Here is a 110,000-nt window from a genome sequence, read left to right as displayed (position 1 = left end):
TCAGAGAAAGATAGAAATGACCTGATCACAGATCAGAGAAAGATAGAAATGACCTGATCACAGATCAGAGGATAGAAATGACCTGATCTCAGATCAGAGGAGGATAGAAATGACCTGATCACAGATCAGAGAAGGATAGAAATGACCTGATCACAGATCAGAGGATAGAAATGACCTGATCCCAGATCAGAGAAGGATAGAAATGACCTGATCCCAGATCAGAGAAGGATAGAAATGACCTGATCTCAGATCAGAGAAGGATAGAAATGACCTGATCCCAGATCAGAGAAGGATAGAAATGACCTGATCCCAGATCAGAGAAGGATAGAAATGACCTGATCCCAGATCAGAGAAGGATAGAAATGACCTGATCACAGATCAGAGAAGGATAGAAATGACCTGATCACAGATCAGAGGATAGAAATGACCTGATCACAGATCAGAGAAGGATAGAAATGACCTGATCACAGATCAGAGAAGGATAGAAATGACCTGATCACAGATCAGAGAAGGATAGAAATGACCTGATCACAGATCAGAGGAGGATAGAAATGACCTGATCACAGATCAGAGAAAGATAGAAATGACCTGATCACAGATCAGAGAAGGATAGAAATGACCTGATCACAGATCAGAGAAAGATAGAAATGACCTGATCACAGATCAGAGAAAGATAGAAATGACCTGATCACAGATCAGAGAAAGATAGAAATGACCTGATCACAGATCAGAGAAGGATAGAAATGACCTGATCACAGATCAGAGAAAGATAGAAATGACCTGATCACAGATCAGAGAAAGATAGAAATGACCTGATCACAGATCAGAGGATAGAAATGACCTGATCTCAGATCAGAGAAGGATAGAAATGACCTGATCACAGATCAGAGAAGGATAGAAATGACCTGATCACAGATCAGAGGATAGAAATGACCTGATCCCAGATCAGAGAAGGATAGAAATGACCTGATCCCAGATCAGAGAAGGATAGAAATGACCTGATCTCAGATCAGAGAAGGATAGAAATGACCTGATCCCAGATCAGAGAAGGATAGAAATGACCTGATCCCAGATCAGAGAAGGATAGAAATGACCTGATCCCAGATCAGAGAAGGATAGAAATGACCTGATCCCAGATCAGAGAAGGATAGAAATGACCTGATCACAGATCAGAGGAGGATAGAAATGACCTGATCACAGATCAGAGGAGGATAGAAATGACCTGATCACAGATCAGAGGATAGAAATGACCTGATCACAGATCAGAGAAGGATAGAAATGACCTGATCACAGATCAGAGGATAGAAATGACCTGATCACAGATCAGAGAAAGATAGAAATGACCTGATCACAGATCAGAGAAAGATAGAAATGACCTGATCACAGATCAGAGAAGGATAGAAATGACCTGATCTCAGATCAGAGGATAGAAATGACCTGATCACAGATCAGAGAAGGATAGAAATGACCTGATCTCAGATCAGAGGATAGAAATGACCTGATCACAGATCAGAGAAGGATAGAAATGACCTGATCTCAGATCAGAGGATAGAAATGACCTGATCACAGATCAGAGGATAGAAATGACCTGATCACAGATCAGAGAAGGACAGAAATGACCTGATCACAGATCAGTGAAGGATAGAAATGACCTGATCACAGATCAGAGAAGGACAGAAATGACCTGATCACAGATCAGAGAAGGATAGAAATGACCTGATCACAGATCAGAGAAGGATAGAAATGACCTGATCACAGATCAGAGAAGGATAGAAATGACCTGATCCCAGATCAGAGAAGGATAGAAATGACCTGATCTCAGATCAGAGAAGGATAGAAATGACCTGATCACAGATCAAAGAAGGATAGAAATGACCTGATCACAGATCAGATTAGGATAGAAATGACCTGATCTCAGATCAGAGGATAGAAATGACCTGATCTCAGATCAGAGGAGGATAGAAATGACCTGATCACAGATACATTTCTTAGCTGGAAGAAACAAGACTGAACAACACTTTGGACTTGTTTCTCAAATGTCAGATGAGTCTGCCAAACCATATTTCACTTACAGTCTTTGGCCACAAGAGCTGGAAGAGTTCATTTTCCAAATAGCTAAATATCAATTTCGGGGGAAAGGGAAAACATATATATAGAAGTTCCACTGTGTAAATCTGTTATCATGTTGTCAACCCAGGACTTAGGTTACCCTGTTATCCTTCATAAACTAATATGTAATAATTTTCTGCTATCAATGAATTCATCAAGAGTGGGTGACACTTTTCATACAGTGGACATTTATTTTGGAATGGAATATTTCTTGTCTCTGCAACACCGACTGAATGGTTGGAGCTGCCGGTGGTGTGATACTCCCATGCCTTCAGGAAGTTATGCAGCAGAGAAGACTGATGACAAAGAGACAAGCTCAAGCGCATCAAGCCTGAATGTGTCCTGGCAATTACCTAACTCACAGAGAGAGGGAGAGGTAGAGAGAGAGAGGGAGAGAGAGACAGACAGAGAGAGTGTGAGAGAGAGAGAGAGAGGGAGAGAGAGACAGAGAGAGAGAGAGAGAGAGAGACAGAGAGAGAGAGAGAGAGAGAGAGAGGGCGGGGAGCAGTGGCGTGCCGTCCATTAGGCGAACTAGGCAAATGCTAAGGGCGCTTGAGCCGTTAGGGGCGCCAGAGAGGGTAAAAAAAAAAAAAAAAAAAAATTACAAATACTTTTTCATGATAATAGGCCTACTATTATTTTACAATAGTAGACAAAAATAAGAAGAACAACGTCTTAAGTCTTTAAATAATAGTGAAATCATTTTTCTAATTCTGGCTTTCTGGCTGCCCGGGCTGCAGCACTTTCACCATGGTCCCTAATCCATACCACCCCACCCCCTGCGCGGCCGCGCCCCCTTCTACCTGCTCAGAGCTTTTTCCCAGAGTGGGGGAAGGGAGCTGGAAGGTGGGTGCTGAGGGTGCTGCAGCACCCCCTGGTGGCAAGAAATGGATTTTCGAAATTGTTGGATTTGGCTGTCTTGTGTTTATACCACCAACAAGATGCATTAAAAAACAGTTTGTGCTTCCCAGCTCTAATCTTATTTCATACCCTCTCTCTTTAAAAGTGTTTGATTTTCATCATAATCTGGTTTTCCATAATAATAATAATTATAATAATAATAAGTTCAGTGTTTATGCCTGTGTTTCTGTCTGTTGTAGTGTAAAACGACTAAAGGGAGAGCAGGTGCTTACATGAAAGTGAGTGAGAAAAGGAGAAGATACTGAATAATGACATCACAACAGTATAATCCTAATGTTAATTTAAAATTAAATATTCTTCTAAATATGGATGAAAGTCCAAAAAACGTAAAATTTTCTTCGGCGCTGCCCTCGTGGGCAGCACCGAGAAACCCTTCCTTACAGCACCCCCTACCTAAAAGTACTTCCAGCGCCACTGGGGAAGGGCGATTCTGAGCCTGCACTGCAGTGCTGGATTAGCTGCGATATAATTTTTATTATATTTTCTTTGGGGGAGGGGGGAGGGGGGGGCACCAGCAAAAATCTTGCCTAGGGCACCAACTTGGTCAGGCACGCCACTGGCGGGGAGAGAGGTGTAGAGAGAGATTGAGAGGGGGACAGAGGTGTAGAGAGAGTGAGGGAGGGAGAGAGGCTGGATAAGACACTGTGCCAAGAGCAAGCTTTTGATACCTCTCACCTTGATCAGAAACTAAAAACAACTGCATCAGTCGCTGTCTGAGAGATCACAGTCGGCAAACACTCACTTGAACTTAAAGGATAAAATGTGTTCAGAGGTGTGGCCTGGATGCCTTCAACATTGCTGGAGTGTAGCAGCTCCAGCACACTGCATTGGGTCATTGCTGGAGTATGGCAGCTCCAACACACTGTGTTGGGTCATTGCTGGAGTATGGCAGCTCCAACACACTGTGTTGGGTCATTGCTGGAGTATGGCAGCTCCAGCACAGTGTTGGGTCATTGCTGGAGTATGGCAGCTCCAACACACTGTGTTGGGTCATTGCTGGAGTATGGCAGCTCCAACACACTGTGTTGGGTCATTGCTGGAGTATGGCAGCTCCAGCACACTGTGTTGGGTCATTGCTGGAGTATGGCAGCTCCAGCACACTGTGTTGGGTCATTGCTGGAGTATGGCAGCTCCAACACACTGTGTTGGGTCATTGCTGGAGTATGGCAGCTCCAACACACTGTGTTGGGTCATTGCTGGAGTATGGCAGCTCCAGCACACTGTGTTGGGTCATTGCTGGAGTATAGCAGCTCCAGCACAGTGTTGGGTCATTGCTGGAGTATAGCAGCTCCAACACACTGTGTTGGGTCATTGCTGGAGTATGGCAGCTCCAGCACACTGTGTTGGGTCATTGCTGGAGTATGGCAGCTCCAACACACTGTGTTGGGTCATTGCTGGAGTATAGCAGCTCCAACACACTGTGTTGGGTCATTGCTGGAGTATGGCAGCTCCAGCACACTGTGTTGGGTCATTGCTGGAGTATAGCAGCTCCAACACACTGTGTTGGGTCATTGCTGGAGTATGGCAGCTCCAACACACTGTGTTGGGTCATTGCTGGAGTATAGCAGCTCCAACACACTGTGTTGGGTCATTGCTGGAGTATAGCAGCTCCAACACACTGTGTTGGGTCATTGCTGGAGTATGGCAGCTCCAACACACTGTGTTGGGTCATTGCTGGAGTATAGCAGCTCCAACACACTGTGTTGGGTCAATGCTGGAGTATAGCAGCTCCAGCACAGTGTTGGGTCATTGCTGGAGTATAGCAGCTCCAACACACTGTGTTGGGTCATTACTGGAGTATAGCAGCTCCAACACACTGTGTTGGGTCATTGCTGGAGTATAGCAGCTCCAACACACTGTGTTGGGTCATTACTGGAGTATGGCAGCTCCAGCACACTGTGTTGGGTCATTACTGGAGTATGGCAGCTCCAGCACACTGTGTTGGGTCATTACTGGAGTATGGCAGCTCCAGCACACTGCGTCGGGTCATTACTGGAGTATGGCAGCTCCAGCACACTGCGTCGGGTCATTACTGGAGTATGGCAGCTCCAGCACACTGCGTCGGGTCATTACTGGAGCATGGCAGCTCCAGCACACTGCGTCGGGTCATTACTGGAGTATGGCAGCTCCAACACACTGCGTTGGGTCATTGCTGGAGTATGGCAGCTCCAGCACACTGTGTTGGGTCATTGCTGGAGTATGGCAGCTCCAGCACACTGCGTTGGGTCATTGCTGGAGTATGGCAGCTCCAGCACACTGTGTTGGGTCATTGCTGGAGTATGGCAGCTCCAGCACACTGCGTTGGGTCATTGCTGGAGTATGGCAGCTCCAACACACTGTGTTGGGTCATTGCTGGAGTATGACAGCTCCAGCACACTGCGTTGGGTCATTGCTGGAGTATGGCAGCTCCAACACACTGCGTTGGGTCATTGCTGGAGTATGGCAGCTCCAACACACTGTGTTGGGTCATTGCTGGAGTATGGCAGCTCCAGCACACTGCGTTGGGTCATTGCTGGAGTATGGCAGCTCCAGCACACTGCGTTGGGTCATTGCTGGAGTATGGCAGCTCCAACACACTGTGTTGGGTCATTGCTGGAGTATGGCAGCTCCAACACACTGTGTTGGGTCATTACTGGAGTATGGCAGCTCCAACACACTGCGTTGGGTCATTGCTGGAGTATGGCAGCTCCAACACACTGTGTTGGGTCATTGCTGGAGTATAGCAGCTCCAACACACTGTGTTGGGTCATTGCTGGAGTATAGCAGCTCCAACACACTGTGTTGGGTCATTGCTGGAGTATGGCAGCTCCAGCACACTGCGTTGGGTCATTGCTGGAGTCTGGGCAGCTCCAACACACTGTGTTGGGTCATTGCTGGAGTATGGCAGCTATGTAACAGGAACAGTGTTTGGCATAACGCTGCTGACAGGAGATGCAGAGCAGGTTGGTCCAGACCTGCACCAGACAGCAGAGCTTATCACATGGACACACAGGCTGCCTCCACACAGGAGAGCCATGCCAGGAGAGGCGAGAGGAGGGGAGTCGTGAAAGTACCACTCAAGTAGAAGTGCTGCTAATTCAGATACATTTACTTCAAGTAAGAATGATCAAAATGGACTCTAGTACAGAGTAAGTAGAGGAGTGGTTGCTGAAACACGTGACACAGCCTGCAGTATGAACGCTTGTGAAAGTTCAGGATGAACAGAATGCTTCACATTTCAAACACTGCTGGAAGTCCTTCAGCAACACTCCCTCCTCGAACAACTCATTTATTCACTGATGAGGCAGTTCAACGTGACGTTTTGGACTAGTTCTGTAGTGGAAACAGTTTTCATTCCTATTGACTCACTACTGATTTAAGTTTGCGCCCCTTTTGCTACCGTTGTACGAACTTGCCCTTTTTCCCTGATTGCTACAATATGTTTTATAAGCACGCGTTATTGCACTCACAGCACTCCCTATGTTAAGAGATTAGTAGCCATTTGGAAATGTGACCAAGTACGTGGTTCAGCATTGTTACCTAATTTGCCGTGACCATATTTAGTTGAACACTGATCTCTCCTTGTCTCTCATTACTTTATCAATACGAGTGCGAGAGTCACTTTATCAGGGCGTCCTATGGTGAAACTGTGAAGAAATACCATCTGAGGAATGCTGTTGCTGTTTGGCCTAGTAGCAACAAACAGGGATGTGTTTCAGCCTTGGGTAGTAATAATAATCTATAATAAATCAAAAGAGATAGGGGAGGGTTGGGTCTGACTGAGAAAAGAAACAAACACACAGCTGAATCACAGTGCAGCCATATGGAAAGGGTTTGTCACAGTACTTTAGTAGTTCAGGTAGCCCAGTGAAGCTGCTCACTAGCCAACAGTGGAAGTCTGGGGTTGAACTTAGCCTCTAGGTGTGAACAGACAGCCCACTCTCTCAAAGGGTTCACTTTTAGCCATGCACCACTACAGCCATTGGGCATCAGCCATTGAAAGATATGAAAGATGTTCCACTGGTTCAATTCTCAATAAAGAGAAGTAATATTATATTGGTTGTTTTCACATTTACAGTATCCATTCACATAAATATATCGATAGATACTAGGGGTGTCACGATACACTAATTTCACGATACGATACACGATATTGGGTTCACGATAACGATACGATACGATATTTTAACAATATTTTTTTTAACAAAAGTAAATAATTTTTATGTATTTATCATTTATTTAACCATGTGAGTCCCGTTGAAATCGAAACCTCTTTTCAAGGGAGCCCTGGGAAAATACTGGAAAAATAGTCTTTCATTTGAAATACATAAAATACAAAACAAATGCTGTTTTTGGAAATTATTATAATAACTAGAAAACAACATGGAAGATAATGCTTCTCTTGCAATAGAATGTGTCACACTGTCACAAACTAAATGTTTGTTGCATGGTGAAAGAAAAATAAAGTATACATTACAATCTACTGTATTTATTAAATAACTCATGCTCAATGGTCCCTAAACTTATGTAATCTTATGTACCCCTTGAGCTGTTTTGCCATGCCAGTAGTAGTCTGCCCCCTCACTCATGCGTGTTGATTCTGCTAAATTTGTTCTATTATTATTCAGGAGCAATTATTATTATTATTATTTTTTTACGATATCATTTTTTTCTGACGATACGCATATCGTGACGTTTCGATATCACGATATATCGTGCGACGAAATATCGTGACACCTACACATCTGTATTCCACACAGTACAGCACCCTGATTGGCTGGGAGTGGATGGATGATAGTAATTGTTTAGTGACGAGACACAATCTGGACCAAGTCCAGTTGTGATGTCTGAGTATAGATCACCACCAGCATCTTGGCCGGCTTTACTACTGTATGAAAATACAGGATCAAAGTTCAAGGATGGTCGTTCACTTCTCTTTGCTTCGTGTCTTTGTTTGCCTCGTATTCGCTGTGAAGGGAAAGCCGAAAGTGTGGAATAACAATGACATTCCCGGGAAAACATTCTTTCCGCAAGTACGGACTGGCACACCGAAAAGCATGAGTCAGATAAGCGGTGTTGGAACAAGTCGATCGTTTTGATGGGATAATGTCCCGGGATTATCAATGTCGGGGGATCTTTAACGAGCCATTGTGTAATTACAAAAAAAGAATCTCCCTTAAAGCACCGTTAATGTAGCAGCTGTAGCCATGCCAGAGAGAGAGAGAGGAACGGGCCCACGGGGGAAATATGGAATAATTACAGTTCAAGGCCTGATTGAGATCGACTTGACTCTTGTCTCTTCTCATCTGTGTCTGCATTTCTCTGCGTCAGTCTGTGGAAGGACTGATGGATGGAGTATTTTGTCTTATTTGTTGTCTTTACTCATTGTCTGTGCGTTTGAGTTTCCTGCAGCGATCCATCAGACGGCCCTGGAGCTCCTCGTGTGCTCAGAGAGGAGGAGTGTGGATTTTGGCACCGACCCGGGGCTGACAGAGCAGGCGTGGCCAGGGGTCGAAGGTCACGAGGTGAGGGCCATGCGGGCGCTGACACCTCCACCTCAGCGTTCTCCAGTGGAACTCGACAGAGTTCTGCTAGGGGGAAAGAAGTGTGGGTGTGTTTCTCACTGCCTTTTTGCCCACTTTCTTCCGTCAAGAGAGTAGTCTACTGAGTAGTACTGTAGGCCCTACTCAGTGCTGTCAGTCAAGAGAGTAGCCTACTGAGTAGTACTGTAGGCCCTACTCAGTGCTGTCAGTGAAGAGAGTAGCCTACTGAGTAGTACTGTAGGCCCTACTCAGTTCTGTCAGTCAAGAGAGTAGCCTACTGAGTAGTACTGTAGACCCTACTCAGTGCTGTCAGTGAAGAGAGTAGCCTACTGAGTAGTACTGTAGACCCTACTCAGTGCTGTCAGTGAAGAGAGTAGCCTACTGAGTAGTACTGTAGGCCCTACTCAGTTCTGTCAGTCAAGAGAGTAGCCTACTGAGTAGTACTGTAGGCCCTACTCAGTGCTGTCAGTGAAGAGAGTAGCCTACTGAGTAGTACTGTAGACCCTACTCAGTGCTGTCAGTGAAGAGAGTAGCCTACTGAGTAGTACTGTAGGCCCTACTCAGTTCTGTCAGTCAAGAGAGTAGCCTACTGAGTAGTACTGTAGACCCTACTCAGTTCTGTCAGTGAAGAGAGTAGCTTACTGAGTAGTACTGTAGGCCCTACTCAGTGCTGTCAGTGAAGAGAGTAGCCTACTGAGTAGTACTGTAGGCCCTACTCAGTTCTGTCAGTCAAGAGAGTAGTCTACTGAGTAGTACTGTAGGCCCTACTCAGTGCTGTCAGTGAAGAGAGTAGCCTACTGAGTAGTACTGTAGGCCCTACTCAGTGCTGTCAGTGAAGAGAGTAGCCTACTGAGTAGTACTGTAGGCCCTACTCAGTTCTGTCAGTCAAGAGAGTAGCCTACTGAGTAGTACTGTAGGCCCTACTCAGTGCTGTCAGTGAAGAGAGTAGCCTACTGAGTAGTACTGTAGGCCCTACTCAGTGCTGTCAGTGAAGAGAGTAGCCTACTGAGTAGTACTGTAGGCCCTACTCAGTGCTGTCAGTGAAGAGAGTAGCCTACTGAGTAGTACTGTAGGCCCTACTCAGTGCTGTCAGTGAAGAGAGTAGCCTATACTGAGTAGTACTGTAGGCCCTACTCAGTGCTGTCAGTGAAGAGAGTAGCCTATACTGAGTAGTACTGTAGGCCCTACTCAGTGCTGTCAGTGAAGAGAGTAGCCTATACTGAGTAGTACTGTAGGCCCTACTCAGTGCTGTCAGTGAAGAGAGTAGCCTACTGAGTAGTACTGTAGGCCCTACTCAGTGCTGTCAGTGAAGAGAGTAGCCTACTGAGTAGTACTGTAGGCCCTACTCAGTGCTGTCAGTGAAGAGAGTAGCCTATACTGAGTAGTACTGTAGGCCCTACTCAGTGCTGTCAGTGCAGTTCAGTACATTTCACTTCACACACCAGCAGCGACACTCAATAAACAGTTCCCTATGAGTATAAACACTGACCTATAGATAGAAATAGTTCCCTAATGGTTCCCGGTGGTTCGCAAAGTGGGGTCCGGGGACCCCCAGGGGCCCTTTAGGGGGGTTCCAGTGGGTCCCAAAGGGGAATCATTTATTTTCCCTGTATAGGTTCCATTCCTAATCCTAAGTAACACAATGACAGAATGTACAAGGTTCAAGTTTATTATTTGTACCAGAGGGGCGATTTGCACTACAGCAAGCATAAAAACCCCATGTACAAAAACATAAAAATAATACAAATATAAGTATAACAGTTTACTATAAGTGACAACTGTAACCCCTTGAGACATCCGCATTTCACCATTGCTACAGTATAGTGCGACTGTATTTCCATATTCATAAATTAGAAAAATGTAAAATGAAAATCAACGCTCGACTGGACACGGGGACGAAGGAGCTTTTCTACCTTTTTTTCGTGGTCAAAGGGACAGAGGAACAAAGGGACATATTCCCTCTTAGCTTGGGGTACTCCTCAAAGCTAAAGCTGCGTTCACACCGACCTATTAAAGTTTGTTGCTGGCGTCGAGTTTACATACAAAGTCAATGCAAATGAGCGATTGAGCGTATATTCGCCTGGGAGAATAATCGCTGGGCGTCCAAGCGGCAGAGACAGAGCGACAGGGAGAAAATACGCTCGTCGCTCAAGATGAAATATCCCAACTCGAGCGAAAATACGCTGGCATCAGTCGCTCGCTGTTCAATGCTGATTGGCTGCCGTGTGAGAGCGAGTCAAGGATCACTCTGGCTTGGAACAAACCGCTGGTTTATTGTGTGGCAACAAACCACATTGACAGGCTGACAGCTGACATGAAGTGAAGTCTGTACTACCGGTATGCAGCTCGCATTAGGAGCACGCTGATAGGCTTAGCTTGTAAACAATGACGGTGGCTCGTAATGGACAAACAGCATGACATTGCGTAACGTTATATCCCCCACATGTCCGTCATTTCGTGTGCCTGTTGATGAGCGATTTAAACAGAGCAACAGAGCGATTCCAAAGGGTTGACTTGAGCGACAGAGCGAAAAATAAATATCTTGGTGTGAACGCCCCTTAAGAGGGGATTTGTTTTAGTCATGGGTTTCAAACACTTTCTGTAATACAACATGTAAAAGCAAATATCAGATGGGGGATATCCTGGGACCTTGACGTTTGAGAATCACTGAGCTATACATACAGTTACTGTGTGTGTGTGTGTGTGTGTGTGTGTGTGTGTGTGTGTGTGTGTGTGTGTGTGTGTGTGTGTGTGTGTGTGTGTGTGTGTGTGTGTGTGTGTGTTAGGAGGTAGGAGAGAGAGAAAGCAGAGAAGGAGAGGGTTACCGTGCCATGATCCTGGACAGGTCTCTAAACATCACAACCTCCCTGCCACTGTACACACACACACACACACACACACACACACACACACACACACACACACACACACACACACACACACACACACACACACACGCATTCTCTCTCTCTCTCTGTTTCTCTGTAACAGACACCCTCACATGCCTCATCAACATCATCCCTCCCACACAGCTGTATCTGGTCCCAGGCCAAGCCTTTTGTGTGTGTGTGTGTGTGTGTGTGTGTGTGTGTGTGTGTGTGTGTGTGTGTGTGTGTGTGTGTGTGTGTGTGTGTGTGTGTGTGATCCTCCACATCCCATCTCCGACTCCCTGCACTCTAAACCAGTGGTTCTCAACATGGGGTAATTGAAAAAGTTAGGGTTATCACTGATCTAACTCTTCTTCACCTTCACCCTCTCCTCCTGTACTGTACCCCTTCACTGATCTAACTCTTCTTCACCTTCATCCTCTCCTCCTGTACTGTACCCCTTCACTGCTCTAACTCATCTTCACCTTCATCCTCTCCTCCTGTACTGTACCCCTTCACTGATCTAACTCATCTTCACCTTCACCTCCTGTACTGTACCCCTTCACTGATCTAACTCATCTTCACCTTCATCCTCTCCTCCTGTACTGTACCCCTTCACTGATCTAACTCATCTTCACCTTCACCCTCTCCTCCTGTACTGTACCCCTTCACTGATCTAACTCATCTTCACCTTCACCCTCTCCTCCTGTACTGTACCCCTTCACTGATCTAACTCTTCTTCACCTTCATCCTCTCCTCCTGTACTGTACCCCTTCACTGATCTAACTCATCTTCACCTTCACCCTCTCCTCCTGTACTGTACCCCTTCACTGATCTAACTCTTCTTCACCTTCATCCTCTCCTCCTGTACTGTACCCCTTCACTGATCTAACTCTTCTTCACCTTCATCCTCTCCTCCTGTACCCCTTCACTGATCTAACTCTTCTTCACCTTCATCCTCTCCTCCTGTACTGTACCCCTTCACTGATGTAACTCATCTTCACCTTCATCCTCTCCTCCTGTACTGTACCCCTTCACTGATCTAACTCATCTTCACCTTCTCCTCCTGTACTGTACCCCTTCACTGATCTAACTCTTCTTCACCTTCATCCTCTCCTCCTGTACTGTACCCCTTCACTGATCTAACTCTTCTTCACCTTCATCCTCTCCTCCTGTACTGTACCCCTTCACTGATCTAACTCTTCACCTTCACCCTCTCCACCTGTACTGTACCCCTTCACTGATCTAACTCTTCTTCACCTTCACCTCCTCCTCCTGTACTGTACCCCTTCACTGATCTAACACCTTCACCCTCTCCTCCTGTACTGTACCCCTTCACTGATCTAACACCTTCACCCTCTCCTCCTGTACTGTACCCCTTCACTGATCTAACACCTTCACCCTCTCCTCCTGTACTGTACCCCTTCACTGATCTAACACCTTCACCCTCTCCTCCTGTACTGTACCCCTTCACTGATCTAACACCTTCACCCTCTCCTCCTGTACTGTACCCCTTCACTGATCTAACACCTTCACCCTCTCCTCCTGTACTGTACCCCTTCACTGATCTAACACCTTCACCCTCTCCTCCTGTACTGTACCCCTTCACTGATCTAACACCTTCACCCTCTCCTCCTGTACTGTACCCCTTCACTGATCTAACTCATCTTCACCTTCACCCTCTCCTCCTGTACTGTACCCCTTCACTGCTCTAACTCTTCTTCACCTTCACCCTCTCCTCCTGTACTGTACCCCTTCACTGATCTAACTCTTCTTCACCTTCACCCTCTCCTCCTGTACTGTACCCCTTCACTGATCTAACTCTTCTTCACCTTCACCCTCTCCTCCTGTACTGTACCCCTTCACTGATCTAACTCTTCTTCACCTTCACCCTCTCCTCCTGTACTGTACCCCTTCACTGCTCTAACTCTTCTTCACCTTCACCCTCTCCTCCTGTACTGTACCCCTTCACTGATCTAACTCTTCTTCACCTTCACCCTCTCCTCCTGTACTGTACCCCTTCACTGATCTAACACCTTCACCCTCTCCTCCTGTACTGTACCCCTTCGTGGAAGTGGATCAAAACCAGGCCCGGAGGGGTAAAAAAAGAAAAAAGGCACGAAGTGAATATAAAAAAGGAACGAGCACTTCATTTTTTATGACCATACAAGGCAGCCTCGCATTCCTGCCGCAGACATTTACAGGCTCTTAAACTCGGGTCCCGGTGCTCGCCAAACTCTGGGGAGGAATTGTTATCTTGCTACAGGACAGGAGCAAGATGGAAGGGAGTTATGGGATGATGATGAGCGGTGGAAGGAGTGAAAAGGTTAATGGGAACAAATAAGGGTGGAGAGAAAATGAGGTCAATGGGATGTATGGGAGTGTGGGTGTGGAATGAGAAGTTTCCTCTGGAAGGCCTACAGTACTGGTGACGGATTCCAGGGATTCCTAGGCTCCATCTATAGTGAATGTGCACTGTATCTAAAACACATAAATATATTGAAACACACATGGGAGTGTGGGTTCCATCTATAGTGAATGTGCACTGTATCTAAAACACATAAATATATTGAAACTCACATGGGAGTGTGGGTTCCATCTATAGTGAATGTGCACTGTATCTAAAACACTTAAATATATTGAAACACACATGGGAGTGTGGGTTCCATCTATAGTGAATGTGCACTGTATCTAAAACACTTAAATATATTGAAACTCACATGGGAGTGTGGGTTCCATCTATAGTGAATGTGCACTGTATCTAAAACACTTAAATATATTGAAACACACATGGGAGTGTGGGTTCCATCTATAGTGAATGTGCACTGTATCTAAAACACATAAATATATTGAAACTCACATGGGAGTGTGGGTTCCATCTATAGTGAATGTGCACTGTATCTAAAACACGTAAATATATTGAAACTCACATGGGAGTGTGGGTTCCATCCATAGTGAATGTGCACTGTATCTAAAACACTTAAATATATTGAAACTCACATGGGAGTGTGGGTTCCATCTACAGTGAATGTGCACTGTATCTAAAACACTTAAATATATTGAAACTCACATGGGAGTGTGGGTTCCATCTATAGTGAATGTGCACTGTATCTAAAACACATAAATATATTGAAACTCACATGGGAGTGTGGGTTCCATCTATAGTGAATGTGCGCTGTATCTAAAACACATAAATATATTGAAACACACATGGGAGTGTGGGTTCCATCCATAGTGAATGTGCACTGTATCTAAAACACATAAATATATTGAAACTCACATGGGAGTGTGGGTTCCATCTATAGTGAATGTGCACTGTATCTAAAACACTTAAATATATTGAAACTCACATGGGAGTGTGGGTTCCATCCATAGTGAATGTGCACTGTATCTAAAACACATAAATATATTGAAACTCACATGGGAGTGTGGGTTCCATCTATAGTGAATGTGCACTGTATCTAGAACACGTAAATATATTGAAACACACATGGGAGTGTGGGTTCCATCTATAGTGAATGTGCACTGTATCTAAAACACATAAATATATTGAAACACACATGGGAGTGTGGGTTCCATCTATAGTGAATGTGCACTGTATCTAGAACACATAAATATATTGAAACTCACATGGGAGTGTGGGTTCCATCTATAGTGAATGTGCACTGTATCTAAAACACATAAATATATTGAAACACACATGGGAGTGTGGGTTCCATCTATAGTGAATATGCACTGTATCTAAAACACATAAATATATTGAAACACACATGGGAGTGTGGGTTCCATCTATAGTGAATGTGCACTGTATCTAAAACACATAAATATATTGAAACTCACATGGGAGTGTGGGTTCCATCTATAGTGAATGTGCACTGTATCTAAAACACATAAATATATTGAAACACACATGGGAGTGTGGGTTCCATCTATAGTGAATGTGCACTGTATCTAGAACACGTAAATATATTGAAACACACATGGGAGTGTGGGTTCCATCTATAGTGAATGTGCACTGTATCTAGAACACGTAAATATATTGAAACACACATGGGAGTGTGGGTTCCATCTATAGTGAATGTGCACTGTATCTAAAACACATAAATATATTGAAACTCACATGGGAGTGTGGGTTCCATCTATAGTGAATGTGCACTTTATCTAAAACACATAAATATATTGAAACACACATGGGAGTGTGGGTTCCATCCATAGTGAATGTGCACTGTATCTAAAACACATAAATATATTGAAACTCACATGGGAGTGTGGGTTCCATCTATAGTGAATGTGCACTGTATCTAAAACACATAAATATATTGAAACTCACATGGGAGTGTGGGTTCCATCTATAGTGAATGTGCACTGTATCTAAAACACGTAAATATATTGAAACTCACATGGGAGTGTGGGTTCCATCTATAGTGAATGTGCACTGTATCTAAAACACTTAAATATATTGAAACACACATGGGAGTGTGGGTTCCATCTATAGTGAATGTGCACTGTATCTAAAACACTTAAATATATTGAAACTCACATGGGAGTGTGGGTTCCATCTATAGTGAATGTGCACTGTATCTAAAACACTTAAATATATTGAAACTCACATGGGAGTGTGGGTTCCATCTATAGTGAATGTGCACTGTATCTAGAACACGTAAATATATTGAAACACACATGGGAGTGTGGGTTCCATCTATAGTGAATGTGCACTGTATCTAAAACACATAAATATATTGAAACTCACATGGGAGTGTGGGTTCCATCTATAGTGAATGTGCACTTTATCTAAAACACATAAATATATTGAAACACACATGGGAGTGTGGGTTCCATCTATAGTGAATGTGCACTGTATCTAAAACACATAAATATATTGAAACTCACATGGGAGTGTGGGTTCCATCTATAGTGAATGTGCACTGTATCTAAAACACGTAAATATATTGAAACTCACATGGGAGTGTGGGTTCCATCTATAGTGAATGTGCACTGTATCTAAAACACTTAAATATATTGAAACTCACATGGGAGTGTGGGTTCCATCTATAGTGAATGTGCACTGTATCTAGAACACTTAAATATATTGAAACACACATGGGAGTGTGGGTTCCATCTATAGTGAATGTGCACTGTATCTAAAACACTTAAATATATTGAAACACACATGGGAGTGTGGGTTCCATCTATAGTGAATGTGCACTGTATCTAAAACACTTAAATATATTGAAACTCACATGGGAGTGTGGGTTCCATCTATAGTGAATGTGCACTGTATCTAAAACACTTAAATATATTGAAACTCACATGGGAGTGTGGGTTCCATCTATAGTGAATGTGCACTGTATCTAAAACACTTAAATATATTGAAACACACATGGGAGTGTGGGTTCCATCCATAGTGAATGTGCACTGTATCTAAAACACATAAATATATTGAAACTTACATGGGAGTGTGGGTTCCATCTATAGTGAATGTGCACTGTATCTAAAACACATAAATATATTGAAACACACATGGGAGTGTGGGTTCCATCTATAGTGAATGTGCACTGTATCTAAAACACATAAATATATTGAAACTTACATGGGAGTGTGGGTTCCATCTATAGTGAATGTGCACTGTATCTAAAACACATAAATATATTGAAACACACATGGGAATGTGGGTTCCATCTATAGTGAATGTGCACTTTATCTAAAACACATAAATATATTGAAACTCACATGGGAGTGTGGGTTCCATCTATAGTGAATGTGCACTGTATCTAAAACACATAAATATATTGAAACACACATGGGAGTGTGGGTTCCATCTATAGTGAATGTGCACTGTATCTAAAACACATAAATATATTGAAACACACATGGGAGTGTGGGTTCCATCTATAGTGAATGTGCACTGTATCTAAAACACATAAATATATTGAAACTCACATGGGAGTGTGGGTTCCATCTATAGTGAATGTGCACTGTATCTAAAACACTTAAATATATTGAAACACACATGGGAGTGTGGGTTCCATCTATAGTGAATGTGCACTGTATCTAAAACACATAAATATATTGAAACTCACATGGGAGTGTGGGTTCCATCTATAGTGAATGTGCACTGTATCTAAAACACATAAATATATTGAAACACACATGGGAGTGTGGGTTCCATCTATAGTGAATGTGCGCTGTATCTAAAACACATAAATATATTGAAACACACATGGGAGTGTGGGTTCCATCCATAGTGAATGTGCGCTGTATCTAAAACACATAAATATATTGAAACACACATGGGAGTGTGGGTTCCATCTATAGTGAATGTGCACTGTATCTAAAACACATAAATATATTGAAACACACATGGGAGTGTGGGTTCCATCTATAGTGAATGTGCACTGTATCTAAAACACATAAATATATTGAAACACACATGGGAGTGTGGGTTCCATCTATAGTGAATGTGCACTGTATCTAAAACACTTAAATATATTGAAACACACATGGGAGTGTGGGTTCCATCTATAGTGAATGTGCACTGTATCTAAAACACATAAATATATTGAAACTCACATGGGAGTGTGGGTTCCATCTATAGTGAATGTGCACTGTATCTAAAACACATAAATATATTGAAACACACATGGGAGTGTGGGTTCCATCTATAGTGAATGTGCGCTGTATCTAAAACACATAAATATATTGAAACACACATGGGAGTGTGGGTTCCATCCATAGTGAATGTGCGCTGTATCTAAAACACATAAATATATTGAAACACACATGGGAGTGTGGGTTCCATCTATAGTGAATGTGCACTGTATCTAAAACACATAAATATATTGAAACACACATGGGAGTGTGGGTTCCATCTATAGTGAATGTGCACTGTATCTAAAACACATAAATATATTGAAACACACATGGGAGTGTGGGTTGGGAGTGAGAAGGCCCACAGTCCGCCCGGGCGAGCGATGTGAGGGATTTTTTTGGGTGCTGTTCAACACAGCAAACACACTAAATGAATGTTGACAATATGTAAACGCATGATATTTAAATTGTTATGCGAGTCTCACTTTGGTATGAGAAGTTTCCTTTGATGCATAAAGAGTGAATGTTGTATCTGCATGCATATTGAAATGAGTGGATTTCTGGATTTTGTAGACAAATGGTGTTGTGTAGTTTGTTATTGCCTAAATAATGACAGACTGTATCTAAACACACATAAGTATTGAAAGTATGGGAGTGTGGGCTCAGAGTGAGAAGCCTCCTCTCAAAGAGTCCGCCAGCATGGGCGACTTATCTGAGGGATTTTTGGGGTGCTGTTCAATGTACAGAGCGAGAGAGCAAACATGAGTATTGACAATATGTAAACGCATAGGCTACAGTAATATATATATATTTATATAGGAGTCTGATTTTGGTGCGACAAGTTTCCATTGATGCATTGAGTGAATGTACAGGTACACTATCTGCATGTGTCAAAGTATTTGGAAGAATTTGGAGAGAAATTGGAATGATTCTTCTGGCGTTGTGTAGGTTGTTATTGCAATAGACTCTATCTAAACACATGGAATTAGTTTGGGAGTGAGACGTGCCTCCTGTCAAAGGCCTACAGTCCACCTGGGCAACTGATCTGAAAGAGTTTTTTGGGTGCTGGTCAATGAACAGAGCGATAAAGCAAACACGCTGTAATGCAATGTAATGAATGTTGACAATATGTAAACGTATAATATTTAAATTTATAAGCCAGTCTGATTTTGGTATGAGAAGTTTCCTTTGATGCATAATGTATCTCTATAGGGGTGGTGTGTGTGTGTGTGTGTGTGTGTGTGTGTGTGTGTGTGTGTGTGTGTGTGTGTGTGTGTGTGTGTGTGTGTGTGGGAGGCGGGGTGGGGGTCGATACGGCATATGGCAATATTTTGTGTGGCAATATTATATTGATACACAAAGCCAAATATTTTACATTGTCAGGTGCATGCAACATTTATCACATTTATCACAGTGAGATGAACAGAAACTTTACTTCATGAGATAAAACATGTTGACAAAGTTTTTGCATTTGGGGACGGCATTTGCAGTTGGAAAAAGGTAATAAATCGCAATATCACAATATGTTTTTAAAGGTCTGTTTATGCTGGTCAGTGGGTTAATCTATATTAGGTGATAGAGACACTTAAGTCTCTCACACTCACATTAGCTCTACTCGCTGGCTCACTGCTACACACACACACACACACACACACACACACACACACACACACACGCCTTCTTGGGTTTGGCCACGCCCATTACCATGCTGCCTTTCGGTCAGTAATTTGGCCTGTCATTTCTGTTCTTCCCGATGTGTAATTATGGTTTTCCACCCATAGCCACAGCAGAGAGGGGGCGCTGTTTCCCCGCTGGGAAGTGGAAGAACAACGGCCATTTTCAATGGAAAAGACAGGTTCTGGCATGACAAAAAGGGCTTGGAATTGGAAACAATATTTAAGAACAGTAAACAACTTTGTGTTTAAGGCAAGTACTGCATTGTGATATTAATTGCTATGTGTAAAAGTATAGGGTCTTTGCGAATGGAGCCCGCAGTGAAAATACAGGGAACTTGTGTGAGACGAGATGATTGAGTGAAAGGAAGGAGTAGTAAAGCCTGACGCATGGTTCACACCAGAAGCATCTCAGAAGCAGTGCGTCGCTGAAGCATCGAGCAGGAGCTTTGCCGTTCACATCGGAAGCGCTCTTTTTTTTTTCTTTGTTTTGCTCCACGCCCGCGCCGCGCCGATCACAACTTGTATTGACTTCATGGCCTGGCTGCACGCAGCCGCTCCGGTCACGTGTCAAAAATAGACCCGACGCCGAAGCTCTCGCTGCACGCGTTGTGAGGCGAGGCAACACGCTGTGGCCGGTGTGATCGCTCTCCCACGTTAACCAGGACGCCGAAATGAAAGTGCCTCCGTGAGGCGTTGCTTCAGCATCAGATAGGCGTCTGCTGTGTTTTGCTGTAATATATGTGGCTCGCTTAGCTTTACTGCATGGCTGTCAGTGAGGGGATAAAGTCATGGCTGTCAGTGAGGGGATAAAGTCATGGCTGTCAGTGAGGGGATAAAGTCATGGCTGTCAGTGAGGGGATAAAGTCATGGCTGTCAGTGAGGGGATAAAGTCATGGCTGTCAGTGAGGGGATAAAGTCATGGCTGTCAGTGAGGGGATAAAGTCATGGCTGCATGCTTTCCTAATCAAAAGCGGAGCATTCTGAGCAAACTGCTGGTTTGAACTCAATGACTTCTAAAAACCTCTGCGTTGTTGTTTGAATGGAGGGAATGAATGAGTCACACACACACACACAGACGGTGCGCACATACACACACACGCACACACACACACACACACACACACACACACACACACACACACAGAGAGACAAGGTGACCGTGCTCTCAGGACACACACACACACACACACACACACACACAGAGAGACAAGGTGACCGTACTCTCAGGACACACACACACACACACACACACACACACACACAGAGACAAGGTGACCGGATGCTGCCTCCTTTGGTCTCATGTGTTGCTGTGTTGTCCAGAAATACAGTAAATGTGTTTGTTTGTTCGTTCCACAATGAGATATCCACCATTTAGACAAAATATGTCTGCCAGCATCAAAGTGAAACCAACCAGGATATAGTGTTGAAGTTATATAGTGTTGAAGTTATATATAGTGTTGAAGTTATATAGTGTTGAAGTTATATAGTGTTGAAGTTATATAGTGTTGAAGTTATATATAGTGTTGAAGTTATATAGTGTTGAAGTTATATAGTGTTGAAGTTATGGGCTTTCTGAAGGCCTTTTTTTATGTTGATGTTATATTTAACTAACTACAGGAGGTAGAGTGGGTCATCCACTAATCAGAAGGTCGGTGGTTCGATACCCGGCTTGTCCAGTCCACATGTCAAAGACGTGTCCTCCAAGATACTCAACCCAAATTGCTCCCGATGGTTGTAGGCTGCCGCCATGGGTGTGAGCGTGAATGAGTGAATGTAGGCATTATTGCAAAGCGATTGAGTGGTCGATTGACTACTGTATAAACCCTAAACTCAGTGCAGCTAACAGCATGTTGGTGTGTGTTTAGTAGGGGTGGGGGAAAAATCGATTCACCTAAGTATCGCGATTTTTAATGTCACGATTTTTTGGATCGATCTTTTATTCCAGAATCGATAATCGCAAAAAAAAAAAAAAAAAAAAAAAAAAAAAATTTGGGTGCTTGCAGTCAGGCCACTCACTGAACAGCAGGCCAGGCGCCGCCTACTGGTTTACTAGTGGTTTTATTACTTTATTAGTTAGTCTGAAGTAATAATTACACTTCAGGGTTAAAGTGGGTGCATCTCATTGTAAAATTGGACTTCAAACGGCCCAAATCTGGCTTCAAACGGCCCAAATTTCACGCGCGTTGGCCCATATCGGCCTGGCCTGCTTGGTATCTAATGCCCGGCCTGAATTATGATCCCAGTCCGCCCCTGTTTTTAACTATATCGCCCAGCCCTACTCATGATATATAATATACAGTCTCTAGTGTATGATTCAACTTTTCCCATGTTCTAATCTAGTGTAAAAAAGCAAACAAACTGAAAAAATAAAAGAAAAAAATAAACAAAAATCGCAATAAATCGTAATATCGAATCGCAATAATCGTAGAATCGCAATACTTAAGAATCGCAATATAAATCGAATCGGCACCCAAGAATCGTGATAGTATCGAATCGGGAGATAAGTGAATCGCCACAGCCCTAGTGTTTAGGTAAACTCAGTGCAGCTAACAGCATGTTGGTGTGTGTTTAGGTAAACTCAGTGCAGCTAACAGCATGTTGGTGTGTGTTTAGGTAAACTCCGTGCAGCTAACAGCATGTTGGTGTGTGTTTAGGTAAACTCCGTGCAGCTAACAGCATGTTGGTGTGTGTTTAGGTAAACTCAGTGCAGCTAACAGCATGTTGGTGTGTGTTTAGGTAAACTCAGTGCAGCTAACAGCATGTTGGTGTGTGTTTAGGTAAACTCAGTGCAGCTAACAGCATGTTGGTGTGTGTTTAGGTAAACTCAGTGCAGCTAACAGCATGTTGGTGTGTGTTTAGGTAAACTCAGTGCAGCTAACAGCATGTTGGTGTGTGTTTAGGTAAACTCAGTGCAGCTAACAGCATGTTGGTGTGTGTTTAGGTAAACTCAGTGCAGCTAACAGCATGTTGGTGTGTGTTTAGGTAAACTCAGTGCAGCTAACAGCATGTTGGTGTGTGTTTACTAAACACACACCAACATGCTGTTAGCTGCACTGAGTTTACCTAAACACTGTTTAGGTAAACTCATTGCAGCTAACAGCATGTTGGTGTGTGTTTAGGTAAACTCAGTGCAGCTAACAGCATGTTGGTGTGTGTTTAGGTAAACTCAGTGCAGCTAACAGCATGTTGGTGTGTGTTTAGGTAAACTCAGTGCAGCTAACAGCATGTTGGTGTGTGTTTAGGTAAACTCAGTGCAGCTAACAGCATGTTGGTGTGTGTTTAGGTAAACTCAGTGCAGCTAACAGCATGTTGGTGTGTGTTTAGGTAAACTCAGTATAGAGACACTGCATGAAATAGGCCACGCCCATCACGGGGGAAAAGCTCCGTTCATTTCCACACACCAGCGTCATTTTCCTTGAATTAAACATAGATAAAAGCTGTTGTGTGGTGGGCTGCGCAGACAACAAATGTAAAAAATCGTCAGTTAAAGTTTTTTTGTACTCCTGAGCAAAACAAGGAAGCCATTGGGAATTGGCGGGAAGAAAAATGTGGATCTAGCTTCCGTATATCTGATCTTTTTGTGCAACACGCAACCATGCACGTGACATAGGAGAACGCCAGGATTGGAGGGGGGGTTTCTGTTTTCCCCCGTCTTGGGCGTGGCTTCTGAATGATGACGCGTTACGCAGTGTCTCTATGCAACAGTGTAAATGTCAAATTATAGCAAGATAGGTTTAGTGAGTAGTTCTAGTGGGTGCATCTGTCTGTATCTGCCCGAGCCTTGGCGTCTACCTGAGTTGTCCTCCATGATGGTGTAGATGAGCTTGCAGACCCTCAGCAGCATGGTGACCTTCTTCTCCGGCGAGTACAGCTTGCACATGGTGTGGAACTTGTGCCGGATCTTCTCTATGGCCACGGGGTCCGGGGGCAGCGCGTCGGCCACGCCCATCTCCTGGGGCAGCCGCCACTTGGCCAGCGACAGGTTCTCCCGCAGCTCCCGCCACTCGCCGCTGCGCACCTGGAACTCCTGCAGGGCGGCGCCGATCACGGCCTTCATGGGCTTCAGGACGCACTTGTGCATGGCTTTCTCCAGGACCTGGTCTGGGGTGGAGGAGGAGGAGAAAGGATGTTCAAATAATGACATTGAGACAGCATTCAAATCCATTCACAAAAGGTCTTAGAAAAGCTAAGTGAAGTCACATTTCACAGCCCTGTTGTGTTTAAATGCATTTCATATGCATATGAAATGATTTGTGTTAGCAGTAATATGCAGTAATATGCAGTATCCACCACAAACTCATCCCCTCTCGAACTCTTCCCCTCTCGAACTCATCCCCTCTCGAACTCATCCCCTCAGTTCAAACTTGTACTTGAACTTTTTTTATAGCACTCCCATTAGCACAGTCAGACCAAAGACCAATCAGTGTGTGTGTGTGTGTGTGTGTGTGTGTGTTTCATTTTTACATCAGACAGACAGATAGCCTCATCCAAAGTCCCCTTCCTTCGATTGAGAGGAGGGGAAAACAATGACAAACAGAGCCATGGATTGAAAATGGTTCAAAAATGACAAAATACATACCGTAAATAATAAGTAAGGAAACTAAGGTCTGTTAAAAACTAAAACAGCCTTGAGGCAGGTTGAGACTATTCAAGGACCCATAATAGAATGTCCATGTAATATGAGGCAGTGACTCTGAATCAATACCAGAAATTATAACTACACTGGTCAAATGGGACACACCTCTTTATATTGGATTTTAGTGCTATTGAAACAACACGTGAATTTTCCATTAAACAAATAAAAATACAAGAAGCACTAAAATCCAATATACATTGTCCCATTTGGCCAGTCTAGTAGCCTAACAACGACACACATAACAAAACACAACACAATTCCAATACTTTTCCAAAACTTTTTACTAGGATTTTACTAATTCCATGACTTTCTCAGGACTGGACAATGAGATTTTGAAACGCCATGACTTTTGCAGGCTTTCCATGACCGTGGGAAGACCTGAATATGGGGAAAACAAATATTGATTCAGTTGACTGGAAACAGCCTGCAGCACTGCCAGCACATCACCATGCCATGTAGCTGGTTAACTTTCATTTGTGGTGTCAAGTCCAAACAGTAAGCAGGTGACTCAGAGTCAACACCAAAGCAGCTTTACGTCAATAAGGGCTGATAAACCCATCGGCAATATGAAGCTCATCTGTGGATCTTTCTAGATGAGCATGGCAAAATCAACCGGAAGCATTCGTCCGGTGTCACCTGAAGCACCCGAAAGCTCACAGAGAATTTGACTGGCATAGTACATATTTCCTTGTGAATTATTATTGATTTCTTTATCTGAAGTTTTATATGATGTCATAAACATCAAGCAACTTTTGACGTTTTCCTCAGGAAGGATATACAGCTACTCAGGATTCAGCAATTCACATGAAAAATCCCTGTCAGAGCTGTAAAGATGGAGGTCTGTCAGCCATTTGCTCTACAGGTGCACTTTTTAAAGCTTCCAAGGCAAACAGGGAAGAGCGCCTCCTACTGGATAAGTCAATTAAGTCAGGGATTCCCTCACTTTCTCATGTGATGGACCCCCAAATAGGTCTGTGTTTGATCAGAGATGATATTTAGTAAGATGTTGTCCTAAGGAGCCACATCCGACAAGATTTTTGTTGTTTCATACAGAATGACAGAATTGTCTTCTGTATGGTAATGGTGAGGTGATTACAGACAGTGAAACTGATACTGTCTCACAGTTATACAGTTCAATAATAGTCCAATTTAACCATTCCTCATTTTGCTGTGACCGGTTATGGACAGTTTGTCGAACTAAGAGATCAATAATGGGACAAACAATAGCTGCTCTCTAATTTTGTTTTCCTCCATACACTGTTAGCAGCTCCTGGATCAAACAAATAGGCGACTGTGGCAATTTGTTATTGTCTGATGAGAGCAGTGTTTCTTACTGCCTCAACTTGACTGAGAAGCCGTTTTCCCACATGCGTACCGGAAAATTACCTGTAAGTCAATATCGGACATTTCCCTTCACACTTCGGCTCGCGCATGTGGGAATCTATCAGCGAATTTGCCTGTATGTTGGGGGGCGGGGGGAGCTTATTTGGGGGGTCGGCAAAACTCGAAATACGTTTGCTTGTCAGTTGTCACACAATAAATCACACTCGTTTGACTTAAGAGCAGCGTCAAGCCGCCAGCGTAATAAACACAGCCGATTTACCCCCTCCCCTCTCTGCTCGAGAGCAGCAGCCACACAGGACAGACACAGCAAGAATGGCAGAGGCTTGCAAGCTGCTCAACGCTTGTATGTATGTAGAGAAAGCAAATGCACGAAGCGAAATGTGGAAGTAGTTTGCTTTGATGTGCGCGAATGATTAGATGATGCACTTTGAAGAAGTTGGGATCCGTGTCTGAGAGAAATAGTTGCTGGTTCGATGTTTATCCGTTCACCTGCGTCGCGTTGAAGCACTTTTTACAGACTGGCTTCGTTTGATGTGTCCGGGGTTGCCTTCGGAAATCAGCAAGCTGACATACTGCTCTTATTAGGCTATCACAAGATCATTTCGCCAGTTTGCTTTAATGTGCGCGAATGATTAGATTATGCCCGCTGGAACATTAAGCAACGTGTGTAGGCTACACCTCGCCCATGATTGAAGGACCGCTGTCGCGGAAAATGACTGGACCCGTTTCCACTTGGTCTCCCTTAAGAGCATACCGCTCTTCTGACTGGCTCGAAACTGGTGAAATGTCGGCGATGACGGGGTCGCGCTTATACCGGCAAGGCGACTTTCCCACATGCAGGCATTAGACCACGTTCCGGTCATTTAGCGGTACAAAGCGCATGTGGGAAAACGGCTAGAGAGACAGAGAGGTTGATGCCCTATAGAGAGAGAGAGAGAGAGAGAGAGAGAGAGAGAGAGAGAGAGAGAGAGAGAGAGAGAGAGAGAGAGAGAGAGGCAGGTTGATGCTCTAATAGAGAGAGAAAGAAGGTTCTCAAAGATTCCCTGATAGGGCTTTCACACCGGCAGGGCTCCGTGCCGGTTCCGGTTCCAGAACCCTAATCTGAACTGGCCGGCGCGTTCAGACCGAAAAAATAATTGGTTCGGAACCTGAAAAGTTGGTTCTCAGCGGAACCAAAAAATAGTTGGTTTTCCTTGGGAACCGTGACATCATCAGTGGGCGTGTCTCATTCTAGGCTGTGAAAACGAGCAGGAAGGAGAAGAAGGCAGTGACAACACAGAGAAAAATAATTTGCAGTGGTCTCCTGAGGAAACCAAATGTTTAGTGGCGATTTGGGCATCTACCGAATCTCAAGAAAAGCTAGAAAGCAGTACAAGAAAGAGCAAGTCATATGCCGAACTTGCAGAAGAGAGGGCCAAGGCTGGGTTCACTCGAACGCCAGACCAAATAATTAATCAACTTAAAAAAATAAAAAATAAACTGAAGAAGGACTACCGAATAATGTCCTCCCACTTTGGTTCCGCTTAAACTGGTGTGAACACGGGCTGGTTCGCCAGAAAGCACCAAGGTTCTGAGACTCCAGAACGGAGCCGGAGCCAGAACCAGAACCGTGTCTGTCTGAAAGCGCTAGAGAGACAGAGAGGAGTTTTTTTTAAAGATGCCTTATAGCATTTTGTGTTTGTCAGAATTCAGAGCACATTTCTCATAAACCTTCCCATTGCCTCCTGTCACAAAGCTAACTTTGGGCAGGTTGTGATGCGATTGAGTGAAGGTCATTGCAACAGGTAGTTGTAATCATGGATGTATTACTGTAAACGTTGTAAATGCACCGAATTCTCAACATGGAAGCGGTTTCCATGACGATGTGAAGAGGGCCTGTAAACTGGAGTAACAATGGTTCTTGTTAAAGCCGATAAAGCAATTTCCCTTTGTGCCATAAAACAGCAGACAGATTTCCAACCAAATCTGACTTACTGAGACACAATGTTAGACGAATGTCTCTAACATGCTTCACATACAGTAGCAACTTTAATCATCCCATCTACAGTAAACGGTCATCGTTCCTGTTTAATTCACAATGTCTGATTTTGAGCGAGAAAGCAATACAATTGGAGCAATCAGTCCCAAGCAACCACACAGCTAAATATTTTGTATGTGCAAATGTACTTGGCCAAAGAAATGATTGTAATTGTGATAACAGAGGTGACTGTTGGCAGGCAGATAAACAGTCTTCTGTTAAAGAAGAAAGTAGAAATGTGGCTGCCATATGATCGACACAACAACAAAGGTATCTGGCTCCTGCTCCTCCTGGTGTCTCTCTGCCCTGCCTCTGGGCACTGACACACAGAGAGAGAGAGAGAGAGAGAGAGAGAGAGGAGGAAGAGAGAGGGGAGAGAGAGAGAGAGAGAGAGAGAGAGGGGGGGAGAGAGAGAGAGGAGGAAGAGAGAGGGGGAGAGAGAGAGAGAGAGGAGGAAGAGAGAGGGGGGAGAGAGAGAGAGGAGGAAGAGAGAGGGGGAGAGAGAGAGAGAGAGAGAGAGAGAGGAGGAAGAGAGAGGGGGGGAGAGAGAGGGAGAGGGGGAGAGAGAGGGGGGAGAGAGAGAGAGAGGAGGGAGAGAGAGGGAGAGGGGGAGAGAGAGGGAGGGAGAGAGAGGTACACATGCAAGATAGAGAGAGAGAATGATACCAAATGGAGAGAGAGAGAAAATGTGATCCACATCAAAGCTTTTTGCTGAGGCTGAACATCTTATTAAAATCTGTTTGAGAAGGATGATGAGGAGGTGGAGGAACGCTTCATGGAGGAGCATACTTCATATGAAACACAGGCCCATGTAGTCATACTGAGATGGCACTGCCCCACGCAGTCAAATTGAGGTGGCCCCGCCCCATGCAGTCAGACTGAGCCACAGCCAGCATTCCTCCCACTTAACCTGAGCTGACTCCCATGAGAAGCGCTCTCGGGCAGAAGCGAGCGCTGAATCAGCTGTAATGAGCAGGTAGCGGCGGCGCTCAGAACCGGTCCTGGCAGTGGAGACATGCCGTACTTCAAAATAACATCCTGCTTCCAGTCATAACTGATGTAAACACACCGTGCAGAGCACCATGGATACACTCTTGATCTGAGAGACAGGGAGGAAGGTGCCTGTTGAACCGTTTGACTGGCACCACTGGCATCTCTCCCAACCCTCCCGACACCACCAGATACAGCCAGTTGTATATTAAAGGAACAGTTCATCACCCAAAACATCCCCCTCATGTCAGTGTAAACACAGGTGAAACCCACCCATACACACAGGGACGTTGCCAGCACAACTCCATAGCAGCCTTCTCCAAAACAACTCATAGGTCATAGGAGCCTGTTCTTCAGTTACAAAAATACCTATATTTACACCATCATTTAGTGACAATCTGAACTACAGCTGATTGATTTGCAACAAATAATGGCTATACTGTAGATCTTTCTTTCACACTGTGACTGTTTGGCTGTTTTTGTTTTGGAACTCTAAAGAACTGGTTTCCACTTGACAGTTGTTTTGGAGACGGCTGCTATGGAGTCCCTGCTTGTTATGGACTAACACATTTCACCTGTGTTTCATTTGGCATGATTGGGAGTAGATGATGAGAGAATTTTCATTTTTGGGTGAACTATTCCTTTAATCTATCTTTAAAGTGTTAAGTGCAGCAGTAGAAACTGCCAATTAAGTAACGAGGTGGCCACGATGGAAGGCAGGTCTGTGTGGGAATGTAGCCAGTGTACTGGGGTTACACCCCCCAGGGCAGCAGCGTTACACCCCCCAGGGCACCAGGGTTACACCCCCCAGGGCACCAGGGTTACACCCCCCAGGGCACCAGGGTTACACCCCCCAGGCCACCAGGGTTACACCCACCCAGGGCACCAGGGTTACACCCCCCAGGGCACCAGGGTTACACCCCCCAGGGCACCAGGGTTACACCCACCCAGGGCACCAGGGTTACACCCACCCAGGGCACCAGGGTCACACCCCCCAGGGCACCAGGGTCACACCCCCCAGGCCATCAGGGTTACACCCCCCCAGGCCACCAGGGTTACACCCCCCAGTGCACCAGGGTTACACCCCCCAGGCCACCAGGGTTACACCCCCCAGTGCACCAGGGTTACACCCCCCAGGGCACCAGGGTTACACCCACCCAGTGCACCAGGGTTACACCCCCCAGGGCACCAGGGTTACACCCCACAGGGCACCAGGGTTACACCCACCCAGGGCACCAGGGTTACACCCACCCAGGGCACCAGGGTTACACCCCCCAGGGCACCAGGGTTACACCCCCCAGGCCACCAGGGTTACACCCCCCAGTGCACCAGGGTTACACCCCCCAGGCCACCAGGGTTACACCCACCCAGTGCACCAGGGTTACACCCCCCAGGCCACCAGGGTTACACCCCCCAGTGCACCAGGGTTACACCCACCCAGTGCACCAGGGTTACACCCCCCAGTGCACCAGGGTTACACCCCCCAGTGCACCAGGGTTACACCCCCCAGGCCACCAGGGTTACACCCCCCAGGCCACCAGGGTTACACCCACCCAGTGCACCAGGGTTACACCCCCCAGTGCACCAGGGTTACACCCCCCAGGCCACCAGGGTTACTTACACCCAACTCTTGCAAAGAGTGCTGATGGCATCTTTATTGACCACAGAGTCAGGACGTCTCATCCAAAGGGAGAGGGCGGAGCCCCTGTCTCTGCCCTGGGGCATTGTGGATGGGGATATTATTCATAAGACCAGAGGGAAGGGCACCTCCTACTGGTCCCCTAACACCACTTACACCACCAAATGGTCTACCAAGACCTACTGGTCCCCTAACACCACTTACACCACCAAATGGTCTACCAAGGACAGAGTCAGCACTGCTTAGCTTCCCCAGCAAGCCAGAGATGTATTGCAGGAGCCACAGTGCCAGCGAAACAATTTAGAGTTTTCTGCAACATTTTCATATACTTTAATGTGTGTTTTGCTGCCCTCTATCGATCTACCAGCTGATACAACATGACTCAATATTTACCAGCTGATATAACAAGAATCAGTATTTACCAGCTGATATAACACAACTTAATATTTACCAGCTGATATAACAAGAATCAGTATTTACCAGCTGATATAACACAACTCAATATTTACCAGCTGATATAACAAGAATCATTATTTACCAGCTGATATAACACGACTCAATATTTACCAGCTGATACAACAAGACTCAATATTTACCAGCTGATATAACACGACTCAATATTTACCAGCTGATACAACAAGACTCAATATTTACCAGCTGATATAACACGACTCAATATTTACCAGCTGATACAACAAGACTCAATATTTACCAGCTGATACAACAAGACTCAATATTTACCAGCTGATACAACAAGACTCAATATTTACCAGCTGATACAACAAGACTCAATATTTACCAGCTGATATAACACGACTCAATATTTACCCAGGGCCAGGTAATCAAAACAACAGTACGCTGTGAGCTCTGAGGAATGGCGAGTGTGCAGCACTGCACTGGAAAAAGTGAGACTCAACTGAGTAGAGATAAAATGCACCACGGCTTATCTCACTCTACCAATTAAGACAGATGGCTCCTGTTGGCTGCGTCTTAACCTGTAAACTAGGCCTCTTCTATAATGACATTCCATGAAACGGACTTGTTGCTCTCCTCTCAGGAAGGAATGCACATGGTGAGAGTTCTCTGGGCTTCAGCCAGCTGGTAGAGATGCCAGCTGTCTAGAGATAGCTGCTGCTTCTCCTCATCTTCAGTCAGATTCCAGCATTCCTCACCATTTAACCGTTGATGGTGGTTACCTTCTGTCAAGCTGAACTCAACATCCATTTTCAGCTGGAAAATGGATTAGAAACCAAACCCTTATCTTAATGCTATCCTTATTACATGTAGGCCTAAGTAATATTTGTGCTCATATTGAAGACATAGGTTGTGTCTGTAATACAAGGAAGCTTAATATCATCTAGTTACCTAACTAGATTATTGTTTAATTATTTAATTAGGTATCTCATTTTAATATAGGTGATTAAAAAATAACTTGTTTCAGACGTCCTCATTCTTGAAGGTAGCATCGCACACGACAGGTCGTACTGGTGCTGTTTCCAGTGAATAGACAGACCTTTTCTGACCAAGCTTGATGAAGTTGTTTCCCAAAGCATTTGGCAATAAATTAGTATAAAACAGCATGGCTCATGGCTAACCAAATCACCGTGACGTCACCATGTCAACAAATTTACTTCCGGGTACCACTTAGGGAAGGCGGCAGGTTTAAATGTGCGTGTTGTCAAATAAATGCTGTCAAACCCTCTCGTTGTTTTCGGCCGACTACTTTCAATTTGAATGGTTAAACGGTTTGTAAACATGCTTGTCCGACGTATCTAGCCTTTCTTCTGTGTTTGTTTTATGTAGTGTTAGCTAGCTAATAATGTTTGTTTGTCTGTCAAACTCGCTGTTTTTTTGCAGACTCGTAACCTCGCATCACCAGGCTCTTCTCGGCGAGAGCAGACTCGTTAACGTTACAGACAGAGCTACCGACGCCACGTTAATTTAATTTAGCGTCAAGTCTACTCTGGTCTGGTCCAACAGGTAAATAAGCTAGTCTGGTCTCCACTAACGTTAGTGAAAGTGTTGTTATGAATGATATTAAACAACAACACAACACGGACGAACCATTTTTGTCTTCTTTGTCTGTTTTTGTCTTCAACACGTCAGTTTGTGCCGTTCACCGCCATTATAATGTGTGGACCCAGGGGTACCCGGAAGTAAATGTAAACATCCCGCTGATTTGGTCTATTATAATCAAAACAGGTCGAGCTTCACAGGCGAACGTTTCATTGTTTTTACACTTTTAATTTGAAGGCGAAAAAGGGAAATGGTACGTGTGAAATTATAGAATTGACAGACCAGTGTCAATTCAATCTACTCAAACCATTTCCCGTTTCGGCCTTCAAATTAAAAGCGTGTAACCAAGCTAATTTGGAACGTTGCATTTGACAAACAATTGGTAACGTTAGTTAAGCAATGACAGCTTGTCATTTAATAAAGCACAGTTAAAACAAACTCCACTTACCCTTGATGGTCTGCTATCCTCCTGGCTGTACAGTGTAGTCCTGCTTTGCGGCACGCGGAGCGGGTTTTCTATCGTAACGCTAACGTTAGCTAGCAACCTAACTAGCCGGCCTGCTGTCCACAACCCAGCGAGCACAAAACGTTTTTTCAACGTTGATTTTTAGTTTAAATCTGGGTGATATTGGGTTTGAACGTCTAAGACCTAATTTCACCCTCTTTTCAACCGGCTAAAATGCGGTTACAACGTCAACGTGTAAAAAAACACAATTTGGTTCATCATATTGTTAAACATTTGTTGTAGCTTGGAATAGAGGCAATATTGATAGTGTGTGGATTGGCATTTGTCCATTTTATTGTGTAACTGAGAGTTGAAATCTGGTCTATACGAAAACTACATTTCAATGCATTTTATGTCACATGAAATATCATAAATATGGGACTATATAGGCTATGTGGTGCCAGCAAAAAGCTTCCAGGACACAACTATGGTTAATAGTTTAGCGCAATACTATAAAATAATGAATTCAGTTCCTGCCGCAACGTGCATGCGCAAGTACTTACTTGCTAGCTATACTAACCGTGACTGACTAGACTAGACCAAAGCAAGTCTGCACCGGTCTGCACCAAGTGCGGAACGAGGTGCTCTGGGCACTATGTTATTGTAACAGACTGTATACGAGGCTCTGTGTACCTCCTCAGTCTCTGGTGTTAAATGAAGTAACCTCTGAAGCCATAGGCTACAGCCTATAGACAACACACACACACACAACATAATTTTAGTCTGTTACATTAATATAATAGTCTGGTACACATCACATAAAATAACTTAACTCCCGATCGTCGACAATCATGTAGTCTACAAGTTGTGTGCGAGATAGAGTATATATGTGCCCAGCTCTCTATAGAGTATAAGAAAATGTATAGCTCAGCGCGTTAAGCGGACTGGCTTGAATGTGGGAAAGCGGGGTTCGAATCTCTGTGCGCTGCTGAACTTTTACTTTAAGATCCTGGTGAAATATGGTCTAAATCTGAACGTTCAATAAACGTCTGCAAATAGTGGGTGAAAAAACTTTCACTTTCAAACCTTCCTTGCACGTTTTTTCAACGTTGACCCTAAACGTTTTTTAAACGTCTTTTCAACCGAAAAATGCTCGCTGGGAACAGTCAGGTAAGATGCTTCCTACTATTGTTCAAAAGTGACTTTCCTGACACTGTACAAACATCTGACTGCACTGAAATTAAGTAAAGGTTGACGTTATTGACTATTCCAGAATAAAAATGAAAAGAAAGTGACAGATGTTTGTTATTTAGCCAACGTTGTTTCACTTTTTTCTGATGCGGTTGGCTTTGTGGGCGTCGCCATTAGGGGCTCGCTTCATTCTTCTTCGTCGATTGCAAGGGGCGCAAGGTATGCATGTATCATGGGATATCCCATGATACCTTCGCCCCTCCCTCCCTGCGCGGCCCTACAGGTGGCGCTCGAACAAGACTTTTTTCAGTTCTCGCCCCGACATGGTGGAATGAGCTCCCCCCTGCAGCTAGAATGGCCACATCTCTGCCCATATTTAAAAGAAAACTAAAAACTCATCTATTCATCTATGCAGAGCAGTGGAGAGAAGAGCAGTGGAGAGCAGAGCAGTGGAGAGCAGAGCAGTGGAGAGAAGAGCAGTGGAGAGAAGAGCGGTGGAGAGCAGAGCGGTGGAGAGCAGAGCAGTGGAGAGAAGAGCAGTGGAGAGCAGAGCAGTGGAGAGCAGAGCAGTGGAGAGCAGAGCAGTGGAGAGCAGAGCAGAGGAGAGCAGAGCGGTGGAGAGAAGAGCGGTGGAGAGAAGAGCGGTGGAGAGAAGAGCAGTGGAGAGCAGAGCAGTGGAGAGCAGAGGGGGCAGCATGAAAGGAGCAGAGAATAGTATGAGAACATGTATTTGGAAACTGAATAAGCAACGTCAATGTCAATGTGTCATCAAGATTGCCATGAATAAAACCAAGGGGAAATAATCAGTAGATATTGGGAATTTTATTTAAGTAACGTTTGTAGATGTCTATGTACTGTAGCTCTAATGGTAATGAGTAAAAATCAATAAGATAAAAGAGTCAAATATTCAGCTCTTTTTAGGGTTCCCATGGTAAAAGCTGGCCATCTCCTGCATGCTGATCTCAATTACAGCCATCTCCCTTCGTGTGACTGTGTGTCACTGCTTACGCAAGTCAACGTTTGAGACATCCCATAACTGTCACACATTCATGCATTTATGATCAGGATTTATGACAGCTCTCAGCACAGTCCTGGAGTGGTTCACACAGAAAGACTGAAGACTACAATCAGATTTTTTTGCAATAACTTTGAACATAACTAGCAAATATACAACAATGGCAAACTCATCCATTGCATGATCCTTTGACACAGAGGCTGGTTCAAGCGTGTTGGAACAATCTGTCTAGAGACAGCAGCCATGTCTCTAGGGACAGCAGACATGTCTCTAGAGACAGCAGACATGTCTCTAGAGACAGCAGACATCTCTCTAGAGACAGCAGACATGTCTCTAGAGACAGCAGACATCTCTCTAGAGACAGCAGACATCTCTCTAGAGACAGCAGACATCTCTCTAGAGACAGCAGACATGTCTCTAGAGACAGCAGACATCTCTCTAGAGACAGCAGACATGTCTCTAGAGACAGCAGACATCTCTCTAGAGACAGCAGACATGTCTCTAGAGACAGCAGACATGTCTCTAGGGACAGCAGACATCTCTCTAGAGACAGCAGACATGTCTCTAGAGACAGCAGACATGTCTCTAGAGACAGCAGACATATATTCAATAGTAAACGGAATCCAAAAAGGACGGTGGGGTGAATATGTAAGATTATCCAGAAAGAAAAAAGTCCAAGGCACACTCCTTACATACAAAAACAAACAAATAAATAAAATAAACAACAACAACAACATACAACAACAACAACAACAACAACAACAGACAACAATAATAATAATAATAATAATAATAATAATAATAATAATAATAATAATATAATAACTGCTTTTTAATTTTTGTAGCTACTTAAAGGAATAGTTCACCCAGGAAATGAAAATTTTGTAATGATGTACTCCCTGTCTGCCCGGGCGCTGCACTGCGGCTACTGCGGCTGCCCACTGCTCCTAGTTCTAGGAAGGTTCCTGGTAGAGATGGGTCGAATGCAGATGATGAATTTCCCCACAGGGACATAGAATAACTGAAGTGAACCCAACACTAACCAGAACCCTCGTGCCAAATGAAACACAGGTGAACAGCCAAACAATCACTCTGCATGGAAAGACCTACACAGCATTATGGGTTGCAAGTCAAGCAGCTGTAGTTCAGATTTGCACTATGGTGTAAATATAGTGAAGAACTGGTCCCCACTGACTTCAGTTGTTTTGGAGAAGGCTCCTTCACCTGTGTTTCAACTTGCATGAGGGGGAGGAGATGATGTCAGAATGTCTTTCTCATTCAAATTCAGTTGTGTTTACAATTCACTTAACTTCACATTTGTTTTAAACTGCTTGGCATGCCTGTTGGGTGAGGTTTACCACATCAGGGAAGTTCAGATATTACCAGGTACGTTTTTAGTCACAGTAAAAGTACACCCAATGGACCGTCTAAATTCTCTGTCATTCAGTGTATTGTAGCGAATCAGCAGTACACATACAGGGGTGAGCATTGGTAGTGTCTCGACTGCAGATAGGAACTGATGTGTGGGAGTGTTGTATTGGGGAACACTATGCTGTGGGGATACTTCCGGAGCGAACTGAGCATGCGCGTCAGTCTACACACACTACTTGGAGGGAAAGCTGCTAGCTTGGAGCGTGACAACCGCTGAGAGTTGTAATATAACTAACTGTGAATAAAGACCCTTGTACCATCAAGAAGCCTCTGCCTCCTGAGATAACGGATACGTTACACTGGCGTCAGAAGTTTAAACGGTGAATATTGCCTCCAGATTAGCGAAATGGTTAACAAGTTCCTGAAGAAAGAGCGCAAGCGGCTCAATCGAGAGGCGGGAGAGGCGAGAGCCGGGGCAGACTACCAGCCGGCCGAGGAGGATGATGTCTGGGTAGACGCAGCTGCTACCACAGGGGTCCAAGAAAGAAAAACAACAGAAAGCCTGGGGTTGGTGAAAATAAAATCCGAGCCAGACAGAGCTAGCACCGTAGCCACGGAAGCTAGCCCGCAGCCCAAGGGAGCTAGCAGGCAAGCTAGCGAGGCGGGAGAAGGAGGGGAAGAACCGGGACCGGTGAGAGTGAAGATCGAGCGGGTTGACACTGCCGCTGTAGCCATGGAGACTGTGCCACAGACCAGCGGAGCCAGCCTACGGCCCGAGGACAAAGACGGGACACGGGTCGAGGCGGCAAAAGACGGCGAGCGGCGGGGAAGAAAGGAAATCACCCCGCCAAAATTCAACGGTAAAGGCGAGTGGGAGCCATATTGCACAATGTTTAACGTAGCAGCGGACATGAATGGCTGGTCGAGGGAAGAGAGAGCCAGTCACTTGGTGATGTCGCTCGAGGGCGAAGCTATAACATGTGTGGCAGCAATGGCAGACACAAAAGACTTAGACATTGTGATGGCGGCCCTGCAGAGACGTTTCGGCCGATGCGAGGAGCAGGCCATCGTAGCCGCAGAACTGTGTAACAGACGCAGACGACAGGGTGAGTCACTACGTGCACTGGCAACGGACATTGAGACTCTCAGCCGGCGCGCATACAGCCAGCTACCGACGGAGACGCTGGATGGACTAGCCCTAAGCTACTTTGTCCAGGCCATCGAGCCACGGAGCCTAAGCCAGAAGGTAACGCTGGGACACCCGAAAACATTGGGAGCAGCGCTGGGGCTGGCACTGGAGATAGAGACAGTGGAAGGCTGGGACAAGAGCAGCAGCATAATGGAGGCCGCCCCAGTGGTGAGAATGGCAGCGGAGAGCCAGCTACAAGAAGAGCCAGCGTGGAAGACGGCCTTGGCAGAGCAAGGCAACATGGTGAAAGAGCTATCTGAGTCGGTGCGCCAGTTAACAGAACAACTGCTCCAAAGAGCGACCCTGCAGCCCACCCCACGAGACAATACCGGGGCCAGGGGGCCCGGGGCCATGCGCTGCTGGACCTGTGGACGCCCCGGGCATCGGGCCAGAGAGTGCCGCGGAGGAGCGTGGAACCAGGGAAACGGCGCGGGGCCCGTCTAAGAGGGGCGAGACGGGCCCCCTACGTCATATTCCCTATGGCCACGTCACCGTTGGAGGGGGCCCAAAGGTACAGACGGGGAGGTGGGGCGTCGCCTTCCCCCGAAGCAGACGACATCGCCGGCGCTGTCAACATGCAGAACGGGCCGCACACGATGAACGGCTGCCATGTTCAGGTCCGCCTGCAAGGGAAGCCCTGTGTCGCCCTGGTGGACACGGGGTGTACGGCAACGCTGGTGAACTACAACATGATGCCAGAGGGAGCGCTTCTGGAGCAGCCAGCGGACCAGCTGCTGAGGACAGTATCCGGTGAGTTGATGCCGATGAGGGGAAGGGGGTCCGTGATGATAACTGTGGGGGGACAGACAGTGAACTTTCCGGTATGGGTAGTAGAGATGGCGGGGCCCTGTATCTTGGGGGAGGACTACTTGACGCTAAATCAATGCACAGTAGACCTAGGGAAGAGCACACTGACGTTTGCAGGGGGGCCGGTAGTCCAGATGGGTCACCCTCCCACCGCTCCAGGGGAGCAACCAAACGTCAATAACATCACTGTATACCGCGTCACAGTTGAGCACGGGCCCCACGCGGAGCCGCAAAAGAGACTGTGTTGGACATGTGGAGAGCCGGGCCACGTGGCGAGGTGGTGCAGAAGCGGTCCCGGGAGACGGACCGGGTATGCGGGACAACGACATGGACAGCAGGGAGCCTGCTGGGCATGCGGCGAGATTGGACACCTGGCTAGAGAGTGTCAAAAGGCTGTCGGGGACCGGAGGGCAGCGGGAGAAGAGAGACGTGCAGGCGGCGGACAGGTGAGACTCTGCTGGACTTGCCGTTCGCCTGGGCACTTAGCCAGAAACTGCACTGCGCCCCCCACGGTTGCTGTGCGGAAAGCCGAGGTGGAGAGCGAGGCCGGTTGTGTTCCCCCTGTGGTCCTGAACACGCCGCCCCCTGGGGGAGGGGGACGGGAGGACAAGCGAGGGCAAGACGAGGGGGGCTGTGCAGATGTGGACCTGGAGGACGACGACATGACCATCATGGATGTCGACGCGGGGGAGTTTAAACGCAGGCAGGCGGAGGACGCGGAGATCGGTCCGGTGCTTGCGTGGGTGGCGGCCGGACGCCGGCCCCCCGTGGGGGAAACTCACATGTTTTCCGGTGCCAAGAAAGAACTGTGGAGCATGTTTTCCGACCTGCTGCTGGATGAAGATGGGCTGTTGGGGAGAACAGGGCAAGGGTTTGAGGGGAGGCAGACGATTGTGCCCAGATACTTGCAGGGGTTGGTTGTGCGGTGGGCGCACAGGGGCCGTACGGGACATGACGAGCCTGAGAAGATGCTCCGCAATGTTAGTGCACTTTTCTACTGGGCCGGATACGAGGAGGACGTGTGGAGATACCACAGGGAGTGTGAGGACTGTGTTTAATGGGACACTTGGGGGACTTTGAAAAAAAAAAAAAAAAAAAAAAAAAAAAAGAGGAGGAGATGGTGGTTGGAAATGTTGTAACCGAAAGTAAATGATGTGCATGGCATGAGATATTGTGGGGGAGATGATGTGGGGAAGTCTGAGAGTGCAACATGCTGTGATTGAAAAAACAAAGAAGCTGTTAAAGGAAAAAAAAAAGATGTTTTGGTACAAGGGGGTGTGTGATGTGTTATCAACGTGGGCGTTGACCTTATTGTTGGGCGGGGAGTATGTAGCGAATCAGCAGTACACATACAGGGGTGAGCATTGGTAGTGTCTCGACTGCAGATAGGAACTGATGTGTGGGAGTGTTGTATTGGGGAACACTATGCTGTGGGGATACTTCCGGAGTGAACTGAGCATGCGCGTCAGTCTACACACACTACTTGGAGGGAAAGCTGCTAGCTTGGAGCGTGACAACCGCTGAGAGTTGTAATATAACTAACTGTGAATAAAGACCCTTGTACCATCAAGAAGCCTCTGCCTCCTGAGATAACGGATACGTTACAGTATTGTTCTACTGTGCACCCTCAAAGCAGCAGCTGTAATGTAATGTAATGTAATGTAATGTAATGACTGCCCTGGCACTCACTCTTCTGTCAGCACCCTGATTCATATCAGGATCATCCCTCTTCCCCAGGAGAACATATACACATGACTCACTCTCTGGGTGGGGAGGCAAACCACACGCAAATCAAGACTGCAGCATCGGAACTCTGCAGCAACTGACCTGTGCAAAGCATGGAGCTGGTGAGCAAAACAAGTTCCACCATGGGAGGGGCAAGGCTGCAGCGGGGCCTGAGGAAACGTCCAGCATAATGCAAATTCCAATGTCAAACTACAACACAATGCAAATACAAGTATGAAACAAATCACAATGCAAATTCAATTATGAAACAAATTTCAACAGGTGCATGACATTGCAGGAAGGAATAGGATCACATGCCAACCTCCCCGTCTTGTCTCTCTCCACTGCTTTCAGTGTTTTGACCTCCAGAGTTGAGCGAAAGCAGTGAGGGGGTAACATTTACATAATGTTACATGCATGCTCCTCTGCAGGGCGACAGGCAGTCACCATTACAACTGACGAGTGAAGACTGCACAGGTCAAAGCCCTGAGAGAGGAGTGCAGGAAGAATACATAAGAGCAGAGAGCAGAGGGAGGCATTTTTGGCAGGAGAAAATTAGATCAAGAAGGAAGATGTGGGCGATGCTGGGCTAAAGTCGTCAGATCAGGCCTGGTCAAGGTGAAGATGTGGGTGATGCTGGCCTTAAGTCATCAGATCAGGCCTGGTCAAGGTGAAGATGTGGGAGATGCTGGACTTGAGATCTTAGATCAGGCCTGGTCAAGGTGAAGATGTGGGAGATGCTGGACTTGAGATGTTAGATCAGGCCTGGTCGAGGTGAAGCTGAAGGAGGGGAAATAGCAGCACTGCTTTGGGCTGACTGCCATTCAGGACAATGGGGCTCCACGGAGATGGAGCTTCCTTGAATTGTGCGGTGCTTCCACAGGCTGAGTGAAAACACCAGCCCTTTTTCCATCACGGCTAGAGTTCCCATCAGGAGAGAACAGCTGCTACGTCAGTCCAGCTAGTAGCATGGTGGGAGTGAGGGTAAACGAAAGATGAAGTGAATTAAGATGAGCAAGTGCTCCCCCCGCAGGATGGAGATGCAAGGAGCTGCCTGCTTGATACTCAGCAGAGGTGGTAGTAGTACAGTCAATGACTAAAGTCGTCTAGTTAGTAAAACCATTTCAAATAAAATTATGAAAGTATGTGGTCTTAAACTTAGCCTACTTAAAGTCTAAAAGTAAAAGTGGTCCTCCAAAAGTCATTTCTAATGTACTAAACTGGTTTTCTGTTGAACATTCCTCTGAATCCCAGGTGAGAAAGAGTCTGCAGCTGAATTCACTGACAATTTGAGCAGCCAATCACATTTGCCTCTTGATCTTCAAATCACCTGATCATAGTAAGGAGTGTTTTGAAAATATAGCGAGTAGAAACTAGCATACTGGTATATTTTCCTTTTAAAATGTAGTGAGTAAAAGTAAAGTCTTAAGTGAAAAACGAGAGTTAAGTACGGATACTAGAAAATCGTATTTATGCAAAGTAAAAATATTTTTGTTGTTTGGGACAAATAGGGACTAAGGAGTCATGCAAAAAGGTTTCGCTTTAAGCTTAGGGGTGGTGAGTAGCTTTAAGCTTAGAGGTGGTGTACAATAGCTTTAAGCTTAGGGGTGTGGTGTACAGTAGCTTTAAGCTTAGGGGTGTGGTGTACAGTAGCTTTAAGCTTAGGGGTGGTGTACAGTAGCTTTAAGCTTAGGGGTGTGGTGTAGCCTAATTGTTGGAGAATGAGTTAGAATCCTCTGACTGGCTGGGAATATCTCACCTCGAAAAGTGAAGTACCATTACCCCCTCAGCAACTACTGTCAAGACATCAAACCTGATCAGTGACCAACCAAACACTATTGTGGTGATGTAGAACTTTGGTAGTACTTTTGGTTGTGTAGCATCCTGGTAATTTATGTGCTAGAGAAGTGTGATCTCCTGACTGTTCCTCCATACAATGGCAGTGAATGGAGAGAGACAAAAAACACAATTCTTCTACTGGAGCAACAGCACTGATTTGAGAGTTATATCATGTCAGGAAGCTACAAACCCTACTAAAGGCCAGGCCAACATTGCTTTAAGCTAACAACACGTGCATTTTAGCCACTTAGCTCATGCTCTTACCCAGAGTGATGTACACTGAGTGAGGGCTTCAGAGTCTTGCTCAAGGACACCTCACTAGGCTGCTGCTGGAATTATCCCCTCAACCTCTGACTAACGGTTTCTCCAATCACTAGGCCACTCTGCCTACATTTCATAGGTATGAAACAAGGGATGCCAAGTAACTGCAAATACATTTATTGGATGAGAAGCATGTTTGGGAAAAAGTTATAAAGTGCAGACACAAACATTGGAGATAGAGGGGTAAATACCAGTGGAGAAATGACAATACAGCAGATAAAACCTGGTTCTGTGTATGGTATTCTACAGTATAGTTCAAACGTTTCCATAATTCATGTGGAACAACTTAACAGTGTTTATTCTGGTCCAGTGGGTGATGAAATTAGGCTTAGGTGAAAATACTTAACATCTGACATATTTGAATTTTCTGCCGTTTCTTCTCAAGTACCTTTCTTTTTTCAGCATCTGGATGCACTGTTTAAACACTAGGTGGCTCTATTTAGCCAAACACATGTACTGCTATTTGGATGGGGTCAATTTACTAATTCTAATTCTCAATTGAATTCTTAGTTTCCATTCAAGTCCGCAAGCTGAATTTCTTCAATCAAAGATATTTATTGATGCAGAAATATTTGAGTGAGAATGATGGCTCCGTCATTACTATGTGATACTGTACAGTATGTCGTTTTGATTTACACATATAATAAGAGAGTATTGAAAGAAAAGCAACCACAACCCTGACTAATATTGCTGACATACCGCTGCATAGATTACAGTAGGAGAGTGAATATCAGTAGTGGCACATAAATGAACACTGAGTTCTGTAAGAAATACAAAAGTAATCTCATTGGTAATAAAAAACAAACAAACCCAGTGCAAGTAAAGGAAGAAAAGGGATCTACCACCTGTTAATATAAGAAGACACTGGCTGGTTGATTTATGGCAGTTTTGAGAAGACAGAACTGGACAGTAACTGGTTTGGAATTCATCCCAGTTTGAAGGGAAACCCAACTGTTTTTGAATTGAACATTTGAGATACACCAACGACCGCTTCCATCAGTGGTGCAGAAACAATGAATACCCTTGTGGGAAAGACAAATCCCACGTGGATTAATTGACACATTATTGGTTGTTTTTGGACTAAAATTATATTTAAACTGGGGGGGGGGGGGGTCCATTTGGTCCTCTAAGCGGTGATCTTCTTCTTGCAGTCCACGGAGCAGAAGAGGAGGCCCTGGTGGGCCATGAAGCGCTGGCCCACCAGGGCCTTGGAGCAGCCGGAGCACTGGAAGCACTGTGGCTCAGCGTGCCAGTGGTGCTCCCCGTACGAAACCCTCTGCGCCTCCGGCTCCACCGGCTTCTGACAGGTGGCACATTTCTGTGGGAGGGCGAGGACATACAGTACGCTGTGACATCACATTCTGTTCATAGATTTCTTTGCATACATATAGATTTTGATGGTGTTTTGGGTAACAAGTAGGCCAGGTTGTTTTTACAGATTATGAAAGTGCAGATTGTAAGATTTCAAATGATGTGTCAAACATTGAAATCCGAAAATAGTTGAAGACGATGTGCTTGTTTGAATGTTTGTACTCCTTAAAGCAACGTTCAGAGAAAATCGCCCTGAAAGTTGGTGAACAAGCTTGGTTTGCTCTGAACAAGTTTAGTTTGCTAACAAATTATACGCATTTAGTAGTCTGGAGCCGTTTATACTGCTTCTGGACCTGGGGACATAACCAATGCGCAACGCCAGAAAAATCTTCCATGTAGCTAACGTTAGCTAGAGCCTGATAACACGTGGTGACTAACGTTAAAAAGTTACATAGTACATAAAACAAAACGTTGATAAAATATGGCATATTTGTTCCTGTGCCTGTTCCTGGCGTATAGCTATGCTACATAACTTGAATCGGCGTTTCAACGGGGGAACTATAAAAATGTGGCACGTATCCGGTTTACATGTTCCGGTTCCGGTGTCTAGGGCGGAAAGAGGAAAGAGGTGTAATTCACAAGAAATGGCTGCCAGGCATATCAAAATAGGAGAGGTGTGAAATATCAGCATAGAGGTGTGAAATATCAAGAGAGAGGTGTGAAATATCAGCATAGAGGTGTGAAATATCTGCATAGGAGAGGTGTGAAATATCAGCATAGAGGTGTGAAATATCAACATAGAGGTGTGAAATATCAGCATAGAGGTGTGAAATATCAACATATAGGTGTGAAATATCAGCATAGACGTGTGAAATATCAGCATAGAGGTGTGAAATATCAGCATAGAGGTGTGAAATATCAACATAGAGGTGTGAAATATCAGCATAGAGGTGTGAAATATCAACATAGAGGTGTGAAATATCAGCATAGAGGTGTGAAATATCAACATAGAGGTGTGAAATATCAGCATAGAGGTGTGAAATATCAACATAGAGGTGTGAAATATCAGCATAGAGGTGTGAAATATCAGCATAGAGGTGTGAAATATCAGCATAGAGGTGTGAAATATCAACATAGGAGAGCTGTGAAATATCAACATAGAGGTGTGAAATATCAACATAGAGGTGTGAAATATCAGCATAGAGGTGTGAAATATCAGCATAGAGGTGTGAAATATCAACATAGAGGTGTGAAATATCAACATAGAGGTGTGAAATATCAGCATAGAGGTGTGAAATATCAGCATAGAGGTGTGAAATATCAGCATAGGTGTGAAATATCAGCATAGGTGTGAAATATCAACATAGAGGTGTGAAATATCAACATAGAGGTGTGAAATATCAGCATAGAGGTGTGAAATATCAGCATAGAGGTGTGAAATATCAACATAGGAGAGGTGTGAAATATCAACATAGGAGAGCTGTGAAATATCAACATAGGAGATGTGTGAAATATCAACATAGGAGAGGTGTGAAATATCAGCATAGAGGTGTGAAATATCAACATAGAGAGATGATAGAGATAGAGAGGTGTGCCAATAAAGGCGTGAATAGGACAAAGACACCACCAAACAACAAAAAGGGCCTAGCCCCAGAAATGCAAAGCACATCAGCAATAGCTGCCAGTGTCAAGTCAACAGTGTTCAAAGTGTTTAGCACAGATTTCCACCAACTTGCATATTTGATGATTTATTTTGTGAAGAATTGAAAGCCTTCAAATACTTCCTGGATGCAGACAGCTCTAAATGTGTAGATTACACATTATATGTGTAGAAATGTGTATATTCACAGCTGTGTGAGAAGTGACTGCGAGTGTAAAGCTCCATAAGGACAGTGGGTTTGCGGGGGGATTATGTTGGATAAACGGTGTAAACACATTCTGAGTTTTTCACATTCTTAGCTATGTGTGCTTAGTGTGTCAGCCAGCACTCATTTACTATCTCTCTCTCAGTCCTACTGTATACTGCACGCACGCACGCACGCACGCACGCACGCACGCACGCACGCACGCACGCACGCACGCACACCTTGTAGACCAGCATGGAATGAGCACCTCCAGGGTTACAGGTTCAATTCTCACAGACATTAAACATGTATGCACGCTAGGGGTGTCACGATACACTCAGTTCACGATACGATACGTATCACGATACTGGGTTCACGATAACGATACGATACGATACGATTTTAACAATATTTTTTTAAACTTGAATAATGACAATATATGACTGGAAAAGTAGTATTTTATTTGAAATGCACAAATACAAAACATGCTGTTGTGGGAAATTGTTATTACAATAACAACTAGAAAATATAGCCGCAAGCGGCGATGACGGGGTCCAAGCAAGGTCAGTAAGGATGTAGTGGTCAGTAAAGGGTGATGGGGTCAGTCAGGGTGTTGTGGTCACATAAGTACTTGTGACTTGAAGTAGTACTTGGATAGAAAGCAGTTTTTGTGTACAATTTCCCTTTAAGTATCTGGACAGAAAGTGGTATTTGGGTAGAACATACTGTAAATACGACAAGTACTTCTCTGGCTCTGCAGATACATATAAGATGGTCTACAAAGTTAAACACAACAGTCTGGATAGCTCACTTGGTAAAACTCATGACTTATGCTAACTAAAGACCATTGCGGCTCAAAGTTCAAACCCCACGTGGGATGAACAACTTTCAACTTCAGACAGGTAAGTCAGTAACAGTAATTAAAATCCCACATGTTGCCTCCTTATTTTGCGGTGTTTCATGAACTTTTTCAATATCTTGGAAATGTTAGCTCGAGATGGCTGCGTTCAAGAACGTGTTTTGCAACAGGAGAGGTTAGTTCTTGTCTCATGATGGAGCTTTTGTGTTCTGAAATCAGAATTTTCAGTTGTCATTGTGTCTTTCCCACACACACATCAAACCATAGGGCGTAGTGGCGTCCACTAGAGAAGGTTGATGGGTTTTATCCCTGAAATTGCTTTTGGTGACTATAGCATGGCAGCTTGTTATGCAGTCCATTTACCATTAAGGACATTTTTGTATTACACACATAATGCACCACTTTCCATTAAAAGTCTGCCCTGAATGGAGGTGTTTGAACTAATTGGTGTGGGTTGTGCTGTTACAATGAGCACATGAGTGACAAGGATAATTCAGATTGAATTCTCTTTTTGGACCTTTCCCATCTGAAGACACAGTAATGTATTGGAATGTTTTTCCTCTCATATATCTGAAAGAAGGCTCCCAGCAAACACAATTACATCATGATGATGTTCTGATATCATCTTTCAGTGATAGGTCAAATCACAGCCGATTTGGGGATCATTTAGACATCTACACAGGAATGTCAAGATGACGTCAAAATATGACGTTACCATGAATAGGCATATTCAGTTATTCTGCTATGTACACAGTGTGTATTCAGCAGCTTTATACATAATTATATCCAGATTAACCTTTATTCTACATTTTCAAAAAATAAAAAAGTTACCTGGCTGTGGTTTGAACCCAGGACCTCCAGCTTTGGTGTCTGCTACTTTACCCCTAGACCATCCTTCCACAGCAATGACAAGGCACGGATGTAACCTTATTATGGCATAAACTTGTTTTTATTAAAACGTGGGTGTCAAGTCTTTGTGGATCGGGCATTACTGTGTGACATCTAAACCAACTATGTATTATGCTACAGCAGATGCAGAACTCCAAAACACATTAACCCCACCCAAAATGCTACATTCCAACTTCCAGTAGTAGTAGTAGTAGTAGTAGTAGTAGTAGTAGTAGTAGTAGTAGTAGTAATAATAGTAGCAGAAGTAGTAATAGTAGTAGTAGTAGTGTTGGTAGTAGTGGGAGTGGTAGCAGTAGTAGCAGCAGTAGTTGTAATTGACCGGTTAATGAGTTGTGGGCAATTTAGTGTTGGCGTGTGTTTCATTAACACATTGAATGCCAGCCATGTTTTCATTCCTGTAGGTAAGTTGTGCCAGGGGTGTTTTTGACGATTCTGGCTCATTTTAGAGACAGCCGAGGATTCTTTTCTGTTAAGAATTCATGAACACCAATCATCTAAAAATAACTAATAGAATGTGTGCTTTCTCTGTCTAAAAGAGTTAGTTTGCAGAGTTAGTAGTTATGTAGATATTAGCCGTTGAGTACAGCATGGTTTCAGCGTCTGGAAATTTATTCAGAGATAAATGGCTTTTTGTGAAACAGTCACTTTAACCATTCATTTTTGGCATCAGTAAGACCGTCAGACATTCTAAACAATAGTTTTGAACAGTAATTTCCTCCATAACAACAGGAAACACCCCTCTCATTCAAACTCCTCCCTCCGTGTGTCTTCTCCTCCTTCCTCCTGGCTGTACAGCGGGCGTGTCAGAAGCGCTTTTGCTGCTGCCTGCCTGTGTGCCTGCCTGCCTGCTTGCCTGCGTGCAGACGCTCCTTGTGCGAGTCAAGATGGGCCGGGGAATGCGTGGGCGATGGGCAGATGTTGATTCTGGCCTTTCTGAGGTGTTTCAAAGTGTGTTTCACCTATGATCTATTTTGCAAATCGCTCTCCGCTCTCTGTGTGCTGCTGCCGGTGCGCGGCCGCTCTCAGGCAAGACAAGTCTGTTACTGTAAAATCGCCACGGCATTTCCTTGAACGGCTTGGTCCCGCGGCAGTTTTTTCTTTGATTTCGGTCGTCTGGGGGAGCACTGTCAACACTTAGTGGGTCGGTAAAATAGATTATACACATTATCTTGCTCCAATAGTGATCTCGAAGATGTAAAAGTTGTTGATTGATGTTCCACCGTCAAAAAAAAAAAAATGTTTATGTAAGACGAGTAAACTCGGCTCTGGCACTTAAGCGTTGGATTATGTAAGACGAATTATTTCGGCTATGGCACTTAAGGTGTTAAAAGTTTCGAGATTTATCATTTCAAAACGGTTTCACGTATCCAAAATCGTTTAATAACTTTAGGTCGGGGTAGTCTATAGATGACCCAGAAAAAGTTTCGTGTGATTTGGCCAAACGGTCTAAGAGGAGCTCGCAAAAGTAGGTTTTTGATCAAATTCAAAATGGCGGAAAATCTAACAGACAGAAATGGGCGTGGCCTAGTAGGTTAGATGCATGATGCTCCAGGGAAACCGGTAGATGTGGAATTTTGATTCTACGGCTCGTGGTTCAGAAGTTATTGACCGACAAACGTGAAATTGGCTGTTATAGCGCCACCGTCTGGTGGATTGGTGTAATTTTTTTACTCTGAGTAGTGGGTGATGTCGTGAACCTGTGTGGAAAGTTTGGGTGATGGGGGTGTATGGTTTCTGACATCCACACACTTTTAGGGCAGGAAAAGAACAAAAGCAAATACACAAAAGTTTAGACATTTATAATTTCAAAACGGTTTCACGTATCCAAAATCCTTTAATAACTTTGGGTCGGGGTAGTCCATAGATGACCCAGAATAATTCCTATGTGATTTGGCCAAACGGTCTAGGAGGAGTTCGCAAAAGTAGGTTTTTGATAAAATTCAAAATGGCGGAAAATCTAGGCACACGCAAATGGGCGGGGCCTAGATGGATAGATGCGTATTGATCCAAGGAATCCCTGAGAAGTGAAATTTTTAGTATAGGACACACGGTTCAGAAGATATGGACCATAACGCGAAATGGTCTGTTATAGCGCCACCATCTGGCCGATATGGGTCATTTTTTGTTTCTGAGTAGTGAGGCACATTTACAATCTATGTGCCCAGTCTGGCTACGCTGAGCATTACAGTTTCTGCTGTACATACAGTTTTACCGGAGAAGAAGAAAAAAAAAAAAAATCGGAACAGATACAATAGGGATCCACGCACTTCGTGCTTGGACCCCTAAAAACATGAGATTGGAGATAAGGCTTATCTTGAAATAGAATGAGTTACACCGTCACTTAGATTTACTTTGAACTAAAAGGTTTCTCAGCAGTATAAATTCTCATTATGCATCTTCAGTTTTTCTTCAAACTCAAACAACAAGACTTTTCTTAATCTATTTTTTATGCATCTTCAGTTTTTCCTGTCAAGTAAACAGTTTTGCCAGAAACTCAATTGAATGGTTTCTCTCCTGTATAACTTCTCATGTGTCTCTTCAGAGACTTGTTCAACTGAACTACTTTCCACACATTGAACTTCAACAAACAAAGACGTTTCTTAGTCTATTTTTTGAAAAAGAAAAAAAAAAAAAAAAAAAAAAAAAATTGCGATATGAGATTTCATCTCAACGATACATATCGTGACGTTTTACTATCGCGAAATTTCGTGGGACGATATATTGTGACACCCCTAATGCACGCTGATTTGGATAAATGTGTCCACCGAATAAGAACAAAGGAATTCCACCTATTTGAACACAGATACACAGAGAAAGACAGTGTCTCTCTCCCTCTCACCACAGATACACAGAGAAAGACAGTGTCTCTCTCCCTCTCACCACAGATACACAGAGAAAGACAGTGTCTCTCTCCCTCTCACCACAGATACACAGAGAAAGACAGTGTCTCTCTCCCTCTCACCACAGATACACAGAGAAAGACAGTGTCTCTCTCCCTCTCACCACAGAGAAAGACAGTGTCTCTCTCCCTCTCACCACAGATACACAGAGAAAGACAGTGTCTCTCTCCCTCTCACCACAGATACACAGAGAAAGACAGTGTCTCTCTCCCTCTCACCACAGATACACAGATAAAGACAGTGTCTCTCTCCCTCTCACCACAGATAAAGACAGTGTCTCTCTCCCTCTCACCACAGATACACAGAGAAAGACAGTGTCTCTCTCCCTCTCACCACAGAGAAAGACAGTGTCTCTCTCCCTCTCACCACAGATACACAGAGAAAGACAGTGTCTCTCTCCCTCTCACCACAGATACACAGAGAAAGACAGTGTCTCTCTCCCTCTCACCACAGATACACAGAGAAAGACAGTGTCTCTCTCCCTCTCACCACAGATACACAGAGAAAGACAGTGTCTCTCTCCCTCTCACCACAGATACACAGAGAAAGACAGTGTCTCTCTCCCTCTCACCACAGATACACAGAGAAAGACAGTGTCTCTCTCCCTCTCACCACAGCGTAGTTGGCCATGTAGCAGGGCGTGCAGACAGGCTTGTCCTTCTCCATGACGTAGGTCTCCCCGGCCAGGACGCAGTCGCACTCAAAACAGCAGAAGTGCTTCAGATGCCAGTTCTGGCCCTCCGCCTGGGTGTACTCGTTACTGAAGATCAGCTGAGGACACACACGCGCACACACACACGCGCACACACACACACACACACACACACACACACGCACAAACACACACACACACGCACACACACACACACGTTGCAAGGAATTTGTCTCAGGACAGATGTGACAGGTACACATACATATCCCACATACAACACCCATCACCCATGACGCAGTAGATGCAGAGGACGTGAGGATGAATCACTCCAGCCCCCCTCCTCACCTCGTCACAGCCTCCACAGCGCGGCTTCTCGCTGTCTCCGTAGTGGCGTCCGCAGTACAGCTTGCCTTTCTTCCAGAAGTAGATGAGGTCCACCAGCAGCTGGGAGCAGCCGCAGCAGACGAAGCAGGCCGGGTGCCACAGCTTGTCCAGGCCGGCGCGCTCCGCGTACACCGCCGGCTCCCCCGCACGCATCGGCTCATGGCAGTGATGGCACGACTGGGGGAGGAGACCAGGGAGAGAGAGGAGGTTGGTTGGTATGGTGCTGCTGGATTTGGAGTTTTAAAATGTAGAAGTCAAGTCAAGTCAAATTTATTTATACAGCACCTTTCATACACAAAGGCAATTCAAGGTGCTTTACAAAAAAAGAATTGAAAAAACAAGCAGCAAAGCAATGCACATATAAAAAACACAGCCGACAGTTTTAGTTAGAATATATACTCAAATCAACAAACATGAAACATTATTTCTGTTTTAAATAAGTTACAAGGCATGAGATGGAGATGGAGATGTTGAAGAACACTTCAACATCTCCATCATGAGATGAGATGAGATGAGACGAGATCAATTCCAAGACTTTCCATTGGAAGTTCAATCAGTTTGATAATCTAAACATTTGTGTTCCTTCCTGGTTTGTTAATGTTGTTTGAGAAATATTCTAAAGGGTGTTCAGTACAAATACTCTAAAACCACCAATGACTGTGTCAAACAAGTTATACATACAGTTACAGTATAACCATTTATACATTTGTAAAATTAAATAATATTCCAGAAATGCCAGTGGCAAACCTGCTTTAATGATCCTGGCTCATTGCAGAGTAGGAAAGCAGAGGATATGTTACAGATCAGATCAAACAGAAAATACAAATAGAACATGTAGAAGAGAAGAATACAGATGATTAAACGCAGTGCAAGTAGAAGCGTATTATTACCCCATGTATTAATTTAATCTAATCTATAGTATTGTATTAGATGCACACAATCAAACTGTTAGCGCAGTCAGTTGCATCCTGTCCCTATTTGTTTTGCACAGATTTATCACACATCCCATTTAACACAGAATTATTGTTCTGTTGAACATGACTTCCAATACTTTTCAATAGGTTATCTATCACACAGGGTAATATCCTGTTATTCAAGTCTATTGTGAAGTGAAATATGACCCTCCTGTGTTCTGACAAGGAGACAACCTTAGTTTTTCTCTTTATCAGGAGGTCAGTTATATTTAACAGCACTTCAGTAACTGACATATTATATCCGGTGCAAGACAGGCAGGAGGCAAGGCATGTAACACAATAACCAATATTACAATACCGTCATATAGCCAAGCCAACCACAGTGGATGGCAGGTAACCGCCACAACTGCTGCGTTATTGTGTTTAAGTCAGAGGTTTGGCTTCGTGAGACGGCCTGTAGTTTTACAGCTGGGCGGTGTTTGAACCTTCAGGCCAATCACGGAGACTGTAGTTATTGATATGCAAATTGGCATGTGTCAGTGCCACCCAGCTACTACTTTCACCCAGCTGGACATTGTATGCACTGTCTACATAAGTGTCTACATAAACCCATTGTTACATAAACCCATATTGGTTCTTATTTCAATATCAAAAATCCTCTCCATGATGCATTAGTCACAGTGGAGTTGGGTTTAAATCAAAACAGGCTTTCCATGCAGTCATACTTGGTCTTCTGGTGCCATCTAGTGTCCAGTCTGGGAATCACTAGTTTCTCCCCTCCCCCAACCCCTCCCCTACCCACTTTATTGCCAACTAACTGAGTGATGCAAGGTGCACCCTAACCCAATGTACAGACGTCAAGAGCATGTGACATGTGACATGTGACATGTGACATGTGACATGTGACATTGTGACATGTGACAGACTATGTTTGACTATCAGGAGGAGATCTGTGATCTGTAAAGTAGATCATTTAGCACAGAGCCTAAGCTGGATGGTAGCTTAGGCTCCGACTGATTTTATCAGTGTAGTGGAGTTAATCACACGGTCACACCTATGACTAACAGTTACAATGGCCTTCTTCTGTTCTATTATGGAATAGCATTGAGCATACTATGCAATGATACTGTGCTAGCACTTGCTCCTCAAAGGAAAATAACTAAATCAACTATCTACACCACCCTGTTACCCAATCACACTTCAAATAGTAGTGGCAGAATTGTACAGGTAGGTACAACGTATTATTGCATTCTTACAATTGTCCTTAGGTTAATAGACACTTTATGATACTGGAATAAGACAGTTGTAAAGTGGACCTTTGCTCTTGCTCTCTTTGGTCTCTAAACTACAGTTTCCAAAAATTTGTTCAAATACAAAGGTTCTTGCTATCTTGCTTAGGCTAAGAGGCTTCGATGCTAAGAGTAGTGATAATTTACATGGCATTTGGTGAATAAGAAAGACACACACACAGACAGACAGACAGACAGACAGACAGACAGAGAAATTCAATTAATATATCAATTAGAGACTGCTTACAAAGGCTTGTAGTGTGAGTCCAGCTTGCACAGCTCCAGGGGTTCCCATGGCTCCAGCAGTGGCTGCAGTGCCTAGATCTCCCTGTCCGGCCCCTGGCACCAAGCCCACAGAGGCCCCGGTCCCAGGCCTCCAACCTGGTCCAGCACCACCGGCTCCTGCTCCACAACCTCCAACGCCTGCACCATACCCCGACCCGACATCCGCCACAGGTCCCCCAACTTCAGCTCCATAGCCACCAACACCCACTCCAGACCCGACACTGGGCCCAACGCCAGGGCCAGCAGCTCCGGGGCCAAACCCAGAACCAGCTCCAACACCCCCAACACCAGGCCTATGCCCAGCCCCAACCCCTCCAGCTCCAGCTCCAGCTCCAACACCCGGCCCAGCCCCACCACCAACACCAGGTCTATACCCACCCCCAGCCCCGATCTCTCCAGGTCCACCAGCCCCCACCCCTCCCCGGCCTCCTGCCTGGGCCAGGAGCATGTCCTCTGGCAGCCTGACGTCTCCCACGCCCAGGGCCTCCTCCTTGTACTTGCGGACAAACTGCTGCATCTTCTTGACCTCGGCGGGGCTCAGCTCGTGGCACATGGACGGGTCCTGGTCGTGCTCGGGCAGCTGGCGGTCCATCTGCTGCCGGCGGTAGGCGGCTCCCTCTGTACCCGCCACCGGACGCTTCTCGGGGGGGAGCAGCTCGATGTAGCGCACCGCCTGGGAGTCGGTTTGTTTGGAGGGGATAAAGAAAGATTGAAGCGTGTGGGAGAGAGGGATGAGAAGAGCACACAAAGGAGGAGTTAAGGTCCAATCAGAGCACACACAAGAGGAGTTAAGGTCCAATCAGAAAGAGATTAAGGGGAGACCATCCCGGAAAAGGCTCTTGAGATACAGGCTTGTGGAGAGAAAGTCGTGCAAACAAGTGGTCTACAGATACAGTTGTAGACTAAACAGACGCGAATGCACGCACGCATGCGCACGCATGAACACACACACACACACACACACACACACACACACACACACACACACACACACACACACACACACGTTCTGCTTCTTCAACATGTGACTGGTATTAAGTCCAAGCAGGGAAGAAATGGAGAGAGGCAGTTGCCATCAAACATCACATTCTCTCTGTAATTTAATTTATTATCCATAGATTAGATGCACTGAACGTCATGCTATTCGTAATGTCCTGTGCCATTGTTCTCAACCTGGGACCAGGAATAGTTTAGCTTTTTTCTTAATGCTGAATAATTTTAAGCCTCTAGACCCGATATTTAATCAAATTAACGCAATCATTTTCAGAAACACGATTTTCAGAAAACGCTTCAAAAGTCATAAAAGTGGTCCTCATTTGTAAAGATGATCTTGCTGAAAACAAACGTCGCCGTTTCAAAAACTTTTGTTAAACACAGACCTTATTTCATGCATTTAACCTAAATTCCCATATGAAGAATCCCATTGCCTGTTAACATGTAAGAACCAGGAAGTGCAGTGACTTCTGGTTAAGCCTACAAAAATGTCATCCCTGCGGTACTCAATACCTCCTAGTGAGACAGATGAGGGGCAGCACATGAGACAGATGAGGGGCAGCACATGAGACAGATGAGGGGCAGCACATGAGACAGATGAGGGGCAGCACATGAATCATTACCTCCTAGTGAGACAGATGAGGGGCAGCACATGAATCAGTCAACAGTTGTGTTCTTTCTTGCTACCAAAGCCATTTGCACACTGACTGATGTTAGAATACCACTGAATTCAAATGCAATCCATCCTAAGCCTCCTCGTGCTTCAACTCTTACCAGATACTGATTGGCCACCGGGGGCGCCCACTCATAGGTGACAGACTTCATCGGCACATCCTTCTTGACCAGATTGGCCGACACTGCGCTGACAGCGACCGGCACCGCATTGGCCCTGACCGGGGTGACACTGGGCCACTTGGCCTGGGCCTGGACACCGGCGGGCACCTTACCACCGGTGGAACCGAGTGGTGCAGAACCTGCGGTGGCACCGGGTGGTATTGAACCTGGAGCGGTAGCACCGGGCGGTACGGAACCTGGAGCGGTACCGGGTTGTACAGAACCAGCGGGCGGTACAACAGTGGAGGAGGAGGCACTGGGCGGTACTACGTAGGCAGTGGCTGGGCTGGCCAGGGAGATGGTCACCATGTTGCCCTTGTAGGTGGGCACGCCGTCCGTCTTGAGCTTGGCGATGAGGCCCGTGTACTTGGTGTCCTCAAACAGCTTGCCCACCTTCTTGTTCTCCTCAGAGTTCATCTGCACGTCGTGGTCCGTCAGCCCACATTTGCAGTTTCGGCAGATTTTTCTGCAGAAGGGAGGGGAGGCGTCAAAGGTGGAGAAACAGTTTAACGCTTAGACATTTTCCTGTGTCCAAATATAAAAACAATCCATAATATATAGAGAGAGAGAGAAGAGATGAGGGGGGGGGCATTTTTTGCTCTGATGATTTTTTATTTTGCAAATTTTCTGCATAATCTTATATCCAATAATTCCAAATATGCTTATTCCTGTCTCCATCTCTACATTGTAGTGTTTGTTTTATGAGGGAGAGAGAGGGAGAGAGAGGGAGGGAGAGAGAGAGAGGGAGAGAGAGGGAGAGAGAGAGAGAGAGAGAGAGAGAGAGAGGGAGAGAGAGAGAGGGAGGGAGAGAGAGGGAGAGAGAGGGAGGGAGAGAGAGAGGGAGAGAGAGGGAGAGAGAGGGAGAGAGAGAGAGAGAGAGAGAGAGAGAGGGAGAGAGAGAGAGGGAGGGAGAGAGAGGGAGAGAGAGAGAGAGAGAGAGAGAGAGAGAGAGAGGGAGAGAGAGAGAGGGAGGGAGAGAGAGGGAGAGAGAGGGAGGGAGAGAGAGAGGGAGAGAGAGGGAGGGAGAGAGAGGGAGAGAGAGAGAGAGAGAGAGAGAGGGAGGGAGAGAGAGGGAGAGAGAGGGAGGGAGAGAGAGGGAGGGAGAGGGAGGGAGAGAGAGAGAGGGAGAGAGAGGGAGAGAGAGAGAGGGAGAGAGGGAGAGAGAGGGAGAGAGAGCGAGCGAGCACAGGAGGGAGTGTGAGGGAGAGAGAGCGAGAGAGAGCGAGCACAGGCGTAGTAGGAAAGATTATGTAATTCTGTTGCAATAATATACCAAAAGACGACAAGCTCAGCAAGCGTTAAATTCAAATATCTGCACTTTTTCCACGTCTTGACACAGCTTGCCTCATATTTTCAGAGAAAGCCATGTCATAAATTAGGACTGTTAGACATGCTCTAGCATGACCGGCCACAATGTGCAGCAGCACAGGAAACACACTCTTCCCCTTCCCTAAACAATGTCAAGTCATTTATACCCAGTTTAATTTGTATAGGCTAAAACTAAAACTAACAAGTCATTTATACCCAGTTTAATTTGTATAGGCTAAAACTAAAACTAACAAGTCATTTATACCCAGTTTAATTTGTATTGGCTAAAACTAAGCTGTTTATACCGAGTTTAATTTGTATAGGCTAAAAGTCATTTATACCCATTTTAATTTGTATAGGCTAAAACTAAAACTAACAAGCTGTTTATGCCCAGTTTAATTTGTACAGTATAGGCAAAAAATAAAACTAACAAGCTGTTTATGCCCAGTTTAATTTGTATAGGCTAAAACTAAGCTGTTTATACCGAGTTTAATTTGTATAGGCTAAAACTAAGCTGTTTATACCCAGTTTAATTTGTATAGGCTAAAACTAAAACTAACACGCTGTTTATACCCAGTTTAATTTGTCTAGGCTAAAACTAAAACTAACACGCTGTTTATACCCAGTTTAATTTGTATAGGCTAAAACTAAAACCAACAAGCTGTTTATACCCAGTTTAATTTGTATAGGCTAAAACTAAAACTAACAAGCTGTTTATACCCAGTTTAATTTGTATAGGCTAAATCTAAAACTAACACGCTGTTTATACCCAGTTTAATGTATAGGCGTAAAATTAAAACTAAGATAAGGACTTGCTTTCAGATTTTCAAATGGTGCATGAACTATTTTTTAAAGCATCTTCTTCAGAAAGGCAAGAGAAAACACACTTGAATTACTGAGGTGACAGGAACTATAGGTGAACAGGAAAGAGTATTATTCTGTACGATGGATGTTTCTACACTAAAGACTTAATTTTGTGATTGATGCATTGCAGAATAATCCTTACTTTTCATTTTGGCATATTTCAGTTATGAGTGTGCTTGTATAACATCCAGAGGTGGGGGGGAGAAGCTTAAAGATAAGGGTTAGATTGACTAGTCTTGTTGGGTGGTCTTAGTAGCTTAAAGATAAGGGTTAGATTGACTAGTCTTGTTGGGTGGTCTTAGTAGCTTAAAGATAAGGGTTAGATTGACTAGTCTTGTTGGGTGGTCTTAGTAGCTGGAAAAAGCCATGGGGTATATGCATTAATAGTGAACTGGCTAAAGCAAGATTCCCACAGTTCAGTTCCAGCATGGCGTGGTGACGAGTCTTTTTCTAACAATATTACATTCGTGACACATTGAAAAGTCTGGCCAACACCAAAGACCCGTGCTGTGCCATTACTTAGCAGCATGGACCGGCATGGAGGCACCTGGTGCGCTGTCTTCAGGAAAACTAGCCGAATGCAGATAATTATAGACCAGGCAGAACTGCCTTTTCATGAGTCACTGGTCCAAATAAAGCATGGATTGTTTGTGACAGACTCTGGGAAAAGTAGAGAGGAAATCCCAGGATGTCAGACTGCTCAGATTATGTCCGTTTTGTTTTGAACCAACACACAGTGTGACGCATGTAAACTATCCCTTGTGTTAGGTGAGCAACTAGGCTTAGGATTAGGGATGTCAATTTTCGGTTAATTTCACTTTCGATTAACCGACGCTAATAATCGATTAACCTATCGGTTAATTCATAATTTTTTAATATAATTTTTTTTTTTTTTTTTTTTTTTTTTTTTTTGTGTCTATTTACTCAATGAGCTCATGCCCAAACAAGGCGTGTCTATTTAGATGCTGAAATGTTAATGCTTTTTGTGTTAGAATTATGCCTTTATTTTTTGTTGGCTTTGCTGAAATTTATAAGTTTATTGCCACATTTTGATCAGGTAATCATTCCAAAATCATTCTGGCTCTTATATGGATGACAAGGAAATATATTTTTGAGAGCTTTATTTCCTGTTTATGTAAACATTACAACAACAACAATCTGTTATTTCTTTTGATTTTTTCACATTAGGCCTACTGTCTTTTGCAGCATAAAAACTTAATCAAAATATAGCCTATTTCTATTTGCTGCCAACAATTGGAACAAAATTTGAACAAAATAGTTGCATGATGCAAAACACTGTGCAAAATCTGCAAGGAAACTCAAAAAACGTGTCCAAAAAAAAAAAAAAAAAAAAATTTTTTTTTTTTTTTTATATTAACTGATAGACCGACAGCAATAACCGAACAACGACGTTAGCGACGGTTAATCGATTAACGGTTAACCGTTGACATCCCTACTTAGGATGTTAGATAGAACCTATATCTACACCCTCACTATCAAACTCGGCGGACCCGGAGTTAGAAGAGTGGACAAAGCAGACATAACCAGCAAATGTATTCAGGAAAAGCAATGCTGCTATTAGGCCAATAACTCCTGCTGTGATGAGTATGAATGAAGCCAAGAGAAAAGTGGTGTTATGTATTTATTTTTACCACTTTTATTAACAGGAGGGTCTGCGGAGCATGAATGCCCTGCTTCATACCCACACCTGGCAGCTGCCCAGTACAGCCACAGCTTTCTACTGGTGACCACTAAGCTCCCCTGGTTCTGTTCAGTGCTTTACAGGAGGAACATGAGGAACATGAGGCAGTACAGTAGTTGTTGATAGAGGGAGAAGCATTACGCATTCCCTTTCACCATCCCGATTTCCCCATCTAGGCACCGAGCGCCTAGGGATTCAAACTGGTGACTTTCCGCTCAGAAGCTTGGTTCTGTAACCACGGTAACCATGCTAGGCTATCCACCTTATTTTTGAACGCCCCACTGTAAAAAAGAATCGTGGGTACAAGGTCCGGTTTTAACGTGACTTATTGTTGCAGCTTGCCATTTCCTTTGTTATACTCGGCCGCAGACCCGAATTATAAACCGGAAACTGGAGTACGTTATAAAAGTTATAAATATAGTCACGTTATAAACAACTAACCAACGCTGGGGGTCCGTATGGAAACAGTGTCACTCGAAATGGTTAAAAGTTAAATCAATTTGGTCATTCAGTGGCATTTTACTGCCATGTAAAGTAACTATTACGCTAGCCGCTAGCATTAGCCACAGTAGCCGACTACCCACAATGCATTACGTTATCCCAGCACCTGAACGACACGGCTGTAGTAGAGCAGAATGGCTCTGCTGTAAAATCCTCATAGACGTTTTTTTTCTCAAGTTAAAACAGTGTAAAAATGACACCGGACGCAGAAGAAGCACCCATCAGGCATCATGGCAGCTAGAAACAAGGTGGATAAAACAAGAGTTGTACAAACCTCCAGAAATGCAGCTCGAAGCCTTCGCATTTGTCCTTGCATTTTAGACAGGCCGCTCCAGCACCAAAATCATGCCCTAGGGTCATCTGTAGACAGAGCATATGAAAGAGATTACAAACAATTACACTTGCTGTGACAACAGTATGTCACAGCTTTGTTTTGACTGCTTAATAGCTTGGGGGCTATGCTAGCGCTTTTGGGTAGAGTGTATAATTACAGGAAAAAGCCCCCCCAAAAATCACAATATTGACTATGGCAGATTTGAATGCTGCAAGAGGCTGTGATTTCTGCTCAGAGGGAAAGGTGTTTCAAAACAAGATATTCTGGTTCAGAATCCCTAGAAAAGAAATTGCATCTTGGAGAATATGCTTTATTTCTAAGCATTAACATGTCATTTTCTTCCCATAGCAGTTTTAAGATAAATAAATCGATATTTTTAAGAGCTGATAAACAAATTATTTAGAAATAGCCGTGTCCTCCTCGTGCATCGCAATTCAAATTAAATCACACACTATGCCTTCACTTTGAATTCACACCAAGGCGGAAAAAAAGCTTCGCTCATGCGAATTATTGGCCAAAGTTGAAAAATGTAAACTCTAGCTAACGATGAAGCAAAAATCGCATCATTCGCGCCACGAAAATTAGCACCGCTTGCCTCATTCGCACCGCCCGGCGCCAAAATCATATCTACTCGTGTGTTCACATTGACTATGTAATGTATGTAAACTCGTGGTGCGAATTTATTGACAATAGCATGCAGACCTAATTTGGAGGAACAAGAAAATACTACAAATGTTTTGTCCCCCACCAGTGATGTAGTTCCCCCCTTGGGTCAGTCCCATTCATTGTCAATGCCGCCCCCTGGTGGCACAAAGTCAACATTACAGTGTGACTAACGGATCGGAGACCGATCCATAGTGCTCGCTTTGGTGGGGGACAATTATCAGCAATAGCTGTGTAGTCATTTTGTTGGGAGGAGGAGAGTCACTTGAAGACTTCTTCTACAAGTTCAGATGGCAAAATAGACAAACTTCTTACTCCACTCTGCCTTCCACAGGAACATTGTTCTGCCTGGTGAGCTTAGTGCTTTTGTCTCCTTCACATCTGCATCCTTTAGCCGAGCTTCTCTGTCAAACATCGCCGCTGTCCATCTTGAGCCGTCTGTGACCATATAAGGTCAAGTATTCCATGATGTGGAGAGAGGCTGCACGGCACGCAGGGATCCATGATGTGGAGAGGGGCTGCACGCAGGGATCCATGATGTGTAGAGAGAGGCTGCACACAGAGATCCATGATGTGGAGAGAGGCTGCACACAGAGATCCATGATGTGGAGAGAGAGGCTGCATGCAGAGATCCATGATGTGGAAAGAGAGGCTGCATGCAGAGATCCATGATGTGGAGAGAGAGGCTGCATGCAGGGATCCATGATGTGGAGAGAGAGGCTGCACACAGAGATCCATGATGTGGAGAGAGAGGCTGCACACAGAGATCCATGATGTGGAGAGAGAGGCTGCACACAGAGATCCATGATGTGGAGAGAGAGGCTGCACACAGAGATCCATGATGTGGAGAGAGAGGCTGCATGCAGAGATTCATGATGTGGAAAGAGAGGCTGCATGCAGAGATCCATGATGTGGAGAGAGAGGCTGCATGCAGGGATCCATGATGTGGAGAGAGAGGCTGCACACAGAGATCCATGATGTGGAGAGAGAGGCTGCACACAGGGATCCATGATGTGGAGAGAGGCTGCATGCAGAGATCCATGATGTGGAGAGAGAGGCTGCACACAGAGATCCATGATGTGGAGAGAGAGGCTGCACGCAGAGATCCATGATGTGGAGAGAGGCTGCATGCAGAGATCCATGATGTGGAGAGAGAGGCTGCACACAGAGATCCATGATGTGGAGAGAGAGGCTGCACACAGAGATCCATGATGTGGAGAGAGAGGCTGCACACAGAGATCCATGATGTGGAGAGAGAGGCTGCATGCAGAGATCCATGATGTGGAGAGAGAGGCTGCACACAGAGATCCATGATGTGGAGAGAGAGGCTGCACGCAGAGATCCATGATGTGGAGAGAGGCTGCATGCAGAGATCCATGATGTGGAGAGAGAGGCTGCACACAGAGATCCATGATGTGGAGAGAGAGGCTGCACACAGAGATCCATGATGTGGAGAGAGAGGCTGCACACAGAGATCCATGATGTGGAGAGAGAGGCTGCATGCAGAGATCCATGATGTGGAGAGAGAGGCTGCACACAGAGATCCATGATGTGGAGAGAGAGGCTGCACGCAGAGATCCATGATGTGGAGAGAGGCTGCATGCAGAGATCCATGATGTGGAGAGAGAGGCTGCACACAGAGATCCATGATGTGGAGAGAGAGGCTGCACACAGAGATCCATGATGTGGAGAGAGAGGCTGCACACAGAGATCCATGATGTGGAGAGAGAGGCTGCACACAGAGATCCATGATGTGTAGAGAGGCTGCACACAGAGATCCATGATGTGGAGAGAGGCTGCACACAGAGATCCATGATGTGGAGAGAGAGGCTGCACACAGAGATCCATGATGTGGAGAGAGAGGCTGCACACAGAGATCCATGATGTGTAGAGAGAGGCTGCACACAGAGATCCATGATGTGTAGAGAGGCTGCACACAGAGATCCATGATGTGGAGAGAGAGGCTGCATGCAGGGATCCATGATGTGGAGAGAGAGGCTGCATGCGGGGATCCCGGCACGCTTTCATAGATGCTTTTTGACCCAAAAGGCACTCACTACTGAGGAATGCAGACTTGAGACTTTAAGACTGTGACCCTGATGCTAACATGTCAGCCTCCATTACAACTTCCACAGTTCCTTGGTGACTTTCTCCCCCCTTGGGAGAGCTTTAGGAGCACAAGAGCGAACTTCAACACAATGATTTGTGAAAATAGCTCAAATGCCTGTTGAGTCAGTGAATCTCAAGTTGCACGTGTGCTCTTTTGCTCTCAGTTTGATAGGTACAGTAGTATCAATTGATTTTTAGGGGTTCAGTTTATTCTATTTATTTATATACAGTGATACAATGTAAAACTCAAGTGAAAAACAAAACGTTGAATTGTTGTACTTAAAGCATACATTCAAAATCTCATTTGAAAAGTATGCTAGTGAAAATGGGAGCCGTGTGGAAGCCGTTCAACGACAACATACCTTCTTTAATGGAATCTGTCTGTGTTTATATAAGAAATGTAGCAGCTGAGCTAAAAGGCACCGTGAAGTCCACTCCACGTCTACGCCATCTTTCTCCATTTCCTTTCCTTCTCATGCTGCGATAACTTGGAAGCTTGCACTCCTTCCATTCTTGGGTGTGTGCGGTGTTGATGATACAGCAATTTAAGCTTATTCCATTGTTACACTCACTTTCAAATGCTGGGATTCAAGGCCAGCCAGGCTAAGTGTTCCTCACTTGTGGAAGTCTAAATATTTGTCTTGGTACACCGAGGACCACGGGCTGAGGTCAGTTAGAGCCAAACTGACTCCATTAGGAGCTGAAGTTGGATCAGTGGCTGTGTATTACAGCAGGGGTCGCGGGCCAGTGGGATCCAGTAGGGATGGGTACCTGTATTTAATTGTTACCGGTTCCCGTTTGGTCGGTACCAGGAGTATCGATACGGTCCTGGACGTTCGGTGCTGCTTTCTGTATTTGATTTATTATTATTATTATTTTATCTTTCCCTAACGATGAGGAAGTGGCACATGAGTCTCCTGCTGGCTGCCATGCATATGGCTTTGTGTTCTTCAAGCTGACTTCAACAGGACTATTCCCCTTATTTCAGCATGACCTCACGACAACAACAAAACCCACCCGAAAATGCGGAACCGCAGCAGTTAACTAGTATGAGTTGTGCCAAACAAATGTTAATATCTCAAAAACTAGACATCACATTGCTTATAATTTTGACATTCTGAGTGAGAGCAGAAGTAGCTCAAGAGCCTGATGTATATGTATGTAGTAGTACTGTTGAAGTTGTGTGAACTGTCGCAGTGTATAAAATGAAGTGAATTTAGTCAAAAGCACAGCCTGCTAGTACAGTGAGACAGTAAAGCAGTTTACCAACACTGATCCTTCATATAGTCGTGCATGCATATCTAGACTCTGCAAGCAACAAGATTAGGCTGTATGTTATGTGAGATATACTGCAGATGTACTAACTTTTAGTGCACATATTGCCAGTATAGAGTAGATCTTAACGTTGAGTAACATACAGTACATATAATAATTTATATGTTTACAGACAACCAAAACCAGAATGATGAATTCCTTATCGGCAGAGATATACACCTGAATATGACCTTTTTAGAATCAGCCATTCTTTAATTCGGCTTATCTATATTATTCAGGAAGCAAGCAGCACTTTACACTACAGTGTAATTGTAACTTTTACAACAGATCCTAACTCTTGCATTGTTATACCAAAATACACCGCAGTGGGCGGTAGAGAGCAGTGCCAACAAAATAAATGTTAAAAAATAAAGTGTTGTTTGGTGGATCATATTCACGCTGAATTGACCAGTGGCGTGTATTCTTCCATAAATAACTTGAGTCATCAGGGAGATGCATTTGCCAAAAAGAGTGTGGTGGCGCAACGTTCTCTCCACACAACACAAGCAGCCAGGTCAGGTCAGAACAGTAGTATTGTGATGATAGCTGAAAGGCAACTAACGGAAAACATGTTTAAGTTTACTTAGCTAACCTAACTAACGTTACTCATCACAAGCATCCATCAAAAGGGAATGTCTGTGTGTTTGATAAAGTGTCGCTGTTCTCCACCTGCCCCATGCTAGAGCAGGGGGCACACCTTCTCCAGGGCGTTCCCCCCCTGACAGCCAGTGTTTATCTGCAGGAAGCTTACCTTCTTCACTTCTCTCTCTATCTCCATGTTTCAGCAGGACTTTACTGACGAGAAGAGCAGCAGAGATGATCCTAAAGCTGCCAAAAACAACAAGAAGAAGACGGTCCGTCCCGCTCTCACTCCGCTTTCACAGGTCCTGCACCGCACGAATGTCAAGCTAAACACAATTGAATGCAAGACTTCCGGTCGGTACTTTCAAAATAAACCCGTATAGCAAAAAGTAAACATTTGCTTAATAATCATCATCATCATCAAAATGGAGCATGTGGGCAATGTTTCTCTGTTCTGTTTCCATTTTTGTCCCACTGATTATCAGTGATGTCACATGAGCAATTGAGGCAACATCATCAACGATGTCATCAATAATGTCATACCATCACTGATGATGTCATCAGCGATGTCATACATAGGCAATGTGGCATCATTGTGACATCACTGATGATGTCGTCAGTGACACACACACACACACACACACACACACACACACACACACACACACACACACACACACACACACACACACACACACACATGAGAGAGACTGAGGGAGAGCAGACTCAATCGAATATCATGATTTTATTTTGAAGGTACAATGCTGACGATATCTACGGGCTTATCCTGGCTATTTCAATCAAACTTCACGCGAGTTTCACTCCTGTGGCGATCAGTTCTTATGAATGTAGGGGCTTCCGCTATTGAGAGAGCTCCAGCTCGACCAATAAGAATAGAGTATTCGAGCAATAGAACGAACGAGAACCAATCAGCGTGCAGGAGGGGGCGTGTGCAGCTCAACAAAGAAAAGTATTATAGCTTGAACCTGCTCCATTTCAGAAATAATGGAAGAACACAAACACCCCATCAGGCAATGGATATTGATTGAAATGTAACTTTATTCAAACTCTTCTGAATCAAATTATATTGCCCATGTTTGTTTATTTCCAGAATAACATATAGTAGGCTACATGAACAGTGTCGCCTGTCCAGCCTAATTTAAGATTTGTGTTGATTGACACATTGGCTGTTGCAGGGATCAAACCTATGACTTTTTATATACTGGACAGGCCTGCACCACAATTATTCTGCTTCTCAGGCCTAATCATAGTGTTTTGACATTGTTTAAAAAATATATAAAGTCACACTTGCAAGACTATCTTCACACTTCGTTTCAGGAGAGAAGTGCTCTGAGAACTTATTATTTGGCCTCCGTACCGTTTATGCTTGGATGCGAGCCACGAACATTTTGGAGATTTTCAAGTGGGCCTTGAGTTGGAAAAGGTTGGGAACTGCTGTACACATGTATTGATGCCTTGGACAAACACATGACACAGCTGTTTAGTCCTCAGATGTGGAACATATTTTGTGGCATGGTCCCAACCATAAACAGCTGCAGTATCACACAGGAAGTTTCTATGGTGAGGCAGGAAGTGGGTATGGTGTGGTTAGTGACTCACTGCCTGTGTACAGCATGTGAACCACTGACCCCTTCAGAGGAAACGGAGCTGTCACACCCAGACAGCTCAGATGCTGGAGGCTTGGCCGATGCTTGCTCTCTCTCTCAGCTCCACGTTCAGTGACTTGCTTCAACAGGACACGTGGCTGTTGATGGACACATTTGTGGCAGTCGAACCTGTGACCTTTCAGTTACAGGACAGTCTCCATACATGAACACCAGACTGCTCTGCACATATGAAGCCATTGAGAGTTTTTTGTGTGTTTAGCCATTTTGTGATTGTCCTGACCTTCACTCTGATTGAGACACTCTGAGTCTCTGTGAATGTGAAAGCCTCCAGCAGGTGGAGACACTGAGTCTCTGTGAATGTGAAAGTGTCCAGCAGGTGTGGAAACACCAGCCTCTCTTTGCTTTTCCTCTGCTGCCTTATCAGCTGCATTGCACAAGACAGACTCACGTCTTGTGGAACATGTACAGTGGAGAGAGACCATGTTAACTTTGCTATCATACCAACCTCTATAAATGATTACATGATGCTCAGACCTTACACATTTTTTGATACGTATATCTTGTGATAAGAATTGTTTGAGGAAAGAAGGAAATTAATGATTTCACTCCAAAACACTGTGTAGCTATCTTCCTTTTTTAATAATCTGATGTTGTTCATTGCTCAATATTTGAAAAATGATGATACAATCTAACTATTTTGTCAATAGAAGGCGATCGCAATAATATTCAATATTAGCTTTACTTTCATACCAGCGCTGTATTTGTGGCCTATGTGTATTTGTCACAGCACTCGTCAGATATTTCAAACATTGGCGTGAAACTGTTCAAATGTACGCAATGTGATATTAAAGTCTGTCAGCTCATGTCCTCTCCCCTCTCAGAAGTTCTCCTATAGATAACATGCAGAGTGTACAGACATGAAGTCCTCTCCTCTCTCTCTGTTAGAAGTTCTCCTATGCTAACATGCAGAGTGTACAGACATGAAGTCCTCAGAGTGCAAAGTACTGTACAGGCATGTGTCCTTGGCATCTGGTTTAAATTGAGCTCTGTGTTGCGCTGATTACAATGTTGCACCAACAGCAACAAAGAGGAAACTGAAACATACTCTCTCAACAGCTATCATTTCCTGTTGAGCAGTGAGATTCAAACTGGAGCTGTAAACAGAATTGATAGCAGACCTGTTGAGCAGTGAGATTCAAACTGGAGCTGTAAACAGAATAGAGAGCAGACCTGTTGAGCAGTGAGATTCAAACTCGAGCTGTAAACAGAATAGAGAGCAGACCTGTTGAGCAGTGAGATTCAAACTGGAGCTGTAAACAGAATTGAGAGCAGACCTGTTGAGCAGTGAGATTCAAACTGGAGCTGTAAACAGAATTGAGAGCAGACCTTCAGGCCAAGTTGATGTTGATGTTGATTTTATTTTCAGAAGGGATAATGCACATGAATTACCATGAGGACTTGACTTGAGTCCAGATTTAGCCATACAGGCTCATCTTTATCTGCAGTCCCTGGCAGGTTGATGCTGGCATAAAAAAACATCAAAAGAAAACATACATAGTGAATTTAGACTCACTGTTTAATTTTCCTCATAAAATATCATTCCAAGTTATAAAACTGGAACAATGATGTGCAGGTGAAATAAAAACAGCTCACGCCATCGCATAATATGGTGAAATGAAGTTAAAAGGCTCTCATGTAAAAGTCATACATATTCATGATGGCTTCATATACAAAACATGAATAACAAACTCGACAAACTCAAAAATAGTTCTCAAATAGTTCTTGATAGGCAGCTTGTGCCATTGCGGATTCACAAAGTGGGGTCCGGGGACGCCCAGGGGTCCTTGAGGGGCTTCCAGGGGGTCCCCAGCAAAAAGGGGAATAATTTCTTTCCTATAATTCCATGATCCATAAGTAACACAGCTTTGTCAGAGAATGGCAGTGAAGGAGCCTGTGGTCTGGTATCTGCAGGCCTGTGTGGGAACAGGACCAGCCGCTGCACACCTTACCACACATCACCTTAAGCAAGGCCGTGGTGTGGAACACGTGACACGGGTCAGACATATAAACCTCAGCTGGTCCTCGGTGCCTCAGTCTGTCAAGATGAAGGGGCTGCTCGTGCTCACCGCGCTGGTCCTGGCCGTTTGTGGCAAGGAGACTTTCGAGGGGTAAGTGGTCCTGCTCCCACTGCTGGATTTGTTGGGCATTGCTGAATGTACAGGTGACCGTGTGTGTGCATAAAGGTAGACCCAATATCATTGAATTCATAGTGCCAATATTAATCCTTCCCTGTTTATTGCCTTTTTATGTCAAAATCTCGCAATTTCATGGAACTACGGAACATTTATCAAAATGAGTGACCTTTTTAATAAACCTCTATAGACATATTAGAAACAACTTTTGATTCTAAATACTTCTTTTGCTAGTAGGCTATAATGCATTTTTGCATTATAGCCTACAATAGTTGCACAATAGTTTGCGCTATAGTTCTACAAAGACCTGTAGAACTCCTCATAACACTGAGGGATGACTTCAGCTACCAGTAGTTTTGCTTGACCAGTTCAGTTCTAACATTATAAACATTTTAAATCTATAGGGTGAAGTATTTCATGGGAATATTAATATAATACATTAATCTAATATTGAGCTAGAATATAGGACATGACTAGGATACTAAATATGATGTGATCAGGCTAGCATGACCTATGTCGGCATGCTGTTCAGGTTTTGCTTGGTGTCAAAATGGACATAAGTGCAGTTACTACTGAAAGCCCAGGGCTGAAACGCACCTGTTTGCTGTGCTGCTGCTGTGCATCATTAAAAAGGTGTTGGAGTGATTTGTGAGTGCTGAGCATTTCATTAGTTGTTTTTGTGTTTTGGCTCACAGGCATCAGGTGCTTCGTATCACCGCCAAGGATGAAGTCCAGCTGTCTCTGATCAGGGAGCTGGAGGGGCTGGAGCACCTCCAGGTAAGCCATAAAATAATTAAATAAATATGAACAATTAACAACATGCGCGCGCGCGCACATGCCCGCGCACACACACACACACACACACACACACACACACACACACACACACACACACACACACACACACACACACACACACACACACACTTAGTGATGTGCATAATTAGCTTTAATATTTTAATTTCCAGCACTTAAATAAACCTGACTTCCTTTGACTGACTTTTTTTTTGCCTGGTCCCTGTGCTCTCTCAGCTGGATTTCTGGAGGGAGGCCACTGATGTTGCCACCCCAGTGGATGTCAGGGTGCCTTTTGACAGCCTGCAGGCCGTCAAGGTCCACCTGCTGAGCCAGGGGCTCCACTACTCCATCATGATTGAGGACGTACAGGTAAGAGACCAGAACCAGAAGAGTCATGGAGCAAGTGAAAAGGCTTGGATTCTCAGGTCAAGTTACAGAGGTTTAGGAATACTGATGACAATACTGTATTTACAACACCTGGTTTTCATTGTTTTTTTGTTTTTTTTAGAATATTGAACTGATTTTTGAACTTTATGACTTGGTGCCTACAATGGCTAGAAGGTTTGTTCTGACTGCCTAATGGAGGTTTGGATAGTTTCCTTGAATGATGTGTTTGGTGATTTCCCCTCAGGCGGTGCTGGATGAGGAGCAGCAGAGGATGCAGTACGCTGCTCGTGGCGCTCAGCCCAGAGACACAGACAGCTTCGACTACTCCAACTACCACAGCATTAGCGAGGTCAGTCACACCACCTGACAACTACCACACCATCAGAGAGGGCTTTCAATACAGAACATTTTAGAAAACAGATTTTGGCATCAAAATACATTTTATATGAATCAATGTTTTGATCGGAAACACATTTGTGTGGAACCACTTTTGATAAACAACACTTGACATTGAGTGACAGTATCTGTTACTCATATTGCTTCAGACTTTACTTCATTAGCAAGGTTACATTTAAGTTGTAAAGTCAAGCGTGTCAATCCCTGCAGCTATTAGTTGCTACCAAATCTTCAAAACCCACTTTGCCTTTCCACAAAAAGTGGAGAAATGATTGATGGTAGAAAATATTATTTGATCAGAGTTATTATTATTATTAGACACAGCTTATAGGGGCCTTTTTTAAATATTATTTTAGATGTGTCCTTGAAATTGAGATTTACTTTAACTTTTGCTTGATGAGAAGTTGAACTACAACATCGAATGTGGTTTCACTTAGGCTAAAGAGCGGTGAGTGTTGTACCCCATGTGTAAAGTCAAGGATCTTGCCTTTCTTTTAGATCTACAGGTTCCAGGACATGCTGGTGGCTGAGAACCCCAACCTGGTCAGCAAGATGGTGATTGGTCAGAGCTACGAGGGCCGTCCCATCAACGTTCTCAAGGTGAAAACAGACAACAATGCAAAACGCATGCATTTAATGGCTTGTGTTCCAAAATGAGATACACACCATTTGAAACTTTTGTGACTTCTTCAGTACTCTTCTTCAGTACTCTTCAGTACTCTTCTTCAGTACTCTTACAAAATGAGTGACAGCACACAACTAAAATAAATGATGACACTTTTTAAAAATGCTAGTGACTTAAGTACAAAATAATGACACTTGTACAAACTGGATGATGTTTCAGGGCATACTTTTTTGTGTGCAGTTGGATCAGTCGAGCGGTGCCACTATAGTAGTAATTTCCTAGACCTGAAACCCAGTTTAAAGTGTCTTTACTCATTCTTCACTTTGGCCAGCTGTTCACCTGCACCTCTCCCTTTCCTTTTGCCTTTGTTAGTTCAGCACCGGTGGAACCAAACGGCCCGCCATCTGGCTCGATACTGGGATCCACTCCAGAGAATGGGTCACTCAGGCCAGCGGCACCTGGTTTGCCAAGAAGGTGCGCAGATAGCTTTCACATTGCCCTTCACCATCTGTCTGGCTGCTGACTACTGATCTGCTCCACTGAATATCTTCTCTTTTCGACTGTGATCATCAGATCGTGACTGATTACGGCCGTGACACCGTCCTCACCGCCATCCTCAACAAGATGGACATCTTCCTGGAGATTGTGACCAACCCTGATGGTTTCTACTACACCCACAGCACTGTGAGTCTCTCAGAGAGGAGTACAAGCCGACAGGAGGACAAGATGCAGAGAAAATGCACCTAGAAAATCATGAATCAATTTATAGATTATTTATTATTTATAGAATTGTTTCATACCAAAATAAGATATTACTCTCGCAAAACAATTAATGCATAAAATGAAGGACAGCAGGTAACTTATAGCTGCACGGGGCAACTTTGCATGCTGGCGGTTCTAAACAGCAACAAAAGGAAATTGTTTGAAAAATTTGAACTTCAATACCCAGAAATCATGTGACGATCTGTTTCTGCAGAACCGTATGTGGCGTAAGACCAGGAAGCCCAACTCCGGCTCTTCCTGTGTTGGAGTGGATCCCAACAGGAACTGGGATGCTGGTTTTGGAGGTACGTCTCTCTCCCATCCCTGGAATCCACCAATGTGCAAAGCATTTTCTTCTTGACAGTGGCATCAAAGCCCCTCCTAACTTTTAGGCCTCCATCTCCTTGCAGTTTCTCTATCTCATTCTATTGTCTTTGCATTCAGGACCTGGTGCCAGTCGCAACCCCTGCTCAGAGACCTACCATGGACCCAGGGCTCACTCCGAGTCCGAGGTCAAGTCCATCGTGGACTTTGTCACGTCCCACGGCAACATGAAGGCCTTTGTCTCCATCCACGCCTACTCTCAGATGCTCCTGTACCCCTACGGCTACACCAGAACTCCTGCCAAGGACCAGAGCGAGCTGGTGCGTTGTACATACAGACAGAGTCCAGGACTCATTTTCAGGACTCGCAACTCGACTTGCAGTTGAGTACCGATGACTTGGACTCGAGCATTTATGCATTTTGGACTCAGAAGTTGGAGATGAGGACTCGGACTTGTTAATTGATAAAGATATTTTATTTATTTTTTTGTAATAGGCCCTAATAATTTGGCATAAGATATTAATAGCTATGTTAATACCATGACATTATTCAATTTTGTGCAAGGGCAGGCACGCTCATGTTCAGTAACTCTGGACTCGGACTCATCTTTGGTGAATTGGACTTGAACACCGGGGACTCGAGACTCGACATAATAGTGACTTGACTACCGCACATGCTATGGGCTATGCGGAGCGATGAAGTCATAGAGAGCTTCAGTATCAGGAGGGATTTTCATTTCAGATTACTCTGTATGCAGTTTATGAATAAGTAGCCTATGGAAACTGGTGCAGAATTTGACAAATGAAGTCTGGTGCCAACTACTTTATAGCTTTTCTCGCATTTCCTTACCAATCTAGAATGTAGGATTTGTTACATCTCTTGTTTGGGACATTGTAAATTAGCACTTTCTACCACGTCATGTTGGAAAGCTAAGAATTTAAGCTTATTTTATTGTTGTATACATTCGAAGGTAGTCTTGAATAATCCCATATCAAGAAAGGTTCATGACCATGCAAGTTTCTTCCTACAGCATAGCCTGGCCCAGAAGGCCATCACTGACCTCGCCTCTCTGTACGGCACTCGCTACAGATACGGCAGCATCATCAACACCATCTGTAAGTTTCTGCAGCACTGCTTACAATCTTGCCTGTTTAAGCCCTCTGTTTATGTCAAGTCTAAACATTTTTTTTTAATTGTAGACCAAGCCAGTGGCGGCACCATCGACTGGACCTACAACCAGGGCATCAAGTACTCCTACACCTTTGAGCTCAGGGACACCGGTCGCTATGGTTTCATCCTGCCAGCCAATCAGATCATCCCCACCGCCTCTGAGACCTGGCTGGCTCTGATGGCAATCATGGATCACACCAGCAAGAACATGTAGTGTGGAGATCCCTGTGGAGATCACTTTTGGCAAACGCCCTTTTTAACCAATAGTTATCACCACCATCACCATCATCCTCCTCCTCCAGAGACACCATTAACACCACCAACAGACAAATAAATGATCCTTCTGAAAACCAGCTGTTTCCCTGTATTCTATGATTTTAAACACCTTCAATTGTAGGCTATATTATGAGACTACACCGTTTCAGAGCATTAGAGACAGCCTCAGATATTTGTGTATTTCAAGGCTTCAATTAGTCTTTTGAACATCCTGCATTTCACACTATCCCTGTCATTGCATACATCATTATTTCCATATCTTTAAATGTTCCAGTGAAAAGATTTGTGTCCAGTCAGGGTGCAAAATGTCAGTAGATATATTTTCTTGTGAAGTTAGGGGATCTCATTGATTTATTGTCCTGATTTGGCCTGATTAAAATGTATCTGGTTTTCCTGCTGTGGATTTTTTTTTTTTTTTACTTCAGCAGGTGTTTTTACGTTAGATAAAATCTGACCAGGAACGAGTAAGAAATGGCTCTTTGTGCAGAAAATTGCTCAACTTGAAGAGTTGTTGCTCTATAAAAGTAGGCTATTCAACTAGAACCACTTTGCTATAACAAAAAGTAGGCTACGGAACTAGAATGGTAACTTCAAGTAAATGAATGTTCTGGCTTTCATTGCTTTTGCTATTTCTTCTAACCACCTTTACTTACCACGTCATGGCACCCATATGAACAATCAAACAATTCCAAATACAGCATACAATTATACACTTTATTATTTGACATTCATGTACAAAAAACAAAGCCAACTGTGATTGGTTAATGTGGATTAAGACTGATAGTGAACAACACCAAAGGCATCCAAGAGGACTAGAGGTGGCTGTGAAAAAGCTCCACACACACACATTCATGAGAAAAAGGCCCTGGAGAGAGAAACCCATACACTGTACCATATAATACACTGATACACTCTACTCACACTAAGCACCCTGCTCTTCTTCAGCAACAAGGAGCTTCACACATTTCCACCTGGGAACTGCCCCAATACAAGTCTTCTACTTCTAGACCGAGGGCTCAGTGCCTTGCTCAAGGGCACTTTGACAGTGGCTGCTGAAGAGGCACTTTTCCTGCCAGTCTGGGATTTGAGCTGGCGACCATCCTGCTTTTACCCCCTGCTCTACCAACACCACTTCAATTCAAACTGGTTGTAAAATATCGATCTCTGCTTCTCCAACAGGGTCCAAAAAACAAGCAGCCAACACAACAAAACACACCGCAGAAGGCCACACGTTAGCAGTGAGCAAAGCAATACTGTTATTCACATTTTTTGAACGGGTCAGTGGGAACAGAAGTGCTTGTAATTCTTAGTATCAATACAGTCAAGTCATAATGCCCATTTCCTTCCCTTAGTGACACTTCATATGATGATGGTGATGCAATGCAAGTGATCGCAACTTGCGGTGTTGAAACAAAAAATAACACATCTGTCGGGTAAGAGCAAGCAGAAGCAGCAGGAAGAAGATAGAGCACGTGGAAACAGACAGCACAACTTGTCATTTGACATTAGATCATGCTCTGTTCCATTAAGTCTACATACAGTATCTCACATGTAATACATGTCATATATTTCCAGCAGATCCTTCATGTCATTTGCATTTGATTATTCTCTCCACACCAATATAAATCAATGTATTGGAGCACCATCTCACTACTATAATAAGGCGGCCGGCGGCGGTGGTTCCGCGCGGCGGCACACAATCGCTCAACAATCACACAAGCGCTCGAGCACGCCGCGAGTCACGCCCGAAATGTGTGTGCTAAGCGCACAATGTTTCTAGTTTACTTGATCGATGCGTTGATGGGACTCATTTGTACCTATGTGGAGATATGGTCGCTAAGATACAAAGGCAAATAATGGTTGAATAAAGTTAATCTACTGAAATATGTGATACTGTGTGTGTACAGATGAGTGTACTGACAAAAGAGAATGGACTAGAATAGTGTTAAATGAAACAACTATAAGCTAACTCCAGTGCAAAAAGATCCATCAAAGTTAAGTTTGCCGACGAGGCACTGTGCAAATTTTCAAACAAAGAATTCATACAATTCCTTTTTTTTAATAGAATACATTATAAGGCTGAAAATACTATAGTCTTAGATAAACCCACAGAAGTGAAGGAGTAAAGTATAGCTGGGTAAATATGCACCACTCTGTCATGATTACAGAGTGTCGTTTAAGTTGGTCTGTTCTCTTTACAGGCTTCCTACACGCTCCATTTCAAAATGTCATGTCAATGTCTTTTTCTTGGATTTGAAGATTTTGGTTGGTGACGTTAAACTAAATGTATGCTGGTGACGGCTGGGTAAAGACTGCCGTATCACACTAAAGCCAAAGATGATTTTTCAGAAGTTTTTACAACATATGAAACAACAGAGGGTCTACAGGAACATAACATTATGTAGAGATATTTGTACATGTATCAGGAGTGAAAACATACTCACCCCTCACATACTTTTACACACTTTACAGAACTGAAAATTGTCAATTGTCATTTCCACACTTGCTCAGACTTTCAGAGCGCTGTAGGAACCCTGTGCTTAAGGCCATTTCAGAGAGGAACCCTGTGCTTAAGGCCATTTCAGAGAGGAACCCTGTGCTTAAGGCCATTTCAGAGAGTACAAACAATGTCTGTTTGAAATACGGGTACGACTAGTGCAACGAAATCATTCCCAAACAGAAAGAAGCGGTTACCAATAAAAGACGATAGATGGCGTCAGAGACCACTCAGGTAATTGTTGCATTATGCATGAGTAACAAGGTAGAATTCAATGTGCAGGAGGGGAAACACTTATGGCAAAGACCAAATTTAGATCTTTTGTCATATTCTCTTTAGAAATGCATCCCATTTTAAAAGCAAAATTTACTAGAATCTTTGTTGCAGAAACAGACATTTTTATTATGGCCAAGTGCAACACAGATGTGTGCACAACTGCACACAAAGGTGCACATAAAAGATTTGAGTGGATTGAGGCACTCATTTTAACTACTTAATGGTCTATTATGATTAATATAGTGAGAATCCTTGTTTAAAAAATCATTCTTGTAGACAGGGGTGGGCAAGCTTTTTTGAATGGGGGCCAGATTTGATCATGTGTAAATAAATACCTGGGGGCCAGCTGCTTCTCACATCATATGGGTTATTAAAAAAATCAGACATTTGTAGTCGAAGGATTTTTTTGTTTAATATTAGTCCTTAACCCATTGATACCTGATGCAGCATTTGCGTGTATATCCCTCATTTGTGTGTGTATCCCTTTAAGACCGCGAACCGCGTATGCTGCATCAGGTATCAATGGGTTAAATCAATAGTTCAATAGGCTGTGTCAATTTATCCACCCGTTCACTGCTGGACAAACGCTGGTATGAATTATGTTTAATCTCGTTATGTCTTTTTCACGTTGAACGCTTTCATAACAGCGACGGTCTCTTGGCAAATGAGACAAACGTCTTTCCAGCGCTCCTGAAAGCGACGGCCCTCGCTGTCAACTTTACGCTTCTTTGCTGTGGCCATGTCTGCCACCCACTGGGAAATGTCTGTTGCTAAGGTAACCCGCTCGTTTGCTGTTTACAGACTGAAAATATTAGCACGCTTGCGTTTTTCCTACTTGGTGCTTGTCTATATCGTTAGGTGAAAAGCCGCGGGCCGTTTAAAATCGGTCCGCGGGCCGCAATTGGCCCCCAGGCCAGACTTTGGATATGCCTGTGACAAGAAGACGGGTTCAGAAACTGTAAGTTATCATTACATTATGGACAGCCGATAAGGAGAAGTCAACTTGCAGAGTAATTGGTAACAAGTAGAGTAAAAAAAAAAACTAATTTTCCCCATCTTGTAACTTGCACCACCACTACTACTGCGTACATGTGCTCACAAAGGCACAAACCAATGGGGGGGGGATAGTAATAATAATCAGAGACTCTTTCCAAGTTGATAAATTAAAGTAATTTGTGTTGCCCTGCCCACCTCTGATTGTACAGAACAGACTGGGACTAGAGTTGTGCATCTCGACAGTTATGGACGGATGGATATGATGGAAGTTCAAAGGGGCACTGAACCTGAAATACATGGACTTGGTGCTGGAGATACCGTTATGTTTGGAGTGTGTGTTATTTCCAGGGTCGACTGCTCTGGGCCCTGGCGCTGTCCATCCCAGCTGTAGAGGAGCTCTGTCGACTCCGAGCGCTGGACGCTTTGGACTGGGCACTGCCCGACGACATGCGGCTGGACATGCGGCCTGCATCGTACACACACAGACGCACACACACAGAGTCAATTCACTTTCTATAGAGGTTTGAAGAGCGGCTTCCAGACGCTACAGAGGACATGCCACCAAGAGATTTTGAATCTCAATGGGACATATTGGCAAAATAAAGACTAAATAAAATAAATGAGATAAAATGGAGGAGTGAGAACAAAATGAGAGGTTTCAACATTATCGCCTCTTCTTCCCTGACCCCATGTGGAGACGGACTAAGCTTTGTATTGCAAAAGAAGATCCATGTTCATTCGCGGAACTTCCTCGTCCAAATGATGTCATAATGATGTCATTTGGAGCAGTTTTGCCATGGTGTCACTATTGCTGTTACTGTCACTATCACTGTCACTACGATTACTGGTCTCTCTACCTTCATTCACCCAAATTCCTGGTCCAAATGACATCATTATGACATCAGTTGGACCAGGAAGTTCAGCGAATGAACGGTCAGGTCTCGGTCCAACATTGTTCATTTGCATATAGTACTGCTTTTGTAATAATAGAAAGCTGGTTGAAAATGGGCAACATGGCCCTTTAACACTAAAACACTTAACATGGCCACAGTTAACAACACTTAAACCTGGCCTTTTATGCAGCCTGATATTTAAAGTGTGGTCTTACTGGAGTCTTCGGAGATGGCTACGTCGTCCAGCTGTTGCTGGATCTTGGCCAGCTCGTCTGATGTAAACCTCGACCTCCTCTCTGCTGCCTGGAGCTGCTGCTGCTGCACTGAGCGCTTCCTCCCCACCAGGCAGGAGGCCGGGACAGAGCCCGTCATCAAACCTTCTGGAAACTTCTGAGCCATCACTTTAAGACCTGTGAGAGGACAGCAGAACACTGATCACTTTAAGACCTGGGAGAGGACAGCAGAACACTGATCACTTTAAGACCTGGGAGAGGACAGCAGAACACTGATCACTTTAAGACCTGGGAGAGGACAGCAGAACACTGATCACTTTCAGACCTGGGAGAGGACAGCAGAACACTGATCACTTTAAGACCTGGGAGAGGACAGCAGAACACTGATCACTTTCAGACCTGGGAGAGGACAGCAGAACACTGATCACTTTCAGACCTGGGAGAGGACAGCAGAACACTGATCACTTTCAGACCTGGGAGAGGACAGCAGAACACTGATCACTTTCAGACCTGGGAGAGGACAGCAGAACACTGATCACTTTAAGACCTGGGAGAGGACAGCAGAACAGTGATCAGTAATCGAGCATTCGATTAATCGGATAATAACCACTTTTGCGTTATTATAGAGCAACAGTAATTATACAAGGGGAAATAAGACATGTCTCTTAAAATGAACAACTATTGGTTTCCTTTTTAGAAAAATAATTAATTTTATTTCTTAAATTGCATACAACGGTATACAATAATAAAGTGGAATGGTTGTCAGGCTGTGGGACTCCATTTCCCAATCCTCCCCAAGCAAGTGACACGTGTCCCCCAGATACACCTCTATAGCTATGCTCATCGTCTGTGTGTGTGTGTGTGTGTGTGTGTGCGTGTGCGCGCACATGTTTCAGCGGTTTAGAGCCGCTCTCTCATAGCGTGCCAAATTCTTGCCAGATTGCCCATGGGACCTGAGGAATCAATTCTCCATTAATTTCCCCATAGACATTTCTTAAAATCCTTATTTAAAGAGTTTAACATGGACAAACCAAGCGATTCAGCTCTTTTCACAATCAGGAGAGACCATAGAACACTTCACTCGGACAGACCCAAAAAATAAAACAAAATAACGTACCTCCAGACAGCATAAACAGATTCTCGAATCCTCGCTCGCACATGGTGGTGGCTGCCTGGCTGGCCAGCCTCTCGTCCTCATCATACACGATGATGATCTTCCCCGTTGTATTTTTCTACAGAGCGTGGGTTAAGGCCAGACGAGTCGATATAGACAGACATACTGTGTATTTTTCTACAGAGCGTGGGTTAAGGCCAGACGAGTCGATGTAGACAGACATACTGTTGTATTTTTCTACAGAGCGTGGGTTAAGGCCAGACGAGTCGATATAGACAGACATACTGTGTATTTTTCTACAGAGCGTGGGTTAAGGCCAGACGAGTCGATATAGACAGACATACTGTGTATTTTTCTACGGAGCGTGGGTTAAGGCCAGACGAGTCGATATAGACAGACATACTGTGTATTTTTCTACAGAGCGTGGGTTAAGGCCAGACGAGTCGATATAGACAGACATACTGTGTATTTTTCTACAGAGCGTGGGTTAAGGCCAGACGAGTCGATATAGACAGACATACTGTGTATTTTTCTACAGAGCGTGGGTTAAGGCCAGACGAGTCGATATAGACAGACATACTGTGTATTTTTCTACAGAGCGTGGGTTAAGGCCAGACGAGTCGATAGACAGACATACTGTGTATTTTTCTACAGAGCGTGGGTTAAGGCCAGACGAGTCGATATAGACAGACATACTGTGTATTTTTCTACAGAGCGTGGGTTAAGGCCAGACGAGTCGATATAGACAGACATACTGTGTATTTTTCTACAGAGCGTGGGTTAAGGCCAGACGAGTCGATATAGACAGACATACTGTGTATTTTTCTACAGAGCGTGGGTTAAGGCCAGACGAGTCGATATAGACAGACATACTGTGTATTTTTCTACAGAGCGTGGGTTAAGGCCAGACGAGTCGATATAGACAGACATACTGTGTATTTTTCTACAGAGCGTGGGTTAAGGCCAGACGAGTCGATAGACAGACATACTGTGTATTTTTCTACAGAGCGTGGGTTAAGGCCAGACGAGTCGATATAGACAGACATACTGTGTATTTTTCTACAGAGCGTGGGTTAAGGCCAGACGAGTCGATATAGACAGACATACTGTGTATTTTTCTACAGAGCGTGGGTTAAGGCCAGACGAGTCGATATAGACAGACATACTGTGTATTTTTCTACAGAGCGTGGGTTAAGGCCAGACGAGTCGATATAGACAGACATACTGTGTATTTTTCTACAGAGCGTGGGTTAAGGCCAGACGAGTCGATATAGACAGACATACTGTGAACACCTTCAAAATACTGTACATGTGATCATTTGAGGTTATATTACAAGCAGAAAAACAGACAAATGAGAGGACTGGGAAGAGTTGTGAGTAGTTTGTGTTCTAGTGAAGGATACGTAATGTAGCACGTCCTTTGTGTAGGGGTTCATTGTTCGAGACAGCGTGGCGATGGGGAAGCTGTGTGCTGCAGGGAAGAGAGGCGATGAAAACAAATATAGAGAGATGAGAAAAACACATTGAAAGACAGTCTTACAGTCTGTCCATTTGACATGATTCACTCCACCCAGGTCATGTGACGTGTGTGTCAAAGTGTTAAAGTACAGTATGAGGATGAAAGGCTATTTATGCAAGACATAAGTCTGTTATATTACACTTTGTTATGTTAGCAGGGGTTCAACTGAAGAATGCACTATAATATGAACTGTAGACATTACAGTACATTCACGACAGCAAGCCTAACAACATATCTATTGACTTGAGCACCACTCTATACAGTATATACCTGAAAAGGGCCTTTTTGGCCATAAAACATCTGACAGAGACGTGCTGCAATATGTTTGTCATAATGGCGTTCATAATGGTCATGTGACCAGACCAGTAATGTTTGAACAGTTCTTTCAGACTATAAACTCCTTTAGCGGCTATGATACAGGCCGTTAAAGTCCTGTGACTGGTTGACTGAATAGTGTGTCTGATGTTCTGCCTTTAAGCATCAAGAACCCTGATGGCCATCGCAGTGTTTTCCGCTGAGGATGAGGCAGTGGACCTACTGTTGATGATGAGGCAGTGGACCTACTGTTGATGATGAGGCAGTGGACCTACTGCTGATGATGTGGCAGTGGACCTACTGCTGATGATGAGGCAATGGACCTACTGTTGATGAGGCAGTGGACCTACTGCTGATGATGTGGCAGTGGACCTACTGCTGATGATGTGGCAGTGGACCTACTGCTGATGATGTGGCAGTGGACCTACTGTTGATGATAAGGCAGTGGACCTACCGCTGATGATGTGGCAGAGGACCTACTGCTGATGATGAGGCAGTGGACCTACTGTTGATGATGAGGCAGTGGACCTACTGCTGATGATGTGGCAGTGGACCTACTGTTGATGATGTGGCAATGGACCTACTGCTGATGATGAGGCAGTGGACCTACTGTTGATGATGAGGCAGTGGACCTACTGCTGATGATGAGGCAGTGGACCTACTGCTGATGATGAGGCAGTGGACCTACTGTTGATGATGTGGCAGTGGACCTACTGCTGATGATGTGGCAGTGGACCTACTGTTGATGATGAGGCAGTGGACCTACTGCTGATGATGAGGCAGTGGACCTACTGTTGATGATGAGGCAGTGGACCTACTGTTGATGATGAGGCAATGGACCTACTGCTGATGATGAGGCAGTGGACCTACTGTTGATGATGAGGCAGTGGACCTACTGCTGATGATGTGGCAGTGGACCTACTGTTGATGATGTGGCAATGGACCTACTGCTGATGATGAGGCAGTGGACCTACTGTTGATGATGAGGCAGTGGACCTACTGCTGATGATGAGGCAGTGGACCTACTGCTGATGATGAGGCAGTGGACCTACTGTTGATGATGTGGCAGTGGACCTACTGCTGATGATGTGGCAGTGGACCTACTGTTGATGATGAGGCAGTGGACCTACTGCTGATGATGAGGCAGTGGACCTACTGTTGATGATGAGGCAGTGGACCTACTGCTGATGATGAGGCAGTGGACCTACTGCTGATGATGTGGCAGTGGACCTACTGCTGATGATAAGGCAGTGGACCTACTGCTGATGATAAGGCAGTGGACCTACTGCTGATGATGAGGCAGTGGACCTACTGTTGATGATGAGGCAGTGGACCTACTGCTGATGATGAGGCAGTGGACCTACTGCTGATGATGTGGCAGTGGACCTACTGCTGATGATGAGGCAGTGGACCTACTGCTGATGATGAGGCAATGGACCTACTGTTGATGATGAGGCAGTGGACCTACTGCTGATGATGTGGCAGTGGACCTACTGCTGATGATGAGGCAGTGGACCTACTGCTGATGATGAGGCAGAGGACCTACTGCTGATGATGAGGCAGTGGACCTACTGCTGATGATGAGGCAGAGGACCTACTGCTGATGATGTGGCAGTGGACCTACTGCTGATGATGTGGCAGTGGAGTGGACCTACCGCTGATGATGAGGCAGTGGACCTACCGCTGATGATGTGGCAGTGGTCGTACTCCTCGCGCTCCCGGATGTCCAGCAGCAGGTAGGGGCAGTCAGGGTAGGGTCTGTCGTCCGGTTGGGGGCTGGAGGCCGGCATCACCTTCACCGTCTTCTGACCGTTCCTGTCAAGGTCCAGCTCTCCCACACCGCTGATCACACTGTGAGAGGGCAAAGGTCACAGGCTGCTCCACCCCACTCAAACTGTGCCCCAAATACTGTTGTAAAGTTAAGAAATTTACCACGAGAGGAAGGGGGTTGTGGCCACATTTACCACTGGTACAGGGTTGTGGCACGAGGCGAAGCCGAGTGGTAAATTTCTTTTCTACAATAGCTACCACATAATATAAAAAATACACAATTGTAACATTCAATTCATTTATTTACAATCATTACTGGTTTCAGAATACATTTATCCTTCCGCCACAGAATATAGTTCCATACACAACCAGGTTGAATTCTTCCTTGCTGTTGTTCTTGAAGTCAGGTGCAAGATTCTTTTGAGCACACCAGGTCTGGAAACATCGCATTGCCCAATTTGTTTGTTTGACAGTCCCAGGTTCACTCCGTGACAACTCAAGCTCAGCCAGTTCTCTCTCCCCAATTTCACCATGTCGTTCTTTGTTCACTTCACCTTCATCTTCATCTAACCACTGCTCAAAACTCAATCCACCCAGTAAATCAAACGTTACTACGAAATCGGACATTTCCTTGTTAGAGATTTGTAGACTGACAGGCTAACAGTGGGCGGAGTCAGCACAGGTGTTCTTCATTCATCAGGGAGCGGAGTGATACTGCGGTTGGAGCCGAACTGTAGATTGTTGGCCCATTTACCACTGTTGCCAGCCAATCAGAATCCAGTATTCACTCATGCTGTTGTAGAATTTTTTTTGTTTGTTATGGGGGTGTTGTTGGCATTGTATGCATTTGTATGCAATCAGATTATACAACCTATGCCAGGCAAAATCAGTCAATCACAGAGAGCTAGAACACTCGTTTGCCCAGAAAGGTACCCTGGTATTAGTTTGCCATTAGAGGTGGAATGAACTATGCAGGGAACTGAGGTTAGCCGATTCAGTATAGATACAGTGGGTCACGTTACTTCCCGTGACTTGTGTGTGTGTGGCCGTGGGGGAAAACGGGAGGATTTCCCCATGCTGACCAATTGACCACATGTCTATGACGAGATACCGCCTGAATATATCATCTTTTAAATGCCTTCTTAAATCCACATTTGTAAACCGGCTTTGATGTAAAAGTTTAATTTTTTATCCTTTTGGTCCATTCATTCCTTTTTCTTTGTATGTAAATCTAAATAAATGTAAATCTCCGTTTTTAGGTGCTATACGTTTTTGGTAAGTGCTATACAAATAGTTTAAGTTTATTACTGAAGACTTGCTAGCCAAAACATGTGAGCATTTTGTGACGTTTGCGTGCCTTTCAATAACCCTAGCGCAATGCAAGTAATGTTCTTCCTTTAGTACTTAGGGGGTTGATTAACTCATTGAGTGCCAATGACGTCTAAAGACGTCAATTCAAATAGTAACGTAGAGTGCAAATGACGCCTAAAGACGTCAATTGCGTTTTTTGACGGTGGGACGTGGATCAAAGCCTGATGCATCTCCCGTACAAATATGGTGGATGTTGAAGGTGTTCAAGCTATTTTACGGACCCATTAGGTGGCGACAGTGCTCTCCAGATTAGAGAAAGGTGAGGAAAAACAGCAGAAGAAGCCCCGTGATGAAACGGAAACCGATGCATGCTGGAGCCAGAGCCGTATAGATTGCTCTGGCTGGAGCTAACGTTAGCTGCGAACAGCAGTCAATCCGCTCCCACAACTGAGCCCCTCTGTCTCTGCTGCATAGTTTCTCCACACGATTAGCCGCCAGAAAAGCAGCACCCGACGCCGAAGGGCCAAACCATTCTCAGCAGTCCGGTTTGGCTTTTCGGTGTCGCGCTGGGAGCCGGCGCACAAAAACGGAGCGCTCCGAAAATAGACGCTGGGTGCGTGTTAGGCTGTGTGTTAGTGTGGGGATGAGTTTCTCCCAGCTCCGCCGGCATGCAGGCTGTGTGTTGGTGAGTTTCTCCCAGCTCTGGCATGCAAGCTGTGTGTTGGTGTGGGGATGAGTTTATCCCAGCTCCATGCAGAGATTCGTCGCCTGACGCAGGTAGCAGAGATTCGAGCAGAGAAACCAGAGACACTCCCACGGAGGAGGAGTTTGCAGTTGAGGAGGGTGGGGCACGCAGGGCACCACACAACTACACCACGTCACTACATCAGAAAATATTAGCTTCAGAGTCAGTGATGTGCTTGAAATGCTTCATTTCACAAAAGGCTCATTATCTCTGCTTCTAATTTGAAACGTCTGTTTTTGGTAAAATCAACCTATCTTCTCCGGCTGATAACTAAAGAACGGAAAATGATATCAATAAACTTTTTTTTGCTGATGATACAATAGAGTTTCATCGTTCTTTGTGCGTGTTCGGTGTTTACATAGTAATATCACACAATATTCTGTGGGCCTCGAGAAATCACTGAAAACGCTCTGAAAGGGCTGGCACTGGGAGCATCCGTTTTCCAAAAGTGGCTGGCACTCAATGAGTTAAAAGGTATGTTTCAGATCCACCTCTTCCTCCTTTAGTACTTAGGGGGCTGATTAAAAGGTACGTTTCAGAGCCAAACATGAAACTGACTCCCAGGAACACGACTCGCCAGAGCAAATGGAAGTGTGGAACTGAGCCAAACAACGCATCACAGCACTTTCCCCTTGTGTAGGTTTATCCTAACACTGCCCTACTTTCTCTCTCTCGCTCTGAATTCCTCGACCCAAAAAGTCCCAGAAACCATGTACTTTGCAGCATTGTAGGCCAAACCATAACAAATGTCATTTCCAACATAGCCGATCGTAGCCATTTTGGATCTATGGCTCTCAAAAATGTTGCCCGCATCTCACAAGAGGCATGGTGGCTATTTTTTTTTTTAAACCTTCATAGATGACAAATAAACTGAGAAATGAACCTCCACTCTCCGCAGTCACGGAATTTCTCAGAATGACGCAACTATTTCAACGGTTGAGAAAAGCATAAAACTCAAACTGCGATTTTTCAAAAAGTACAAAAGGTATAAAAAAAATCTGAATGAGAGCAATAAAGGACTAAAAGTGGTGACCTTTTTAAAGTTTGAATGGATTCTCTAGCCTAAAGTATGAAAGAGTAGTGAGAGTTCATAGTGGCCATGATTTGAACTCCTCCCATAGACTTCCATTGTAAAAAAGCTAAAAAGGCATTTTGGTAGGATCATATTTAAGTGATTTTGAAAACCTTCCGCTCATAGGATTCCTTGGGACTTTTTTCTGTCATTCAGAACATATTGAGGACACAAAATCCATTGAGTTTGCTCATGTTGCAATTAGTGAGAGGTTGACCCAGAATTTGGTGTAAAACGCCTGGACTATTAGTACTTAGGGGTTGATTATTGAGTGCGTTTACATGCAGACAATAAACAGTTTATTAGCGGATTTCTGGAGTTACCTGATTATTCAAATGGTCATGTAAACAGCATAAACCGATAAGCTTTACCCGTTTATGGCCGTAATCGGGTTATGAATAAACCGATAAACATACCTAGGTTTTTGGCCAATAACCTGTCTTTTGAGTGCATGTATACAGCGTATCAGGTTTCTTGTGGGTTTATACATCTGCGCATGTACAAGTTGCATGTAAAATGTTGAATTACCGCCGCCTTCTGGAGAGAAATCCGACTAATTGACTGAATCATGTAAACCCGGGTTTTTCCTATTGTCGGATTATTAAAGTGCATGTAAACGCAGAAATCAGATTATTGCCATAAACTGATTACTCACAGTTATCAGTTTATTGGTGTGCATGTAAACACACTCATTGATGATTCCCTGTCCCGTACATGTTTCTTCCACCTTAGAAACATAGCTAAGTTCAGGTCTGTCGTTTCACATGATGAGCTAGAAATGATCATACATGCTTTTGTTTCATCACGTTTAGATTACTGTAATTCTTTGTTTACTTGCCTCAGCAAGGCATCTCTCGACCGCCTCCAACTGCTCCAGAATGCTGCGGCCAGATTGCTGACCAGGGCAAGTAGGTCTAGTCACATTACCCCTGTCCTGGCCTCCCTGCACTGGCTTCCTGTTAATTTCAGGATCCAGTTCAAGGTGCTGGTCATCACTTATAGAGCCTTGCATGGTCAGGCACCTGCATATTTGTGTGACCTGCTCTATTCGCATGTCCCCAGCAGGTAAATGGAATGGACTGGTAAATGGACTGCATTTATATAGCGCTTTTATCCAAAGCGCTTTACAATGTGCCTACATTCACCCATTCACACACCGAGGGCGGCCAGCTGCCACGCAGGGTGCCGGCACAGCCATCGGGAGCAATTTGGGGTTCAGTGTCTTGCCCAAGGACACTTCGACATGCGGACTGGAGGAGCCGGGGATCGAACCACCAACCTTCTGATTAGTGGACGACCCGCTCTACCTCCTGAGCCACAGCCGCCCCCATAGTGATCTCAGTGACCCATAGCAGGTCACTGAGATCTGCTGACCAGGGTCTTTTGGTTGTGCCCCGCACCAGACTCGTAACCAAAGGTGACCGAGCCTTTGAGTCTGTAGCTCCTAGGTTGTGGAATGCTCTTCCACCGGTCTTGAGGGCTGCGGCCTCAGTTGAGATCTTTAAAAAGCAATTGAAAACGTTTCTGTTTAGACAGGCATTTGTTGCCTAGACTGGCCTGATGTTTTGTTTCTCTGTAACCCTGCTATCCTGTACTGCTATTTCTCCATCTCACTGTTTCACTTTGTATGCATTGTCCTATTTTTGTGTTTATTTTGTGTTTCTTAACCTGTGAAGCACTTTGTGAGTCCTCTCTGTGATAATGCTATATAAATAAAATGTACTTACTTACTTACTTGATTAAACAGTAAGTTTCAACTTCTTCCTCCTTTAGTACTTATAGGGGTTGATTAAATGGCAAGTTTCAGATCCAACTCTGCCTCCTTTAGTACTTAGGGGCTGATTAAAAGGTAAGTTCAGGATCAACATATTCCTCCTGTAGTACTTAGGGGGCTGATTAAAAGGTACGTTTCAGATCCACCTCTTCCTCCTTTAGTACTTAGGGGGCTGATTAAAAGGTACGTTTCAGAGCCAAACATGAAACTGACTCCCAGGAACACGACTCACCAGAGCAAATGGAAGTGTGGAACTGAGCCAAACAACGCATCACACCACTTTCCCCTTGTGTAGGTTTACCCTAACACTGCCCTTTTCTTTCTCTCTCTCTCTCTCTCTCTCTCTCTCTCTCTCTCTCTCTCTCTCTCTCTCTCTCTCTCTCTCTCTCTCTCTCTCTCTCTCTCTCTCTCTCTCTCTCTCTCTCTCTCTCTCTCTCTCTCTCTCTCTCTCTCTCTCTCTCTCTCTCTCTCTCTCTCTCTGCACCCCCCCGTCCCCCGAAAAAGGTGGAGGTGATGTCAACGCTGTGCCAGTTGAGAGGCCGTGGCCCCCATGGAGAGGCCACAGGTAGAGTTACACTCCTGGGGTTCCTGTCTGACAGCAGATGGAGGGAGGTTATTGGGAGGTAGACAGAAGGGGAAACAGGGAAGGCAGGGGGGCGGGGCAGCTGGGGTCTCTCTGCTGGGACACAAGAGGTGGATTATTGAGTGAGGACGATTGTGTCTGTGTGACAGTAAATGTAGGAAATGTAAGGTGTTTATAGCCAGTACATGTCAAATAGTGAGAATGATTTAAGATTTTTGCATGCATGCGTGTGGTGGTGTAGGGAGAGAATTTAACATTGAATCTCTGGTTGGTAAGATTGTCTCCTCTTCCAGCTATTTTGGCAAATCATTTGGAGCTCCTATTCTATTCTGAACATGTAAAAATGCTGATGGTGACTGGTGAATTGACAGTTCCCACTGCTGCCAGCACACACTTTCAATGTCTTCATTTTTCCTCGGGATGTGGTCCAGAGACCTGGAGGCATATTGATGAATTTGGATGTTGTTGGAAGTTGAAGTACCTTCAAAGCCATCCATTCATCTTCAAAAATGGTCAAGGCCTTATTGTATTTTTCCCAAACCCACAAACTTTCAAGGGGTTTCCAAGCCTGTGGGAACACTGTAAAAATATCTGCCAGTGAACTCTGAGGTGCTTTGGCATCCACCACATATGCTGTGTTACAGTATGCATTAGGGGTGTCACGATACACTCAGTTCACGATACGATACGTATCACGATACTGGGTTCACGATAACGATACGATACGATACGATTTTAACAATATTTTTTTTAACTTGAATAATGACAATATATGACTGGAAAAGTAGTATTTTATTTGAAATGCACAAATACAAAACATGCTGTTGTGGGAAATTGTTATTACAATAACAACTAGAAAAAACATGAGATTGGAGATAAGGCTTATCTTGAAATAGAATGAGTTACACCGTCACTTAGATTTACTTTGAACTAAAAGGTTTCTCAGCAGTATAAATTCTCATTATGCATCTTCAGTTTTTCTTCAAACTCAAACAACAAGACTTTTCTTAGTCTATTTTTTATGCATCTTCAGTTTTTCCTGTCAAGTAAACAGTTTTGCCAGAAACTCAATTGAATGGTTTCTCTCCTGTATAACTTCTCATGTGTCTCTTCAGAGACTTGTTCAACTGAACTACTTTCCACACATTGAACTTCAACAAACAAAGACGTTTCTTTGTCTACTTTTGAAAAAAAAAAAAAAAAAAAAACTTTTTTTTTTTTTTCACGATATGAGATTTCATCTCAACGATACATATCGTGACGTTTTACTATCGCGAAATTTCGTGGGACGATATATTGTGACACCCCTAGTACGCATGTTACAGTCAATACAGTGTTGTGGAGACGACCAGCTAGGCTGTGGAGAGGGCTGACCATTACCTCTGCAGTGTGGAGCGGGGGGAGCAGGCGTCCCCGGCCTCGGTGCTGTGCTCCTGGAGGTGAAGCGGCACGGGCGAAGCCTGGGAGGAGCCGTTGGTGTACTCAGACAGACGCTCCAACTCCGCATCTGACAACACAGACAGGCGGTCTGGAGGGTAGGGCGGGGGGAGGTGGTCAACAGATTGTCAGTATCCATATAACCCATGTTAATGCAACCCGATCTCCACATTTTTTTTTTTAAATAGCAAAGTTTGTGGACCAACGTTTCTATGTTACAATTTCGGCTCCGAAATTGTAAAATGGTAACGTACGTTTCTACAGGGGTGGGCGTGGTTTATGGAGATTTTCTGTTTCTAACCCCTCCCCCTACCCTAAAATCTCAGAACGTTACCATTTTACAATTTTCAAGCCGAAATTGTAACATAGCAACGTTGGTCCACAACGTTGCTATTTACAATTGCCTGTGAGACTGTGTTGGTTCGGCTTAAATGTTCGAAATGTGTTTCTTAGACAAATATAAATAGTGAAGTTGATCCGATGTATGAATTTCTTTCCACAGCCTTTGCCTTTCCATCAAGGCAAAGGGCAGCTACTTTAAAGAATCTCAAATATAAGATAGTTTTGATTTGTCTAACACTTTTTTGGTCACTGCATTCCATTTGTGTAATTTCATAGTTGGGATACCTTTACTGTTTTTCTAAAATGTTATAGTAAAAATAAAAAAATCAACTTTGACAGGGAAATCCAATTATCATAAACCTGTAAATAATCTAAGTCCAATTTATCATAAACCATTAATGACCTAAACTCAATTGAATGTAAATCTAATTTGAATAAATGTTATGATTGTGTACAAGCACAATTTACAATAAGATGTTTAGAATAAAAAATGAATTGAGAAATGTTTGAAGATGTGGTCTTAGATGACTACACAAAATATTACTACAAATATTCCTCTTGAAACTGCCAGGTGTATATGTTTATATGACCCCACAATTGTTTATATTAATAATTTTGTTGACTTGTTTGTCAATTTGTTGTCCATGGGGATCAATTAAGTTTAATCTTTTTTTTGCCTAAATAAGTAATTGTGTCTGTTACTGTACCTTCAGGGCCGGGGGAATCTCCATCATTCACACTTTGGTTCAGGTCTGATACCGACGCCACCTGAAGTATCTGGGGTGAAGAATATGTTTGTCATTCAAACAAATGAGAATGGTACTGTGGAGTCTGTAAATGAATGTAACAAACCAAGCTAAAGGACTTCAGAGCTATCCATCCGTATTCTCGACTAAAATGCAGAAGTGCATCGTCACAAGTAGTCCATCAATTATGAAACACTGTAAACAGATCACGTGTTCTCACTGCCTTCCTTTCCTCCAAAATGCATGCCACAAAAAAATAAATCTGCATTAGCTGGACCTTCCACTAGAATCATGCAGGATGAGAAAACATCACACTAAAGGGCATTTTATTTATGGTGGTGGCCACCGAACCACGATCATATTCTATCATCATCCATGATACTGCCCTTAATACAAGGAACAAATATATTTCTCTTACCAACTGTGCAAACGTTGTCACTTTTAGCCGTTTGAAGAGTTCATCCTTTCGATACCTGTAATCTGAGAGACACAAACGCTTAAACTAAATCTAATACAGCATGTACAGTAGGAGAAAGGAACCTTAAATCCCCGATGACAGGCTTGAACATGTAGTTTCATTTAGGATATCCACTGAAAGTAGTCAAGAAGATGCACAAGAACATGCAAAAGGAGCAGTAAAAAAACATTCCTAAAATCACCAAGACTAATCATCAGTGAACATCATCTCTGCGTCTGGCTCACCTGGGTCTTGGAGGTCCTCCTTTTCATCCTCCTCCTCCAACACCAACACTTCACTGAACCTCAGCTCTGCCCTCTCTGTTCCCATGCTACCTTCCAGGCAATGCTGCCCCAACTACGCCCAAAGCACCCTGCCCCTGCTCGCTTTTATCACTGCTATTGATGCTGATCTGACCCACAGCGTGACCGCACTACCTCGCACACTCTCCCCTCTGTCGAAAGCCCCTGTTGGCACCCGAGCAGTCTGTCCTAATGCTACAGCTTCAGTCCCACAGAGGGAGAATTGTGGACAACAGTACAATCAGCCATTGGAGACTGAAGGAATCCGTGTTGCTTATCCCTGAGAAATCGGCCAGGAGGCCAAAACAAAATGGCCACCGGCTACAAAGTGCTTATTCAACTGGGGCTGACCCAGTAATTAGTGGGGAAAATATCAGTGGGATAGAGCTTCTCCGGTTTACCTCTCAAAGAGCACGGGCTGACGGGAAGAGAAACCCACAGATCCTTGGAAAACAACAAGTGCCAAGTTGGCAAACCTTAATCCAAGTGTACTACAAATAGTCCAAATCCACTTTAATCCAAGAAAAAGATGCTTAGTAGGGCTCATCTCGCTCCTGATTTTCTCATAGGTAAGAACAAACTGAGCGGTTGTAGTAGCTTGTGATGGGATCATGTGCAAGTTGTACAGCATCCTGCCAAACGACGCTATCTGTTCAACCTTTTCACAGTTAAGTGTAGAATGGGCCACATTCAAAAGATGGCAACCTCCTGGCAGGGGTGCAGACTCACGGAGTGTGAAAAAGGTGACAGATACCGGGGCAGACTCAGAAACTACACAGAAATCACTCACTTAAGTGCCTAGGATCAAAAAGGTGACTAATTTGCATCCCTGAATGATGATGCCATTCAAGCTTGTTTCTGCCCTCAAAAAATAAATGAATATGGTAGCAGTATAGTGTGGCCAAGTAGTGGTTAGAGAAGCATACCTGACGAAGCCTCCTGCGTGAGCCGTGAGGTGAAACATTGTTGGTTTGTTTGGTGTGGGGGAAATAAAGCATGGTCGGAGCATTATATCGTGTGCGGTAACCTTTTTCCCTAGTGGTGTTTACAGAAGCCAATCGGTAACTGAAATAGAGCCCTTCACTGAACTGAAATGTAGGCCCTAGCCCGGCCCGTGCCCGAGAAAATCAAGCCGTACCTTACCCGAGCACTAATTCCGACTATTGGGTCTCGGCTACCGTCAGGTTCAGGTCGGGTAGCAGACCTCTATTGTGTGTCTGTCTTTGCCTTCCAGCCTGTGACAGAGCAGCAGGGGGCAAGATGGTGTGTGAGGGAGTGTGTCTCTGGCCCTGCCCAGCCTGATAATGACACAATGTTTTTTCTTCTTCAGCGAGCATAACGAGCCCTACCCGACCCCTAATTAAACAGGCCATACCCGGCCATCGGGTTCGAGTCGGGTAGCAGCAGACATCTAACTGAAAGGTCACATGTTCGCAACAGCAATCTGTCCTGACAAAGCAGGACACTGGACCCGAACCTACTCAATTGGCTCCTGCCTAGTGTTTCAGCTGAACGCCACAGACGTGAAACGTGAATCCCTGACAGATAGAGAGCTTGATGGTTGGACACTTTAAACGGTGGGGCAGTGACGTAAAATAGTAATGACAACAAAACCAGAGGCTGCTATATTTATGCACCTATTTCAGTGATATGATACATAATGTCACAATCAAACATCACCTGTTGTATCCTGGTCATTTCTGATTCCTCTTCAAATAGACTTACTTTTTTTAATCTCCTCCAGCCTCTCCATATACTTTGATAGACTGCATCCTATCAAATGAGACATACCGATAACATAAAGAGACACATTTCCAGTTGCAAACAGTTATAAGACACACATAACAAATCCAAATGTGTTATAAATAGGATCGGCGCATCTGCATTCTGCACATAGAAATTATACCTGTGTCCAACCTTGTCCTTACGTGTTGGTACTTGGGGTTTTGCGGTATCCTCTTTATCATGTACTGAAAAGACAACATGAGCTTTATGTTTAGAACTGAACAATCAAAAGCTGTCGCTTGGTAGCTACGATAGCTAGCATGAGCTAACTTAGCTTGCCGCAGCAAGGCAGGATGATGCAGGTGCACGGTGTCGTTGATATGGTAACACTGACAAGACGACAGAAGCTTTCATGTTTTTGTTAGCCGAGGCTGGACAAACAGTAACTAACGTTAGCTAGCTAGCTACATGAAAGAGCCGCTATGCTTGTTAACGCGGTAACGACAGCTAGCTAGTGGGAAAAAACAGTAATGTTGTCATTTACCTCTTTACTACCAATACTCCGCTTCAACGACATCTTTTCAAATCAACATACCAAACATCAATTTCGAAGTTTAACAAACGCCGTGCTGATTTGTCTGTCCAGTCCCATGGACCAATTACAGAAGGTGATACTGCGCCGCGGCTTGTGCGCCCCTGGTTGATTTGGAGGGGCTGACTCGTTGCTTAGCAGCGGGGGACGCTCCTCCTCGATGCTATGCTGCCTTCAAGTTACTCAGGAATAACCGTGAACAACATTTAAAACGACACGATTTTGAGTGTCCAGTCCACACGTTCACAATCGCTTATAGCAGGCAGAGGCCATTATTGAGGATTGTTGTACATAATGTTACTTCAAATTAATATACTTGGTTGTTTCCTTGTTGGGGTTGTTCAGTAACGGTTGTTCAGGACATCTGAACGCTCTCGTTAATAGTATTGTCAACTATGGAGCTCATATTTACCACTTCCCCCGTGTGAAGGGAATGCAGCACTGCTGTCTCCCTGGCCAAGATTGCTACAGCCGACAGGTTAACACACACACACTACGTTAACTACCCGTTATGGAAATAGTGAAAATGATGACCACCTGCAAACACACGTACTAATTTTGAATTCAGCGGAATTTACAAAAGTCGGTGTCAACAGACGGTTGCGTGAGTAAATCATCGAACTTTTCATCGGGGATCGACAAGCCAGGTCTGAGGTAGTTTGGAGGGTTTGACAGCGCGCACTGTTTGACAGACATGAAGTGCAGAGCAGCAACTTTCCGTGAGACATCAGCTCTGTAGAGAGCATGCTTTGCATGTTTAGGTTTAAACACTATCCACATCAACATACACAATGGCGTCTGTTATGGTAAGTTATGCTCGCTTTGATATAATCGTTTGCCCATGAGCAAAACAGTGGGTTGATAACATGCATGGATGCTAATGGTTGCTAGTTGGCTAATTTGCTATAACGTTATGCCTCTAAGAGGATTTGCTGCTTGGGGCTGTCAGAGAGAAATACTTTGGGTCCTCTAGCTAGCTAGCACGTTCAGACTACATAGCAGGCGGTTTACTGCCAGGCCTGCCCAGTGTGATGTGACATTACTAACTACCCTTAAACTCAGATAAGTTTGGGAGGCCAGACAGGCAATGGCAACGTTTTACAAGAAGTATATACTTTTCTATAGACCCTGCATCTCTCCACCACCACTTCCTCAGCTTGTTATACCTGGCTATCCACACACACACACACACACACACACACACACACACACACACACACACACACACACACACACACACACACACACACACACACACACACACACACACACACACAGAGTGAAACTCAATCTTTCCTCTGCCACTTCAGCAAGAGCACTACCTCCACCGTGGAAATGAAAAACCAAAATATAATTTAGCCACATCTCCCTTCAAAACACATCATCTTAAACCTAATCATTAAAACAGATGACTGAGTGTGAATACTATCTTTGCAGGAGGACCCCACCCTCGAGAGACACCTCAAGGGACATAAAGATGCTGTCACCTGTGCACACTTCAACCCCAACCGCAAACACCTGGGTATTTACTGCTGTCACTCACTACACCTTCACACAATCACAGATCACATGCTATTCCTTCCTACATCTTTGAGAAGTAAGGCTGTGCCATTAATTGTCTGTAATTATATATGTATATGTATGCATACATTACATGCAATATATACATATTATGATTACATATTACATAATGATTACATTACATATATGATGTATCATATATGTAATGTAATCATATGTAATATAATATGTAATCATAATATATACATATTATGATTACATATTACATATGATTACATTACATATATGTATCATATATGTATGTATGTACCGTATTTAGTTTTAGTTGATGGACACATTGGAGATCTAACCTGTGAGCCCTTTACAGGATGTCTGTCACTAAGCATAACATAACATTAGGCTGTCACTAATCATTAGGGCTGTCGCGATTCACTTATCTCCCGATTCGATACTATCACGATTCTTGGGTGCCGATTCGATTTATATTGTGATTCTTAAGTATTGCGATTCTACGATTATTGCGATTCGATATTACGATTTATTGCGATTTTTGTTTATTTTTTTCTTTTATTTTTTCAGTTTGTTTGCTTTTTAGACTGTATATTATATCATGAGTAGGGCTGGGCGATATAGTTAAAAAACAGGGGCGGACTAGGATCATAATTCAGGCCGGGCATTAGATACCAAGCAGGCCAGGCCGATATGGGCCGACGCGCGTGAAATTTGGGCCGTTTGAAGCCAGATTTGGGCCGTTTGAAGTCCAATTTTACAATGAGATGCACCCACTTTAACCCTGAAGTGTAATTATTACTTCAGACTAACTAATAAAGTAATAAAACCACTAGTAAACCAGTAGGCGGCGTCTGGCCTGCTGTTCAGTGAGTGGCCTGACTGCAAGCACCCAAAAAAAATTTTTTTTTGCGATTATCGATTCTGGAATAAAAGATCGATTCAAAAAATCGTGACATTAAAAATCGCGATACTTAGGTGAATCGATTTTTCCCCCCACCCCTACTAATCATAACATAACAGTCTGTCACCAAGCATAACATAACTTTAGTCTGTCACTAAGCATAACAACATTAGTGGTCAGAAATCAGGATACATCCTTCTCTCATCTATGACTGTGAAAGACAATTGAATGTTGTTAACCAATACAAACTGAACTGACCCCGGCTATGGTAATAGCATGACACTTTAATTCGGTGTCATTCCCCTTCAGATTTCCTCAGTTGACTGTAGTGACTACATTTTATTGTGTAATTCTTCTCTGGATCATTGTGGTCCCTCTCTCTCATATCTCCCTCCAGCCACAGGCTCTGTGGATAAGACCCTGATGATCTGGAACCTGCTGGCTCCCAAGGCCCGGGCCTTCCGCTTCGTGGGCCACCATGACACCATCACAGGGGTGCAGTTCTCCCCCTCCGGCAGCCTGGTGGCCACTTCCTCCAAGGACAGGACAGTCCGACTGTGGAAGCCTTCCATGTAGGCTCGTCACTTCTGCCATTTTAATTACAATCATAGTTTGTTTACTAAGGACAAAAAGTGATACAGGAAATGGTCTGATGCGCAGATTGGTGCACAAATATAATGCCATTGGCAACATCAGTGTTGGGGGTAACTCATTACAAAAGTAACATATTACATGTAATATATTACTTTTAGCAGTAACTCAGTAATATAACTTATTACTTATAGGATTTCAGTAATATTATACCATTTACTTTGTCAAGTAACTCAGGTTACAAATTGAGCTATTTTTTTTAATCAGAGCACATTATTTAAATAATTTCCTAATCAATCTGTGTGTTTTTATGCAAATAACCACTATAGATGACAATAACAAAGGAAAAGGGTAACAGTTAGAATTTTGGATTGTTTACACTGACTTCAAGGTTGTTGAAATTATTTTTCGGGATTGTTCCGAGGCGGCGATATCATTCTGCTACTGCTGTTATTACAGTGAAAGTAATGCAAAAGTAGTGTAATAAGTAACGAGTTACTCTACACAGACAGTAAGATTGTAAAGTAACTTATTACTCAATTGAAAGTAACTAGTAATATGTAGTATATTACATTTTGAAAGTAACTTGCCCAACACTGGAACGTATGCAGTAACTTTCAGATCATAATAGTTGGAAGAAGAAAAAGTATTGCAATAGACATGGTCTGGTTCTTGACAGTGGAATACAAACTTGAACCAAGTGCCACCAACCAGTGCTGTCAGAACATACAGCAGACAGTAAACTACATATCACTCTTTAATAACAAATGACACATTCCTCCACTGTGGGGTCACATAATTACACTTGAAGTGACTGCTAGGTGCTGTTTGCAGGCTGCTATCCTCCAGGATGAAGCCATGCCAAGCCTTTGTTATCCTTATGCCAATTTGACTATAGCTTGAGATCAATTAGACTGAGATAACAAAAGTAAAATGTACTTGGCCCAATGAATATCCTTTGCTCACACAGTCACACTAACAGCACTGTGCATGCGTGGGTGTGTGTGTGTTGCAGGAAAGGAGAGTCGACAGTGTTCAAAGCGCACACGGCCAGCGTGCGCAGCGTTGCCTTCTCCCATGATGGCCAGCGGCTGGTGACGGCGTCGGACGACAAGACGGTGAAAGTGTGGAGCGTTCAGCGGCAGCGCTTCATCTACTCTCTCAACCAGCACACCAACTGGGTGCGCTGCGCCAGGTAACCGCCACCATACCACAACAGGTAGTGGTGGTGTTGGTGTGTGTGTGTGTGTGTGTGTGTGTGTGTGTGTGTGTATGTGTGTGTGTGTATGATGCTTGTGTATGTCTTAGTGTCTGCCTGTGGAATCTCACAGATTCCTGAACGTAAAAATAGTTGTACCACTGAGGCAGCGCCTGAAATTTACTCAGCTCAGAACTTCAGCTCATCTGCCAAAGAGATTTTTTTTTTTTTTTTTTGCCAGGAATAATTATTACCATCCAAAATACACTTTTAGACATCTGTGTTAACCTACCTGTTTTCAATGCATGTATAGAACCAGGCACTGTGTGAAACATTCAATAGAGAGATAAGAGCACATTTAGGGTTTTAATTTAAAATTCTTATTTCTACAATTGACTTCAGTTTTCAATTCATCATGGAGAAACAGTTTAGATGCTGCTGTTTTGTCAGGAACAGCGTAACAGGCAGCCAATCAGGAGCCATTCTTTGACTTTGATGTGATCGACCATGAGATGGATAGAGTGTATGTGTATGTGGTGGCCAGCAGGTACAAAGTTTGATAACGGGTATTCAAATGTTGTTCTGAAAGTTAGTGGCCAGTGTGGCAGATGATGAATGTAGAAGAAGTGAATGAAAAATAACTTGAATTGTGTTAATTTGATAGTCTTCTAGAAGTCGATAACAAACAGAAATACATCAAATGAATGCTCTTTTCACAAAGATTGACGTATAGACGGTTTTTCTCAGCATTCAGCAAACTGCAGAAATATTCACTCGACATCGTTACTTTTGTTTTCGCCGCTCAGCTGTATAGACGGTTTTCACGGAATGGTCAGTCCTGCACTTGAATGTTTTTTTTTCTTTTATGTCCATAGTAAACACTGCAACAGGAAGTGAGCGGGGGTTCAATTTAGAATGTTTTTGTTGTCAAGTTAAAACCGTCTATAGACTGTTGTTCCTGCTTTTTATATTCAACAGTAGGTGGCAGTGTTGTCACTTGATTTTGCTGTGTGGCTGACAGCACTAGTGCACATACAAGAGGACAAATAAAAGATGAGTTGGTCACTCCTGTAGTTCATGGATGCCAACACTGTGTTGTGGTCGTCTGTTCCCTGCGAATTGAAGCTGTTGCTGTTTTCTGTCTGTCCCTGCAGGTTCTCTCCAGACGGGTGTCTCATGGCCTCCTACTGTTTTCTGTCTGTCCCTGCAGGTTCTCTCCAGACGGGTGTCTCATCGCCTCCTACTGTTTTCTGTCTGTCCCTGCAGGTTCTCTCCAGACGGGCGTCTCATCACCTCCTACTGTTTTCTGTCTGTCCCTGCAGGTTCTCTCCAGACGGGTGTCTCATCGCCTCCTACTGTTTTCTGTCTGTCCCTGCAGGTTCTCTCCAGACGGGCGTCTCATCGCCTCCTACTGTTTTCTGTCTGTCCCTGCAGGTTCTCTCCAGACGGGTGTCTCATGGCCTCCTACTGTTTTCTGTCTGTCCCTGCAGGTTCTCTCCAGACGGGTGTCTCATCGCCTCCTACTGTTTTCTGTCTGTCCCTGCAGGTTCTCTCCAGACGGGCGTCTCATCACCTCCTACTGTTTTCTGTCTGTCCCTGCAGGTTCTCTCCAGACGGGTGTCTCATCGCCTCCTACTGTTTTCTGTCTGTCCCTGCAGGTTCTCTCCAGACGGGCGTCTCATCGCCTCCTACTGTTTTCTGTCTGTCCCTGCAGGTTCTCTCCAGACGGGTGTCTCATGGCCTCCTACTGTTTTCTGTCTGTCCCTGCAGGTTCTCTCCAGACGGGTGTCTCATGGCCTCCTACTGTTTTCTGTCTGTCCCTGCAGGTTCTCTCCAGACGGGTGTCTCATCGCCTCCTACTGTTTTCTGTCTGTCCCTGCAGGTTCTCTCCAGACGGGTGTCTCATCGCCTCCTACTGTTTTCTGTCTGTCCCTGCAGGTTCTCTCCAGACGGGTGTCTCATCGCCTCCTACTGTTTTCTGTCTGTCCCTGCAGGTTCTCTCCAGACGGGTGTCTCATGGCCTCCTACTGTTTTCTGTCTGTCCCTGCAGGTTCTCTCCAGACGGGTGTCTCATCATCGCCTCCTACTGTTTTCTGTCTGTCCCTGCAGGTTCTCTCCAGACGGGCGTCTCATGGCCTCCTACTGTTTTCTGTCTGTCCCTGCAGGTTCTCTCCAGACGGGTGTCTCATGGCCTCCTACTGTTTTCTGTCTGTCCCTGCAGGTTCTCTCCAGACGGGTGTCTCATGGCCTCCTACTGTTTTCTGTCTGTCCCTGCAGGTTCTCTCCAGACGGGTGTCTCATCATCGCCTCCTACTGTTTTCTGTCTGTCCCTGCAGGTTCTCTCCAGACGGGCGTCTCATGGCCTCCTACTGTTTTCTGTCTGTCCCTGCAGGTTCTCTCCAGACGGGCGTCTCATCGCCTCCTGTGGGGACGACCGCTCTGTCCGCCTGTGGGACACGTCCAGCAGGCAGAGCATCAACTGCTTCAGCGACTACGGAGTGTAAGAGCTGAACATCTTATCGGCTCGCTTATTATTCTTGTTACCAGTCTTTTTTTAGTCTTTCTTGTGACTAAAATGTTTGCTAGTTTTAGTCATTTAAAGCTGCAGTACTAGGCAATATTATGTCATTACAGGTCTGACAAAAAACATCCAATCAGTCGGTTAGCTAGAACATATCTATCCAATCACATCACACAAACAAGGGTCATTCAGCTTCTACTCTCTGCTGTTGGTATGGTTAACATTCCACTGATATTGTTTTTTAAAACTTCGTTTTTTGTTTAGTTGTAGTTGAGAAGATTTCTGGATGTTATGGATTTGTTTTTCTCTTTTGTAATGTCTATATTGGCTTAAGTAGGACCACTAATATTCCCCAACAGAGTGCAAAATGTCATGAGGGAGCAATGTAAATGTATAATTTCTAGCTAAAGGCAGAAGCATAACTGAATATAAATATAATATAATATAAACTTAAAAAGAATAATTGGCTCACCTAATACATTTCAGTCTTGTCACATGTTCATTGATGTACTGTAAAACCAGAATGACTGTAGTCTAGTCATTGTTTTTTTTAAGTTTATGGTGTCTAGTGTTCGTCAGGTCTTAGTTGTGTAAAATATGATTATCACTGAATGATTTTCTTGTCAAAATCAGCACTACCTGCAACCGATTCTGTTTAAATCTCCACTATTCATCCATTGAAGTTTTCCTTGTAAATGACTTGTTGTATGTATTGTATTGACCTCTGGAGTAGCTTTACCAACTCCAATTCTACTCCTATAATTGGTGGTCTGTCGGTCGGTCAGTCAGTCAGTCATCCCAGTGATGTGTGATACAGCTTTTGCAGAGGTTGTGTCCACCTGGTGTGCTGACTGGATCAGTGAACACATCCAGACAGATGGAGCACAGAAACGGCTCTTCAGATAGGAGAGAGCTGGCAGCAGACATATCTAGATATGGAGACCAAAAGTGAAAGTGTGAAATAACAATACACTAACAAACAATTGTTCAATATTCACTAAAAAGATCAAAGTTAGATTATTGGAATATTATCAAAAGTAATTTTGAGTTATGTAGTCAAATTGCACTTCACTCAAAATGTCATTTGACAAGTACTGTATCCGTGAAAATAGGGAAACAGCCCGCCTGGATACAGCTCAATTATGTGTTACTGCTCTCTGTTTAAACAGCAAATATTATCTGCTGTACCGGTACTCACTCTTACATTTTATTTTTCTTTCGAGAGAAAGAGAGCTTTCTCGACTAGCAGTGCTGTTGTTCTCTCCAGTGTTGGAAAGTCCAGTAGTCCAGTAGATGGTTCTGTTTTGTATTACAGTATTTGCACACTGCTGGAGCTGACTTCAGTTTTTGTTATTCCAGACCAACGACGTTTGTTGATTTCAACCCCAGCGGCACCTGCATAGCTTCCTCTGGAGCCGACAGCGTGCTGAAGATCTGGGATCTGCGGACCAACAAGCTAATCCAACATTATGAAGGTAGAAAAGCTGCAACGTGTTCACTGAGTGCCACAAACATCAGAGCTATAATGATTTAAAGAGTCCTATTCACACATGCTATCCATTTGGGGAAAATAGTCATTCCCTGAAGTCCATTACAATATCTCTAGAATGTAGGTGAGCCAGTCTGTAAATCTGTTTTGGTCCACTAAGGAGTTTTACTTAAGTGTTCTTTACTACAGTTTTTTTCTTTCATGGTGTCTCATTCTGAAACACACCTTTTTTGAATCAGTCCACAGTGCCGGGATCAATTGCTTTTCCTTCCATCCATCCGACAACTACCTGATCAGTGGCTCCAGTGACAGCACAGTGAAGATCCTGGACCTGCTGGAGGGACGCCTTATCTACACCCTGCATGGACACAAGGTGGCGCTCTAGCACAGAGACTATCACAAACTATGCCCTTGTTCAGATACCCTTACATACTGTATTTAGGAAGGGCATTGCTGGGCAGTAGGAGTATGCATACTCCTCTTGAAGGGTGATTATACCTTTGAAAAAATGATACTGTAGTGGGGGGAAGCTTCAAAATGTAGAATTCTGAAAAAATATAAGTAATTTTTCTTCTTGATCATTGGAATTTAAACTGAGAGAATCAACTTGACGTGATATACCAATAACTGTATCATTATGGAATTTGAAGTATGGAAAACCAGCATTTGTGCTGAAAGATTTCCCATATTTGCCAGCCTCAGTCGTTGGTGATGAGTGTTGGTGGTTGGAAGTGTTTTTTTATTGACTGCCATGTTGTTGTTGTTGTTGTGTCATGTGTTTGTCAGGGTGCTGTGTTCACAGTGGCCTTCTCCACAGCTGGAGATCTGTTCTCCTCTGGCGGAGCTGACGCACAGGTTGGTGCTCCACACATAGCGCGATCACTGGACAGGTGACCTGTCAATCAATAATAATAATAATAATAAATTGTATTTGTATTGCACTTTTCATTTTGACCAAATCCCAAAGTGCTATCACGCCCCAAAGCATAGTCCGCTTTATCGTCTATGTGACTCTAAATGGGACCATCATTTAGGATATGAACATCATGTACTTACGTTATTCTTCTGGTACGCGGTACAGCACGTCTTCTTCATGGTACTGAAGAAGACTTGACACTAGTGATTGAGACACATACATTATGAAAGTGTTTACTGAAGTAATAAATCAAGTGAGAAGTAGGGTCATTTTCCTATTGACTTCTATACAATCTGACTTATTTTCGTAGCCACAGACTGTATAAACAGGTGACTTATATACACATTCATCCCCTCTACAGTTGTTATGAACGGTGTAGTTGGCTATAGAGACCAAAACAGTCTTTGTGTTTTTATTTTTGTACCAGCCAGCCTAGTAAACATGATTATTTCTGCCATAAAGTCAGCCAATTTAACATGAGGCTGAATGGGGAATGACTCCCTTTTGGAGCCAGCCTCAAGTGGCCATTTGAGCAACTGCGTTTTTTGGTACATCGGCGTTGGCCTCACTTTTCAGAACCGAATGTCCGGGGCTTGATCTGCCTTTGTAGAGGCAATTGTCCAATATATACTATGGAGATGTTTGGTTATTTTGCTCATTTATGCCATCACCCACCATCCCAAAGAACTGTATGAGGAACATGAAGACCTGTCCACTAAATTACTATCCACACAGCCTTTGAAAGAGAGCCATTATGTGTCTGTGTGTAATATAGGTTCTAATGTGGAGGACCAACTTTGACACCAAAAACTACCAGGACGTCCTGCGGGGACACAGCCGGAGGTCCACCCCCGACCCCCCGCCCCACCTGACCGACATCCCACCACGAGGACCGCACCTCCACCTCCCGCAGCCTGCTGCCATAGAGGTCAGTTCAGCTTCACTACACTCACAGGAAACAACGTTGGGACAATATTTAATGTGCTAACAAAAAAAATGACAGCTTGTAAGGTAGAGTGCTGTACCACTGTATGTTTATTATGTTTATTATTCATGTATGGATTATTCATGTATGGAACATTTGTGTACTTTATTATTACAAAGAATATGCCAAACGAGTTTGCTTGCATTCACTGCAAAGATTTGTCTTTCTGTGACCCAAAGCCCCAGACTTACAAATCATCAGTTGTATGATGAAGAAAGCTCTTTTTGTTTTGTTTTGTTTTGTTGTTATAATTTCTAAGCATGGTACTGTACTCTCTCTCCCCTCACAATTTATTTCCATTATATTACTACTGAGAAAATAAACTACATGTATGTAGCAAAAGCTTGGTCCACAGTTGCATTCATATTGCGTTCACAATGATCGAAACATCGTTCACTAAGACTTTTCTCATCGACATCAGCTGTAACTTTGTGTTGGTGTTTCGAGGGGAGCTGTGGAGAAATACGTTGTGGGAAGTTGAAAGGGACAAAGTCAGATGCCAACTTCTTTCTTTTCGTCCACAGATCAGTCCAGTGGTGGCAGACACGCAGTCCGCTGACCCTCATGTCATCGAGCTGGGACAGACTGTTTACAACGACACGGTAAGCCGCTGCAGCAAACCTACACCCTGTCACACAGCTGCAAGTAAGCAGGCCACAGCCCACGTGATACGTAGCAGGTAGGTCTGATGATCACGCTACATGCTACGTAGCAGGTAGGTCTGATGATCACGCTACATGCTACGTAGCAGGTAGGTCTGATGATCACGCTACATGCTACATGCTACACGCTACATGCTACATATGTCACTATTTAACACATTGGGTGGAAATGGGGAGAAGAAAAACAGGGAGACAAATCGAGAGTGCGTCATAGAAGGCAACAGAGAAGAATAAAGAAGTGATGTTGAAAGAGACAGTCAAGCTCCACAGACATGGAGACAGCACACAATTGAACAGATAACAACACAGCCATGACAGCCCTAAAAGCCATTAAAACATGCAAAAAAGCATATGGCAGCACTGATATCTACCTGCCAACCACTTTGAATGACAAGCGAGTGCCTGTGAAATTTGCCGTGTGTGGTGATGCCACACGACCACCAGGTGGCAGTGCAGACCAGTCTTAAGTTCTGCTGTCTGTGGCTGCAGCACAGAGACTTACCGGAGCAGTCTGTTGGCCACTGAGCGGCTCCTCTGAGCAGGTGGGGGGATAGGTTTCTTGCTCACTTTAACGCAACGTTTTAGAAAATAGGGGAATATGTTACTAATTTAGTTTCTTTTCCCAAATGTTTTCCAGCTGGTCTGGGAGTTCAAACCAGACACCTTCCCTTTACAAGCCTGCTTCTCTCACTTTGAGGCTGAGCTCTTGTTGTTCTGAGCCAACACCTTTATGGACGCCACTTAGAGTTTTCAGATGTTCCAATCCTTTGTTGTTGCCGGGGGCTCACGTGGGGCCACATGGCCTTGATCAGGTCTTGAACCAGGGTAGCAAGTTCAAACATGTTGCAAGTTGAAATCCTGCATGTGAATGAATGCTATCCACTTACTACACACACATGCTGATCCTGAAGAAACCAGTAGAAACATGACATTGATATAGGTACGGTAGGTAGATTTTAATGTACAGCTTTTAAACCACCACACTGTCCAAGAAATGAGAATGACTGGCTTCTGAATTCTGATGCAAGATACAGTCCAAATGGTGAAATATTTAAGATGCAGGTGTTTGGCCCTGTGTCTGCCTTCTCTAATCTTTAAACTATACTAGATAGATGCTATGTTTCCTCTGTCTAAACGATGCTAATCTACTCGCTTGGACAGTACAACATCGTATGCAGGATAGACCTAATCAGTGTTCTGAACACAAAGGTCTTCAGAGGAGTGGCAAAAGTAATGCCAACATATATACAACGTATAGAACATATTCCAAGTGATGGGAAACAAAAAAAACGAGGATGAGAGGATTTCTTTCATGCGAGCATTTAGCTCCATTTGATTTCAAAGAGCAAGATGTGTTTCAGACAAGCGACTTATCTGCAGTGTTTGTAATGAAAGAAATCAAACCAGGAAGTGCTTGGTGCTGTTAATGTACAAACCATCGACTCGTTGGTGTGTGATGCTGATCGACGCCTCTTTAAAGTAAGCGAAGGGATTCTGCTCAGAATCTCCACATTTGAGAGTAAACTGAATTCTACACACCGTATAATTGACATGCAGCGAGAGTGCCCTCTAGGGGTTGAAACCCACTGGCAGGTCTGCAGGTCTGCCAGAATTCTGGGGGCTTAGTTCCCCTTTAAGGGCTATACAAATAAACTTGACTAGACTGTTGATTCATTCAGACTGAACACCTGTAACAATTAGCATGTCATTATCTCCCCAAGCTCCAATCATTTGAAGCGTTTGAAGCGATGAGAAGTGGTGCTGCTGCTGCACGACTGCAGGGGACACAACAGCCAGCATGACCTCAGACGCTCTGCTATTTACTGTTCTGCTCAATGGGACGAGCTAGGCGCTAACACTGAGGTGAGCGTGCCATGTGACTCACTTGGAGTCCCGGATGGGCGGGGTTTAGAGAGCGTCAGGTAACTTATCAGACTTTCAGCTGCAGAGGCCTGTTCCCGTGTTCCCGTGTTTGGAACAAATATTAGAGGAAGTGGGTAGTTTGCATGATGAGCAGCAATGTCCGCCATGGCTGACCAAAGAAAAAAGACATGACAGTCCTCTTGCCTACACTGTTTGATTGACTCGTGATCAAAAGTGCAGTGCAAAAACACCACAGCAAGGACTGCTTAGCACAATGATTTCACCAAAATAGAATAATAGCAAAACCTTTTATTTGGTTCCTACGTTTTAGTGTGATTGTCTAAACTTATTCTGTCACGCGTGGCAAAAACTCCCGCTCACCCAGCACCTTCAGAGCAATAAAACAAACCTGCTTCTCTTCCTCCTCTTCACCGATGTTCCCTGCACGAGTCGTCCAAGCATGGCTGCCTGGAGTCGACTGTGCCTGCCAGGGGAAAGGAGAGAGAGAGAGATCAGAGAGAGATGAAGAGAGAGAGAGAGAGAGATCAGATAGAGATGGAGAGAGAGAGAGATCAGAGAGATGGGTGGGGGAGGGGAAGGGAGGGGAGATCCACGTGCCGGTGCCCGGGCCCCCAGGGGCCCCGAACCAGGGAGCAACAGCCGCAGCGCTAATAATAGACTAGCTAGAGCTCTGCCCGTCTGTTTAACTCACTGACTAACTCATTGCACCCTGGTCTCTCTCTCACACACACACACATACACACACACACACACACACACACACACACACACACACCTAATTAAAGGAACACGCTAACATTTTGGGAGATTTGCCTATTTGCCATATTCCCCATAGTAAGATGAGAATCTAGATGCCTTTCTCTCCTCCTGTGCTGCAGTATAAAGTGTGTTGCACCCTCCTGCTAGTCAGCTTAGCAGATGAATGGTAGTAAACGGTACACAAGCACAGCCCGTTCAGTCACTAAAGATACACATTCCAACAGCGCCAAAACACTCACATGTACATGTTGTGACTCGTGTACTCACCACGCTGTGAAATAATAATCCAAAATGACGGGAAACGCTCCTTTTTAAAGTAAATACATAGCCGGAACTTCTTTCCAAACATGGATGCCTGTCGCATTGATATCATAGATATTATATTACTATAGATGGGTCACCGCAGGCTCCACCAATTCTAACAAGTGGTAGCAGCAGCAAGCCTCCTTAATGGTCACGTGTTCACCTCTCCCCTGAAGTGTTGTGAGAGGACTGTGCCTGCTGACGCGGGGTTAGTGCTGACCTAGCAAGCTAACTTGAAATAGAGATCGTGAGTTCCCAAACTCCACACGAACCACACATACAGTATAAACACAAATCTGCCCCTTGTTAGCTCAGTACAGTTGAAACTAAAGATTCCATTAAAAATATTTTTTCTAGCCACAGATTTAGCTACTAGTGCATCAACGAACTTCACATGTAGCTTTAGCTAATCACTCCCTGCTAACATGAGTTCCTGTTGGCAAATCTCGCGAGAGTGTGTTGCTGAGATAGAGACAGGTCTCGAACAAGTTTAATTTTCTCCTGATCTGTTTGTCTGAAAAAGGCCATTTTAGTATCAGAATATTCCGAAGATATTTTGTATTTGGAGAATGTGCTGAATATTTACTTTAATGAATATGGGGGCGAAAGAATCTGTCATAATCTGAGAACAGGTTGACTTTTCCCATTGACTCCAAAGCCTCTTCTAAACATGAAGTCTGGATCATGTCCGGCTAGCCAGAGCAGGATATTTTCCAGTTTGACCTTTCTAGACATGAGGAGGCTTTGTTTAGAAACAGCTGGAAATGGTCCGTATTCTCTCTGCCGATAGAGAGTAGAGTGGGCGGAGAGAGGGGGTGCGGTAAGTGTATCATAAAAAGAAATGTGATGTGAGCTTTAGCGAATCCTTAACCAAACTCGATTAAAAAACATGCAGTTTTAACGGAAGATGCATTCCGGCGCATTCAGGCGATAACGTGGGGTGGCAATGTGCCAGAAAAAGTCAGCGCTTGCCTTTGTTACATCGCCCAAAAGCCGCCAGTGAAAATAGTGGTCGCACCGTCGCACTAACATTACACTGTGGATGATTTTACAAGTGGCATTCAAGTCATATCTGACTAGTTTTCAATTTATTTCTCCCCTCAAAAGTTAGGCTCGATATATGTCTCGATATAGTCTGATGCAACTCTTGCATTTTTACATAGCCTACAAGACAGACAGGTCGGGAGGAAAATAAACCATTCAAGCCGTTTGCAGCACTTGAGGAAACCGTGAGTTTGCTCGTTCAATTCGCTGATATAAGCAATTGCCCGAACGATTAATTAATTAATAGGCTACGTGAACGTTAGCGGGTACTTTAGCCTATGCAGTAGGCTAAAAGTAGTAGGCTATCATCTCCTTGTTGCATTTTAAACTGGCAGATGGGGGAGAAAGAAACGATTCAACTTTTACTCGTTTACTCACCTAATTTGGCTCTCTTCCAAATAATCCAGCCACGTAAACTAACGCTACGTCCATTCATGAAAATAATGATCACCGGGACATTAATGGTTTGTAAAGTGCCATTTAACCACCCGCCCACTCAGACATACACGATCCGTTCCTGCACTCAGTGCCCCGCTGCCATCAATGACCTTTGTAACCTTAATTCAAGGTTCATTTCCTCTTAGCTGCTGCTGCTGCTGCTGCTGCTGCTGCTGCTGCTGCTGCTGCTGCTGCTGCTGCCGCCTGCTGGTTTGCACTGTAGCTGCATTGGAAGAAGCTTGCTCTGTTTCTCCACAGGTCAAACTGCTCACTGTGCAAGCGTTTGGCTAGCTAGTAGAAGATTAGCTTCACGTTCCCTGATGAGGCAAGTTGTGAAATTGTACTGCTTGATTTATGTTTTGCATATTAGGTTTTGCACATGATAGTAACGGGTTCCGCATGCTTTTTGACTTGCATCTAGTAGTGAGTCTGTATGGAGAGAGAGGCTGACGTCACTCACAACATTATGACACTGATGCGACATTGGCTGTGGCTTTGCCCTCTCTCTCTCTCTCTCTCTCTCTCTCTCTCTCTCTCTCTCTCTCTCTCTCTCTCTCTCTCTCTCTCTCCCCCCCTCTCTCTCTCTCTCTCTCTCTCTCTCTCTGTGCATTATCCATTAAGCTATGTAGTGAGCTAGTGGCATTAGCAGGGCTCAGTGCCTCTGAATGGAGTATAGTAGCAAACCCTGCCTACGTCATTGCACTAGCAGAGAGCAGCCCGGGGGGTCCGCACTCAGGTTC

The 110,000-nt window shown here is 44.3% G+C and overlaps 4 protein-coding genes across 4 annotated transcripts; 2 read left to right on the top strand and 2 right to left on the bottom strand.

Annotated features, from left to right (window-relative positions):
* Positions 1–42,335: 42,335 nt before the first annotated feature.
* Positions 42,336–65,088, bottom strand: tes (testis derived transcript (3 LIM domains)). The gene is made up of 7 exons (XM_083654518.1): positions 64,949–65,088; positions 60,052–60,137; positions 55,343–55,868; positions 53,538–54,248; positions 51,049–51,264; positions 50,664–50,822; positions 42,336–43,546 (listed from the first exon to the last, which is right to left on the bottom strand). The coding sequence occupies exons 1-7, from the start codon at positions 64,973–64,975 to the stop codon at positions 43,355–43,357; spliced, it is 1,917 nt and encodes a 638-aa protein (XP_083510644.1). The 5' UTR covers positions 64,976–65,088; the 3' UTR covers positions 42,336–43,354.
* Positions 65,089–68,510: 3,422 nt separating this feature from the next.
* Positions 68,511–73,394, top strand: cpa5 (carboxypeptidase A5; the record flags this gene model as incomplete). Its single annotated transcript, XM_083655120.1, has 11 exons — positions 68,511–68,575; positions 69,295–69,376; positions 69,632–69,766; positions 70,029–70,133; positions 70,679–70,780; positions 71,178–71,279; positions 71,379–71,489; positions 71,782–71,872; positions 72,012–72,211; positions 72,922–73,006; positions 73,091–73,394. 11 exons carry the CDS (start codon positions 68,511–68,513, stop codon positions 73,273–73,275), a joined length of 1,263 nt encoding a protein of 420 aa, XP_083511246.1. The 3' UTR covers positions 73,276–73,394.
* Positions 73,395–77,255: 3,861 nt separating this feature from the next.
* Positions 77,256–94,021, bottom strand: cep41 (centrosomal protein 41; the record flags this gene model as incomplete). Its single annotated transcript, XM_083654860.1, has 11 exons — positions 77,256–77,572; positions 78,215–78,409; positions 79,350–79,464; positions 80,750–80,817; positions 82,862–83,031; positions 89,816–89,963; positions 90,922–90,991; positions 91,379–91,440; positions 93,445–93,492; positions 93,626–93,689; positions 93,989–94,021. 11 exons carry the CDS (start codon positions 94,019–94,021, stop codon positions 77,445–77,447), a joined length of 1,101 nt encoding a protein of 366 aa, XP_083510986.1. The 3' UTR covers positions 77,256–77,444.
* Positions 94,022–94,827: 806 nt separating this feature from the next.
* poc1b (POC1 centriolar protein B) lies at positions 94,828–105,550 on the top strand (the record flags this gene model as incomplete). The annotated part of the gene is made up of 11 exons (XM_083654151.1): positions 94,828–94,842; positions 95,474–95,558; positions 96,868–97,042; positions 98,077–98,256; positions 100,652–100,759; positions 102,140–102,255; positions 102,509–102,642; positions 103,056–103,124; positions 103,961–104,113; positions 104,695–104,772; positions 105,470–105,550. The coding sequence occupies 11 exons, from the start codon at positions 94,828–94,830 to the stop codon at positions 105,548–105,550; spliced, it is 1,194 nt and encodes a 397-aa protein (XP_083510277.1).
* Positions 105,551–110,000: the final 4,450 nt, after the last annotated feature.

Source organism: Poromitra crassiceps (assembly GCF_964638095.1).
Source record: "Poromitra crassiceps genome assembly, chromosome: 18".
Classification (NCBI taxonomy): domain Eukaryota; kingdom Metazoa; phylum Chordata; class Actinopteri; order Beryciformes; family Melamphaidae; genus Poromitra; species Poromitra crassiceps.
The sequence above is the reverse complement of the archived record's forward strand: the minus strand, read 5'-3'. Positions and strand labels throughout refer to the sequence as shown.

Bases quoted from the DNA above. Each gene is read 5' to 3' on its own strand.
- tes (XM_083654518.1), bottom strand. From the start codon at position 64,975: ATGGAGATAGAGAGAGAAGTGAAGAAG. The intron at 60,138-64,948 runs GTAAGCTTCCTG...CTCTGTCTACAG, and splicing joins TAGAGAGAGAAGTGAAGAAG to ATGACCCTAGGGCATGATTT. The intron at 43,547-50,663 runs GTGAGAGGGAGA...GCCCTCCCACAG, and splicing joins ACATGGCCAACTACGCTGTG to AAATGTGCCACCTGTCAGAA.